At 42.9% G+C, this 144179-nt stretch overlaps 2 protein-coding genes across 10 annotated transcripts in view; both read right to left on the bottom strand.

Annotated features, from left to right (window-relative positions):
* Positions 1–12235, bottom strand: part of FZD6 (frizzled class receptor 6) — a 26450-nt gene extending 14215 nt beyond the window's left edge. The window contains exons 1-2 of one of the 3 annotated variants that reach the window (XM_023648799.2): positions 11998–12235; positions 10746–11052 (exon numbers count right to left, since the gene is read on the bottom strand). In XM_023648799.2, the coding sequence (XP_023504567.2) occupies positions 10746–10922 (177 nt within the window). In that variant the 5' untranslated portion in view covers positions 10923–11052; positions 11998–12235. Of the gene's footprint in view, positions 1–10745; positions 11348–11997 lie in introns of all 3 variants that reach the window. The other 2 variants (XM_070222468.1, XM_023648800.2) reach the window with 2 other exon arrangements.
* Positions 12236–57153: 44918 nt separating this feature from the next.
* Positions 57154–138712, bottom strand: BAALC (BAALC binder of MAP3K1 and KLF4). Of its 7 annotated transcripts, none has more exons than XR_011421671.1 (4): positions 138369–138698; positions 73576–73702; positions 71175–71341; positions 57154–59567 (listed from the first exon to the last, which is right to left on the bottom strand). XR_011421671.1 is itself a non-coding variant. In XM_070222464.1 (4 exons), the coding sequence occupies exons 2-4, from the start codon at positions 83783–83785 to the stop codon at positions 59457–59459; spliced, it is 399 nt and encodes a 132-aa protein (XP_070078565.1). In that variant the 5' UTR covers positions 83786–83804; positions 86715–86937; the 3' UTR covers positions 57154–59456. The 7 variants fall into 7 exon arrangements, 4 of the variants coding, with proteins under 4 accessions (XP_070078565.1, XP_023504565.1, XP_070078567.1 ...); XR_011421673.1 differs by lacking the exon at positions 73576–73702 and adding an exon at positions 83665–83804 and having other exon boundaries at positions 138369–138673; XR_011421672.1 differs by lacking the exon at positions 73576–73702 and adding an exon at positions 83674–83804 and having other exon boundaries at positions 138369–138662.
* Between the last annotated feature and the right edge of the window lie 5467 nt (positions 138713–144179).

The raw sequence follows: 144179 nt of genomic DNA, 5'->3' as shown, positions 1-144179 counted from the left end.
AATAACTTAAATTCTGAAGGAATATTGCTTTCAACCTAGAATTCTATACCCAATCAAACCTTTTTGGCCCTATAAGGAGACAAAAATTTTAACTTTCAAATATTTCTTTTTAGGAAACAACTAGAAGATGCAGTATTCTTGAAACAAATTGAAGGAATATATGAATAAAGCAGGAAGGCAAACTATATGGGACTCAGGAATTAGTTGATCTAACACTAGAGAATGGCAAAAGGAGGCCTCAGTGTGACGGCTACATATCTAGTCCAGAAGGCAATCACAATATATCAATAGGAGGACAGACAGTGAAGCAGGAAGGTCTCCAAGGAGATAGGAGTGGGGGATTCGAACTGACAGATTATATGATATTTTGAGCATCTTGGAAAATTGCTGCTAGGTGTCTGACAAGTCTGTTGGGACAGCTGAAAAAAAATCAGCCATAGGTACATAGAAAATAAAGCAAATGGGGGAAAATTCAATTATTGTATTAACTATAGAGGGTAAGATGTTAAAGATATTAATGCAATCAAAGTATACTACTTGACTCAGCAGTATACAATATTTAATACTCTTAGTAATCCTAGCACTGACTATTGATTTAAACAAAACTGTATTAAGAGATTGGGAACAGAAATGGTGGAATAAGAAAAATAAATTATCAACTACCATAATAGGAAAGAAAAACAGATACTACCTAAAGTTCTAAATTGATGAATCAATAAAGAACAGACTAAGAATATTAGTTAGAGTATGCCCTATGTATCAGGAGAATATCCAAAGGAGTTTTAAAGTGGTTTCCTTTGGGGAGGAGGACTGTGGTGGGTGTAGAGAAGGGTAAGCAGGGACTGTGGATTTTCTGTTAAAAGCCTTTAATATTGAGGGGTTTTTTTCAGGTATAACTGATATATGATAAATTGAACATGTACACTTTGATGGGTTTTGGAACCATTACTACAACCAAGGTAATAAATATATCCATCACCACCAAAACTTTCCTCTCGCCCCTTTGTAATTCCTCCCTCCTATCTCCCCTCTCACCACCATCCCCTCAATAACCTCCTACCTCTGGCAACCACTGATCTGCTTTCTGTCACTACAGAGTGGTATTTTCTGGAATTTTACTTCAGTAGAATCATACAGTATATACTCTTTTTTGTCTGGCTTCTTTCACTTGGCATCATTATTTTGAGACTCATCCATGTTGTTCTGTGTATCAATAGTTCCTTCTTTTTAATTGCTGAGTAGTACTCCATTGCATGGCTATACTATAGTTTGTTTATCCATTCACCTGTTGATGGACAGTGTGAAGTGCCCATGGAACATGTGAGTGTGGATATCTACTAGTAGGCAGTTAAATAAACAAAGTAATGCAGGTGAAAGACTTTATGGTAAGGATATAGATTTGGAAGTCATCATTATAAAAATGGTATTTGAAATAACTGAATGAATTTACCTAAAGAGAACATGTACAGTAAGAGAAGATGGAAATTCTGATTCAAGGGGAATGCGCTGAACTTACACATTAACATCTCCTTCCTCTCTGAGTGCCATTAAAATGAAAGGTTTAAAAGTAAAAAATAAAATCTATAACTACACAAAAAAACAGAGAAAGGCCTCATCAGTGAACTATAAACTTTGAGAAATTTCTGAAAGATAAAAAGGAGGACTTCTACTTTTAGCAGTATGACCAACTAAATATCTTCTGCCACAAAACATTCAGATTGTGGATAAATTACAACACATATACTTTAAAATGCATTGTTGAACACTGTAGAACATAAAATAGCCCAAAATATATACAGTAAAAAGCAACAAAACTACAAGGAAAAACGGACAATTCCATGATCAAAATGAGAAATTTCAACGCATATTTCTTACTAAATGAAAGGTCAAGCAGACAAAAAAATTAATAAGTAAATATGAGATGTGATCACAACACTACAATTAACAAGTCTGATTTAAAGGGCACATACAGAACCCACATCCAACAATTAGAAGACAATAGCTTTGGAGGATGTTGGACCAGTGGAGAGTTCCCCCTGTCCTGATGGGGCAAAGTGACTGAGCAAAGGGCCACCAGAGTTGGTGTACTGTATCTCCCTTAATAGAATGATGCTGAGATCTGACCCTTCGCCATCTAACAGGAGCTCACTGGCAAGCAAACATCAGAGTAGTGCCCTCAAATTTCTCTATCCCGAGGAAGAGAATGTGTGCATGAGTATCCTCCTCTGGGACTGAGGTGGAAGAAGGGGAGGAGGCGTAGGCAACTGGTGCCATTTACTTCTTTGTTTACTGTCCCAAATAAGCCTAGCTCCTAAAATTTCTGGGTTTCTAGTAATCAGATCCGATGACCGGAAGAATTAAAACACACAGTGTTTAATTCTTCTAACTCAGATGACATTCTGCAATAGCTATGATAAATTGATGGTCAGTACTGAAGAACTATTATAATCCAGGAAAAATGAAAGTAACACATGAACTTTTACTATATTAAAACAATTTTCTTACACAGCAAACATGGCAAGTTACATCCTTTGTTTAATTCTTCAAGAGTACCCACGTTGGTTAACCCAATAATGTTGCTATTCATGCAATCTGCAGACAATAAATCAGATGCTGAAAATTCAAATACCTTCAGAGTCTAGGTAAGTAAATTCAAAGGGGTATAAAGACTACATAGGTAATAGTTGGGTAGCAGCTGCTAATCAACTCCAGCAGACTGTTATTTGGGCATCTGGGCACAAAACAGTCAGATATATCAATTTTTCACAAGAAAATAGAATCTGGATTTTTATGTGAAATCTCCCAAATTTTAACTTTTGGCACTTTAATTTAAACATTTAAAATACCATGCAGGACAAACAAAACATGTCTTCAGGTCATCTAGTATGGGCCAGCAACTTTCAAGTCTGTCGCAGACTAACAGACTTAAAGAACTTTAGACTTGGAAGGGACCTGAGAGGACTTTTAAGTCTCTTATTTTCAGTGTGTGTGTGTGTGTGTGTGTATGTATTTTGCCAGGGAACATTTTCTTTAAATAAGAGGTTACAAAGAAGCCTGATATATTAAATACATAAAAGCATAGCTGCTCTGGCTGAAAAGGAAGCCCTCCTTCTGAGATCTCTCTTGCTGCTCCCTGTCTCTACCAGTGACCTCAAAGAACCTCCAGAGATCATAGTTTGAAAACCACTGGTCTAATGCAAACCCTTAGATGACAAGTAAGAAAACAGAATCTAATTTCTTACTGAAATTATTATTGAAATCACCTAATCTAGTCTGAATGAGAATTTAAATGCCTTTATTCCGGATCTAGTGCTACTTTTACCAACCCTATAGCTACTGATAATAAATCAGAGCTTTGACTTATATCTGTGAGAGAGGTATTCTTATTTCCACCTTGCAGACGAGGCAACTGAGGCTCTAAGAGCAACTTTTACAGTCACATAAGTAGTAAGTAGCAATCAGGATATGAACCTGGGTCCATACGACTCCAGAGTATGTTCTCTTTAACCCTGACACTATGCTGCCATCCAACTCTCCCTGAAAATCATCATTCCCAAAACATAAGACAGGCAAGATACCAACAAAGATAAAGGGGGAAAAAGATATCAAAAGAGGATTGGGAATCCTCTTCATGAAACAAAACTCCTCAGTTTGAAAAAGTAAATGTTCACAGGACTCATAAAGACTATAAAACCTCAAACTATGTTTATCACATTCCAGATGATGCATGTATCTCCCGAAGCTGGTAATTTTGGAATAAATAATTTTAGAACAAATAACAGCACTTCAAATAATGGGTAGTCAGCTTGTTACTGAACTCATCTCAATTGGTGGAAAACATAAACAGAATATTTCCCTAATCTTTTGAAGTAAAAACCCTGATAGGAAACTTTTATGTTCTCCCACAAAATGTCCTGGGTATCACTCTCAGAAACCAAACCTTGAGATGGAAAGTTTACTATTGACTCTTGTGACATTTCTCATGTCCTTAATCTCATACTTGGAATTCTATTATATTATTAAACTAGTATTTAGCACAGCAAGTGCTATGTAAACCCAGGAACTGAACAGATTTCAAATTTCTTAGTCTCTACAGTCTGTTTCCTCTCTTCCCTCTAAGTGACACCTTCAACTCCCTCAGTATCCTATGCCTTCATGGTCTTGCTCATGAATTTCATTCTCAAAGAAGGCTCATTAACTCATCTAAAACTAACCACAACATAAAATGCTTTTGAGATTCTACATCAAACAATAACTAAAATAGTTGATTTTAGTTGATTATATGTTGATTATAGTTTTAATGCTCAGAGAAATAACAGGTAGGCTCCTTAAGTCCCTGGCAGAAATCCTGTGGCAGTTAGTATTAGCAGGGATGAGGAAGAAGAGAGCAATTAAGAAGGCAACTCATATCTCCATTATGAAAAATAGCCAGAGCCAAACTATGATAAATGGACAATGAGAACAAAAATTTGGGGAGTATTTTATATAATCCTTTGCTGGAAGTAATGTCAGCATTGTAATTCTGCTTTTAGCGCTGCCATAAACTACTGGTGCCACCTTTGGCAGGTAATTTTCCATCTTTGAGTCTCAGAGCATTAATCAGTAAAATGAGAGCAATGAACTCCTGGATGGTCTCTAAGGACACTTTATGGCTCAAAAAGTTTAAGAAGGGGCTGGCCCGGTGGCACAGCAGTTAAGTTCACACGTTCCGCTTCTCGGAGGCCCAGGGTTCGCCGGTCCGGATCCCAGGTGCAGACATAGCACCGCCTGGCAAAAGCCATGCTGTGGTAGGCGTCCCACATATAAAGTAGAGGAAGATGGGCGTGGATGTTAGCTCAGGGCCAGTCTTCCTCAGCAAAAAGAGGAGGATTGGCAGTAGTTAGCTCAGGGGTAATCTTCCTCAAAAAAAAGTTTATGAAGAGGGTGACAAAGACTTGAGTAGCAGAGCTGAACACAAATTTCAAAACAACTATAGGGTACAATGAGATTTCCCCTTGGTGAGTAACTCTGTCTTACACTGAGCTCTGGAGAGAACATTTATCATTTCCGCCTGCCTAGCAGTCTTATTTTTGGGAATCCCAAAGTAGGTGGGATGCTATAGAAGCTTAAGGAGGGATGCAGGGATGCAACATAACAACAAAAACATAGGCACAAAATCTAAGCTTGGCCGTATGGAAGCTCCACCTACTGTAACTCTTGGGGGGAGGGTTGTGCAAAAGAACAGATAAAGTCAGATTATTTGAGGCAACTGTAGTGAGATCAACATTGCACACGGGGCCAAAATAAGTGTCCAGGGACAAGGGTTCAAGAAGAGTCCAATGCCACTGGCATCAGTGCCAGACTGATCCTGTGGCATGATCTTAGCTGTGTCCTGGTTCCCTCTGTTCCTCCCTATATCTTGAACCTGGTTCCCTAGTCTACCCATTAATTCAATAAGCTATTGAATATCCATCCATTTTCTGCCTAAGTTAGTCAAAGTTGGTTTCTATTGTTTGCAACCAAGAAGACCAACTGCTACGCCAATTATATAAAGAATGGTTTGTAAGTGACTTCAGTGAAATGAGAGGAATTGTAGAACTGGTTTTCTGGCCTAACTGGGGCCAAAAGTGTGAACATTCTGTCAGGAGAGAAGGATATCTAGCAGTGCCATGACATATAATAGAAAAACTGCTAATTGTATTATCCTTAAAATCACTTAGATTCCAAGGATGTCTTAGAAGGATGTGTCCAGTGAAGGCAAGGCTGAGTGGCTGCTGCCAGAGAAGCAGGAAACAGTACGAAGAGCATGAGGTATTCAAGGATCACAGGCTGAGAATGCTTCTAGTGGCACTGCCTGGCTTAGGAAGAGAGTGACAAACTGGCATCCCTGAATTCTTGGGTCAACGTGTGGAGTGAAACACAAAGAGTCCACTAGGCTCTTCTAAAAGCAGAAAAATGAAATGTTTAAAAACCACTGCCCAATAGAAATAGATTTTTTTCTTAAAAGTTTGTTTATACAGTTTTTCTCTATCCCTTTATTTTTAACTGAATAGACATTTTAGTAGTACATATTAACAGGTGAAAGGAAAGGGTTTTCTTTGGCTCACTTCCCTTTAGACTGTTCAAAAGTGGAATGAACACATGCTGTTCCAAACACAATACCTGACTTCGCTTTTGTCTAGACCTCAATGAAGGGAATTCAAAAAGAAAAATACAATATTCCTGTTTCCATTTTCCCTAGATCAGTTTCAGCTCTTTCTGGATGAAATCAGTCTCTCAAGGGACATCAATCTCACAATTTGAGAAACAATGCTCAAGATATGAAACAAAAAGGAACACAATGGAAAACCAGCAGCCATTTGTTTTTCCACTTGGGAGAGTTAGACTGTACGACATCCTTTTCATTACAAAGCCAAGTTACTATTCAGAATTGTAAATTAACTCTTTGTAATACAAATGACTTCAGCTTCAGACAAAAAAACTGAAATCCCTTATGTCAAGCAATCTCTGAAACAAAACTAAAGAACCAGGATATCCCAGTCAATCCTTTTGGTTTGATAAATTTCACTTAAAAAAAATTTGTGTGGAAAGTAAGTAACATATAACTCAGGTAACACATTAATAAGAATGAACTAATACGATATTATACGCCAACTACACTTCAATAAAAAAATAAAAATAAGAAAGCACAATAATGTTTATTCATTACATGATGTAAGTGTGTAATCCTTAAGAACACTCTCAGGTACTTTACACCAGGGTTCAGCAAACTACAGCCTGTGGACCAAAAAAGGCCCACTGCCTGTTTTTGTAAATAAAGTTTTATTGAAAAACATCCACGCTGCTTTTTTGCTACTATTGCAGAGTTGAATGGCTATCGCAGGGACTATATGGTTTACAAAGCCCAAAATATTTATTTGGCCCTTTATAGAAAAAGTTTGCATTCCCCACTCCAAACTAGTGGGTCTCAAACTCTAACCTTCATAAGAAAAACCTGGAAAGCTTGTTAAAACACACCGTCCTGGGCTCTATCTTCACAGATCGTGATTCAGTAGGTTGGGATGGGGTCCATGAACTTGTATTTCTAAAAGCTCACAAGCTGCTGGTCTATGAACTAAACTTTGAGAACTACTGCTCTAAACCATCTCATATAATCAAAGATCAGCAACAGCCACGGATGCTATACATTCTATAAAACAGGACAGCCACCACACAAAATGAAAACTAAGGCACAAAAAGAGAAGTGAGATAGAGTTAGACTTATATGGAATTAGTGGTAGCTAAGAAAGCACAATTGGTTGCCATAATCATCAGATAATTCTTCAGCCTCTCATCCTAACGTTAATTCACAGAGAACCTGGAAATTCAACAGAGACCAGCAGGAACCAAAGGCGGGGGGTTGGAGGTATAAAACCCAATCTATTCTTTAGAGAAGCTATAAAACACTTTTTTTTAGAAAAAGCCAGGTATATGCAGTTATAATTTAGTACTTGACTCTAAACTTAAGGACTAAAGTACAATGTTTGAAAAAAATCTGACACATACAGTTTATAATACAATGGTCCAATCAAAAGATAAATCCTTTCACTTCATATAAATAATACAAATGGTTAAAAATAAAATTCTTTAAATAAATTCTAACAAACGTGTTAGGCTAATATGGGAAAGAATACAGAGGATATCAACTGATATATTTTATTAGAACTAGGCTCAGGAAGAACAAAATGATATGTAATAAACTACCTAAAAATATTAGAATGTCTTTCACTTAAACACTGCAGAAGATAGAAGTGGAAGGTAAAGATTTAGATGGAAAATTCTCTGCTGATTTATTAGATCAGGAAAGTTTTTATTCATTCAGCCTTCTAGTGAGCATCTATCATGCTCAGAGGCACTGTACCAGGCATTAGGGATAGAAGTGAAAAAATACCATCCCTACTCAACAAGCTTGCGATCTAGTGAGAGAGCCACGCAAATAATTGCAACACAGCATGATCAGTGTAAGAACAGTCATATATATTAGGTACTATCAGAGTGTGGAGAGAGAGCTGATTAAATATACTTAGGAGAAAGGTGAAAGAAGGCTTCACAAAGCACAGAGTTACCGCTTTCACTGGGACCTGAAGAAACAGAGCAGGTGAAGAAGGGTAGGTAGAGAGCTCCAGGGGCAGTGGATAGAACATGTGCAAAGGTACAGAGGTGAGAGAAAGTAATACGGATTTGAGTTCTACAGACAGGTCAGTTTGGCTGAAACAGAGTGTGCAATGTGGGAAGGGATGAAATGGGAATTTGGACAGGAAGGCAGGGTCTCACGTGAAGAACCTTGGGTGCCACACTTTATTTTTCCAGCTTTAGGGAAATGGTGAAGAATTTTAACCTCAAAGTGGACTGAGTGGATTTGCATTTTAATAAAATTACCAGAGGGGAGGTACTGTAGTCTAAAGATTTTACTTTTGATCTAAAACTTCTGATGAGAATTTGCATTCAAGGCACACATGCGAAAGAGAAAGAGAGGTAGAGCTGAATATAGGTAAAAAAATAATCTCCCAGTTTAATTTACATCGAAATGAAGTTTGCAAAGCAGCAGCGAAGACTGAAATTAACACACCTCATTCTGAATCTTAGAACGTATTTTCTTTTTTATCCAATAAGGCCAAGGGTTAAAAAAAAGCAGCTAAAGATGACTTTATGGTCCGTGTTGACAGAGAAGACCGTGTCTGATTGCAGTGCTCAGACTTTGGACAAATCCTAACTTCTCTGGGCTCTAGTTTCTTCACGTGTATAACGAAGGGTTTGGGGTTTCTTAACCTGGGCTATAAACAGAAGTATATTTCAATATAATTGGTTTCCTTTGTAATCTTACTCATTTTATTTATTTAAATTTTAAAACATTCTCACATTCTAAGAAGCGGTCAATAGTATAAAAGAGGTTGAGAAGCTCTGCATGATATTTAGGGTCACCTACGACTCTCAAATTATAGGGTTTTGGACATTCAATATAGGAACTAAAACAGAAAGCCGCTGGCTAAGGAAAATAAGCATGGGGCAACAGGAAAAGCATAATACCATGGACCAAAAAAATCATATACAGGGATTTAAAGTCTGACTCAGGCTGACATTATTTTGCCTCTCCATTTCCCTTTCTTCTTTTGTAGACTTAGGTTAATGCTGGTATTAAATGGCTGCTTGATGGCTTTCTTCTTTTATATCCTTAAACCTACTGCAGTATGATTTACAGAATAAAATTTAATAGTAAAGGATATGAGAAAATTTAGTGTATGAGGAAGATTATATACTGAAAAGACTGGTAATGTTACAATCAAATAAAATAAAGGCGGTAAGAACAAAAATGCCTTCTTGATAATGTCCAGACACAAAACTACCTGGGAAAAAAGCCAGGTAAATAAAAAACATCTTTTTTTTTTAGTCAGAAACAATTGGTTTTAAAAAGACATGTGTGGAACAAAAACTGGTTCCCATCATCTTACAATTATAGGACTGAACAGCAGGGAGGCATCTAGGCCCTATCTTTATAATGGTGCTCTGTGACGAGGGACTCCAAATGATCTGAATTTGTAAGGTCAATTTCAGCACTCCAACCTAAAATGTATGTAGCTACTATACAGAAAGGAAATCAGGTTTAAGATTTTTAAGAACGCTGTAAGACATGAGTTATAAAACATATTATCAGAGAAAATGTGAATGAAAAATTATTCCTTGAAGGTATTCCCACTATATACTTTATCTAAATCAGATTAAACCATCAAAATGGTTCTGATTAATCAATGAAAGTCCTACTGTGTCACCTGTTCAGTGTTCAAAATGACATCTTGCACTGGTTTGAAAAACCCACTGAAATATCGCAATATTGAAATATTATAATAATACTATTTGTAATATCCTTTTAAAGTACATCTACTTAGTATTTAAAACCCCTCCTATTTTAGACATGAGTCTACAATGAGGTAGTTGGATAACTATTTAACTAAACAACAATGGAAGACTTTCAGAGTTACGAAAGCAAATCGAGTCAGTTTTTAAAGTAGCGTCCGTATTAAAATGGTAGGGCTTTCATCTCATAGCAACAATCTGAGGGAAAAATGCCTTTACCATTCTCAGACAGCTTTTCTAGAGAAAAACTACAAAAACATTTGTCTTCTTTCCTACCTGAGACTTATCAACCTAACAAATCTGTATGGGAGGGCAGGTTCCTGTCTCTACAGGTAACTCTCTCATCCCACACCTCCCTAGCAATCTGCCTATCTCTAAACCAGAGGCAGGTAACTCAGGCACCCAAGGCAATCTTTAGTGTTCCGACGCTTCTCCCCTGACATGTGGTTTCTTTTAACAAGCATCTTATAAAGAATACTTAAGTTCTGGGCTTAAAAAAGATCACCTTTTAGCAAAACACTATCTACAGCCCCAAAATCTTCCAATACTTGATTTGCTTCAGAAAACTGTGCCGCGTGAACATTACAACTACTTATGAAAATGTATGTAGTCCAGGCACTTTTAGTCCAAGCAATATAGATTAACTATACTTCATATAAAACAAACCCTATTTTAAGCAAACCCACTAAACAGGGCCAGAAATGTACATAAAACAAAAGTTGGTAGGGGGATTTAATTTTCAAAAGGATTTATCCAAAATATGGCTGTACACAACTCAAACAACCACTCGTGTTTTTTAAAAAAAGTCACATTTACACGTTATTCCAGAACAGAACATAAATTATTTTTCTATAAGGGTATGAGGAACAACTCACCTCCATTTCCACAGCAGCAGTACTCTGGTCATAATGACCCATGAGATTAGGAAAAAATGTCATGTTGTAGGCCATTTTCATACATCTGGGAACAGTAATTGGTTCGCAGGTGAAAAGACTGTGTCCTCTTATGAGGGGTAGGAAAATGCATGTCAACAAAAATGGAAACATTTCCATTTTCTTCAAATTCCTGATTTTACCACATGGCTTGGAGTGATCGCACTTTTCATCCTCAGATTTCCATCCAACGACAAAATGTTCAAATTCCTCATTTCATCATTTTACCATTTTGAAGGAAGTTCTTTTCCTGAAAACGAGTTCTGGGTCAATTACTGTAAAAACAACCAAGAGCATGTATCGGCAACATGTGTCATAAACTCAAGTGCGGGCGTCAAAGTGCAGAGTTAAGATTTCCACCCTAGGTAACACTGGAAAAACGACGGAAAATTCCGTCCTTTCGAGATACTCTTCCACCTGCCCTGGCACAGAACATATCATTTGCCGAGAAGTCTCATCTCTAAGGAACCGACGATAGAAGGTCTGTGGCGTATGGAACACAGGGCGAAAAGGGGGCAGTGGTGAGCGAAGCGAAGAAAGTAATGCTGGGGGTGGGGAATAAGTAAAAAAGAATTAAGAGACTCACAAAATCTAAAGGGCCCCTGTTGGATATCCTATTACGCACAACAAAACTGAGTCCCAGGGAAATTCCTTAAGACCTAATGAGTTCTTCGATCCTTTAAAGACTGCAAAGAGCCAGTTTTTGTGGCAGTCTTCTGGGGATATACTTTTCTGTTTTTCAAAAGGCCAACTAGAAGGAAACTTCTAGGATTCCTCCTGCGGAGGAGCGAGACCAGTTTTCATGGGCTGGGGGGAGTAGTGATCTCACCCAAAGGGAAAATGAACAAATATGTCGCGGGAGGACGCCGGAGTCCCCGTGGGAGGGAGGCTGTGGGCCCTGAGTCACCAATAACCGCAGCCCCCGCCCCTCCACGCCCGGTGCCCAGCTTTCCAGCGCCCCACAGCCGGCACCTGCCCCAGGCCTAGAGTGGCGTCCCCGCCCGCTCGGCGCCGCGGGGCCCAGGCCTCGCCTTCCCGGGGCTGGCCCCCACTCGCGCGGACGCTCCGGCGGCAGCAGCCTGGCCCGCCGCCTCGCCGCACCTGCGGCCCCGAGCGCGCGCCCCCGGCCCGCCCCACCTTCCGAGGGCCCCGCCGGCCGCGGCCGAACGCCCAGGCCGGGTCCGAGGAGCCTCACCTCGGGCGGCTGTCGAAGTCCGCTCTCCCTCGCCGTCCCCGTGCAGCCCACCGCCCCCAGCGACCTGAGACGGCTCCGGGGAGCGTCCGCGACTCCAGCCGCCTCGGGAGCCGCACGGGGAGCGAGAGCTGAGCGATCCCGCGAGACTGCGCCGCCAGGTCGGGCGGGCAGGTCCGGGCTCGAGGCGGCGGCGGGGGCCTGGCCCTGCGCCCGAGCCCCGCCCGCGCTGCGCCGGCCCGACCTGGCCCGGGGCTGGCCCGGGGCGGGGGCGGGAGAACGGGGCGCGTACCGGGGTCCGCTGTGGGGCCGGGAAGGCCTCTCCACCTTGCCGTCTGTTACGGTACCTGAAGCACAGGCCTGTGCCCTATCTCGCTGGCCCGTCAGGGGTTCAGCCTAGACGGATATTTTTGAAGCTCTTGGTAATCCCCCCAATGACCCTTCCTTTAAAAGAACCCACTTCATTTCGGATTTCAGGAGCCAAGAATTCTTAAACGGGGCCAATTTGCTCTGTAAAGTCAATTGCCCAAGTGACCTTAGTTGGAAAGTGGGTAACTTCTGGATAAACGTCCTAACAAAAACCCTTTTGTTAATTCGGGGAGTCTGGTCACCAACTTGAGGCACAGGTGGCCATGGGATTCCAGCCCTGGCAGATTCTACAGTTTTGTTGATGCAAAACCGTAGTAGAAAGTTGAACTGCTTTAAAAGTCAACCTAAACTTTAGTACCCACTCTGCCGCACATCATTTCATGCGCTCTGCCTGTTCATCCCTCCTTCCCTCCTAAAGCCTGACGACCACGAATCTTTACTGTCTCCATAGACTTGCCTTTTCCAGAATGTCATGTACCTGAAGTTACGTTATGTAGCCTTTTCAGATTGGCCTCTTCCACTTAGTAATAGTCCTCCACATCTTCTCATGGCTTGATAGCTCGTTTTCTTTAGTGCTGAATAATATTCCATTGTGTGAATGTACCACAGTTTATTTATCCACTCATCTGTTGAAGGACATCGTGGTTGATTCCAAGTTTTGGCAATTGTGAATCAAACTGCTGTAAACATTTGTGTAGGTTTTTGGGTGGACCTAAGTTTTCAACTCTTGGGTAAATACTAAAGAGCGTGATTGCTGGATCATACAGTACGAGTATGTTCAGTTTTGTGAGAAACTGCCAAACTGTCTTCCAAAGTGGCTATACCATTTTGCATCCCACCAGCATATTTGAGAGTTCCTGTTGCTCCACATCCTCACCAGCATTTGGTGGTGTCAGTGTTCCTGATTTTGGCCATTCTAATAGGTATGTAGCGGTATCTCATTGTTTTAATTTGCATTTCCCTGATGACATATTATGTGAGCATCTTTTCATGTGTTTATTTGCCATTTGTATGTCTTCTTTGATGAGGTGTCTGTTAAGGTCTTTGGCCTATTTTTTAATTGAGTTATTTGTTTTCTTAATGGCTGAATTTTAGGAATTCCTTTGTATATTTTGGGTAACAGTCCTTTATCAGATATATCTTTTGTAAATATTTTCTCCCAATCTGTGGCTTGTCCTCCAATTCTCTTGACATTGTCTTTTGCAAAGCAGAAATTTTTAATTTTAATCAAGTCTAGCTTATCAATTATATTTCTCATGGATTGTGCCTTTGCTGTTGTATCTAAAAAGTCATTGCCAACTTCAAGGACTTCTAGATTTTTTCCTATCTTCTGGGAGTTTTATAGTTTAGTGTTTTACCTTTAGGTCTATGATCCATTTTGAGTTCATTTTTATGAAGCTTGTAAAATCTGTGTCTAGATCATTTTTTTGCCTGTGGATGTCCAGCTATTCCAGCACTGTTTGTTGAAGAGACTATGTTTGCTCCATTGTATTGCCTTTGCTCCTTTGTCAAAGATGAGTTGCCTATATTTATATGGGTCTATTTCTGGGCTCTCTATTCTGTTCCATTGATCTATTTGTCTGTTCTTTTGCCTGTACCGCACTGTCTTGATTACTGTAGCTTTATAGTGAATCTTTAAGTTGTATTGTGTCAATGTCCAGCTTAGTTCTTCTTCTGTATTGTATTGGCTATTCTGGGTCTTTTTCTTCTCCATATAAACCGTGGAATCATTTTTGTCAATATCTACAAAATAACTTGCTGTGGTTTTGATTGGGATTGCTCTGAGTCAAGTTTGGAAGCACTGACATGTCAAGAATATTGAGTCTTCCTATCCATGAGCATTGAATATCTCTCCATTGATTTAGTTATTCTTTGATTTCTTTCATCAGAATGTTGTGGTTTTCCTCATATACATCTTTTATATATTTCGTTAGATTTATACCTAAGTATTTCATTTGGGGGTGCTAAGGAAAATGGTATTGTGTTTTTTCTTTCAACTTCCACTTGTTCCTTGCTGGTATATAGGAAAGCAATTGACTTTTTAAGTTAACCTTGTAACCTGCAACCTTGCTTTAATTAATTAGTTCCAGGAGTTTTTTAAAGTTGATTCTTTAAGATTTTCTGCATAGACAATCATGTCATCTGTGAACAAAAACAATTTTATTTTGTCCTTCCCAATCTGTATACCTTTTATTTCCTTTTCTTCTTTTATTAGCTAGGACTCCCAGTATGATGTTGAAAAGGAATGATAAGAAGGGACGTCCTTGCCTTGTTCCTGATCTTAGCAGGAGAGAGTTTAGTTTCTTACCATTGAGTATGATGTTAACTGTAGGTTTTTTGTAGATGTTCTTTGGCAAGTTGAGGCACTTTCCCTCTATTCCTACTTTGCTGAAGGTTTTTATTATGAATGGTTGTTGGATTTCATCAAATGCTTTTTCTGCTCTGATAAAGCTCTAATAAGTCAGGCTCTGGTAAAACCATTTCTCCAGAGGGCAGGCCTTGTTAAGAAGAACACAATGCTCTGGCGTATTTCAAAATGCTTCTTTTTCCCCCTCTCCCTGCCGGAAACATTTTTCTCTGATATTCACTATAAGAACCAGGTAAAGCTTCAAGAGATAAAACTCACAAAAGTGTAGGGGTCCCCCCTGGGAGACTGGGTCTTCGTGGAGTTTTTAACTTTCAGACTTGTCCACACTGAGCCTTCAGCAATTCCTCAGTTACAGTTCAGTTTTTCCTACCCTCTACTGGGTCCACCAGAGGTTTCTGCTCTGGTAAATTGTGATTCTCTGTGTCTGCCTGTCTCTTTCTCCAATTTTGGGGACAGAGGTTTGCCCTGTGACCTCAACTCTTTGATGGATCTAAGAAGAGTTGTTGATTTTCAGTTTGTACACTTTTTATTTGTTAGGACAGAGTGACAATTTCCAAGCTCTTTACATGCCACACCAGAAACTTGATTCCTCACTTTTAAAAATAAGTATTGCTTTAAGAATGTTTTTTGACAATTCCAGTTGCTGCTGCCTTATCAGAGCAAAGTTTCTCCAAGTTAAAATGAAGTTTAAAAATTCCAAGAGCCACAATAATGCAGGAATGTTATGTAACTTGGCATTATTGTTATTGTTAACAGAACACTGATTATATGAAAATCTTGATAATGAAAACATAATTAAGTGATTTTGCCAAAACGAAGAGAAGAAACTAAATTTTATGGAGTAAATATACAATTTATAGGTTGTGTAAATTTTTATTTTATTACTTATCCAAACCTCTCCAGCCATCACCAGACTGTGCAGACGCACACAATAATAAAGTTATTCATCTTTGATAGCTTGCCCATGCTCATTAAAATATAGCTTTACACATTTCTTTTAAAAAATGTTATCTTAGGATAAAGGTAGGAGGAGAGAACATAGTTTATTAAACAGTTTGTTAGCTTGATTTATGACTTTTAACTATGTAGACGTATCGTATGGTGTCCTTTGTACTCTTGCCTGGGTCCTGCACACGTAATGTGGGTGGACCTGCTTGTGACCGCTGACCTGATGCCAACACGTTAGGGGTTTGGGGAGCAAACAGTGGTAAGGAGACCTCAGCTGGACGAGGCTGGGCTGAATAGAGATAGAGAAGAGAATGGAAGGAAAGAGAGGAACTGGGGCTGCGTGGCTCCTTCCTTCCTGAAGTTCGCTCCCAGACTCTTTGCCTAGACCTTGAAAGCTCTACCCATGGCTCCAGTCCCTTCAAGTGACATGTGTGAATTTGATAGCTTATTGATGAATTTAGGGGGTCTATGAGCACAACATAGAGGACGGCCTTTATTTAAAAACAAACTTTCCCTTGAAGTACATTACCTGTCTCTCCCTGCTCTAAAAACTAACTGCTGTGGTGTTTGCAGCAAGGCAATTAGCCTTTTGCTGTGGTTGTACCCATTATGGTTGGCCAGAAATAATAACGTCTTCTAATTACTACCTCCAGCATTACTGGAAAATAAAAATTTCAGTGCAGTAGTAACATGACACTGCAGGAAAGAGTTACATATTTTAGCGACAGTTTGATGTATAAGATTGCCTCCTTGGAGCTCTGGTATTGTCATTTGCAAATAAAGAGAGTCATAATATTAAAGAAAAACAGCTTCGGCTCTATTAATGCTCTGAGTTACATTTTGTGTCTGTGAGTTGACCCTACTTGGTTTTGTTTTTAGTAGCTTCAATACTTACTATCTGGTCATCTTTAATATTTAATATTTTATCCTTTTTTCTAGCAAAGCAGCATTAAGTCAAATATTAGAAGTAGTATTTTCCCTGAAGCTTTTTAGTATCTAGCAAAGGGCTTCTTGCCTCAAATTTAATGACTTAGATAACAACTAAATTAATTTCCTTTGAAATGTAAAACCAACTTTATACTTAATTGTGCATCATGGGCTGCTAATGACTATACGTGATTTTAAAAATTGCCTTAAAAACAAATGGGATAAGTATGTGTTATAGGTTGGTAAGTGAAGGAAAATATGAAATTAAAGTTTTAGAGAAAGTGGATTAAAGAAATATTACTATTTTTGCACTTCAATAGAAAAGATTTTATAGAGGAGGTGGGCTTTGGGGAGCAACTTGAATGTAAAATAATTGAGAGATTTGGTGTACCAGACATGGTGTGTGGGTTGGGAGACAGTTTAGAGGTGGCAATGGTATAGTTTAATGCAATAAATCTTGTGTGTTTTCACCTGAAGGCAGAGGCAAATTTGCCATGAAGCTAATGAAGCTTAAGCTTCAGGGACCTTTCCACGGCTCTAATTTTATATTTGAAATCTGATTTTTTTTTTTCTTAAAAAGAGTCCCTCAAATTGTGTAAGGTTGAAAAACCTCACAATCAGAATTCACTCCTCTTGAAAGGAGGAAGACAGCATGGTGAAGACCAGGGAAATGGAGTAACAGGTGAATTTTAGGCAGGTAATAACAAAAGAGTTGAATTGATTTCCTCTAGGAAAGGGGGAATGGTGGAAGGGGAGGTTGCTATGTTCTCATTAATAATAAAGTTTGTAGAACAAGTTAACTTTTGTTTGCATAAATTTGATAAAACTTAAAACTTTATTTATTTACTTATTAGAGGAGAAATGGAGTGCTAGGCAGTACATGTACACGCAAGTTGTTTATTGCAGAGGTCTTCAAACCAGGCGGAGCCCTGCCAATCTTTGTCTCTCCACCCCTTCCTCCAATCTAGAGGCCCTTGCTGCCAAAGAGACAGTCCATGGGAAGAGGAAATTATTCTCCCACATTGCTTGGCCTGGCCCTTCACCTTTTCTATCAATGATGAGGAATTTCTTTCTCTCAGGGAGTTTTCTTCCTTATCTTCTCCCATGGGCTGGATTTTTTTTCCCCACACTGCCATATCTGAAAGTAGAATCCACACTCAAGGTGGATTCAACCTCCAAATAAATCTACTAATGAACAGCTAAGACCACAATAAAAACTTAGGTCAATTTCAGTCTCCTTTTAAATATAATTTTGGATGATCACTTTCTTTCTTTTTGAGGAAGATTAGCCCTGAGCTAACATCTGTCGCCAATCCTCCTTTTTGCTGAGGAAGACTGGCCCTGAGCTAACATCCGTGCCCATCTTCCTTTACTTTATATGTGGGACACCTGCCACAGCATGGCTTGCCAAGGGTGCCGTGTCCGCACCTGGGATCCAAACCGGCAAACCCCAGGCCGCTGAAGCGGAACGTGCACGCTTAACCACTGTGCCACCAGGCCGGCCCCTCATTTTTTAATTTTGAGACGTGTCTTTTACTTAAATGACTATACTTTTTTTTAACTTTTTATTAAGATTATGATAGTTTACAACCTTGTGAAATTTCAGTTGTGCATTATTGTTAGTCATGTTGTAGGTGCACCACTTCACCCTTTGTGCCCTCCCCCCACCTCCCATTTCCCCTGGTAACGACCAATCAGTTCTCTTTGTCTCTATGTTTAACTTCCATCTATGAGTGGAGTCATACAGAGTTCGTCTTTCTCTATCTGGCTTATTTCACTTAACATAATACCCTCATGGTCTATCCATGTTGTTGTGAATGGGACTATTTTATCCTTTTTTATGGCTGAGTAGTATTCCATTGTGTGTATATATATATATATATATACACCATATCTTCTTTATCCAATCATCGGTTGATGGGCACTTAGGTTGCTTCCACGTCTTGGCTATTGTAAATAATGCTGCAATGAACATAGGGGTGCATGGGACTTGTGGAATTGCTGATTTCAAGTTCTTTGGATAGATACCCAGTAGTGAGATGGCTGGGTCATAATGTATTTCTATTTTTTATTTTTTGAGAAATCTCCATACTGTTTTCCATAGTGGCTGCACCAGTTTGCATTCCCACCAACAGTGTATGAGGGTTCCTTTTTCTCCATAACCTCTCCAACATTTGTCACTTTTTGTTTTGGTTATTTTTGCCAATCTAACAGGTGTAGGTGATATCTTAGTGTAGTTTTGATTTGCATTTCCCTGATGTTTAGTGATGAGGAGCATCTTTTCATATGTCTATTGGCCATCTGTATATCTTCTTTGGAGAAATGTCTGTTCATGTCCCCTGCCCATTTTTTGATTGGGTTGTTTGATTTTTTGTTGTTGACTTGTGTGAGTTCTTTATATATTATGGAGATTAACCCTTTGTTGGATAAATAACTTGTAAATATTTTTTCCCAACTAGTGGGTTGTTTTTTTGTTTCAATCATGTCTTCCCTTGCCTTGAAGAAGCTCTTTAGTCTGATGAAGTCCCAGTTGTTTATTCTTTCTATTGTTACCCTCATCTGAGGAGTTATGGTGTCCGAAAAGATCCTTTTGATACTGATGTCAAAGAGTGTACTGCCTATATTCTCTTCTAGAAGACTTATTGTTTCAGGTCTAATCTTTAGGTCTTTGATCCATTTTGAGTTTATTTTTGTGAATGGTGAAAAAGAACGGTCAATTTTCGTTCTTTTACATGTGGCTTTCCAGTTTTCCCAGTACCATTTGTTGAAGAGACTTTCTTTTCTCCATTGTATGCCCTCAGCTCCTTTGTTGAAGATTAGTTGTCCATGGAGACTATACTTTTGCTCAAATTGAATGGATTATAGTCTTAAGGATACTATTTTATTTAAAAAAGAGAAATGATTTAAACAAGGGTTTTATGAATAAAATATTTCCATTTTGGTAAAAGCTCTGAATAAAATAAATATTGTATTTTAATTTGATGAACAAATTCATTATAGCAAAAATGTCAATAAGAGAATTATGTGGACAGTTCAACAAGTTCAAAAAAAAAAAAAAAGGAAAAGAAAACACCTGAGATTATAAAGCAATTCTCTGGGTTTACTACAGTTATAAGACAAATATGAAAGTTACAGAATGTTTTCCTAAGTAAATTTTAATTGGTTAAAAGCAAAAACACAACTGGCAGGTCTAGGCTTGAGTTGAGTGAGACCAGAATATGGTGGGAGGGACAGAGATGGAGAGATAAAAAGATATATTTTGAGGAGGTATAAGAAACTGTTGGAGTTAGCTCCTCTGTGACTGGTTGGATTAAGTGGAGTCTAAGGCAGAGGCTGATATGCAAAGGGGACTCTTACTTATCAAGCATGTATGACTTTTATGAAAACATTTTTAAGGAAAATCTCACGATGTAGTGTATATACAACAAAAAAGGACAAAAATGAAATAAAAACACAATGCCAAAAACAACAATGAGATAGCACCATACACCTGTGGGAGACACCAAAATCCAGAACACTGACAACACCAAATGCTGACGAGGATGTAGAGTAACAGGAACTCTCATGCAGTGCTGGTGGGGATGCAAAATGGTACAACCACTTTGGAAGACTGGGTGGCATGTCTTACAAAACTAAACATACTCTTACCATACTACCATGCAATCTAGCAATCACACTCCTTGGTATTTACCCAAATAAGTTGAAAATGTATATCCAAGCAAAAACCTGCATGTTGATGTTTATAGCAAATTTATCCTTAATTGCTCAAACTTGGAAGTGACCAAGATGTCTGTCCTTCCTTTGCGTCCCCTCCAAATTAATATGTTGAGGCCCTAACCACCCATGTGATGGTATTAGGAGGTGGGGTCTTTAGGGGGCAATCAGGTTTAGGTGAGGTCATGAGGGTGGAGCCCCCATTATCGGAAAAGTGTCCCTATAAGAAGAAGAAGAGACACCAGAGCTTTCTTTTTCCACCATGTGAGGACCAGCCAAAAGGTGGCCATCTGCAAGTCAGGAAGAGGGCCCTCACAAACAAGCAAATCTGCTGGCACCTTGATTTAAGACTTCCCAGCCTCCAGAACAGTGAGAAATAAATGTGTGTTGTTTCAGCCATCCAGTCTATGGTCTTTGGTTATAGCAGCCAAAGGTGACTGATGCAGTAAGTGAATGGCTAAATAAACTGTGGTACATTCATACAATGGAATATTATTCCGTACTAAAAAGAAATGAACTATCAAGCTGTGAGAAGACATGGAGGAAACTTAAATGCATATTACTAAGTGTAAGAAGCCAATCTGAAAAGGCTACATACTATAATATGATTCCAACTGTATGAACTTGGGGAAAGGCAAAACTATGGAGACAGTAAAAAAGATCAGTGGTTCCCAGGGGTCGAGGGGAGAGATGAATAGCTGGAGCACAGAGGATTTTTAGGGCAGTGAAACTATTCTGTATGACACTATAATGGTGGATACATGTCTTTATACATCTGTCAAAACCCATAGACTTTACAACACCAAGAGTGAACACTAATGTAAAGTAGGAGCTCTGGGTGACAATGATGTGTCAATGTAGATTCATCAGTTGTAGGAAATGTACCGCTCTGATGGGGGCTGTTGGTAGTGGGGAAGGCTGTGTATCTGTCAGGGCAGGGGGTATATGGGAACTCTCTGTACTTCCCACTCAATCTCGCTATGAACCTAAAACTGCTGTGAAATATCAAGTCCATTGGAAAGAAAAAGAAAGAAAGAAAAAGAAAGTTTTCCATGAAAACTTCCCGGAACAAGACTGGCATCTTGCTTTTGAGAGCCTGATGGTTAATTTAAAGAGCTTGGAGAAGTTAGGGGTCCCTACCAGGGCCTTAAAAAGCTATAGGCAAGAAGGAGTTGAGATTATAGGAATGCTCTAAAATAATTAGACAAATGGGTGAAATAAAAGGAAAGTCTGTAAGCAGGTACACAGGTATTTACACTACTCTACCTAGAAGCAGTGGTCAAATCCCTAGCAGTGGGATGGGGGTGGGGGTAATAGGGGATTCCCACTGTCCCACATTAAGTCAGAAATTACCAAGTCCTACAGTGTGTTTTAGCAGAGGGGAAGTGTGGGAGTGCTGCATCAAGGCCCCTAGAGGTGTCAGAAAAAACCACACACAATGGTAGAGAAATGAGTGATACTGCCTGCTCTGATGGAGAAATTAGACAAAGCAGAGGAAATTTCTAGAAAAGTGTATATGTCTTGGTCATGCTTCATCCAGTTTGGCAATTGGAGTCCCCACTTAAGAGATTTTACAGAGAGAGCTATATGCTACCAGACTGCAGAAAATGTTGGAATGGATACGTTCTTTGGCTTTTTTCCTGTTGGACTGGTTTAACTATGGTTGAAGTGTTGGCAGTCCATTGTATTCAACAAGAAAAACAGTGATTTGAGACATTTTATAACTATCGTGAGCTGCAAGAGGGAAAAACCTGGCACATCTTGGAATTAGGTGTGATTGTTAGATCTGCTTTGATCATTTTATTTAGCGTACAATTCTCTGCTTAAGCCTTTTGCGTAAACTCATCTCATATATTTTTCTGGACCTAATTTATGTACATTACTATTTCTGGGTAGGATGGAAACTCTCATATTGGAAAATTGATTCTCTTTTGGAAAAAGAGTATTTTTTTATTTGCTCCCATGCTTTTGGTAATAACTCCTTTTAAACATTTCTCCTGATCATGGTTCTAAGCGTCAAGTATAATAAGTGAAATTCCTTGGGAACAAAAAGTAAGAAAACGACTTTGAGGTGGGTGAAGGCTGGAAAATGAATGAGGTATTTGGTAATGTCCCAGGTTCTGCAAAGAGAGCCTAGTGAAGGGCATTGGGAGAATACTTACAACTACCAGGTTTTGTGAAGATAAGTATAGTCCCTGAAGACAATCTTCCCTTTCACATCGGATAGCAGGAGGCAGTGTAGTGTGGCTAACAGCAAGGGCTATAGGTTTGGGCTTCCTGGGTTCGAAACCTGGCCTGGACATTTACTGACTCTGTACCTTAGATAAGTTCCTTCCGTTCTCTGCCATGGTTTCTATATCTGTTAAATCAGTTCAATAATAATAATGTATTTCTCACTGGGGCTTAAGAATTAATTTCCATAAAGTATTAAAACTATTACCTGGCATTTTTTAAGATGCTCAATTAATGTTGGCTACTAAGTCCATGGGAGAAAGTCCCTGGGGGCCTTTTGAATACAGGCAGATGATAGTGGCATGACCTATTCTGATTGGGACATCAGGCATTCCGTATCTCTTCTCTTCATCTCAGGAGGTGCTTTTGAGAATCACACAGCAAACTATTTACTATTGCCCATGAATTTACAAGTTAACTGGGTGGTTCTTCGGGTCTCAGTTAAGCTCTCTTATGGTAGGCTAGAAAAAGAGCCATTTCTAGAGTTTGGTTGGCTAATGGCTATGGCACTTCTCCATATAGTCTGGCTTCCTCCAGCAGGGTAGTCTAGCTAGGGGTTTGTTCACATAGATCTCAGGGTTTCTAGAAGGAGACTGAAACTATGTAAAGCTTTTTGAGGCCTAGACTCAGAACTGGCATAATATTGCTTGTGTTACATTCTCTTGGGTAAGGCCAGTCACTAGGCTAGCCCAGATTCAAGGATGGGGAAAAGCTATTTCTCAGTGGGAGGAGCTTCAAAGTCATCTTGCAAAGGAGAATGGATAAAGGGAAGGGAAGAACTGCAGCCATTTTGCCAACAATCTTCTACACCGCTCGATTTAATAATTTCTTCTAGAGCATTTCCGCCAGGTGCTCATGTAGCTGGCATACCTTCAAAGATGGGGGGGGGGGGGGCGTCACTGTTTTACAAGGCAGCTCTCCTTGTTGAAATGTTCTTCATTATTATGCCTCTATAGAGACACTGAATCCCTTAGAATCTTTGAATCATAGAACTGAAGGTCATCCAGGCAATGAACTTTTTGCAGCCAGATTCCTGTACAGGAAGCCACAGGAAGTCTGCAATTTCCACTCATTTGTCCCAGTTTTACCTTTTGGAGGAAAAGAAAACATTATGTATTTATTACTTATTTGTTTTTAAGAGCTTCTTATCAAGGCCTACTTGAACATTACATAACAGATACATACTCCATTCCAGTTCCCATTCATTCATGTTTTTCATTCATTTATTCACGCATTCAGTATCTGTTAAGCAGATTCCATGGGCCAGGCACTCATCTAAAATGAGTGAGAGCATAGTGTTTCAAGTCACTTAGATTTGACTCTAAGTCTCATTCTACCACTTGCCAACTGTGAGACTTGGGAAAGTTATTTAATTTCTCTAATTCTCAGTTTGCTCATGTGAAAAGTGGGTATGGCTATCCCTACCTCACAGGGTGGTTGTGATAATTAAATGAAATAAATATATAGTGCCTGGCTTTTAGTAGGCATTCAGTTAATTCTAACTATAACTATTATTATTAATATTATGAAGAGATGATTCCTTCCCTAGATATGTTTCCTTGGATTTCACTGTCCCCTGGGATCTCAAATTACTCTCATGTCTTGACAATGCTTCCTTCTTTAGAACGAGTAATATTCTACATAGACAATATAGTGTAGTGTAGTGGCTTGAATACATGGCCTTTGCAGTCAGAAATATCTGAGTTTGAATCCTGGCTCAGCCATTTACTAACTCTGTGATTTAAACTCTCAAAGCCTCAGTTTATAAATCTGTAAAATGAGATTAATAATAATTCATAGTTTGGGTATGAGGATTAGATGAGAAAATACACATAAAACCCTTAGGATGGTGCCTGACACTTAGTCCTTCTGCTACCCATTCTCTACCAGATGGAAATCATGAATTTCTTCCAGTACGTTTTTGTCATGTGTAGCGTGGTGTCATGGAAAGAGTCAGAGGGAAGCTTGGGTCAAGTCACTCCATTTCTTGTAATCTTCCCCTCAATGTGTAAGGAAGGGGCTGGATTCTGTGTCCCCAGGACAGCTTACAGCTCCAATAGCCCATGATTCACTTCCTCCAGTTTCTCTTACTCCTTTTATTAGAAATAGAATTATGTAGGAGTGTTGGGGTGACTGTAGAGAGTGCAAGGAAATGGAAATTCAAAGCCCTTCAAGATTAAATAATCACATTGTGAGAGTCTCTGCTCTCCAAGAATGTGCCAGGCTACCCTCTTGCTGATCATCAAGTATCATGGTCTGGAAAGCCAAAGTTAGACAGAAATTGCTGTCTTTTGTCCAGGCATCATGCCAGGAGTTTCCTATGGTGCTAAATAGAATACAGGGTGTCATAGCAGCTGCAACTGAGGGGATGGACAATGTGATAGAGTCTGTTTGGAAAGCAAGAATGGCACTGTCAAATGTTAACAGGCAAATGCTTAATAAGCTTTACTGCTTTTCTTACATTTCCCTTTCTGTGTCCTCTAAAGTGTAAGAAAACAGCCGTTTGTCTCTTGATCTGCATCTTCTCCTATGCTTTCTTGTGATTTTCTTCAAGTGACAGTCTCGTATGCATAGCCACTGTGGAAATAACTTAAAATTGAAAGGTAGCACTGATGAGCAGGGGCTAATTTCCTGTCACTGGCTTAAATGTGGTTCAGAATTAGAAAGGAAGATTGTAGCAAATTATTTCCTTCCACATTCTAGCACGTTAGAATGCTTTAAAAAAATTTATCCAAGTCTTGGCAAATGATGTCTTTAAGGTTAACTCTCCCAGACTTGAGGACTAGATCTAATGTGAGAGGAAGTGGATGGCAGAACAAATGTGCGCCTTGTGATTTTTTTTTTTTTTACTTAATCTAAAGAGCTCCCACTGGTGTTAATGGCATATCTGCAGGAAAAATTCAGAAAAATACATGACTTTGTCTGGCTTAAGTAAAAGGTCTGATGTGCCTATGGGTATGTCATCACATAATACTAATAGCAGCCCACTGTAGCTGCATGGTGGCTAATCTTGTTATTGTTGGGTCGAGTTCCATTTAAGGCTCAACTTTCCTTTTATGTCTACCCTTTCCTCAAAAGGCTTCTTTGTAAGTTATCTGAGAAATGTACTATATTTAACAATGTAGTTGAGCAATGAAAAAAATATATATTTTTTACCTTCATGATAGAATCATTAATACTGTTTCTGACTTGAACCAAGATAAGATGCTCCTTCAACTCGGTTGCAAGGATGAGGTTATATCTTGTGAAATTCCTGTCATTTTCAATTGGAATATTGATCTCTGAGCAACCGACAATATATAGACCATATCAGTGTTATCTGTGTGAAAAATAAGTATCAGATGCTAGTCTGTTCTCCTAAACCACCAAAAGAGCAGAAGAGATTGTGGGAGAGATATTTGGCACAAAGTAATATATTTTGTAATACATTAAGCCCCACAGTGTGTTAGAACTATTATAAAACACTTACAAATCTTATCTTTGAGAATGTGATAAGGAAAAGTTAGACAGAAACATAACAGTGCAACGTATTATGGTTAAAACCTCCTAGCATGTCATAGTGGTGTGAGAAAAATCACCCCTGGGGACAAAACAGTAAATACCAAGAAAACTGATATCACTGTGCCAGGTCCTACAAACAGTTTCTTGACATAATTGTGAACTTCTATAGTATATGAAAATTAAGTCAGTTTTCCATAATAGTATGGCTTTAATAGTATGATAATTGTCAGCCAAGTAAAAAAAAAATCTAGTCCCTACTATAAGAAGAATAGAAGGACTGAAATCACTTGCTAGACAAAGAGACAAAGAATAACATAGAAAAGAAAGAAAATGTTCAGCAAATATATTCACAGAATTATAGCTAAAAGAAGCATTGGAGGCAAATTAGACTGCCATCACTCCATAGACTTCCTGCATCTTACCCCGCCCCCCATGAAAAAAGTTTTGGAAATATTCATTTTGGATGATAATTATAATGAACATCTATTGGGTACTTACCATGAGTCAGGCATTTGCTGAATGGTTGCATCATCTTGTTTGGTTTTGCCAATAATTCTATAACCCTAGGAGGTAAACATTATTATCATTGTCATTTTTACAGACGGCTTCAAGAGACTGAATAACTTGCCCAGGGTTATACAACTAGTAAGTGAGAGAGCCAGGATGGGAACCCAAGTCTCCCTGACCTTTGACCCTCTACCAGTCATTTGCTTGTTTGCTCTCAGCTCCAATCTAGCCCTTCCATGATCTGCTCTGTCTCGCAGGGTGTCAAATCTGTGCTATCCAATACGGAAACCACTAGCCACACGTGGCTCTTCAAATTACGTTAATTTAAAATGAAATAAAATTTAAAATTCAGTTCCTTAGTCGTAAAAGCCACATTTCAAGCACTCAGTAGTTCCCATGTGGCTAGTGGCTATGATATCAGACAGCACAGATTATAGAATATTTTCATCACTACAGAAAGTCCTACTGGACAGTGCTGAATTCTAGGTCCTGAAAACTACATTTCTTTTCAATAAACTCCCAGTGCCAATGGGAGGTGCTGTTGGGAGGTAGGAGAATGGGAGAAGCCCCTGATGGCCACAGACTCCAGTGTCCTTTGGCAATTTTAGCAGCGGTGGCAGTGGGCCACAGCTGCTGCTGGACAGTGGGTGGCAGCTGTGGCAGCAGTGGGCCCCAGTGGTGTCAGTGGCTCTGGCAATAGTAAGCCCCAGCACTAACAGTGATGGATGCCTGATGGGGCTGGTAACACCACTTTCTTCTCTTCTTTTTCTCCTTTTTCTCTCTGGCCTCCCCGTGGTAGGTTCCTGTAGTTACTAATCTCTGTTATTTCACCCTGCCCTTTTGCTCCTTCAGCCCGTCCAACACTTTGTAACTATTTCTTCTATTAAATCCTCTATTTGAAATACCTAGGGTGTTTCTGACTAGACCTCCAATTCTGAGTCTAAGTTCTTAACTAGTAAGCTATGGTGGAAAGGAAATGGAAAGAGTTCGAATTTAACCAAAAGTAGAGTGATTATTATCTAGACCAAAACTAGAGTGATTATTAACCACAGTGAGTGCCTAACTAATCACAATAATTTGGGAAGGAAAGATACAGTTCTTTTTTCTATGATAAGCATCATTACTTACATAGTTAAAAAACATTTTTAAAAATTCTGAAGTTGCAGATCTGCCCTTGAACTTTACTCTCACCCTAAATTTTTATCCACCAACCTGAAACCAGATTTCTTAGGAATGCTAAAGCAATTAATTAGGCCAATTCTGTGATTAATAAGTTGATCTTAGCCCCAACAAAATGATAACTTACACCTACTGTATTTAACTTATTCAAAGTTAATACTATTTACTAATGGTTAAAGGCACTGGGGATATAGAGGATGGGAATATCCTAGAATGTGAACTCTCCTATTATTTGCTCAAGTGAATGTTTCCACAAAAGGAAGACATTTGGTCATTGACCGAATGCTTACTCATGCTCCTCCTACCAACTGTTGATCAGTAATTAAAAAAGTAAAGAAGGATGAGGCAGGACTTCCAAAATGATGGAGTAAGGAGCTCAGTGGACCCTTTCTCCAGCAAAACAGCAATATAACTGGTGGTTTTGATACCTAGTTGCTCACGGCAATAACCTGATTACTAACGAGCCCTGTATAAGCTATTTTTTTCCTTTGAGTTCACAATAGTTTATAACATTGTGAGATTTCAATTTTACATTATTACTTGTCCGTCACCATGTAAGTACTCCCCCTCACCCCCTGTACCTACCTCCAACCCCCTTCCCCTGGTAACCACTGAACTGTTCTCTTTATCTATGTGTTTGTTTATCTTCCACATATAATTGAAATAATCTGGTGTTTGTCTTTCTCTGTCTGGTTTATTTCACTTAACATAATACCCTCCAGGTCCATCCATAATGTTGTGAGTGGGATGATTTTGTCTTTTTATGGCCAAATAGTATTCTATTGTATATATATATACTGTATCTTTATCCAATCATCAGTTGATGGGCACTTGGGTTGCTTCCACGTCTTTGCTATTGTGAATAATGCTGCAGTGAACATAGGGGTGCTTAAGTCACTTTGGATTTGATGATTTCAAGTTCTTGGATAGATACCCAGTAGTGGGATAGCTGGGTTATAGGGTATTTCTACTTTTAGTTTTTGAGGCCTCTCCATGCGCTTTTCCATAGTGGATGCACCAGTTTGCATTCCCATCAGTAGTGTAAGAGGGTTCCCTTTTCTCCACATTCTCTCAACATTTGTTGTTTTTTGTCTTAGTGATTATAGCCATTTTAACAGGTGCAAGGTGATATCTTAGTGTAGTTTTGATCTGCATTTCCCTGATGATTAGTGATGTTGAACATCTTTTCATGGCCTATTGGCCATCTGTATATGTTCTTTGGAGAAATGTCTGTTCATACCCTCTGCCCAGTTTTTGATCAGGTTGTTTGTTCTTTTGTTGTTCAGTTGTGTGAGTTCTTTATACATATATAAGCTAATTTTTAAATAATATGGAAAATGGTAAAAATAGAATACCAAAAGAAAAAAAATCAGATACAAAATTGTATATACAGAATGATTTCAATTACATGCACAGGTGTGCACATACACACACATATCCAAAGAAATATGGAAAGAAAAATCTCAAACATTTACAGTGGTTATTTCTGGGTTTGAGATTTTAAGTGATTTAAATTTTCTTCTTTATAATTATCTCTATTTTTCAATTCTTTCAATGTGTCCTGTACTGTTTTTTAAATTAGAACAAATCATTATGTCATTTTAAAATGCTTATAAAACTGATGAATACTTTGCCTTTATTTCTTTTAAGTTTATGTTATCATAGTCTTAAGCAGTGGTTCTCAAAGAGTGGTCCCCAGACCAGCAGATCAGCATCATCCAGGAACTTGTTAGAAATGCAAATTACCAGACCCTGCCGAGGACCTCCTGAGTATTAAATGTTGGGGTGGGGCCCAGCAATCTGTGTTTTAAGGGGCCCTCTGTGTGATTTTGATGCACACTAAAGTTTGAGAACCGCTAGTCTAAAGACAGCTTTCATTACCCATACCTGTAAATCCCTCTAAAGTTCCATAAGTGGAGCCCCATGTGGAGTCATGTGAAATGCAGGGTTGCGTTATTATGGGATTAATGAGTCTGCTGAGGAGAACGAGAGTTCATACAATTGTGCTATGTCTGAATTCATTGCAGGGCAAATTATGCTGGGGCTTTATGATAAATATATTGGTCTGCAGAGTATATACACTCTACATTGAAACCCATGGGGCATTTAATAGACAAAAGGCTAGATTAATTTAAGTCAAACTCAGTGTTCACGGACACCACTTGACACTTGTGATGTTTCACAGGATTGGAGAAAGCTTGGTTTTTTAAATTCCTTCCTCTACCTGCCTGATGGCTTCACTTTCTCAAGTTTGATTTTTCTTCTGTAATTCTTCCTTCTCTTCTCCACCCCTGCAACAATGGCAGAAAGACCACCACTTCCTGCAGTGGGGAGGTCCCCCTCTCAGTTCCACCCATGGAGTCTTTGCTTAGCCCAGTGTCACGTGTAGTTGTGGATCTGTTGTCTCCCCCACTAAACGGAGGACACGACTCCTTGTGAGCAGAGACAGTTACTTACACCTCCTTGCATTCCTAGTTCTTATCACAGGGCCTGGCAGACAGAAGAGCACAACATGTATTGGTAGAATGAATGAAGGAATGAATGAATGTTACAGTTTATGAAACATATTCATTTATTCAGCATCAAAATGATTTACATAGTGAATTTTAATACAAGAAATGCATACCAGGAACTTTACCTACATTAATTTTAATATGTGAGCAATACATGTACTTAAAACACAATACATCTGGTTAATCTTAATCTCATCAATTTTTCAGGAATTTCCGGCAGATGGCACCAATAAATACTATCATGGGACTGAACTGCAAATTGGTTGATATTTTTCAACAAGAACTTTAAAAAAAAGCCGAAAGAGTAAAACTTCCTTGGTTCAATTTATAATAATAACTGGCATTTATTTGGCATTTTCCACTTAACAAAGTGCTTTCATATCCTTGTCTCAATTCTCAGTTCTGTCTCGAATTCTGTCAATGTAGTGAGAAAATTTTATTATGAGCTTTAGATTTTTGTTGACATGTCATTTAGTCACAGTTGCAGGACAATTTATACCAGTTAATGACTATATTATCAGTTTATATTTATAACACACCAATCTTTCAAAGACCAAAATTTTCTATGGAAAATTCTCTACGCGTGAGAACTGAACAGTAATTCAGACGGCTAATAATTTAGCGAACTGTTTCCCCGGCTCATTAAACAGTAATGATTCCTTTCATTTATATGGTGTACGGTGGATACAAAGCACTTGCACAGACATAGCATCCTTTGATCCTTGCAATAGCCCTATGATATGGGCCAAACAAGTCTTATTTTGTGGGTGAAGAAACAGTAATTCTTCTGCTCTCATTCTTTCCCATTCCTCATGCTTCCTCCTGGGCCCCATTGCTGCCTTTCCCAGCTTGATTGGCTCAGACTCAACATGTCATAAATCTTAACAAAACTCCAGTGATGCATGAATAGCAGTTAATATTAGTTTCACTTAGAAAATTACAAGGAAATACTTAGAAAGTTTAAAACTCATTTCTAAGAGCATAGAGTTATCTGATAATAGGATCCCAGACAGGAATGTCTACCTTTCCTCTCCCCTCCCAGCTAAAAAGTCATGAGCCAGGAAAAGATGGCGTCTCATTCTTCGCCCATTCTCTAGTCTGACAGTTCATTCACAGGAGGTGTTAGAGACTTCATGTGGCAACTACCCTTGAAGCAACTGATATATGTTTGTTTGTTTTTTCTTTGGAGGAAGATTAGCCCTGAGCTAACATCTGCTGCCAATCCTCCTCCTTTTGCTGAGGAAGAGTGGCCCTGAGCTAACATCTGTGCCCATCTTCCTCTACTTTATATCTGGGACGCCTGCCACAGCATGGCTTGGTAAGTCAGGTGTAGTTCTGCACCCAGGATCTGAACTGGCGAACCCTAGGCCACCAAAGTGGAACGTGCGAACTTAACCACTATGCCACTCGGCCGGTCCCACAATTGAGATATGTTTTAAAAGAGGACCCAGGGACATGGTAATATTTAATATAAAGAAATGAATTGGTAATTGCACGACTTCAGGCATCTTGGAGGATCTGTGGTACATTTCTAGAAAATCTTCAAGTGAAAATAGCTGAAGGAAGATTAGGGCACAAAATTATTAACTCTCAACCCAATATAATTTTTATTAATTGAGATTTAAATCACATACCATAATTTGCCTGTTCAAATTATCCAGTTCTGTCAGTTTTAGTATATCCAGAATGTTGTGCAAACATCGTGAACATTTCCATCATTCTAAAAAGAAACTCTGTACCCATAAGCAGTCACTCCCCACCCGCCTCTCCCTACAGATCCTAGAAACCACTAATATACTTTCTATCTCTATGGATTAGCCTATTCTGAACTATTTCTATAAATGGAATCATTCAGTATGTGTTCTGTTTTTTTGAAAAGATTTTATTTTTCCCTTTTTCTCCCCAAAGCCCCCCCAGTACATAGTTGTATATTCTTCATTGTGGGTCCTTCTAGTTGTGGCATGTGGGACGCTGCCTCGGCGTGGTTTGATGAGCAGTGCCATGTCCGTGCCCAGGATTCGAACCAACCACACACTGGGCCGCCTGCAGCGGAGCATACGAACTTAACCACTCGGCCCCAGGGCCAGCCCCCAGTATGTGTTCTTTTGTGTCCAACATTCACTTAGCGTAGTATTTTGAAGACTCATCCATGTCTGTTACGTCTGGTTGGTTTCTAGAAGCTTTCCCAAGGAGGAACCATTAGACCTAACGGATGAGAGGGAACCACCTATAAGAAAGGGAGGGGACAGATTGGGGGAAGGTTCTGAAATGGGAAAAAGCCTGATGTGCTCAAGTACCTGAAAGATGACGAATCTGGATGTAATATACTGGAAGAGGGAAGAGTGAGGCAAGGGACAGATCACGGTCATCTAAGAGTGAGGAGGAGGAAGAGTGTGAGAAGGGAAGGATAGTTAAGATTTACTAATCACTTGCTATGTGCCAGCACAGCATACATTTATTTATTTAAAGATTGGCACCTGAGCTAACTGTTGCCAATCTTTGTTTTTTTTTTCCTGCTTTTTCTCCCCAAATCTCCCCCAGTACATAGTTGTATATTTTAGTTGTGGGTCCTTCCAGTTGTGGCATGTGGGACTCCACCTCCACATGGCCTAATGAGCAGTGTCATGTCCGTGCCTGGGATCTGGACTGGCAAAACCCTGGGCCACCGAAGCGGAGGGCATGATTTACCACTCGGCCACCAGGCAAGGCCCAACAGCATACAATTATTAACTTACAAAAAACTGTAGATGAGAGGCCCGTTATTGTAGTCCATGTAAAGGGGTTTGTTTTTATTCTGAGTACAAGGGGAAATCATTGAGAGATTTTAGGCAGAAAAGACATGATTGGGTTTAAATTTTGCAAAGGCCCTGCTGCTGCGTTGAGGAAGGATTAGAGCTATGCAAGAGTAGAAACAAATCGTTCCATGTTCAGTAACCCTTCTGTTCTTACCCTATAACCTGAAGAGTTGTTGTATATGAAGTGCTTTTCAATAAATGGCTGGAATTATTGTAGTAAGTTCATTGCAAGTGCAGGAGGAGAGAAAAGCAGAAGTGAAAATGTAAACACTGCTACATATGACGGTTTTATACCCTGTATATAGTCCTATGGCGGGAAAGGTTCTATTGGGATAAGAAGTCAAGTTTTGAGAGGGTTAGAAAAAGGATTATGCTGATTCTTTGGTCTTATGAGAATGGGACCTTACTGGATAGTAATCAAGTTTACACAAAGAGGGTCAGTTGCAATTATTTTTCAGGTGAGAAAAGGATTTTTTAAAATGAGTCAAAGATGGCAATGTAAGGTGCCTACAATGGTGTACAAGAATTAGGCCATTGCAATGTGCAGTATCTTCCGGGATCTAATGGACAGCATGGTGCCTATAGTTACCAATATTACATTATATACTTGAAAGTTGCTAAGAGAGTAGATCTTAAATGTTCTCACCACACACACACAAAAGGTAACTATGTGAGGTGATGGATGTGTTCACTAACCTTATTGTGGTAATCATCTTACAATATATATATTTATCAAATCATCGTGTTGTACATCTTAAACTTATACAATGTTATGTCAATTATATCTCTATAAAGTTGGAAAATAAAATTTAGAAATAAAATAAAAAGGAAAATAAATAAGCGAAATAATAAAATGGAGAAAAATGTGTGGTACTTTCCTGAATGTGTCAATGCCTCTGCTGATGGCGGGGGCTATCACTGTGTGCTGACCAACTCGCCGAGTCCTAGCAGAAGCTGCTTTATCAGGAGAAATATTAACTATAATATCTAACACTGGGTGCTTATACATACATAATCCAATTTCAAGAATTTAATTGGCATATTTGAGTTAATATCAAGGACTATCTACATTGAGATTTCATGGTTTATTTTTCCCTCTCCATGCTTGATTTAGCAAATTAGTGACCTTGTAGTTGAGAGTATATCTACCATCTCTTTTTCCTTTCTACCTGGTATGATGAATTAATTTTTTAAGGCTTAAATAAAAATTCAAAAGGCATGGCTTTGAAGTTGGTTTCTTTGGAGATGTGTGAGAACTTGAGGACTCCTTTCTTCTGGATTGTGCTTCAACTTTTTAGTATGGCAGGACCTGGGTGTTTGGTTCTAGCAAACTTTCCTGGGCTCAGCTGATATGTCTGTGTCTAGTGTTTAGATCTGTAATCTTCAGGGGTAAGATATTATACCAGGGGAGGCCAGTTAAACCACAGAATGATGACCATGAGCTTCAAGGCTGTTTATTTCCATCTGTTAGAGAAACAGATTTTTCTTTTGTGGTATACAGAGTTAGAGCAAGTCTTATTGTTCTGATTGAGAGGAGGATGATGTCATTTCTCTGCTGACTCTAGTAATTGTTCAAGAATGCACTATTGATATGGTTTTCTATAGCTGGGTTTATAAGTGTTTTGCTCATAAATGGTGGGGGTGTGCAGGGGCCTCTTTGCCTAGACAGGCTTTTGCACTTACAGGAAATCTCTACTTTTCCTTCTGCCCTGGACCCTGAAATGTGCACAAACTCCTTTTCCCTTTACTTTACCATTTCTCAAGCCCTGTGTTCCGGGGTCCTGTAATTTCTCTCTCAGGATTCAGTTACAGATAACAGAATGCTCTTTCACTGGTTTTAGCAAAAAAACATTTAATATAAAAAATTAGGTGCTGATAATACTTCTGGGAGGTCTGGAAGGGTAGGTTCTAGGGGAAACCCCCGAGGAATGAGCTCTACTTCAGCCCCACAGAGCTGACATGGTCAGGGAATTGCTGTAAAAGAAAAGAAAGACTCAAGATGTTGGTCAAAGCTTTTGCCATGAATTTGTCATTGATTAAATACATGAATCAACATAATTGCTTTATTATGTTAGTGTTGGGAAAAAACTGTGACCTCTTAGGCCAGTGCAATGATGTCCATAGACCTATAGCATCAACCCCCTGAAAGCTTGTTACAAATGCAAAATCTTCAGCTTGCACTCCCACCCCTGCTGGATTAGCAGCTTTTGGGGGAAGCCCAGGAATCTGTGCTTAACCAGCCCTCCAGGTGATTCCGACACAGCAAGGGTGACCAACCATCCTGGTTTGCCTGGTACTATTGAAAGGATTCCTGGGACCCAGGACTTTCATTGGTAAAACTTGAAAAGCCCTGGGCAAGCCAGGACAAATTGGTCACCTTAGATGCAGCTTAAGTCTGGGAAATACATCTTAGGCCATCTGTGCAGCTGCTTGTTGGTGGAGAATGGGGAGGATGTTTCTGAGTCATCGATATGAGGTTCAATATTATTGAAGTGATGTGATAGCAAAATTCTACTCCCTCAAAATAACTTGAGTTGAAACAGCAAAATGCTCATGTGTCACTACTTTTCATACACCATTGAAGAACGAAAGTGCCAACATTCCGAGTTGAACAACTTTTGAGAGTGAGATATGACAAACAGAAAGCACGCATTACAGATGAAGTTTCACAAGTCATACACTCAGTTGTACAAAAATTTTTTCTATAAATGAACTTAATTTTAATCTCAAGCACCCATTCTGCCTGCTAGCAGAATGTAATCCTAGCCATTTTAGAGAAAACTCAGTCAAATCAGGATTTTTTTTTTCCAGTCAATTCAGGATGTTCACTATCGCCTCCCATTCCCTGGATTGTGTCTAAATTCAGGGGAGTTTTCACAGAACCACAGTATCGGAGGAGGGGGAGGCATCTGTTCCTGGCAGTGTCTATAGAGATGTACATCATCCCCGCAGGAAACTTCTAGGACATCTGGGTTCTCCATCTGGTCTCTAATAGTGGATCCAAGAAGGTCACCTTGCATTCCTCTCATCTCAGTCTCAAAGCATCTTCAGGGCTTCTGGCCTCTCTCAGCTACTTTTGAACGCCTTATAATGGAGTGAGAAGGGCTTGGGGACACCCATTTGAATGCTCTTCCCTGCTACTCTAAGGTTATGGGCAATGTCATATAGTCGTCTCAGGCTCTGCCTGCCTAGATGTGTCAGGCTGCCATTTCTAGCATGGATACCTCACCACACAGGTCTGGAGGAATCCCATGAGGCTTCTCATCTATTGGGTCTTCACCAAGGAGCAAGGCACAGAACCCCTACTTTTGGAACCCTCCATCTACCTAAGTTTCCTCTGGAGGATCTGGTGGTGATGCTTAGGGCACAGGAACCTGCTCGGGGACTCACAACATCTATTGGCTCCTCTTTTCCTTTTGGTTCCTCCCCTCATCACCCAGCCTAAAGGATGTTTATCTCATTTAGGGTGAGAAAACTTGCTCTTACATAATCAAGGCCTATTTTCTATTTCTATTTGTGGTTTCAACTTTACACCTTGAGTTCTCTAGGAAGGTGGCAGAGACTATTCTTTCTCCCTTTCTGCTTCAGTAAGAGTGCTGATCATATTTAGGTCATCTGTGTGCTCTACAAAAGACTATATTTTCCAAGCTCCCTTGCAGCTAGGCATGGCCGTGTGACTAAATTCTGGCAAATGAAATATAAGCATAAGTGTTGTGTGGGACTTGTGAGATGGCAGTGTAAGTGAGCTGACAGCGGGAAGGAATGTTCTTTGCCTTTCCGAGTTCCTGTTGCTTCAGATGTGGATGTAGCAGTTGGTGCTCTAGCAAACATCTTTTACCAGGAGGTAATCTTGCAGCTGTAAGCCAGTATCAGGAAGGAACTGAAATACAGATGGAGTCTGAGTATCTGGTGACAGTGCCAGCTCTACACTAGCAGACTTCTTTTATAAGAAAGAGAAATAAACTCCTATATTTAAGCCTTTTCATTTTCTGTTTTATGCAGCTTAACTAACTGTAAAAAGGGATTTGGCTTTTGTTCTTGAAAATCCTTTTCTCTCAAACACTTTTCTCTGTCACGCATTTTAAAGGTCTACATTGAAACTCAAAAGCTAAAATCAGACTCCTTTTCTTTCTTTGCATTTATATTGTAACAGCCCTTTTCTGAGAGCCATAAGGAGGACATCTTCTTGCTTCCTGAAAGAGCAGAGAGAAGGAAGCCAATGTTAATACTTCAAAATGTTATTATCTTCAGGCATGGAATTTGTCCAAGCAGTCACCATGCCTTGGATTAAAACCTAGAATTTAGAGTGTTAAAGGTCTAAGAAGAAGCCATACAGAGAAATGAAGTTTATCAATACATTTGATAATGTCTGAAAGAGGCTCTACAGCAGTTTGTTTGAAAACATGGCTACAAATAACGTATTCTGAACTGCCACTCCCTGCTGCCACTCAACACCTGAGCGCTCTCCCCACAACAGTTGAGGGGTCAATATCTCTATCATATTTCTTTGTATCTCCTACTGAATTTCACAGTCTGGCCTTAGTTAACATTTCCTTCTTGATCTGGGGCTTGTCGGATTGCCCCTTCAATAAATGGCATAAGTTACCAACTTCATGAAAAATTTACTGCTCTTTGTGTTGACAATTGTAGCAAATTCTATTCCTTCTTAAGGAAGTAATGGTTATCCAACCATGGTTAACTAAATTAGGTTTCCTGTTATAGATGTATATCACAGGGCATGTCTGTCTTTCTTAATTTTATTTTTCTGCAAGGTTGTTATTAATTTGGTTACCTAATTTGGTGGAATTGACATTGATTTAGCTTGGCAATCTAGAGAAGTGGAATTAATTCCAATAAAAGTTCAATTTATATTAGAATGTATTCAAATAAAAGTAAAGGCATTTATGTTTCGTCTATAATATATCCCCCTTTGAAGATTTACTCCCCTCCTTTTATTAGATATTTTAAAGACATAACTTTAAGTTTTATAGTATCGATTTAAATAAATTAGCTTGATTCTTTGATCAGGCACCACAGGCATGACCGTGTTGACAAGGAGCCCAGGTGACTTGTATTTTTTCAGGACAGTCTTGATTTTTGTTTAATTAATTTGTTTATACTCCACCCCATTCCACAAAGAATATAACATCACTCACAAGAACATATACAATAACACCAATAAAATTCAAATACAGAATCAGGACCGAGGAAAATCAAGATCAGATAAAAGAAAACACAACTACGTAAAACCCAGGAACCTGAGCCAACAATTGTTGTTTCCCATTTGTCTCTGAGCTTCTGGAAAGCCAAAGTGAAAGAGAAGGCACAGTAAGTCACATAATTCTCATTATCAGAAAAAAGGAAGCAGACAACTTCCTTAGAAGGCACTTATTTTGCCCTGGCACCAAATTCTCAAAGAAATTTATCATTTGGGATTTTATAGGGGTGAGTTGCATAGTGGACAAAATCCTCAACAATATTCACAAAGTAGCAAATTGTTTGTGACTCACTTTTTTTTTTTTTTTTTTGCTTTAAACCAAAGCAGAGGAAATAATTAAAATTCAGTGAATGACCTCTCAAATTGGTGTTCTAGGCAACAATGTTCTGAAGGATATTAATAGGAATATCACTCAAAAAAAAAATGTGTTCCAAGGTCAAATATGTTTGGGAACCACTGAGTTAATCAAAGTCAAGCAGGTTTCTTTGTTGCACTGTGCTTCTCCAAAAATAAAGGGACTACATGACGCAGTGTTTCTTATTTTACCACTGAAGCTTTTCTTCTGAGCTTCACATATGAATAATCCCCAAGTTCTGTGACACATAGTTTGGAAAAGATGAGCATGGTAAATTGATGGAAATACAACGATGAGAGGGAAGGGCAGCTGCTTTTGTGGTTATGAGCATGTGTGTTGGTGTTGGGCAGATCTGGATACAAATCCTGTCTCTGACCTCTGTGGTTACATGACTTTGAAAAAGTTACCCAAACTCACTGAGTTTTATTTTCCTCATTCATAAAATGAAGAGCATTAATTAGAAATGTGTTTGGCTCAAGGAACAAAAAAATCTGTCAGAGTTATTTAGGGGTTTATTTTTCCAATATAATAACAAGTCCAGTGTTGGGCCATCCATGAAACAATGCAGCTGATCATGAGTGTTATCTGGGTCCAGACTCTCTCTTTCTGCTTTGACATCCTTAGCATAGAAGCCTCTCTCTTCATGCTTGTTACCTCATAGTTGCAAAATGGCTGCTGCACCCTCATCCTCACACCAACATTTCAGTCATGCAGAAGGAGGAAAGTGATGTAAATTACTTTTGGGTAGGCAGTCCACAGTGTCAGTCATAAGGGGATAATAAGAGACTCTCCTTCAAAGAAGTATTTTGAGAATTAAGTGAGATAATGAATGTGGAGTGCTTATGTAGTACCTAGCACTAGTTAGTGCTCAATAAACATCAGTTATTAATACTCATATATAGCCTTGGATTCAGTGTGATACAACTCTAGCATTTAGAGTACCTAGAAATTGAAGAACAGATTCTTCAGCCAATGACTAGCAACACAGGGGCTTTATTGGAAGCAAAAGATCAGACTGATGCTATCTGCTTTCACAAGGCTCTGGAATATTGGCAGGTAGTGATGCTGTTTGAGAGCAGATAGTCTAGGAAGCAGACAAGTAGGAGGAAGGCTGGCATCCTGTTGCACCAACGAGGACCCTACCAGGATTCTCCCTCTTAGAAGACCCATCTCATCTTTAAGTAGATGCATTCTCTGGGGTTCCTAGGGCTGAATTTGATTAGGAAGCAATTTTGATGACAAAGCTTGGTCAAGTCCAATAAATTTCTATATCACAGTATATAGTCACAATGATTTTGGGAAGTCTCAAGTCTAAGTGTTCTATCCCATTGTCAGACCATGAGACCATGATGTATCCTGACTTTTGGGTCACAGAATACAGTAACCTGTATATAGAGATAACATTTTGAAATATTAATTAACAAATATACATTAAGTATTTACCATGAATCCAGTATTGTCTCATGATCATGTGGAGCTGATTAACATTTTTTTGAGTCATTTTGGGAAATACTGGGATAAATAGCATACATTTTGGGAGGAATTCAGTGGCAATTAGAGGGAAAAGGAAGAAAAGTATCACAAGAATAGCTTAATTTGGGACTAAACATTATCATAAGTAATGAAATCCAGGCTAGTATGGTGGTGACAGGGAGGAGGGCGATGACACTGATGATAATAGCTGAGGTTTAATTAGCACCTACATGCGCCAGACACTGTTCTAAGTGCTTTGTGGACTTATATCATCAATTTTAAATATGTAATTTTTCTCTACATTTTCAACATCAATAGGTCACTTGGAGTGACTGCTTTGTGTCCAGCACCAGCACTGCATCCTCACATCAAATCTATGATGTAGATTTGCACTATTGTTATTCTCATTCCATAGAAGAGGAAACTGAGGCTTAGCATGATAGCAACCTAGCTAGTTACTGAGGAGCTGGGATTTGAATGGACATCTGACTTCCTCCTGGGTCCAAGCTCTTAGACCACACTCTGTAACATAAAATATGTATTTATGTGTACATAGCTTTTATAAAAAACCCTTTTTGGGGCTGGCCCCGTGGCCAAGTGGTTAAGTTCATGTGCTCCGCTGCCGCGGCCCAGGGTTTCGCTGGTTCAGATCCTGGGCACGAACATAGTGCCACTCGTCAGGCCAGGTTGAGGCGGCATCCCACATGCCACAACTAGAAGGACCAGCATCTAAGATATACAACTATGTACCAGGGGGGATTTGGGGGAGAAAAAGCAGGAAAAAAAAAAAAAAGATTGGCAACAGTTGTTAGCTCAGGTACCAATCTTTAACAAAAATACAAAACAAAACGCTTTGTTTTGAGAAAGAGGTTTTAACCTCTTTTCTTTTAAAAAAAATATGAATTGGGGATTTATTTCCTAAGAGTTGGGCATTGCTCTGCTGAGAGACAAAGTCTGGACTAAATGACCCAGGTTCTCTTCTAGCTACGTGATTTTTTTCCCCTTCTGGTATCTAATGTCTATGTCCTCTAACCAGGGGAAGGGAAAGCAACGCAACACGGAGTCATTCCCTGTGCCAGACTAGCTCCTCGTTATCTGGTGCTAAGAGGAAACAGATCTGACCCAGAATCACCAACTTGTTTACTCTAGACTCAACTGATTTCTAACAAACTTTCTACAAGATTATTAAAAAACCATTGGCTGGGCCATGTTCCACTCTACCAGATTTATCTTAAGCATCGGATTATTCTTTTTCCACTTCTCTCCCCAAACCAGCTCTTCCTCACTCCTCTGCCCTTTGAATTCCTTGTTCCTACTGCCCACGGTCCAGGGATTTTTCTGGCATCTCGTGTTCACTGACAGAGAAGGTCACATGGAGCCCTCAAAGACTGAAAAAACTAAAGTTATCTTATTCTACTGGGCATTTTCAAACGTTGCTTTGTCTTTAAAGTTGTGAACTTCCTACTGATAGCCACCATTGGAGAACAAGCAGATGAAAAGCACACGGAGCAGAAAATCCAAGTAATTTATGATATCTAAAAACACCTCAGAAGAAGGTTGTTAAATATTTAACATATCGATTCTACAGTGTGGTGCCACAAGATTTAATTTTAAAAAAACCCTCAGAATGTTTTGAGGGCTGTGATTCTGGAGCTGGCATCTGCAGCCCTTCTATGATGTCCATCACAGAGCAGACTGAGATTTGACCTCACCCTCCCTCACTGTCCACCCTGATCAGCATCAAACCTGCCTTCACGCCCCTTCTAAACAGAAGGTCTTCGGCATTTGCCTCTCTTTCTCTGAAGCATTATCACTGGAATCTGTTAAAAACTATCAACTGTAAAAGGGAGGAAGAGCACAAACATTTATAACATACTTGTTCTGTGCCAGGCAATTTCATCTTTTACATATGTTGATACCTCACTTAATCTTTAATACAAGCCCTTAAACTCTACCTCATCTTCCTTTTGACAGAGGAGGAAATTTAGGCTTAAAATCATTGAGTAATTCACTCCAAGTCACACAACCAGTAAATGGTAGAGCCAGGATTTGAACCTTGCAGTCTGTCTAACACCAAAGCCTGTGTTCTTTCTCCTCCATCAGTGGTTTTCAACCCCAGCTTCAGACCATAGTGACCCAGGGAGCTATTAAAAAAGTACTGACACCTTAGCCCCACTCCAACCCAGTTAAGTCAGAATCTCTGAGATTGGGCCTGGTTTAAGTAGTTTCTAAAGCTCCTCGGATTATTCTAATGTTTAGCAAAATTTGAAAATCTTTGCTCTACACTAAACGTAACATTAAATGTCAAGGTTGGAGATTGAACAAATTGTTACAGATCTCAAACTATGAATGCTTAATGTGTGAAAGCCCATTAATTATGATAAAAAAATTATTTTGACACATACCAAAACAGCTTTACTTCCAATTTTATTTGCAGCTGCTGGAAATGTAATCGGCATTGTTTTCTCCAACTTGAATCCAGAGTAGGAAACTGAGCACAAAGAGTCCAACTATTTTCCCCAGGTTGCCTCGGCGGTAAATGGAGAACTTGGCAGCAGAATAAGAGAATTTTCAGCCTTTTGTGTAATTCCCAGAGCCCCACTGCTTCTGCTGACCATCGCCATGTGTGGTCTAGAGGTTCAATTCCGAAGCGTCTTGGGCAAATGCATCTTATACCTGGAGCAAGTCAGAAATTGCTTCCCAAAGAAAAGTAGAAAAGATCAACACCCATGTTTCTGAAAAACTTAATAAAAGCTAAGGAAATTATGCTCCCGCTTGTTGCTAAAATTTGCCAAGAAGGAAGAAAAAGCTAACCAGTTCTACCATCCTTGAATGCAGTTCTCCCATCTTTGAATGCATGGAGCTGGAAGCTGGTTGCAAAAAAATCTATTGTGCTGTGCACGAATCCTCAAGAGGCGGGAAGGAAGGCAGGAAGTTTCTCACATGTCATATTTCTTCCTCAGGATCTTCCAGAGGTGTCAGGATATAGAAGACAAAGATCCTTGTGGTGAGACAGCTCTGCAGCATGGAGACATCAAGCAATGAGGGCTTAGAGGAGGAATTATTATGGGGAAATGGAAGAGGGACGAGAAGACTCTTTCTGAAGGAAGAGAAAACACTCGGCAAGAATCCCGATTCCTTTGATTGCACTTCAGTCTGCAGGTGCCAAGAAGAGACAAAAAGTGTTTGTAAGGGCTTTCTCTCCACGTGAAGTAAAGGCAGCTTCCTTCAACCTATGCCTTGTAAACCAAAGAAGTAACTGATGAAAGAAAGCTTCCCCAAAGGAAGGGAAGAGCCAGACAACAGCAAGCTGATGAGGAAGATGTCTGAGGCAGACAGGGCCTCCAAATTGCTCTCGACTCACGTAAATGGAATCACTTGCTTTGATTACTTGGCCAGCTAGGTCTGTTATCAGATTAAGGTCGTGGGGTTGCTGCCTTCCCCTCTCTCTCGAGGCATCATGCCAGAGCCCGGGGCAAGAAAGGACTGAGATCCAGGTGTGCTGGCCAAATTCTAGCCATTCACCCTGTCTCACAGTGCAAGAAAATGTGCCTCCCCTACCTGGGTTTGTGTTCCCACATGATAAGTTGCCCCCCACCAATATCTCAACATAGACATCCCAATGACTCGAAGCAGCTTGATTTCCTGGAGAGAAAATTAGTATTTGTAACTGTCAGAAATATGATAAATCCTGAAAGTTAAATAAATTGGGCTATAAACATTTTGAGATATGTCTCTGTAATTGAATAAAAACCCCACTGTTTTTGGTTTGTTTGTTTTTAGAAGGAGGATCATTTAGACTCAACAACAAAACAGAAAACTGCTAGTCCATTTTGGGATAGGACCTGCCTCATCTTTTCCCTCAGTATTTTCTGATACCCTGCGACCTCCCCACTCCTTCAGTCACAAAGTATCTTCCTGGTGTTGGAGTTTCAAAGTCCTGAGAGAGAGGGAGGTCAAGAGAACTCCAAGATAGATTTGTAGGATTAGAGTAAGAGGGCAAGGGGACTAAAGACTCTTTCCCAGGTGAGTCGCCAGAAGGGAGGGAAGACAGTGATAGAGAAGGGGCAGCATGGTCTGTCTGGGCTGCAGGGCCTGAATCACCCCACTGAGGCTACCAAGCCCAGCATAGCACAGAGCAATGAATCACATCTTATGCTCCCAAACTGCACAGGATCTCAGGAGCACAGTTGCTTTCCCGGGCCCAGCACGGCTTAGAAGCCACAAAATGTTTCCTGTGCCCTCAAGAGAATGTAAGAAAACCACTGGGTAAGAAAGGACCTTGCAGACTGGAATGAGGGATCTTGCAGCAAAGTCCAGACGAAGCACTGAACACCTCAGCAGATGTCAACGAGCATAGCTAATGGCAAATGTCCACGCACTGTCTCACGTCCGCCTCCACCCCAGCGTTTTGGCTTCCTAGTATGCAGCTGTAGCTCTTAGAAAGGCAAGAACCCCAAATAGACTAAGATTGCATTTCTTTCACCTGGAAGAAAGAAGATTATAGTAGAAAATAGAACTAAAAAAAATGTTATTTCTTCAACACCTAAGTTTGTGGAGTGATGTTCGTACCAGCTGCCATAATAGGCACCGTCCTTACCACGTTCCACGTGACCTCAGACTGAGCCCGTCCAGCCACTGCTCTGCCCCTCCCTGCGACGGAATGCATACCTTTAGTGGAATTTGGAGGTTTTTGGGTAAAGAGACAAAAATACAAAGTCTGCTCTTTACCTCCTCACTTTTTTGTACACAAATGTGAAAACGTTTTCACATCGTATAATTTATTTCTATTTTATGGTAAAAACATCTGTTTTAGGAATTATTACATTTTATTTCCAGAAGTCTAAGTCTTGAGAATGTTTAGCTTCTTTTTCCCTTTCGAAATTCTTTAAAATCAGAGCATGGTGTTCCTGTCAGCGGGGCTCCAAACCACATCATCCTGTGCTTACGATTTCCCTGCGTTCCCCTGTTCTAATAGCTGGGTGGAAGCTGAGGTTGGTGGATCAAAACTTGGACCAGGAACAGGCCTTGACTCCTTCCCGAGAGCCTCGGGTGGCGCTCCCGAAGAGGTGGAGTTTTCAAAGGCAGGACTCCAGGGAGGGCACTTCTGTGTTCAGGCTTCAAAATGGCCATTCTTTCCTGAGCTGTCACCTGGAACATCTTACCTCTCCTGGCTGAATGATTCCTCTCGGTCTGATGTCTCCAGGCCAAATTTCCCTGGTTCCTTTGATGTCCAAGTCTTCTGGCTGAGAGGCAAATCCCCACAGCTCCATATCAGTGTGCAAGGTCCTAGAACAGACACGTGCACAAAGTGCAGACTCTCCACAGGCCCTCAGGGAGCTGTCTGATTCTTGCCTGGGATGTTGATATCAGAGTCCAGTTGATATCAGAGTCCTGGGTTTAAGAACTGGCTGAGGACTTCTACTTGCATGACCTTATCCAAGTTATGCAGCAACTCTTAATCTAGGTTCCTCAGCTATAAAATGGGGATAATTATAATATCCCACAATATCTCTGACAATGAGATAACCTATAGACATTGCCTGGCACTTAGTAGGCATTCAACAGTAATACTCCCTTGCTCCCTTTTCTAAGCTGATTGGCCAGGTTTATGTATCTAAATGTTGGGATTTTACAAAGACTAACATAAACTATATGGGAGTTTCATTATAGTTGGTAATAATAAAGTATTTACACTTTATTTATCTTCTGATTTCCTGTTAGATTTATCATATTATATTTTAACTGTCTGATTATGCCATCAGATCATTCAGAGTTGGAACTCTGTCTAAAGTTCTCGCTATATCCCTAGGACTTAAAAAGCACCAGTAAATGCTTAATGAACAAATGAAGTGCTGGATTCCTAAGTGAGCATTTAGGGCTTAGACCTTGCTAATACCTTATGTCCTACGAATGCTTTCAACCTAGTAAACATTTGCTGAGCATATAGAATGCGCAACATACTATGTTCTGTGGAGCTAAAGCCCTTACAATAAAGAGAAGTATTCTAACCGCTTTATAGACAAGCACAGGAACATCAGTAACATGGATAGACTGGTACCAGAAGCTATAGAGAGAGTGCTGGGCACTCAGGGGAGGGAGAGATTACATTTGGTTAAGAGCAGTGAGAAGTTTTCACTGAGGATGAGGTACCACTGGAACTGAACCTCAGATTCTAACAGCAGTGGAGAGAGGATGCTCCGGTGGAGATCTGTGCCAAAGGCAGAAAGTGTGATGGGCATTCAGAGGGCTGCAAGTAGCCTGGTTTGAAGCACAAAATCTGTGCAAGTTGGTTAGAGCTGCAAAGACAGGGAGGGCTTTGAAAACTAGCCAGACTGAGAAATTGGTCCTCAAGTCAGGCAAGGAGAGCTACTGAAAATTTAGAGCAGGGAAGATTCGGAATTAATTAACATTGATTGAGTGCCCTCATTTTACAGATTAGGCAAATGAGGCTCAGATAGATTTAATGACTTGCCCGGCTTGAAAGTGGCAGAGAGGGAATTCCACCGAGGTCCCTTGATCCTCCCACCACACCACAGCCAGTCCTTTGGATTCACTGTGCAGCAAGGTCGGCTGGACTGGAGGGAGAGAGGCTGAAGCCTGGGATGCCAGCTGAGAGAAAATGAGGGATGTTTCCTTTACATTCCTCCACTGAACCTCTGCCACAAATAATGCAGTCTCAAACATAAGATGATCTCCCATTTTCCCAATGAGATGATGCAAAAGGATTTTCTCCCCTCTGCCACAAATAATGCAATCTCAAACATAAGATGATCTCCCATTTTCCCAATGAGAAGATGCAAAAGGATTTTCTGATCTGAATATAGAAACGGACTAAAGATGATGGAAGGAGCTAGATTTTGAAGCAAATATTTAGTAAGCCAGTCCTGTTGTTTTTCCATGCCATCAAGTTGACTCTGACTCCTAGCAACCCTATAAATGAGTGATGCTCCTCCCAATGTCCTGTCCTCAACAGCCCTACTCAGCTTCTGCAGACTCATGCCTATGGCTTCCTTTATGGAGTCAATCCATCTCAAACCAGTCTTATTGGAGTCTAAATCTTGAGGGAGCAAGTTCTATGATCAGATTTGCATTTTAGAAAGGTAATTTTGTCAGCAGTGTAGAATTTGGATTAGAGACAAATTGGGAGGCAGGGGGTAAGGAGACTTCTGTAGAAATCCAGGAGGTGTGGTGGCCTCGGCGAAGGTGGTGGTTCTGAGACATGAGCGGAAAAGACAGATGTGAGAGACATTTGGGAAGGGTATGAGACAGGTTTCAGTAACAGAGGGAGAGGGAACAGTCAAAGGTGACTTCAGAGTTTCTGTGATGAGCAGTTTGGTGGAGAGTGGACCATTGACTATGAGATGCAAGGCACATTGATGAGGACAAATTTATAGAGCTAGAAAGTAGTATTAGGAAGGGAGAGCTCAAGGCAAAAGATGGGAGAGAAAGGAGGTGACTGCAATATAAGCAGCAGAGTCAGGAGGAACAGCTGGTCAGGAGACCTACCTGATCAGGAGGAGTAAAGAGTTGGGCGAGAGGCTGAGCTCTGTTTGGGGAACTTTCTTCTCTCCTGCCCCTCTCCCAGCAGCTTAGGTTTCAACATCGGCTTGAGGTTAATCATGTGGTACCATCAGAAAGATTCTCTTTCCTGCTCCTGTTATTCCCGGAGGAGCAGAAAAACATGGTAATTACCGCTCTGCAATTTCCTCTCAGGAAAAGCTAAATCTCCTTCAAATGAACATAGTATTTCATTGACATAGAAAAAAAATTGAACAGAATGCAAACAATCTTCCTTTGAAGACAAGAATAAACAAAGTCACTGACTATAATCACTTCCTTCTCAGCTGCCGTCACCAAAGGAGAAAATGGCTAGATGATCATTGGTCCAGGAAGAGGGGATCAGCTTGTCCTGGGTTGCCTGAGACTTTCATGGTTTTAGCACTGAAAGCCCCACATCCCAGAATCTTTCAGAGGTCACCCCATCCAGGAGTTAGACTTGGATTCCAATCCTTTCTATAACTGATTGGCTATGAAAATTTGGGACACAGCTTTCCTGAGCATAGTTTTCTTATCTGATGAATAAATGACAAGCAATAGGATATACTGGAGTATATGAGTAAGCCATTTGGTTTAAAACAAATTTGATCTGACCTTATCTTTCCAAAAAGGCCTGAGGTGGCCTGTTGAACATGCATTATACGTCTGCTTCAAACATTTACAATGTCCCAAAGACAAGAATGATGCCCTTAAAGAGAGTGATGTGGCTTCCGCCTACATTGGCATTTCCTTAAAGATAAGCATCTCTTCCTAGAGACTAAGGATTAATTACTGACCTACTGTGCTCACCTTGTGACCACTGACCTGCTGACCACCAACCTGCTAAGTTCCTATCATATGTGATGTATGCCCCTTGTTCCAAGATGGTATTTAACCACTCTGTTTATTTGGAGTGCTTCCTTCCTTTGTGAAGGTACTCTCCTTAGGGTTGGCTCATAATAAACTCACCCCAGTTTTGATTTATAGCTTGATTATGGATTATTTGCATCAACACATCCATAAAATGAGGTGAAGAGCTACTCTGAACATTCTCTCCTGAGGTGAGCTCCTGCAGTCCCATGAATTTAAATATCATGTATTGCCAATGTGATATTGATTTATAATAAGAAATATATATTTGGTCTTTGTCTGTTTCTGGCATAGATCTCCTAAAACCCTTGGAATTTCCTAAGTGATGAGAGCCAGAAAGGTACCTTTTGTTATGTTAATGAGGTGACTTTTGGAAAGCCCCTGGGCAACCTTAGGATGGGAGCTGGTTGCCAGGGGAACCAACCTTGTTATTAGAGGGGCGGAACTTTCAGTGCTACACCTCGACCTCTTGGGAGTGGGGAGGAGCTGGAGATTGTGTTCAATCATCGATAGCCAATGATTCAATCAATCTGCCTGTGTAATGAAGCCTCCACAAAAACCCAGAAGGATGGGGTTTGGAGTGATTCCAGGTTGGTGTGTGTGGGCAGAGTGGTGTGCTCTGAGAAGGCAAGGAAGCTCTGCACCTTTCCCACATATCTTGCCCTATGTCTCTCTTCCATCTGGCTGTTCCTGAGTTATATCCTTTCATAATAAACCAGTAATCCAGTAAGTAAAAATGTTTCTCTGAGATCTGTGAGCTACTGTAGCAAATAAATCGAACCCAAGGAAGGGGTGCTGGGAATCTCTGATCTATGGCCAGTCTGTCAAGCTCAGGTGACAACCTAGACTTTCGATTGGCCTCTGAAATGGTGGTGGTGGTCTGGGGGAGCAGTCTTGTGGGACTGAACCCTTAACCTGTGGGACCTGATGCTATCTCCAAGTAGATAGTGTCAGAACTGAGTTGAATTATACCTACTTGGTGTCATTGAAGGACACTCAGCTGGTGTTGAAGAATTGCTTGGTGGTGTGAAAAAAAACCCCACATATTGGAGCCAATGACTCTAAAATTTGTATCTCCAGGCCTGACTATCCTCCCTCACCCCAAGCTACAGACTTGAAAATCCAACTGCCTACTCAACATCTCCATTCGAATGTCTAATAAGCACTGAACACCTAAAGGCCCAAACAGAACTCCTGATTTCCTCTCCCAAATTTGTTCTTCCCCTATCATCTCTTTCTCAGTAAATGACACCATCAACTAGCTAGTTGCTCAAACCAAAAATCTAGGAATCGTTTTGATTTCCTCACTTGTTCTCTATCCCAATTCTGGGCCTCCAAAAGACAAGTTCTGTGGGCTCAACCTCTAAAACGTATCCAAATCCAACTATTTCTCCAAACAGTAACCAAAGGGTCCTTTTAAAAATAAAACCCCCAACTCCTTGCCCATGAGGCCCTCCTGATCTGGCCTCTGCCTTGCTCTCCCTTCTCAGCTCCCACCCCTGGCCGCTCTCTCCCTTTGATCGAGCCACACTGGACTTTCTTGATCCTCAGCTGCATTCAGAGCCTTTGCACTTGTCCCTCACTTGCTTGTACTCCTCTGTGCCCAGTTTTTCATGCATCTGGCTCCTTCTGGTCACTCAGGTCTGGGCTCAAATGTCCCCTCTGCACAGAGGCTCCCCTCGAACCCCCTCGGTGAGCGAGAGGTGGCCTGGAGCAGTTGGACTCCTGCCCAGGAGGACAGCACGGGAGGGTGATGGGCTTCAACAGAGAGTCTACAGGGTGGACCCCTGGAACCAGGGCAGAGCGGGGAACAGCGGCCACATGGCCCCCAGCACAGGAGTTGCTCTTGGACAAGCCCAGCAACAGAGTTTATGAGGACACAGAAAAATGCCCAGGCAAAAAGCAAGACCAAACCAAACCACCAAAGAAAGAAATAAATAATAACTTTAAGTATCAGAAATCCCTGAGAACTGGAAGTAAGCTTCCAACTGTCGAGTAAGAACTCCTGATTCCCTTTCCCCTCATCCTTTGGCAAACTCCAGTGAAACTAGCAAAGAGTTAGCCATTGATAATTAAGTAGCTAGGAACTAAAGGTTTTTTTCCTTTTTGCAATTACTGATTATAGCTTTTAACTGTTTAACCCACTCATTGTTAACTGTGATGTTTAGGCAATATGCTATCTGACTCCCACTAGGTTCCTATAGATAGCATCTCCCTGGAGCCTGGGTCACCACGGTAATGGTGTTCGAGCTGTGTTTCAGGAATCAGAACCCCTCTGTCCACTCCAGGCCAGTAGGGACCACCAACTCATCAACTAGGTCCACTCAGATGTCTGATAAGCAACCTTTTGACGTCAAGAGATTAAAGACTCCACCCTCAGATCATGCTAACACAGCCATTTTGTGAACATGGGTCCTTATGAAAAGGCGTGAAGTCTGACTATGCTTGCGCAGATCACCAATTACCTCACCTCTCCTCACCTCCCATCGCCTATCTCCATATTTCAGACCACCTTGTCCCCTATCCCACAAATATCCCTGAGTCCCTATTTTCCAGGAAGCAGATTTGAGACTCATGCTCTTGCTTCCTTGCATGGCTGCCTTGTGATTAAACCCTCTGCTGCAATCTTGGCGTCTTGGTGTTTGGCTTTCTGGATGGCGGGCACAACGGAACTTGTTCGGTAACACTAGAATGGAGGAGAGAGGAGGTGAGCTGATCACAGCCCTGTCTCTACGGGAGGTTGGCTGCTTCCTACAGGCCTAGCAAGCAGAAAGTGGGAGAGAAATCGTACCTTTGAGTGAAGATTGATGTGTTGATACATTCCTAGGACTCTCCTTCTAATTTCTGAATTGAGACCATGGTTGCGACTTTCAGTGACTATAGGGCTTTCTGTTATATGTGAATGCCCAGAAAAGCCTTAGGGCTGCTGGAGATGGCAGAGGAAAGCCCACTTTTTGGAACACATTTTAAAGGCACTGTTAGAGACAAAAATAAAGCCATTTTGCAATCATGACCCACGAGCTGTGCCATCCACTGAGCTGCTCACACTCTCAGCAGCCCAGCCTGGAGCTCAGCCCAGTGTGTCCACCTCCAGGCCCCTGGCCTGAGGCTGTAAATGTCATGGAGGTTTCAATAGCAAGTGTAGGGTTACCAGAGTCTCATCCACTCGGGTGTTCTTTGTGCGGGGGCAAAAACTAGCCTTGATTTTGCTCAAGAATCAGTGGGTGAATTGTCCCTATTCTTCCTCTCCCCAGGATCTCAAACAAAACTGTTTTAGAAGGAGCTCCTTTTAAAGGATTTAATTTTCTGTGCCCACTTAAGTGATGTATTTGAATATGTATTTACTTGGGTCTTTTCTGATTGTGACAGCCAGGGAGAAAACTGGGATATCTTCAACAGCCGAGGAGAACCAAATGGGCCTGCAGTGGGTCTGCAGTGGGTGCAGCTTAGTCAAACACGCTGGAACTGGGTTCTTCCTTCTTCGAGAACAGCACTGCAGAGTTGACGGCAGGTTCTGGGCAATATTGGCGCAAAAGAAAAATGCAGAAACTCCAGTCCATTGCCATACAACTCCTCCAGTGGGATTCCTTTACATCGAAAATTGTCTTGCTTGCTAGTTACCAATTTGGGGAAAACTGCCCTCCAGAGAGCTTGCAAATGAAAGCTCAGAGAAGTTTAAAGGAACAATGTAAAGCTTCGATAGCCCAAAACCAACTAAGCAAGTTTTCTTCCTCCGTGTTATCCTGAGTCGGTGCTTCTGCACAGGGCCGAGCACATACTCCTTAGGAAGATTCTTGAAGATAGTTGCGCTCCTCAACCCAGGCTGTCCAAGGTGCGTTTTATATTGGATAAGAAATGCTTATCTTGAAAATGTACACTTGTGGTGCGTGAGAAGAAACAAAGTACTCAAATGAGGAGCCAGCTCTCTAGCACATTTATCCTTGAGAGCTGAACTTTCTATGCCAGGCCCTGCCCATGTCCTGCAAATTTCATGGCTGGGTCACAGTTGGACAATAATAAGCAACCTTTCGTTTATCTTCATGTGCTGGGCACTGTGCTAAGTGCTTTATATATATATATATATATATATATATATATATATATATGTCTTTACAAAATCCTCCTGCTACCATGAGATACGATTTGTCCCATTTTATAAATGGCCAAACAGGAGCACGAAGAGGTTAAATGACTTTCCCAAGGTCACAAAACTCGTAAGTGGTGAAACTGGGATTCAAACCCAGGGAGTGTGATTTAAGACCCCCTCATATAGTTCTGGAGACACTAATCCCGTGATCTGCTGAGGCAGTGGTTGTCAACCCTGGCTGCGCATTAGAACCCTCTGGGGAGTTTTAAAACATCTTAAAGTCCAGGTTGTATCCTAGACCAATTAAACCAGAATCCCACAGGGTGAGACCGAGCATGAATAGTTTGTAAAGCTCCCCGTGTGATTCCCATGTGCAGCTGTACTGCCAGCCATTGTGTTAAGCAATTATAATTCTTTCTACCTGCTAATTTTTTTAAACTGGAAAACAATTCTATTCCATGTTGTTCTTTTCCACAGCAGTGGTTGAGAGGCCGCTGTGTACAAGGCACAGTGCTGCCCTTTGAGCTGGCATGTGCTTTCTCCTTGGGACCCTGCTAGCTCAGGCCTTCAGTTTCCTATTCTGGAACAAAGAGGAAGGAGTGATTACTATGGTAGATCTATAATACTTAGGTTTTCCATACGTTTTAGAAAGACCCCAAAATTTATTAGCATTACCTTCAAAGGACTTTTAATATTGTGGCACAACTCAAAAGAGAGCTACTGCTTTTGTTGCTGTGAAGAAAAAAATTTAAAAGAAACAAAGGTAAAATTTCGCAGATTTGTATCTGGGGTGCTATCATTGATCCTGGCATTAGCACAGACAACTTTGAAGTGCGGAGACACTGATGATATAAAAAGGGCTGTGAAGTCACTTGCCATCTATCATGACAGGAAGAAATTAACATTTGTTGAGCACTTACTCACGGTGCAATGGACAGAGCATGGGTTTTTATAGACGGGTAGACATGGGTTCGGATCCCAGCTATGCTGTTTAGTAGTTTTGTGGCTTTGGGTGTTTAAGTCTCTGTTTCCTTATCTGTAAAGTGGGGCTAACGAGGCCCACCTGGCAGGACTGCTTTATTGATTACAAGTAGCGTGTGTCAAGCACCTAGTACCGTTCCTGGCACAGGGCTGTAATTATTATTATGTGGTGGATACTGTTATCTACATTTGTTATCTCACTTAATCTTCACAACACACCCTCAGAAAGATGCTATTATTTCCCCTGACAGGAAGTGAGCCTCTGAGAGGCTCCTGGACTTGCTATAAGGTGCCAGCTGAGCCTTTGTCCTGTGCCCCGGAAGCCTGTGTTCTCTGTTTTTCCTGGCTGTCTGGCTGCCACCTCCTGTTTCATAGGCCATCCCGTGGCTGATGTAGCTATTAGAACAGAAGGGGATATTCTCTGGATAATGAAATAAAATTCAAAAGGCAAACAAACATTTTCAACTCTCTCTCTGGCACATGGCAATGTTATGAAAAGGGCCGTGCGGGTCAGAAAGGGCAATGTTATTCAGCCCTTTTCCTTTCAAAGCAGAGTTCTACCTGGAGAATGCCTAGCTAAGAAACTAAAACTGCGGAGCTCACTCTAGAGTAAGTGCCCAGACTTGGCTCTCTGCTGGGTCAAAAAGATCGGGTGATCTACTCTCTGATCATGTCAGAATCTTCTAATACTTCCAAATTCCCAAGAGAATTAAGTATACAGTCCTTCTGATGCTGGTTTTTCTGTTTTTTATGGGGGATAGTTTGTGGGAATGATTTGAAGTAATTGAAGGAGAATTAACTATTGCTGAAATAGTTGAGGAGCTAACTGTAAGGGAGATGGAGAAATATGGCTCAGCTGGGTGAACACCCTCCAAGCTCCCGCGCCGCAAAACTTCTCTCACCCTGTCTATCTTACCGGGAACCCTGTTGATTGTCAAAATTGACTTTGGTGGAGCCATTTTAAATGGAGTCAGAGCTGCCTTTCCAGAGAAACTGCCTTGCTGTCTTGAACCTTGGACTGGGCCAAACCTTTGGACTAGGACAAAATGGCAATTGTTTCACAAGCAATTGTTTGAGAAGTCAGCAGGAGAACAGACATCCTGACTGCAAAGACTGTGGATTGTGGACTTTCTGAGGACAGAATCAATAGCCAATCAATGTTTAGCCAAGACTAGCTCTCTGCCTCCAACTCCAATTAAAATTCTTTGTAATACAACCTCCCTTCTTTTCCTTTAAAAGCCCCTGACTCTTACTCCCTAGCAGGACATTATTTGGGTTTCTACCTGAATCTGTGCTCCCAAAATTCCAATTCTTTGATTCCAAAATAAATGCCTCTCTGCCTCTCATTTTGGCTCTTTATTTTTAGGTTAACATGATCAAACCAAAAACTTAGGAATCACACTGATTTCTCCCTTTACTTCCTAAACCCAATTTATCAGCAAATATTAAGGTTTCCATTTCCAAAACATACTCAGCATCCACCCACTTCCATCCATCTTTACCACCATTACCCTATTCCTTGCCGCTAACATCTCCCCACAGCTGCTGCAACAGCCTCCTAAATGGGTCCCTGCCCCATTCCTGCCTCCCTCCCGTCCATTCTCCTGTGAATGTTCTTTTCAGCACCCATCACCATCTTAAATTATTGTGGTAATTTATTTTTTATGTTGTCATTATCTGTTTCCTCCACTAGAATACCAGCTCCCTGAGGGCAGGGACCAGGTCTGTTTTATTCCTGACCATCTCCCAACTTCTGACACATTGAAGCTTCTTGATAAATACATACAGAGTAAATAAAAGGGGGAGTGAATACATAATTTTAAATATTAAGTCATATCTGTAATTTTCCAACTCAGAAAATCCTCCTGAGATTGACTTGTCATATTGGTGGGATGTGGTAAAAGGACCTTCTATATTTCAAAGACTCGTGAAAAGAACATGAAAACAATATATCGGGAACAGAATTTGGAGCAGGGGTTGCAAACACAACTGTCTCAGGGTTCCAGCAGGTAACACAAATGGGAGGCTGCCACGTGTAAGCCACAATGTGTGGTGGGGGCCTCACAATCTGGAGACCTCCAGCCTCAGCTAACACAGCCTTATCAGCTCCAGCTGACTGTGTCTGAGTGGCAAGAATGGCCCAGGGGTGGAAGATCTTCCACATCTTCAGAAGATGGAAAGTTTATATATCAATTAGAATTAGGTTTGGCTGTGAGTAATGACCTGAAACAGCAGCTTAAATGACGTACAAGTATATTTCTCTCCCACAAAAAGAGGTCTGGGGTGTGAAGTCTAAGGCTCATGTAGGCTCAGTGGAATCAGGGACCCAGGTTTCTTCTAACTTGTTGCTCAGCATGGCATGTCTTCCATTCCCAGGATCAGCTCCTGACCCAGTGGACCACTGTGGCTCCAACCATTACCTCCTTATTTCAGGAAGCAGGAAGGTAAAAGGGCTTGATCATTCTTTTATAAGGAGGCATCCTGGAAGCTTCCAAGCCTTACTCATTTTAGTTCATTGGACAGAACTTAATCATGTGGCTACTCCTTGCTGCAAAGGAACCTAGAAACTGTAATCTCTATTTTAAGTGGGCTTGGGCCGAGCCAAGGAAGAAGGGGAAAATGGATAATGGAGTTCTAAACTAGGAGTCTCTGCTAGAGCTTGCTTTTTCTGTGACATTCTCCAGTTTTACAACCATGACAGCCAAACAAAGCATGTCTGCCATCTGGTTCAGCAGAGTGACAGTTTGAGAATCCTGCATAGAGGAGCAAATTTGGATGGGATACATTTGTGTGGCCTGTGGGGCAGCCAGTGAGGGGCATAAACAGGTGAAGGTTAGCAGAGCTTAGACTGCAAACCAGAGTGTGTGTTCAGGTAGCCTGGGGGCTGGGGCTGGGGGTGGGAGCACTGTGCAGGTGAGCAGCAGGGGGGCAGTGAGGAGGATTAGTCCCTCGCCTGCAGATCCAAGGAGTTCTTGGGGCATTTGCAGAACAGGTGGTCCCTGGCTGCTATGACTTCACTCACCTTTGGGTCTTAGCAGCTCTTCTGAGGGTACAATTCCAAACTCCTCTGAATTGTGAAGTTTCTCCTCTTTCTGACTTTCACTGGAGGTGTCCTCTCACACCAGGTCAAGGTCATCCTCTCTGGAGGGATAAGGGAGCCTAGCCAGACCCACTCCCCAAGAGCTCACCATCCCTTTCTAGTCACTGCCGGTCACTCTTAGACTTGGGCTCAGCCTAGTCTCAGGCTGTCACAATTCCCCTCCAAATGGCCGAGTCTCCTAGCCATGCTAGACCTTCTTGCCAGGAAAGGCACCATGATATACGGTGGAAAAAGCACTGGATGTGCAGGTAAACTTCTCTCACTTGAATCCCTCCTCCATCACTTAGTGGTTGAGTGGACTATAAATACTTTTATAACTGTAAGTTGGAGCTAATAGCATTCTCCTTACTTACTGTACAAGGCTTTTTGAAACATTCACAGGGATCAATTATGTAAAAACCCTTCATTTAAAAGAAAAAAAAAAATCTAAGCAGCTCTACATACAAATTGCAGGTTCCAGGAAAGAGTCTCTGTAACTGTCCATATGTTTGAAATTGATGACTTTATTGACACAAACTTGCAATAGAAAGTGTTATGCCGATAGGAGAGTAAGACTCAGTTCCCGTATCATACGCGCATGAAAAAATTGCCAGACGAATTTCCAGTAACATGTTTTAACTTCTGGTCACTGTCTTGGTGAAATCCAGGTTGTTCTGCAGAAAGATCATATATGTCCTCGTCCCCTTCTCCCTCAGAAGTGAGAAATTGTTTCTATATAAAACAGAGGCACCCTCTCAAGTTGATAAATTCCAAACAACATGTAGCACTTAAGTGATGCAAAAACAAGGTTGTAAAGAGAAACTAGGCTTAGCCCGTGGCTGACAGACAGCACAGGGACTGGAGAAGGAATACCCTACATAAAACACAAAGCACATGCCCTGGGAGAGCGAGCCCTTGTACTGGCAGGATCAATGCCAAGCTTTGGCAGCTGGGGGCTCCTGCTGAGTAATGCCACTGGGGACACAGGAGTCACAGGTTTTGCTTTTATTATTTAAAAAAATTTTTTAAGAATGTTAAGTTCCTGAAAAGCCCTTTTTCAAAGAATCAGAAAATAATAGAGGATTGGGAAAACCATAGTTTTGTGTCTCATAAAGTCTCATACAGTGATTAAGAAAACACCCAGATCTGAAATTTGAGACAGAAACCTATCCTGAATATAAAAGTGAGATTACACTGCAGCGCAATCTACAACACACACTATACCTTAGCATCTAAGTTGGTCTCCTAGTTATTAAGACCACTGTGGGATTCAGGATATAAAATTTTGATTGGCCAGATTCCAAATCTCTCAGCATCTGCATGGTTCCTGACACATGGCATTTAATGTTATGGAAGAAATATACAATCTACCAAAGGAAGGAAGGAAGAAGAGAAGAAGGAAGGAAGAAAGAAAAGACACTGCCCACTTGCGTTTGGGGAATAAGAGTTGGCAGGTGAGGAGGCCGAGTATCTGAGTTCTACCCTGCTCATGTCAATTCTCTGGACTCTGTGATATAAACACACACCATCAGGCTGCCTCTATCTGCTAACATGGAGTTTATTGGTATCGTTTGGTACAATTTCAGTCCTACCTTTCCCAACCCCAGGCATGTTAACAGTCCTTTAAAAATCATGCTACATTACTGTGGAGGAAAATAATTCCACCTTAACATGCTTAAAAAAATGCTAGAAAATTTTATTCCTATCAAAACACTTTTTTTTTCTTTTTTACTGCATCAGCTACCTCATCTCTAACACAGTACATGCCAGTCCAATGTCAGTGTGAATGTGCATCAACCAGGTACTACTGACTTTCTAAAGTGATTCCTCTGCAGGTACCAAAAGGACATCGTCCTGGGTCTGTGTACAGAGAGGCCGAAGGGAAGCCCTGTGCTGTGCAAAGGGAAGCTGCCAACATATTCTGGATTATCTCCCTCCTGTGAGCAGTGTCCAGTCTTTAACAATTGCAAATGACCCAACTAGAGAGAGAAAACACTGAAGAATACAAGCAAAGGAAGCTGGAAAGCTACGAAAAATGCATCCTAGGCATCCTAGGTTGGATGCATCAACCACAACAACTGTGATATTGTGGTTCAGAGGCTGACATAGACATCAGCATGGGGGCCATTGAAGACAGAGAAGTGGGTGTGACTGCATCATAGAGACCTCCCAAAGACACGCCGCTGTGGGGGTTGGCGGGGTTAGTTTGTGTGAAATTGCATCTGCCTCTGTCTCATACTGAGCTAAGGAAACAAGAATAACACGGAGGTTTGCTGTTTCTTGCTTTAGAAACAGGGGTTTAGAGTTGGGTGAAAGCAACCTTTTAAGTGAACATGGTAAGCTCTGTGATGGTGATACTCAAAAAGAAAGAACACAAGAAAAAGCTTGCCTGAAGCAGTGCACATTACCGTGGCCAGGAGCGCTTAGAACCGACGTGTGAATCTATCACACATGGAATCAATCCGCCCCTTCTACCTCTCTGTGCTTCATAAATGGGTCTGTGGCTTTAGCTCACCACTTTTACACCAGACTGTACTGCAGGAGCTGCAAGGAGGCAAGCAGAACTGCACATTTGCAGTCGATTACCATACGTGAGTGCCGTGCCAATACATTGACATGATAAATAGGAGGCTGAGAGTGTCCCGACAGCTCAGACGGCCACTGGCTGCCAGGTGAGACAGTCTCTCAAGACACTCAGCAACGTTCACGTTCAGCAAGGGGCATCCACTTCCTCAGGCTTCCTTGATGGCATCCAGTATGTGAAGGGCACCAAAGAAGACCATCTGTTCTTCTAGTTGAACACTCTGCTAGTTGACGCAGTTCTTCGTGATTCTTTGACTTCTGTCCACCTGTCGGATGCTGTCTGGAACGTTAATGGTGACTTCTTTTGCAGACATTCGTTTAGCATCTCTTTTAGTCTGTTAAAAAGTTTAACACAGTGAATTGAGTTACTGGGAAATATCCAAAGGTCTTCATATTTGCATTAATCTCTTGAGGTTATTACACACGCATACACAGAGAGAGAGGGGCAGGAAAAATGACCCACAAGAACACAGGCACATACACTCCTTTTCGTATCTTTCTCTGTTGACTCTCTAATTCCAACCTAGAGCAGAGCTTGGCATAAGGAATGCTCAGTAAAATGTTGTCGAATGAATGAGTGAATTAGTTGAGGTCCATCAAAGGGTAATGTGAAGGCTTCGCTGGTTTTAGTAGAGTGGTTAATGGTTTGAGCTTTCCAGTCTGATAGACTTTGGTTTAAATACTGACTATATAATTTCACTATGGGCAAGTTTTTTCTAACCTCTCTAACTCTTAGTTTCCTCATCTGTAAATTGGGGAATGATAATAGTAGCTACCTCATAAGGTTATTGTAAGGATTAGATTAAGGTAATGCATGTAAGGTACTTAGCACAATGCCTGTTACTAAATCAAAATGAAAAAAAAAAAAGAGTAAGTACAATGAGTAAAAAGTAGGATAGATTATCCTCTTCTAAGTGAAGATACAACAATGACAAAAGTCCAGAATTCACACTAGTACTAAAGCATTGACTAAACTGTAGGTTCTTGAACCATATGTGCCCAATCCCCCCAACCCCCTTCAAGGGAAGCCACTTCGGCTAGTGAGCAGCGTCCAGTCTTTAACAATTGCAAGCGAGAGGTAATTTTGCACCCATCCCACTCAACGATCACATGCTTAGAATAGCATGAGATGGGCCTTGAGTCATCTCTATCTTGGACAAAGACATGTGCCACCCAATCCTCATTCCGGGAAGGCCCTGCTGTCCAGCTGCAGGGAGTGCAGTCAGCAAATAGCCACCAGTTGTCCCCTCAGGGTGGCCTCAGAGAGCCACTTCACCCAGGACCTTGCCCTTCCTGAGGTGGCCCAATGAGGGGGTAAATGCAGGGGTATCAAGGCCTGGCCATTTGGCCCAAAGCAGGCCAGCTCAGACAAGCCACTTAGCTTCAGAGCTCCCCAGTGGATGGCATCAGCTGAGGCTATTGTCAGGCCTGCATTGTGACTCGACTTCTCCCTCTGCTCATTCCTGCTTCCAGCCCTCCTTCCCACAGGTGTTGACAGGGCACTTCCCAGTGAACATCCTATATAATGACATCTCAGAGTGTGCTACCTGGAAAGCAGAATCAGTCTGAGATCTGTGGGAGAATCTCCCACAGCGTGAGCATCTCCCCATGCTGCGTGTGAGTCTAGTGATGGTAGAGGCATATTTTTCATACAACATGGTCCCTGAACACAAGCCAACTACTTCATCTGTAGTGCATCTGAAGAAATGGTGAAATATTGTACCACTGGAGAAAAATTAATTTTTCACTGTATTTATTAACAAATGATATGTAGGTTTCTAACATGTCACATAAATCCTGTGTAGTAGCTGCTGGCAATGCCCCCCTCAGATTCCCTTTACTTGGCCGGTACATCCATTCCCCAGCTGTTGTGAGTTCTGGCTGCTAACTGCTCACAGCAGCACCCTGTTCTTGAGAATTGCCCTCATCTGACTGGAGCCACCTCCCTGAGAAACGCCAGAGGTTACGCCCTAATTCCTGGAGACAGCCCAAAGCCAATGCCTGATTGTTGGGGATACAAAAGGCTGGCCCTTTTGCCTCAAGGGGGTATGAATCTATGATGCCATTCATGCTCCGGAGCTCCCTGTAGGATCAGGCTGAGGCAACACTACCGCTGTTCAGTTGAGCTCACGTGTTTGGGGAACTTGGTCCTGCCCCACCCTGCTTCCCCCACTACCTTACGGGTTTCACCGGAGACTACTCTTTCCATCACTTCCTTGTACAAGGATCCTCATCCCAGGCTCTGCTTCTAGGGAACCTGACCTAAAGTAATATTTCATGGGTGATTTGAGGGATGTTTAAAGATAATTGTGACCATACACAATTTTAGCCTTATCCATTGATTTCATGACATAGGATTTCACTGTTTTCCTCTTCGTGTTCCCAGTGCCTAGCATAGTCTGAGATGTAGTAGGTTCTCAATTTAACTCTGGATGAGTAAATGGATGAAGGAACGGATGAGCACACCTCATCTGTCGGTGTACCCGTGCTTTAACAATCAGCAGTCAGTGCTGTCGAAGGATTCAGTCTGACACTCACCTCTTCCAAGCCTGAACTGGCACCAGGGCAGGCAGTGACTTTCATGGGTTTATTTTTCCCTAAAAGCAGAGAATTCATAAAGTCCCACAACCAATTTTGTTTCCTAAAGAAAAGTGTGGCAACTATGAGGCTAGTTCCATCAGATTTCCATTTCAGGCGTTATTGCATAAAAGCTTTGAGGACTGGGGCACGGCATAGAGACACACAGGAGCCTTATTTGAAATGAGCCAAGTTGACAGCAGCATTCCCCTCAAGCTGATGGGCAGTAAGGGAGCTTTCCAGAATGGAAACGTAAACTTTCCGAACTGCATAACTGCTTTTCTTTAGAGTTATTGGCAAGATTTCACAAAAGGTTATTAAAGATCATACAAAGAAATGCTCTGCTTTTCTAAGCTTAAAAACCTAAGCAAGTATTCAGCAATTGGATGATTCTTACTGTCCTAGCCCAAAGAGTCAAAGGCTACAAAATAGGCATTCCCAGGACAGCCACAGAATATGCATGGTTGAATCACAAGTACAATGGGGCAGTTTCTGAAATCTGTATATCAAAGCCTGCACCGTGGAGATGTGCAGAGGACAAGCTTTGGGGCCAAGCAGACCTGGGTTTAGTGCAAAGCTTTGCCACCAGTTAGCTGTGACAACACATGTTGCTTTAACCTCTGAATCTCAGTTCCTTTACCTGAAAGTGGGGAAATAATGCCTGCTTCTTAGGTTTGTTGAGATAATTAACTTAGCATTAATAGAGTGTCACTTAGCATTAATAGGGTAACCGACTTCTTCCAGTCTGCCCAAGACTGACCTATTTTAAAACTGAAAGTTTCACATTCAGGGAACCTCCTCAGGCCCCTGCAAACCAGGACAGTTAGGTGCCCCAATTATAGCCATTCACATTAATTCTATTTGCAAAACGATGTCAGTCAAACATACCAAATTTAAATCGAAACCTTCTTCTACTGAAACTCCGACTATTGCTACTACTACTTCTAAATAACAACAATAATAATAACTCTACAAGATATGCATGTGGATAAAGGACAAACTGGAGTTCTGTATTCCAATGATGGGCACAGAAGGGTCCAAGCCATAAACAAGTCGCTTCTCAAATAATTACACTGTATTAAATTTAGAATATTAAACAATTAGAACAACAATACGTTTTCTTGGAAGTGTTTTATAAAAGAGAAACTTTCAAGTCTGAGACATCAGCGGAAGGGTGCCCACCCCTTTTATAGGAGCAGGATACTCAGGAGGTCAGTTTTTGCGGCAATCTAGTTACAACGTGGAAACCTCAGATTTCAAGCCCAAATGAGAGGCAGAAAGAAGATGGGGAAGAGAACTACAATGCCAGATATTCTCTCGAGAAGTTCCAAGAAATAAGTTGCTTTGCCCTCCTATGAGAAGAGAGCTATATAGATACAGAGAACAATTGTACCATTTTGTTCCTCGAGGCCTATGGCATTTTGCATAACATAGATATTTTCCACTCTGATGTGGTTTGCAGTCAGCCAAACCTTTTTATTTAACATTCCACCCTCTTTAATTAATGACAGGAAAAGAAAACATGTCCCTATTGCAATTACTGGCTTAAAAAAAAAAAAACCCTTGCAGTTCCCAACTCAATGATGAGAGAAGCCTGTTTGGCACCTTTTGCTTGTAAGGCTGCCTGGTAATTCAGTCCTTCCTTCATTTCTAAAATTCTTCTTCTGTGAGTTTTATCACCAGTGACTCTTGCTAATGGGCCACCTCTTGTTTCTCACCCAGTTTTACAGCTTTTCTATTCTTCCCTTGCCTCATTTTAATTTCTGTAGGTTTAGTACTCTGTGAATTATAGATTTTAGTCCTCTTGATACTGCCTCTTTAATTAAAAGTAATTTATTGGCTGCCATTTCTCAAGGGTGACCAGATTGACTGTGATAACTTCCTGGCAGCCTCCAACCCAGATGGACTCGTTTCTCTTGGGGTTTAGAAGTCAACGATCCAGCTCATTCCTTGTGGAAGTAGGGGCAGCCTGGCTGCTCCATGGAAGCCTGGACTCAAAAGTGTAGCTAAATCTGCTCAGCCTTTTCTCACTTTCCCCCCAAATGGAAATACAGTCATTCAACACTGCATAATGATATTTCCGTCAACAACAGACCACATATACGATGGTGGTCCCATAAAATTAGTACCATATAGCCTAGATGAGTAGTAGGCTACACAATCTAGGTTAGCGTAAGTACTCTGTGATGTTCGCATGTCAACGAAATCACCTAGCGACGCATTTCTCAGAACACATCCCTGTCATTAAGCAACGCGTGGCTGTGGAGATGTTCTCAGCCTTACGTTGACTCTGCAAATACATCTACACCTAACAAGGGATTGTACAAACCTTTTCACAGTTTCTTATGGACAACAAAGAAAAGCAAAGCTTACTGAGATGATGATTTATCAGAACAAATTTTTCTGTATAACTAGAATCTTTTAATTATAAAAACAATAGATAATTATGGTAAAAGAAATCCAGAGAGTCAAGAAGGGCATAGTGAACAGTAACCCTTGTTCCCACACTCCGACCATGCTTATTCTTGCCCCAGAGGTGATCATGGCTGATGATTTCTTACCGAATGTTCCAGGGATTTTCTACACATATACAAGCATACAGCCCCATCTTATTCTCTCTCCTGAAACTCTTTACTTCCTTCCTGGCCTTTAAACGTGGTTTGGATAATATATTTATTTGTTTTCTTCCTTGCTTATTTTCTATATCCTCATTGGATTATAAACTTCAAGAAGGTAGGGACCCAGTCTGTTGTGTTCACCACAGCACCCCCAGAATCTTAGTGCCTATCACATAATAGACACCCAATGAATAATTTGACAAAGAACACATACATGAAGATAAACCTTCAGAAAGAGAGAAAAAAATCCCTAAGAACAGAACCTGTGTACACCGCCCTGCCTAAATGTCACAGAACTTTCCTACAGGATTTCAATCATGCTTATAATTGATTGTTCTTGCACCATCCCCGAGAGACAACTGGGAACGTTACTGTGTTCACTTTCCCTATGAGGCAGCTGAAGTCACTCAGGCTAGCGCAATTTGCCCAAGGCCAATGTCAGTCTAGGTGGTGAGTAGAACTAAAGATGGTGGCCCCAGGTCCCACAGCCAGCCTCCCACAACTCTGCCAGAGCTCACTCTAAATTCTCATCATTTTGCTTCAGCCAATGGGAAGGAAGAACATGGGGTCTAGAGGAGACAGACCTGGGTTTGAATTCCAACACAGCCAAATCACTACTCTGCATGCCACACTGGCCAAATATCTAACCTTTCTGAGCCTGTTTTCCCAGGTGGGGAATGATGCTGCTCACCACTTAGAGTTATGAAAGTTACAGACGATGCCATATAAAGTGTGTCTGGATCACAGTAGACACTACGAAAACATTAGTTCCTTCCTCTCCTCCTTCCCAAAAGATTAAGCCTTGTCAGCTGCAACTCAAGACATTTTTCTTCTTTCCAGTCAAGTCCCGTTAAAGGGAGACAGACAGTAACAAATGTCTAGCTGTTCTCAAACTTCATGAATTTATCTGCTGCTGCTTCATGAATTTTATGGCATTAATGCGAGGTCAGTTAGGAAACATTTGATTCCAGCAACTCCACCAAAGGCCAGGATGATACCCTCCATAGGCAGGAGTGAGACCACGCCTCAGGCAAAACTCACAAGAACTCCCCAAGCCTGGAGCAAATCCTGTACAGACCACAGCCCCATGCTCGGTACTCACTTGACTACGTATCAGGGGTATCTATCGTATCAGGTATCAAGTGCCAAAGGAGTTGCTACTTTTCAACTTGAACCTCAGATAAATCAAACACTAGGAACGCAGTAGAACCTGCTTTAGAAAAGCAACTGGGCTCCCACAGAACAGTCATCAATCACATGATGGTGGTGCTGCAGGGTGGCGGGTGGGAGTGGAGCCATGGGAAACCTTTCTAATCTCAATGAAGTACTAGGCTGGTCTCACTCACTCAACATGTGGTTAGAGAGTACATATCATGTGCATAACCCTGAAGTAGGCTCAGCGGGCAAGGGAAGACTACAAAGAAGAATGAGGAGGTTTCTGCCCTGTGTGGCTTCTAATTGAACTGGTTTTTCTGCAGACCCTTAGATGAATAGTGAGTCTCGCAATTCTTCACCTAAATAAGGTAGCAGCCAATATATAGATGCATTTTGGAATCACTACATACACACACACACATACACATACACGTACACTGCCCGCCCATCCCCTACTGTGACATCCACATACTGCCAGGCTTGAACTAGTGAGTGCATCCAAGTGCCTTCTAAGAGGTCTCCTTCTCTTTGGTTTTCCCCAAGGATTTCTTTCATTCTCTCCCTCCTTTTAATATCATGTTCTTGTTTTTCTAGGAGAAACTCATATTTACTTTCCAAACTCTTCTCATATATCTCATCTTACTGCCATCCAGGAGGAATTCTGGGCTGGTCCTATCCTCCTTTCTGGATCAGGCCTCCTTCTCTGGCTACAGTCATTTCTGTGAGGCTTCACTCATCTTTCCTGGACTGGACCAAGCCTTGCCAGCAATCGGACACTGGAAGAACAGGGAAGGGAGAGCAGAAGGAAGAAGCACCTTAGCTGAGAATCAGTCCAAGCATTGGCTACTTCCTTTAGCCTTGTCTGGTCACTTTGCCGAGAATAAATAAAGCAACCTGAAAAGATGCAGCTCCTGAAGAGATGAAGGCTCTTTGGGAGAGAGACCAGCCACATACTGCTCAGAGCTATAGTCACAAAGACATTTCCACCTTAGCTAAATACTTGAGGTGGTAGTTCTAGGGGAGAAAAACAAGAGTCCTACACCAGGGGAAACAATCAGGTTGGAGAGTAAGTGTTTGGAGGCAGCCCAGAGTTCCTGAACAATTAATTAGGAGGAGAGAACAAGCGACTACAGATCCTCCTCTTGTGTTATTTGTTGAGCTCGGAGAAGAAGCTGGGGAAGCAGATGGAGTCAATGATTTATCAGATGCTGCGGAGTCAAAAAGGTCCCAAGTGACTAGAGGAAATCAAGGTGCAATAGAGAAAGAACTCTCTACTGAGGGAGTCAGTTCCAATTTGTGAAAGATCATTTTTGTCACATTCTCTTTGCCAGTTAGCACCCATTAACACAAGGGATAAGACAGGGGCCAGGAGGAAGTGAAAGAAGGAAAATAGGTTTGTTTGACGGGACATGAAGCAGAGAAGGGCTCAGAATATGAGATGCTGCTGTTCACCATCACAGCAACATTAGTTGCCTCTCACCACCTTCAAAAAGTGATTTGACCTGTGCGGAGGCATCTGTGTTACATAGAGTAGTTTCTATCTCCAACCAGTGGCCTTTTAGTTCCTCCACAGCTCCATGCAGAGTCTGTAAATGCTATGTTCATTTATTCCATAGTATCGGACTCTCCACCCTCACCGCCATTGAAAGTGGCAGCTGCTTCAGAGCAAAGGGCATGTGTGCCTTTTCCACTCCTGGATCTTTGGCATTAGAACAGTGCCTGACACCTAGGTGGTGCTGAGTGAATGAACATTAAATGAATGAATCCGAAGAGTGCTTATAGGCACTTGTGAGGAAATTTTCCAGGCCCAGCAGGATTGCCTTTAACACACAAACTTGTTTTGTAAATCTAAATGGAAATACTGCAGTAGGCATGCGCGTGAGGATACACGCTTCATGAATGGGTTCTGCTGGAGAAGGAAAGCTTTAAAAAAGAGTCAAAGAACCATCAGCCAGATGGAACGCTGTGAAATGCTGTAAGGTCGTCTCGAGGAAGCAAAGGAGGACTGGGAGAGGCAGGTGGATACTGGCTGAGCCACACTGAAAATGCAGGAAGCTTTAGCCCAGAGTATGAGAGACAAGCTAGGAAGGGACAGTATGTCAAGGTCCTGGAGGGAATAGGAAGAAAGCTATTTTCATTAGGCAGATTCCAGGCAGCTGAGAACTGTGCTGCTGACAGAAGCTTGAATCAGACGTAAACTTCGCTTGTAAACTGACACCTTAGATAGAAAACCTTTGCTAAGGCCTTTGAGGGATTCAAGGGATCCCTGACATCTGTTGGCTGGTGAGGTCTCAGGATGCAAAGACCACTGATGCACTTCAGCAATTGTCTGAACACTTAAAGCAGAAGTTATCTGCTCCCTGATCTTATTTTGGAAATAGTTACAAAGCAGCCATTGTTCATTGAATTGTGCAAACAAAAGCTGCAGTGGCCGGCTTATCGCTATGCCCATCTGCCCCGTGGGGCTGCGTTGGTCAGGTGCATTGTGTGTGGTCCTCACTCTCCTGTGACAATTTCCACTGCAGCTGGAGCCCCGGGGGCTGGCTCTACCTGCTCCCATTTTAACTTCCACACAGGATCTGGCATGTGTGCGTCCAGGGGGAGTGCTTTTCTTAGCACTGAGTCTCCATTCTCATCTCTAAACTGGAGACAACAATATCAACATTTTAGAGGAGTTGTGAGGATTAAGCGAGACAATATAATGAAGTGGTTAGCATGCTATGCTCTGCCTAGAAGGTTGCCATCACAGACCTAAGAAAGAAGGGCTAAGTACAATTTACTGTCTTTAAATTCTCATGTTTCATAACTGGAACTCATCTGTTGCTGGTTAGCTGGTAAAGTGACATAAGCACTTTTGAAAACTGTTTGTCAGTATCTATTAAAGGTGAATATATCCCTATCCTGTGAGCCAGCAATTTTACTCCTGGGTATATACCCAAAAGAAGTGAATGTCCACCAAGGGGCATGCACGAGAATGTTAACAGCTATATTGTTCACGATAGCCCCAAACTGGAAATAACCCAAATGTCCTTTAAGTAGAATGGTTAAATTACAGTGTATTCAAATAATGGAATATACATAACAAAATAAATGAGGAAATTTTTGCAATTCACAACAACATGGATGATTTTCACTAGCATAACATTAAACAAAAGAAGCCAGACACAAAAGAGCATGTACTGTATGATTCCATTTATAAAAGTCTCAAAAATAAAAACTGGTCTATAATGCTAGAAGAGTATCAGAATGAGTGACTATACTGTCAGAAGAGTGGTTATGTTGTGGGGTCGGATGGTGACTGGCACATCCCAGTTGCCTTGGTGAGGGGCACAAGGGGGATTTGTGGAGTAGTGACAATGTTCTATGTCTTCATATGGAAGATAGTTCATGGGTGTGCCACCTTATAAAAATTCTTTGAATGTATGACTGACTTGTACATTTTCTGTATGTATGTTATATGTGGTAGATTGCATTATTGTCCCTAATCCTTTGCTCTCTCTCCCCTGGGCACAGAGTCTACTTCCCTCCCCTATTCATGTAGGGCTTGTTCAACTTGCTTCAGCCAATGGGAGGTTGGTCGGTATGACATGAACAGAGACATGAAATGTGTTTAAGTAGTTTGGTTTTGCACTCTTGGGTTTCTGCCATAGTCATGAGAAGAATATACCTCATAAATGTTGAAGAATATACCTCAGAAATACATGCTGCTCTTTTGGCTTGATTCCCAAATAATAAACATGGAACACACTGATTGTAAGGGGGGGAAAATGATTGTCATCTGAAGCCACTGAATGTTGACGTGCTTTGTTATGCAGCAATATTGTGGCAATAGCTGACTAATACATTATTCTTCAATAAAAAAGTACTTTAAGATCTGTATGCTCCACCTTTCTAATCATCACCTGAAGCAAATTGAAGTTACTGACACCCATCTGCAGCACTTACACAGCCTATTCATGTCATACAACCATATGAACCTTAGTTTCCTTGTCTATACAATGGGGATGATGCTCACTTCACAATGCTCTTGGGAGGACTTAATGAACCCGGAGACCTAAAAGAACTCTGTAAATTGCAGGACGCAATTTTAAAGTGATGGATGATGGGGGCAGGAAGTGAGGACGGAAAGAAAGTATGTGGATCATGCCACACACCAGGCAATGCTGCTTCCTCCCTACCATGGTGTATCAGGCTCAAAAGGTGACGGCACAAGTGTGGGGAGGAGGCTAGGAGACAAATGGCAGGGCCTGCACTAGTGCAGTCACTAGGCTTCTGAGCAGTTCTGTGGGGCCCAGACTGTCTTGGAAGATGGCAATGATGAGACCTCTAGAAGGCCAGCTATGCACAGGAAAAGTAAGGAATACAGGATCCTAGGAAGGCCCCTACTACCCTCAAATCTACCCTCCACCCATTACCTTCTATGGTGCTGAAGGGCCACCATCAGTGTTTCATTTAATTGGGTTATGGTGCTGTATGCCTAACCAACCCCTGTTAATCCTTACTGTCTTTCTTACAGCACTTCTCAGTTTACAAAGAACAGGCCCACCTGTTCTCTCATTTTGGTATTATTTCTCTTGTGTGGATAAGGAACCTGAGACTCTGAGAGATTCAGTGACTCCTGAAAAGCCATTTAGTTAGTGACCGTTAGAGCTGAATTTGCAACAGGTTTTCCAACCAAAGCTTAGAGAAGTAACTCACTGAAGTGAGCAAGAATTCCATCATTAGATAACGAGGTGTACCCTTAGAAAGCAGGTAGCATTGGCCTGAGGAGACAGGACCAGTAACTTTTGACAGGGTAGAGGGGGAAATATGGGTCTGGAGCTTTGGGTAAATAGTGGACTTTGAAGGGGTATGAGGCATGGGAAAGATGAGGAAGTGGGAGGGAGGAAGAGACTGCAGACCCCTGAGCTGGCCCACTAAGGGCATTCGTTCCCATGGGAAGAGCCAGAGGCAGCAAGAGGAGCACTCCCAATAACAGCTCTGGGAGAAAGAAAAGGATGGGAAAAGATGCCAGCTACGTCCAGCAATGCCATAGCCCTGCCTCCTCTCCAAGAGCAACAGTCTGGGGGTGATGCTGCCACCACATTCTGCAAGCAGAGCACCTCTTGGGGACCCTCCTACTGCCTGTCTGGTTGGAAGGTCTGAGGTAAAATGCCAGGCTTGTCTCCCACCCCAGTGGTTTTCTCTCTCCTTCCCTGCCCACTCCCCATCCTGCCAACCCTGGAGACTGGCCAACTGCCTGGCCTAAGACTGGTTCCTATAACCAGCAGAGTCCTATCAAGATGGTGAGAGCTGTGACAGAAGAGGAGACCCTTGAACAAAGCTGTATTTAAGCAAGAGTGCAAATATCAAGAACCCATTTTCACTGATTCAACAAAAAATACAGTAACCTTCAAGATAGGGGTTGGGGTAGCGGTGGGGTCTCGCCATTTTTGTTTGCAACAATTTTTACATGAGTAGGGAGGAGAATTTCCATTGGCAAGGCAAGCCGTCACTGCTCCTTCCCTGGGTACAGGCTCAGCTTGGCCCTGCCCTGAAGCAAGCTTCTCCCCCTTTCTCCAGTCCCAGGTCAGTTCTGTGGCTGCCACTTACTTCTGTGGTCCGAAGGCCATTCTGTTTCTGGGTCAGAGGGCCTGAGCTGAGGCTCTGGGGATTCGGGCACTGGGTCCCACAGCTCATCTTCTTCTCTGGGTTGGGTGCTCCACCTGGGGCTGTAGATCGGGGCACACCATTGGAGGACAGTCCATCTTCCAGCACACCTAGGGGAGGGAAGCAGAGGATGGCACTAGAGTCTTGCACATGGCAGTTGCTGCAAACAATCCCTAAGTGTGTGGAAAAAAAGATAGCCAAAAAGAAGAAATAAGATTCACCAGAAGTCCCACCATGCAGAGGTTTTCTATAAGAACATGTGTTTTTGTTTTTTTTTTACCAAAATGAGACTTTAAAATAATTTTGTTACCTGAAATTTTTACTTAATGATACACCAATGATATTTCTCCATGCCATTACACATTCTGCCATATTATTTCTTACACATAGTCTGCCGTTGTTTGGATGTGTCACCATTTATTTAACTAATCCCCTCTAATTGGATATTTGCCTTCACTGTTTCATAATAAATGTTACAGTGATGAAACTCCTTATGGGTAAAGCTTTATTCTTAATTACTTTCTTAGGATAAATTCCTACAAGTGGGATTACTGGTTTGAAGGTTATACAGAGTTTTTTGCATAATTCCGTCTCAAGGTATTAGAGTGAGCATGTATGCCTCCCATAACAAATGCTAAGAAATGATAGAATGAAGTTTAAATAAATAGCCTCACTGAAAAGCAAGAGGGGGGCTGCAGCGAAGAAATCATGGATGAAGAGTATCTGACTGGAAAGAGAAGAGGCAGCCCAGGAAGCACGAGGAGGAGATCCAGGTGGAGTACAAGACGTGGGCAGAAGCTCTGTGATAGCCACAGGGAGGCCAAGAGCAGCCAGGCAGGGTGGCCATTCTCCACCAGCTGAGGCCAGTGAGCAGTGATGGTGGGAGCAGTCTGTGGGGGTGGGACACTAGGATATAACAAGAAATACATGTTTGGTCTTCATCTCTAGCTCCTGGCACAGGGCTCCTAAAACCCTTGTAATTTCTTGAGTGATTGGGGTGATAAGAGCATCTTTTGTATAATATTTGGTCTTGGCTCTCAGTTCATAACACAGAGTTCCTAAATCCTTTGGAATTTTGTGAGTGATAGGAGAGACAGGAGCACCATTTGTTCTATGAGGCAACTCTTGGCGGGCCCCTAGGTAGCTTCAGGATGGGAGCCGGTCGCGAAAAAGACCTAACTTTGATTAGAAGCTTGGAACTTTCATCCTCACCTTCCAACCTCTGGGGAGGAAGGGGGGCTGGAGGTTGAGTTTGTAACTAATTATGCCTACATGATGAAAACTCCATAAAAACCCCTAAATGACATGTTTAGGGAGCTTCCAGGTTGGTGAAAGCATCCGTGTGCTGGCAGTTCTGTCCCTAGCTTCATGAGGACAGAAGCTCCTGCACTTGGGGCTCTTCTGGACCTCGCCCGACGTACCTCTTCATCTGGCTGTTCATTTGTATCTTTTTATAATATCTTTTACAATAAACTGGTAAATTTAAGTAAAGTGTTCCTGAGTTCTGTGAGTCAGATAGCAAATTACCGAACCTGAGGAGGGGACAAAGGAACTGTGACTTATAGCCAGTTGGTCAGAAGTACAAGTGGCAACCTGGGCCCTACAACTGGCATCTGAAGTGGGAGGCAGTCTTGTGGAACTGAGCCCTTAAACTGTGGGGTCTGTGCTAACTAAACGTAGTTAGTGCCAGAATTGAATTGAATGGCAGTACGCACAGTTGGTCTCTGGAGAGTTGAATAATTGGTTGATTTAGGGAGAAAAAACCCCATATATTTGGTATCAGAAGTGTTTTGAGTAGAAATAGCACAGGGAAGGACTTGACTCAGAGAGAAGGGCAATGCTCTCAGAGGCTGGTGACACCTGAGAGAAAATGAAAATTCCTACCAAGAAAGCAGGGATGGCCACCACCTTGTCCCATTCTGAGACACTTCAAGAAGTATACCTGACCCCAATCCTCCCCATGCCCATGGCCTGTCCCCTGTCAGGGTTAGCGGACATGGAATACAGCTCCCTCCCCGCCCCTCACTCCCCTGCAACCCAGTTGCTGACCCAGGAGGAGGGTGGCAAGGCAGGAAGGAGAGGCTGGGGGCAGCAGAAGCCAAGAGCAAGCAGCGGAGAACACATCCCAGGGGGGGTAGATAGGTAACAGGAAATGGAACCAAGCATGAGTCCGAGCTCCAAGCCCTGGCACATGCTCCATCGTCCCATAGGATTTCACTTACAAAACACAAATTCAAAGATAAAATTATCAAGAATTTCAAGATGGCACCTGCAGAGTATTAAATCCTAAGCACAGGGCCCCTTCTGAGCCCAGCAGGCTCTGAGTGGCTGCACTGTCACATACCCATGAAGCTGGTCCTGCCAACACTTAGAGATCAGGCAGAGCTGCTGTGGCCGAGGTACAAATGTCTAGTCCTTCCCTCTCAGCAGCCCCTCCGTTCCCTGGGCATCTCTGTTAAACCTCAGGACTCCTAGAAACACAGTTTCAAAAGTCACTCATTTGGTCTAGTGTTTTCAGTTTTCATTTGTGGCTAAACAAAAGTTAGAACTCTGGTTTCTTAATCCCCAATCCAGGGATGTCACCATCTGGTAAATGGGAATAACAATTCCTTCTTCATGGGGCTGTTATAAAGATTAAACAAGACAATATATATAAAGGTTCACAGTGTTTGGCACATACCTTGTACTTATCATTATTTGTGGCCCAACACCAGCTGCCTTGTTTCCTTGTGCTGCCCCTCTCCATTAGCCACTTTAGTTACATTCTTGGTTTACTAGTCACACAAACAGCACCTGTTAACTGCTAAATGACTGGCCCACCAAGCCTGACAAACAAGCAGAGAAGCTCTGATGACAAGCAGAGAAACAGGGCTGGGCCTGGGGACTCACACTGCCAAACAGTGAGCAGGGGTCATCTGCCCAGGGTGGCTGAGGTCACTGCAGAGGGTCAGGAATATGGGGTCATTTACTGTTACTTCTGCCTGTAATAAACCAGGTGATTTCGTTGCATGGATTTAATTTGACTTGTATCTTCTAGTTCCTAAAATCATAGACTCAATGTTAGAAAACTTGTAAACTACAAAAAAGCACAAAAGAAAAATAATTTTTACCTCATCACCCAGAGATGTCCCCTGTTAACAAGGAGATGCATAACCTTCCAGCAGATGCTATTGGTGCCTGCACAGGTCCACTGACCTGACCCCTGCACCTGTCCCCCAGCTGCTGTGGATGTTGCTAGCTAATGGCTCACACCTGCCCCCTTTCCTAAGGCTTGCCCTTGGCTAAAGGAAGCCCTCTCACCAGGATAGCCTGGCCAGTTATACAGGGGCAGCCCATGGCCAATGACTGACTAAAAGTCTATGTGTGTGTGTGTGTGTGTGTGTGCCTGTATGGGGTGTATGTAGAAGGGACCCCTTGCCTTTGAATGGGACAATTTCTGTCCTTTTGCTCCAAAGCAAACCATGGCATCAGGCTGAGGCTAGACTAATTCAGAAACCACATCTTTGCCCAGCTCCCTCCCCTGGCCCATCCTGCTTTCCTCGCTCCCTCCCTCGCACAGTTCTCCTCCCAGGAGTGTCTCCAAGAGTCACTTGCATAAAATCACCATGTCAGGTTCTGCATCTAGAGAACAGAATCTAAGACAGCAGATGCACCTTGCATCCTGGATATATTCCTTCTGGCCCTCCACACGCACTCTCCCCTCCTCTCCACTCAGCTCTGTGTCCCAGGACACTGGCCTGAATGCACCATGTCAACAGGCTCCCTGGCCCACTGGCTTCTAGCTGAGTTTGTCAATGGGTGTCACTAGCTATTGAGAGGAGGGGTCTGCAGTAGCAGACTGAGGTCGAGTCTTTATTCCCCGGGCTCCCGCCATGCAGTGTTGCCATGGGTGCACTGTGTCCTCTATACACTCCCCCACCAGAAGAGGGTACAGAACCAAGAAAAGCCCAAGAGGCTGTGCAATCAGGAGGTTCCTGACAGCTTCAGGGGGAGCTTGGAGGAGCGGTGGGAACAGAGGACAGATGGTAAGTTGTTGAGGAGGGAGTTACAGATGCTGTATCAGTCAGGGTTCTTAGCTGCAAGCAGCAGAAATGGACTCCGGTGAATTAAAGTAGAAAAGTGATTCATTTAAATGATCTGGGAAGCTCACAGACTTTCTGGGAGGGCTAGAAGTGATCTTTCAAGGAACAATGTCCCAATCCTTCCACAGAGCTTGTCCCACTATTGCCTGGACCCTGGAAACCGGCCTCAGCAGCACTGCCACACTTATATTACAAGATTATTGTTGTTTTCCTGAAACCCAAGTTGAATTGGGTATCCTGAACTTTATCTGGCAACCCTACTGGGCATCAGGTCCCCAGACTGGAGGACATGGTTGTGAAAGCTGCATAGTACTAAACCCTGAGCTCCATCTGCAGGTCCACTCCAAGCCACCCCTCTCGAGCCTGGGAGATGAGAGTTACCCTTATTTTACAGGAGAAGAAACAAGTTTAACCCAGGTGCTGTATGTTTTTAAAGCTTGTGGTCTTAGTATTTACATTTCCTTCAAGAAAAAACTCCCAAGTAAGCAGTTATCAAATTTTTGTGAGCATGAGACCCACCTGAGGTGTCAGTTAAAATGCATATCCTTATATCCAACCCCCGGAACTTCTGAGTCAGTAGGGGCCTAGGAATATGCATCTAACAAGTTCCCTCACCACCACTCCACCCTCAGTGATTTTGAGGCAGGGAATTCTAAAGACTGCACTTCAGAGCTGCTGGCATAAAGATGGACACTCATGCTAGTTTTGAGGGTTGTATGCAAAATGCCCATCTAGATTTCTTTCCAGAGTGAATTCTGTAGTAGCAAACTGAGAGACATCTGTGCGCCCCTAGGGTATGTCTTTTTTTGACATTCATCACAAAATTTTCATTCTATCCAGAAGACAAGCCAAATCACTGACTTTGCCAAAAGATGAAAAACAGCTGTGTTCAAACCTTGCTGATAAATTGCAACCGATGACTTCTTGCCAAAGTTTCTTGCTATTTTAGAAATGGAACTGGGAGGGGGTAAGAGTATGGAAATGAAAAATGATAACTGGAAGCCATGTGGAGAGCAGGCCAAAGGGCACTTCCTCCTTAACCTAAGCACCTAGCTTTCCTTGGTGAAGGCGATCTTAGAGTCTGTCCAAAGTCACTGAAACTCCCTGCAAGTCATTTCCCTCAATGACAGAAAATCAAAGTATGACATTAGCAGTCTATTTGAGAAGAATCCCCTAACGTCACATCAGATGAATCTCTGGCTCCTCAAACACTGCCTGGGCTCAGGCCCTGAACACAACAGCTGACCATAACTTTGTCTGGCCTGAGGTATAAATTAAATAAACTGCAACTACCCACCCACTTACCAAGAATTTGTCTTCTCATTTCTCATTTTACAAAATGAACCAGAATGGGAAGATGTCTGTCATTTCTTCAATCTAATGAGTAATTTTTGAGCACACAATATGTGTAAGAAGCTGACATGTGGGGCCGGCCCGGTGGTGCAGCAAAGTTCACAAGTTCCACTTCAGCGGCCCGGGGTTCACCGGTTCAGATCCTGGGTGCGGACACGGCACCACTTGGCATGCCATGCTGTGGTAGGCGTCCCACATATAAAGTAGAGGAAGATGGGCATGGATGTGAGCTCAGGGCCAGTCTTCCTCAGCAAAAAGAGGAGGATTGTCAGCAGATGTTAACTTAGGACTGATCTTCCTCAAAAAAAAAAAGAAGCTGATATGTGACTTTTTGTATGGCTAATATAAGAAAATTCTTTAAAAATGGTGAGCAACTCTTACATATACGGTCAATTGATTTTGGGCAAGGGTGCCAAGACAATTCAATGAGGAAAGAATAGGTTTTTCAACAAGCATGCTGGGACAGCCAGCTATCTACATGCAAAAGAATGAAACTGGATCCCTACCTCACACTGTATACAAAAATTAATTCAAAATAGATCAAAGATCTAAACATAAGAGCTGAAACTATAAAGCATTTAAAAGAAAACATCTGCGTAAATCTTCACGACCTTGGATTAGGCAATGGTTTCTTAAAAATGACCCCAAAAGCACAAGCAACAATAATAAAAAATAGATAAATTGGACATCATCAAAATTTAAAACTTTTGTGCTTCAAAGGACACCATGAAGAAAGTGAAAGGACAATTCACAGAATGGGAGAAAAGTTTTGCACATTATATAGCTGATAAGGGACTCTTACTCTCAAACAACTCTGACAACTCAATAATAAAAAGACAACCCAGTTAAAACACGGGCAAAGGATAGGAATAGACATTTCTCAAAAAAATATATGCAAATGGCCAATAAACACTTGAAAAGATGTTCAAGGGAAATAAAAATCAAAACCACAATGAGATACTGCTTCAAGCCCACTGGGATGGCTGTAACAAAAAAGACCGATAATAACACGTGTTGTCAAAGATGTGGAGAATTTGGGACCCTCATACACTGCTGGTAGGAGTGTAAAATGGTGCAGCCACTTTGGAAATCAGTCTGGCAGTTCCTTCAAAGGTTGGACACAGAGTTACCATATGACCCAGCAATTCCACTCCTAGTTAGATACCCAAGAGAAATGAAAACCTATGTCTACACAAAGACTTGTACATGAATGTTCATAACAGAATTATTTATAATAGCCAAAAAGTAGAAGCACCCCAAATCTGCATCAACTGATGGATGGATAAATAAAATATGGTTTATATATACAATGGAATATTATTTGGCAATAAACAAAATGAAGTACTGATACATGCTACAACATTGATAAACCTTGAAAACTTGCTAAGTGCAAGAAGCCAGTTACAGAAGGTCACATATTGTATGATTCCATTTATGTGAAATGTCCACAAATAGGCAAATCTATAGACAGAAAAGTAGATTAGTGGTTGCCTGGAGTTGGGGTTGTTGAGGGGAGATGAGGAATGACTGTTAATAGATATGGGATTTCTTTTTAAGGTGATGGAAATGTTCTAAAATTGTGGGGATGGTTGCACAACTAACAAAACCATTTAGTTCTACCCTTTAAATAGGTCAATTGTACGGTATGTGAATTATAGTTCAATAAAGCTATAATTTAAAAAATGGTGAGCAACACATTTTGGAAGGTTATACTGACTAAAGGAAATGAAACACATTCAGACTTGAACAGCAACGGTCGGGGCAGGAGATTCACTAATGAGCAGTCTAGAAGGACAGAGCAGTACTAGCTAACAGTCCTCAAAGGCCACGAGGAGGGCATTGGAAGGCTACTGTTCCCTGAGTGAATAGCCAGCCTGTCACATCTGCCCTTGGCCATCAGGGTTGCTGGTGGAAACAGGTTCCCCATCGTACCCAGCAGCGTGCAAGAAAGATGCCTGCTGAGAGCAACAGCTGGAACTGAAAGGACCGCAAGAGGAAGCATGGAGAGTACTGTCTGTCCTTGGTGCAATCAGGCCTGAATTCTCCTCTCCCCAAAGAGACACCCAGGAGACAACAAACAAGCTAACAAACTGGCAGGCAGCCAAAAGAAAAAAATCAAAATCTCACTTTTTTTCTCCCTACTGATACCCTTAGAATCTGTTCGTGTTCTCTGAGGACTCACTGACGCTTCCCTCTCTCCCTCTGATCCCCTCGGGGGCACCTCCCTTTCTTGAAGCTTCCACCTCTGCTCCAAGATCACCACAGAGCATTCTCCAGGGTGGGTACCCGCCATATCTCTTTGTTAATTACTGTGGGGCTGTCCCAACCGTGTAATAAAAATTCAGCTCTCTCTTTCATCAAACGTACTTCCTATCTTCCTGTTTCAAAGGGATGCAATATTGCTATGACCATAACAACACCTTGTACTTTTCCAGAGCCCGCCTCCCAAACTGCTCAAAACAGTTCTCGTGCTCTTCCCTTTCCTCTTTGTCTCTCCTTGAACAACTCTTATAAACTTTTAAAATGTCTCCCTGCGTATTAGTTTGCTAGAGATGCCACACAAAGTACACAGACTGGGTGGTTTAAACAAGAGAAATTTATTTTTTCATATTCTGGAGGTTAGAAGTCTGAGATTAATGTGTCAATAAAGTTGATTTTTCCTCAAACTTCTTTCAATGCATAGACACAGAAACATAGATTTTCAAGAAATGAGATCATACCATACTACTATTCCATTTTCCCCCTTATCTATCAACATTTCTACACAGCTTCATTCTTCCTTCATCTGCTTCTTCCTCATCGTTCTTTTATCATTTGTCTTTCAATTAGCCAATCATTTGAAAAATATTTATTCAGTACCTACTATGTGCCAGGCAATAGGGTTACATCTGAGGCTTATGGTCCAGTAGAGTCGCAGGCTCTCAGCTAAATCCCCCCTCTACCCTCCTTCTTTTTCTTCCTGCTCCTCCCAGTCTCTACCTGGTCCCCCAGTTCCACACCAGAGAGGAAACTGGGAGATGGAAGGCAAAGATTGAATTCTCATTGGAGGAGGAAGATAAGAATTTGAACTGCCATTGACACAATTCTCTGTGAGAGATGGAGGGTGAGGCAAGGCAGAGAATATTAAGAAGACAATCTTATCCATCCATGTATCTAACTCCCTCTTCCTCTTCCGTGTGACCCAGTCTGGATCCCACCTTCTTACTCAGGCTAAAGCAGCCTCTCCAAGGAATTCTTTGCCTGAGCAGTCCCAGGCACCCTGACAAGCAGTGCTCTTATCATCAACATCCTACCAGGGTAACAAATCGATGCCTGTGAAGAGACTCCCCAGAGTTGGCTGGGAGGAGGAGGCCCCTCCAGCGGCTAGTGCAATCCTGCCCATCATAGCCCCATTTCTGCTCAGATGGGGAGGCTTACCTTGATCTTTTATTTTTATCCCACCTCTTTACGTGTCGAGACAAGGTATCCTGCTTGTGGCCTGGCTTCTTTCCACAAAGTCAGCAGATCTAATCCGCCAGGGATTTAAAAACACCCTGGGGGTGACACCCTTACACTGCTCCGAAGGTGCCTGGCCCCACGCTAGGCTCACACCTGCCCTTTAGACTCTTCTGCTTGGTCAGTGAAAGTTTCCCTTAGGGACAGAGTCTTCCAATGCAGTTTTCCTCCTTGTTTTCTTTTATTCCTTGGTTCAATCACTTTTGGGGTGGTTAGCCTTTTAAGGAAGTGGCAGCTGCTTTCCTGGTTGTTTTTTCACTCGTTGACATTTTCTGAGCTTAGTACAACCAGCCTCTTCAGCAGGCTCTTTCCATGCCGGCTGTAGCTGGCACTAGATTGTTCTCTTAGGTGGACATTAGAAATTAGGTGATACATCTTTATCACATATAACGAGTATATTTGGGTCAATCAGAATTAGGAGAATTAGGTCAATGGAATTGTTTTAATTCTTGAAATTTAAAAATCATCCAAAGCAATCAGCCAATCCTCTAGTATCTATGAGTGCCTACCCTGTGCCTAGCACTGGGCTGCTATTAGGGGGTATCAAACACTTACTTCCCTGAATCCTTTATGCCTCTGTAATTTAACTGGGAACTTAGCTTATTTAAGAATTACTGAAAAAATAGAGCCATGAAAAATTTAAATAACAAGATATCGTTTCTTACCCACCAAAATGGCAAACGTTAGGAAGTAAGATGATATTAAATGTTGAAAGGGAGTGGGTTAATGGGTTCTCTCATATATTGCTGGTGGGAGTCCAAAGAGAACTATTTTGGAGGACAATTGGCAGAATCTATTCAAGTTTAAAATGTGAGCAGCATGATGACTCAGCAATGCCAGCCCTCAGCATCTACTGCAGAAATCCTCTCACCTTTGCACAAAGAGGCCTGTTGAGGACGTTCTTTCCACCACTGTGATAGTGAGAATGCATCAACATTGCCATTCATCTTTTGGGTAACGACTAAATAAACTGTATTTTACCTATACTATGGAATTCTATACAACAATTTAAAGGTATAAAGATTTTTATAGATAGAAGTCCAATATATAATGATGAGTGGAGCAAGTGGAGAATAAATATGTACAAATGACAGCTTTTATATGGGAAAAAAACTACACTACATACTATGTTATTATTGTATTTTTTTGCATAGGAATACATACACACGTATGTATGTAATATATATCTTTATGTATGTATATGTGTGTGTGTGTATATATACATGTGCATGTGTGTTGTGTTTGTACACACAACAAACTGATAACAATGTCTCTGGGGAAAAGGCAGGGGACCAAGATGAGAGGGTGGTTAACGGGGCCTTATCTGTAACATTTCCACTTTTTAATACATTATTTGTGAAATAAAAATGATTTTTTAAAAATAGAGCTATGTCATATTTTGCCTCTTCTCATTAGTAACGGCTTTGGACCCACACGGTATTTTGCTGTGTATTTTTTAGTCATTTGATTACATTTAATCATCAAATATGCTATCAAAAATAGTGACCAAACATAATGACACACAAGAACAAGAACAAGAATGACACACAAAAATACATTGCTATTAGCCTATTCCACAAAGAAAGTTCAACATTTTAAAATGAAGAGATGGGATGTCTGGCTCTCTGTAGCACAGTCAGCAATGTTCACTGAGGCACCCTGACATTAAAAGTGGATGGAACAAATTATAGTTGTTTGTAAGAACCTGGGGGTAACCTATGTGACTGAAATCAGGCATGGGTAGTCCTCAGAGAGGAGGATTCTTGAGCAGTGTTTAAAAGGAAAGACTGGGTGTTGTTAGCATGAAGGTTAACAGAAGAAATGAAATGAAACTCACATTTGTGGGGCTCCTGCTGAGTGCCAACCTCTAGCTCAGAGCTAGGACACAAAGATTGAAAGACTCCTGAAATGACTGGTAGTTAAGAGCACGGGGTTGGAATTTGATCCCCAACTCTACTTCTTTGTCCCACCAACCATGAAAGTAGGTGTTATGAGCCTCCTTTTTCCCTTCCAGAAGAGGAAACTGAGGTTCAAGTAGGTTAAGCAATCTCCCTGAGGTCCCACAGCTGGTGCCAGAGCCAGGCTTCCACCCACGTCTGCCAGACTCTAAAACCTTTGCTTTCACAGGCATTTGTGTTTACTCACATCATTAAAAAAAAAAAATCTACAATGAATCACGTTCTCCCTTTTCAGGGCTAGATAATAAGGAGATGTAAGGAGTCATCAAGTAAATGAAAAACTTTTCGTTTGTTGTTTTAAAGATAATCCTCCAGGGTAGAGCAGATCTTCAGAATACTTTAGAATCCAAGTAACTTGCCAGCAGAATCAAGTAGGTCAGACTGAAGTACAGACAGTGAGAAGCTGAGGGTATTTAATTAAACTACCTTGGTGCGTTTTCTACTCCTCAGATCTCTGAAATGGTCTTCCTGCCAGGTGCTCAGCCCTCTGGGTCACCCATTCATCATCCATCCTCTAATACTTGCAAGCCACAGCCAGGCTCATTTTCTGTATTCAACAGCTCCCGTTTCAGGAGGGCAGCCAGTTGGTCTTGAGCAATCTCTACTCCAGGCAGGATCATGGCTACTTGCTCTGGGGTAGAAGATAATTCCAGAGAAGCTCTCAAAACCAGGGTGTTACAGACACTTGGTGATCCAGTCAAGGGGACAGAGAGAGGCTGCCAAACTAAGAAGAGAAGGGATTGCAGCCTGTGGATTCCATTCTCCACTGGGCAGCCAGAACAATCATTTAGAACTATGAATCTGATCTTGGCTCACCCCTTCATCAACTTCTCAATGTCTTTAGGATAAATTCCCCAATCCCTACATGCCCTGCAATGTTCTTTGTGAGCTCTCCTGCCTCTTCTGGCTTCACGGGTTCACACTCTCCCCACTGTTCTCTATGGTCCAGCCTTCCTGGATATTCAAGGCATCTCACTGCCTTTTACAACGCTGTCCCTTCTACTCAGAATGCTGTCCCCCTGGCCTGGCTAATTCTCTGACTCACCTTAAACATGACTTCCTCAGGGGGACCTACCCAGAGTCCTCCCTCACACTAGGTTGTGTTCCCCATTCCCTTCCCACGACACCTTGTGCTTCCTCTTTGGAGCATTCATTGCTGTTGGAACTTTTTGTTCCACGCACACCTGCCGCCCCACCAGCCTAGTTGCTCCATGAAGACAAAGACCATGTCCATCTCGCTCATTACCATGGCTGGCATATATTAGGCATTCAAGAAATGTTTGTTGAAAGAGTCTTGAACAATCAAGCAGGTTGCCAGAGCTAATGTCATTACTGCAAGAAGAAGCTGCCATGTAGACCTCTATGTGGTAAGTGTTTTCTCACTTGATGTACCAAATGGCTAAAATTCCAAAGGAAGTAAGTGCAAACATGAAGCACGCTTGCCCTTCCCATTACTGTGGAGTATCAGGGAGTGAAGGAGGAGCTCACATAGACAGTAAAATCGCCCTGATAGAGACCTAAGCCTCTCGGCCTCCAGCCACTCACCCCACACACCTCTCCAGGTTGCTGTGGCTCCCAGGGGCTCCCAATCAAGGCTGGTGTCCATCCAGGATTCAGGGCTGAGTGCAAACGCGAAGACAGTACTGTTGGTCTTCCCACATTTCATTTGCCCTTTGGGGTTCGTGCTACAGGAAGGAGGGACAGCTTCTTATCATGAACGTCCCAGCAAAACATCTGGCAAAAGCAGCTCTCCAGCAACCTCAGCTCAGGAAGGTGACTCTGAACCCAGCTCTAGGAAGGGCTGGCGACAGGGCTGGGCAATGCTGCCTGGGGGCTGTTGATGGTACCAGGGAGAGGCAGCCACACTGGGCTTTCCTTTCCTCTCTCTACAGATGGCTGCATTGCCACGGGCAAGCGGAGCTTTGATGATGGGGCTCTGGAAAGGCGCTGAGGGGCCTGACCCCGGGGCCTTCGATTCCAGGATGGAAGGTCTACGAGGCCAACTTTGTACAGAAGAGGAAGAGTCCCCAGCCTCTAAAATGCTCCCTCCTTTCCACTGATGCTTGAAATTCCTTACCGAGGGATAACATCTTTTACACTATGATTAGCACTAAGGTCTAAAATTTGGTCAGTTCCAGGAGAGAGAACATGATAACTTAAATTCACCTCTCTCCACTTCTCCCCATCTTTTAAAGGCTGAGAGAATTCTTGTGTGCGAGAATGACCTCACAGCTTGCCCCTGGGTTGAAGAATCCAAGTAATTAACCAGTGGGCAGGAAGTCAAAGAAAAGAGAGACATTAAGTTGATTTATTTAATAGGATTTACGTGGAGAAGAGACAGGAAGCACAAGAGTGGTGTCGGGGGATAAAGAGGAAGGAAAGAGATTTAGGGGAGAGAGGAGCCACTGCCCAGCTTGTGAGGAAGTCTGGGAGTCAGAGAATTTCAAAGGTTTTGTTGTGCATCAAAAGGAAACTCCTTCCCAAACCTGGCTATTTGGAACAACACAGATGAACCTGGAGGGCATTGTGCTGAGTCAAATAAGCCAAACAGAGAACGACAAATACTGCACGGTATCACTTATATGTGGAATCTAAAAAAGTCAAACTCATAGAAATAGAGAGGAGAACAGTGGTTGCCAGGGCCTGGGGGTGGAGGAAACAGGGAGAGGCTGGTAAAACGGTACAAACTGTCAATTAGAAGAGGAATAAGGTCTGAGGATCTAATGTAAAACACAGTGACTAGAGTTGATAACACTGTACTTGAATTGAACACTGTACTTGTATAATTGTATAATTGAAACTTGCTAAGAGAGTAGAACTTAAGTGTTCTCACATTCACACAAAAAAGGAAGGTAAATACGTGAGGTGATGAATGTGTTAATTTGATGGGGCGGGGAGGAATCCTTTCCCGATGCATATATATATCAAATCCCACTGTACACTTTAAATATCTCACAATTTTGTCAATCATACCTCAATAAAGCTGAGAAAAAAGTAAACTCTTTCCTTTGTGATATTTTTCTTGTGAGACAGAGCAAGATTTGAATTTCTCTTTTTCCTTCATTCCGAATCTCTGAATCTGACTCCATTTTGAGACTGAACCTCTTGGGGCCCTCAGTGTCCGTGAGCTGAATGACTTAAATTCATGCTCATTCAACAAGCATTACTGGTGGCCACCTCATGAGTGCCCTGGAGGGGTATGCTACGGTGGGGTGGGCACTGCCTTTGGAGCCAGGCAGGCCTGGGTTCAAATCCCAGCTCTGCCCCTTGCAAGACGTGTGACCTTTCAGAAGTGACTAAATAACAACATTTGCCATTTCTTTCTTTTTGCCTATCAAATGTCAAATTCTCTGCTATGACCACTCCCATTTTCAGACTAGAACACAGTGCCTCAGAGAGGCCAAATAACTTGCTCAAAGACAAACAACCAGCCAGTGGTAGAGCTGGGACTCAAAACCCAGATCTGTGCAACTCCAAAGACATCTTATTCCCATCCACCGTCTTTGTCATTGCCCTACTTCTTAGCATCACTAAGCCTCAATTTCCTTAATAAAATGAGAATTATGGGGGCTGGCCCGGTGGTGCAGTGGTTAAGTGCGCACGTTCCACTTCGGCGGCCCAAGGTTCACAGGTTTGGATCCCGGGTGCAGACATAGCACTGCTTGGCAAGCCATGCTGTGGCAGGCGTCCACATATAAAATAAAGGAAGATGGGCACGGATGTTAGCTCAGGGCCAGTCTTCCTCAGCAAAAAGAGGATTGGTGGCAGCAGTTAGCTCAGGGCTAATCTTCCTCAAAAAAAAAAAAAAAAGAGAATTATGATGTCTACATCAAAGATTGGTGATCAAAGGAATATAGAGTAGGTGAGCCTGGCTCTGAGCCTGGCACAAAGTCAGGGCTAATTTCACAACTTCCCTCCCCCAGGTACGAGGTGCAAATAGCTGATTTCAGATCTTTTCTTGAGAGCAAGGTGAGGGTGCTGGGTGAGTGAAAGAAAATGCAGAAGAGACACGGGGACAAGAAAGTATCTTCAAAGATCAACTTTGCCAAGTCCACAACTTGGACCTAGATCTAGTCAGGGCATAGCAACCCCCAAAGGGTCTAAGACCCGGAGACCAAGGGCCCCAGGAGGCCAATCAAGAGGTCAGAAGGTTGAACTGAAGTGGGAGCCCCAGATTTACGGAGCAGATTGCTGTTACATCAGGGGCTGTAAACTGCATGTTATCAGAGGGCAGATATGTGACACATGAGACAGAGATAAAAGATACACAGAGTATTCAAAAGCCCTCTCTGTGCTTCACCTTCTTTAGAAGGACAGATAATCTGGGGCTTGGCCAGCTACTGGGCCTTTGTTGTGGACAGAGCCAGAGAAAAACAGACCATGCGGGAGCAGTTCATGCAGTCATGAATATCTGTTGCATCTCTCCAATGGGTCAGGCTCTGATCTAGGGCTGGGGATGCAGCAGTGAAGAAGAGAAACTCAGTTTGTGATATCTGAGTTGTGGGGAAGGGAGATGTCTAAAAGGTATTGCTGGTGGCAAAGCACAAAACAGGCCAAAGAGAGGCAGAGACCAAATCATGAGTGACCATAGGTACCTTGTTAAGAAGTCTGGGTGGTGTCCTGTGGCCAATGGCAGCCTTGGAACAGTGTGGAGGATCCATTTGAAGGGCTCAAGCCCGGTGGCAGGGAGTCCAATGAGGAGAGCCTGGCCTTTGGGGCTCTGCCTCCTTCTAGAGTTTCCCTTAGCCACCTGAATGCATTTTTGAGATGGTTATCTTCACAGCCGGACTCACCAAATTGGAAACCACTCTCAGAAGGCTGCAATTGGAAATTACACCACTTCAGAAAGATGGCTTTTGCCAAAATACACACCTGACAAGTGTAGATGAGTATTTAGAAAGCAAAGGGAAAATAGGAAAAACAATAGTAAATTAATTAGGATAATCATCCATAACCACAATCTAGATGAAAAGGTTTTCAGTGAGAATTTCAAAAAATACACAGCCAGACTGAACAGGATTAAGCTTGACAACCTACTCACCATGTAGCTCACTGTTAATGTTTAAGTAGTTGGTGATATCCAAAATCTCTGCTGTAGCAGCTACATAAGGTAGAAGTGCTGTGGGTTTTCTATCAGAAGCAGGAATAAAATCTCCACTTGGGCTGATTTGATTTTGTATTTCTGTAATGCAGTAATTGGCTCTTAAATCCCCAGTTCCTGTCTTTGCAGCTTTCCCTGGATAGCTTTAAAAGCAGGTTTAAGCTTACTTTTTTCTTCTGAGAAGCCAAGTTCAAGTTCCCCCCTTTCAACAAGTTCCTGCAAGGTTCTGGGAGTAGGTGCAGTTGGCTTTGCTTTATATCATATTACCGTTCCTGATATTTACAGAAGGAGGTGGCTTTTCCAATGGAGGGATTTGGACAACATCATCCATAAAGTCAATAACCTGCTGGTGTGTCCTGATTCCACCCCAAATGCACAGATTCCATCTTGAAACAGGGTTTGGCATGATAGAACCAGGGGATGTGAAGCCTGAGAAAAATCAAAATCCTTTCTAGGGATTTTCCTCTTGGGCAGTTTTTCTTCAGTGTAAAACAATAGCAAAACTGATTTTTCTTCCAGTTTCCCATTCTAAATATCTGGATCAGTCCTCAGGGATATATAAGAAGGTAGGTAGCCCTGCAGAAAACTTCATGAACCCACAGTCAAGCAGGGACTTAGACAGATGCAGTACTGGAACTGGCTTACTCAGTCCCAACACTACCGACACATGGCTTTGTAGTTTCTATCCAGAAAAATCAGCACATGCTGACTCATACATCACTGAGGAGAAGATGGCCACTCTAAAAATCTTGTTCTCCATTCTCTGTTCTAGCATATTCCTCTCTCAGAGACCACATCCATCTCCACTAATTTAGCTCACATCTGATACCCAACTCTCTGCTCCTATCAGTTCATCTCAAGCAGTATTTGCTGAAAGCAACACATGCCAGACATTTCACCAGACTCTGATGACTCACAGAGGTATAAGTTACAGTCCTCATCCTGCACGTACTCACATCTAGTGAGAGTCAGAAATAGAAATCAATGCAGTCCTTACAAAGCAAGTCATCCTGTGGTTCAGTCTCAGAATAACATTAGGTTGAAAGAAACAATGTTCAACACTCATAAGTTATTAGAAAGTAATCTAAATCCTTTACTTGCTTTTCTTAGAAAAAAACAAAGGGAGTTCCATTCATAATCCACTGCAATACTTTATACCATCCTTAGATAAATACTGAATTAGTAATCTGGAAAACAAGATTATGGGCATAATGAAAGTATAAGGAAAAGTTCAAAGACATGGAGGTGGATGGATTAAAAAGGATGAGACTGGAGGAAGGAAAATTGGTTAGGACTATTACACTATCTGGATGCAAGAGGTGATGAGGACCTTAACTCAAACAATCGGATGGGGGTGGGTCAAACAGGATGGATCAAGAGACAGTTAGGGGAGAAGAGAGGGAGAGATTCAGGAGTGATGTCGACAGTTCTCAGAACCAGCTGCAGTCTAACCTTCCCACATGGAGGTCTCTCAAGATACTTTGGACTCAATATGTCTAAATGGAACTTATCATGTTACTTTCAATCCATTTCCCCTTTCTGACTCTCCCATTTATGTCAGTCATGTCACCAATTTTCTAGCCTCTGGCCTTAAAAACTTGTGAGTTATCATTTCCCTTCCCTTCTCCTTCTTTCCCTGTAATCAAGTCTGACACTAAGCCCTGTCATGTGAGGACATCTTCCCAAATATCTCTTTGCTCTCCACTTACGCTCCCATTGGAGAGGTCCAGTTCACCTCACCTCGAGGTTATTGTAATAGCCTACAGCTGGCCTCCTTGATTCCAGTCTCATCCATATCATGACAGGAAGATGAATCTTCCCAAAGCATGGCTTTCTTCCTCACACCATATTGCCCCATTGCATCAGATCCAAATGCCTGTGCCCAGCTCTCCAGTGCTCCATCATATGCACTCAGTGCAATTATCTCGGCTTGGTTCTAATTACCTACCTTACCCTCCAGGCAGGCTGGCATCCTTATGTTCCCCATAAGTGCCAGGCTCATGCCCACCTCAGTGATACTGCTCAAGATGATCTCCTATGTGCAATGCTCTTCCTCCCTCCTTCACCTTTCCAACCTGGTGAGGGGCGACACTGATCAGTCCTTGCTCAACAGGTCTGCATTGTAGTCAACATCACACAGTTTAGCACTCAATGAGTTCTTGCTTATTCCAAGTGCCCAGTCTTCTCTCCCCAGCTAGGATGTTCACTCCCTTGGGAACAAAGTCTCTCCCTTTGCCTGGCTACCTCTGCTAACCTGGGATCTCAAGGAAGATTTGGCATTTCAGTTTTTGCTCTCATTTACACTATGTTTTTCTCAAATAGAGCACGGGAAATACAACAACAATTTTTAAACAAATTTTCACACAATTTGTTCTCTAATTCATTTTTAATTATTAAATTATATATTTTAAGGTGAAACTATAACTTAGGTTTGTCTTTTAGCCTCTTGACAAATATAAACATCACTACAAACTATAGTGGATATATTCCTATTTTTTTCTTCATCAGAGTTTTTAATGGTCCTAAAAATAAGCAGAAGGGAATTTCTACTTCTAGAGAGCCCCCACATGTTGGGCACCGAACTAGCTGCTTTATTTTATTTAAGCCTCACAACTGTACTGAGACACGTACAAAGGCATTTTTCCCCTTAAAAATTGATTTTTATTTAAAAGTTATGCTTAAAAATAGTACTTGAATATGAAGTTGAATACACTTTAAAGTCTAATGGAAATTAAAAGTACTTCAATTGCTGCATTTTGACTGTTCAAGGAAAATAATGAAACGTTTTAGAAAGTTGCCTACAAAAATAAAGATGTGAGATTTCACAAGCAATTTTAGGAAAAATCTAAAACATGAATAAATTAAGATATAGAAAAATATAAGTACTCATCACAGTTGAATATATCTTGGCATATTATCAAGCAAAAATCAGAGAAAGTGTTTATGAATTTCAGGTATTGAAAGGCCAAGGAAGAGGAGGGTGTACCTGATCACGGGGCTATAAACGGTATAACTGGAGGAACTCACAGGCAATGTTTTCTATCAGAGGTTCCTTTAGAACTCCCTACGTTTCCCAGGCCCTCTCCTCCCCACAGCGTGTATTTCCCACTTGCTTAAACACAAAATTATCAATCCTTTCTCTTATTTGAAAGGATATATTCTTCTTTAGAGATTCCCTTCCTGACCTACCTAATACTCTCACAGCCCATTCTACAGAATTGAAGATTTTTAAATCAGTGCAGTGGTCTTGTCCCCCCCCATTGGAATATCTCTCTCCCAGTAACCCCATCCTCCCACATTCAGACCCTGTGGTCTAGGTTGGCGCACTTGACCAAGGACAAAGCCAGTCACCACTCTGCATTCTCAGGGACCATGTGATTGGCTCAGGGGTATCACATGACATGAGTCAGCAAATCTCAGGACCTCTGTAGGAGCTCCTGGAAAAAAGGCTCTCTCTTTCCCATTAGACTTGAGTCTGGGAGCTTTGAGGTGGGCCTGTGGCAGTGGTCTGGCCATTGTGAGGGGAGAGCCTCTCTGAGAGTGGAGCCCACACAGAAAAGGGGGCTTGAGAGATGGGGATGGAGCAGGGGGTCCCTGACATTGTATGAGCCTTGAACCTAGCCTCACCCCAAGTCAGCCCTACACTTGCCCTCTCTGTTACCTGAGCCAATACAGTCCCTTTTTTGGCTTATAGTTTTGTTTTGGTGGATTTTGACTTATTTGTTTATTACTCATCACCAAAGAGTCCTAACTGATACACAGTGTAAACCCCAAGCTTTGCCCTTCCATAGCACTCCTCCAAGTTCTGTAGTACCTGGACATCAAGTCAGAAAAGACTGTCTCTGTTTGAGCTTAAGCTGGGATCTGCACTGGAGTTCAGTCATGACAAGACAAACCAGTGGGTGCTAGCAGCATATCTGCATTAGGGACTGAGGAACCTGTGGAAAATAACTTGTCCTAAGAGAAGAGGAGCCAGGCCCAGCAGCCCTCACCCCATAACTGAGAAAAGCCAAGCCTCAAGGTCAGAGGGGAGGAGTAACTTTAAAGAGAATCAGCATTTGTCCCCCAGATCTGTCTTCTGTCCACAACCTGACCCCATAGAGAGGAGGGGCCACAAGCAAAAACTCAGAAAGCTGAGAAAAAATTACCCAAGACATGGGTTACAAACAACGCTACTTGGGGCCCCTCTAAAATCACAGCATGACAGAGAAAGGGGAGGTCTTCTCTCCTGCTTTATAGCATGACCCTGCTATTTTGGATATCCTGGCTCTAGAGCAGGGCTTCTCAAGCTCAGCATTACGGATATTTGAGGATAGAAGATTCTTTGTTGTGGGGGGCTGTCCTGAGCATTGCAGGATGTTTGGCAGCACCCCTGGCTTCTACCCACTAGATGCCAGTAACACTTGCCTCCCAGTTGTGACAACCCAAAATGTCTCCAGACCTTATCAAATGTCCCCTAGGGGACAAAATCTCCGGTTTGAGAATCACTGCTCTAGAGTATTAGTGGCTGTGGCAATAACTAAGAGGGGACTTCAGTGCCCACTGCAAGTGGACAAAATAAATTCTGCAGCAATAAAGGTGCCTGGACGATATGCCAACGCCCAGGATATGTGTGCTGGGGAGGAAGGAGGGACGGCAAGGGAGGGGGCAGTTTCTTAAACAGAAAGTCACAAAACAAAAAGCAAAAACATACCCCATGGTAGCAGAAGAGCGGCTGGCCCATCTTATTTGTGAGCCACACCCTGAGGATCCCCTGAAATACTTTAGGAGACTGCAAAGGGCTCGGGTCCTGAGAGAATGAGTGTGGCAAGAAACAGTGAAATATGCTCTTCACTTTTGATGTGAGCCCATTTGTACCCAGAGGCCAGGGAGACCTGAGGACATTTGGATTAAATGTGGAAAATCCCACAATGAACCATATCAAATGGTTTGATTCAAAATTACTCACCACCATTCTCTCAGTCACAAGTAAATTTACCCACAGCCTCAGTGTAATAAACTCCAGACTCTATTTGTGGGGCTTGGACATTCCAGTATGTGTACTGGGGACAGAGAAAGCAGGACAGTGTTTCCTGGGCAAATTTAATCAAGAGTTTCCAGGGCGACAGGAGGATTAGCTTGGGTGAAGAGGAGGCTTTGAGACCAACAGTAAACAATCCTCGTGAGCAACAGAAGTGGAGCTTGGTGACAAGAAGCAAGGCCTTTTGGGAATTTTCAAAAGGAACCAAATTCATTTATTCCCCACATTTTTCTTGGCCTCTACATCTGCCACTGAGGTGGTAGTGTAATGAGAATTGGCTTTGCCATCAGAGAGAGCTGGGTCCAATCCCTTCACTATCACCTACTTGTTATATGACCTTGGGCAAGTTACTTCTCTAAGTTTCAGCTTCCTCATCTAATAAAGCGCCTAAAGCAGGCCTGACACTTAGTAGGTGCCTTCCTGCATGCGAGCTGACCTTCCATAAAGGGAAGCAGGAGGTGATTCCTGGACATTCGCTCAGTGGACAGTGATCACTGGGTGCTGTCACTTGATGGGCCCTGTGGAGGAATCACAGATGAATGAGGCTTGGTCCTTGCCCTGAAGCAGCTTGACATCTCCTTCTTGAACCCCATTCAACAAACATTTAAATTGCGTGCAAGTATAGAACTGGACACACGGGCTACTGTGAGCACTAACACAATTCCCTGGTAATAAGCAGAGAAGAGAAAAGAGTCTCATACAAAAAGAAATGGAAGCAGGCCCCACTCTCTAGGCAGGTACTAAGTGGCTAGGGGACCAAGTTGTGAACCCTAGGACCCACAGGTGTCCACTCCCACAGTGCATTGTAGCTCAAGTTCAAAGCCCTATACATACTTGTGACTATTTTATTAATGATTTGGTTAATGTTTGTCTCCAGTGTTAGAGGACAAGCCCCATGAGGGCAGGGACTGTCTGACTTGCTCTCCACTATACTATTAGCACTGGAACTTACAAGAAATCAGAAATAGTGCATATGTGAACTCCAAACAGCACATTCTTGTTTCCGAAATTAGAGTATATTTTTAAATGGATATGCATATTTAATCTGCTCATGTTTTCCTTCCTAAAAGCTGTTATTAAAATGATCCCACAATCTGCAGAGTTCTTAGAATCAAAGAAACGTGTTTTCTAGGTAACTGAACAGTACAGGCAGGGAGTAATAAAGTGCCCCAGTCTTCTCTCCTCTCTTTAGAGATGAGGGATGGGTTTCCATTCCAGTTCAAGTGCACAACAAAATTCAAGAATTGAGATGCCCCATCATTCAACAATTTCTGAGAAAGACACTGTTTGTCACAGGTGTATTTGGGAAGGTGAAAGAAACAAACACAAATTTAAGGTAGGTGTACATAATAAAACAGACCTCTAGGTAAGCACAGATGGTACCTATGGAATTGCAACGCCAAGCTATTCCCTGGAGGTAAGACATCTTCCATGGAAATGCAGCTGGCCTTCAAGAACAGAGCAAGGAAAGGGTGCACACCTGGCTCTTGATGGAGGGCACAGTGGTCTCTGTTCTCCCAAACCACCTGTGAGGCAGTAATGCAGCCTAGCTGGGTAGGGAGGCCTTGGCATAAAGTATAATGCTTTTAGGGGAAAAGAAAGCCTCTTCAATAAATGGTGTTGGGAAAACTGGATATCCACAAGCAAAAGAATGAAACTGGACCCCTGTCTTACACCACTCACAAAACTTAACTCAAAATGGATTAAAGATTTCAACATAACACCTGAAACCGTAAAACTCCTAGAAGAAAATAGGGAAAAAGCTCCTGCACATTGGTCTTGGTAATGACTTTTTGGATTTAACACTCAAAGCACAAGCAACAAAAGCAAACAAACAAGTGGGACTACATCAAACTACAAAGCTTCTGCACAGCAAAGGAAACCAACAAGAAAATAAAAAGGCAACCTATGGAATGGGAGAAAATATTTGCAATTCATATATCTGATAAGGGGATAATATCCAAAATATACAAAGAACTCATGCAACTCAATAGCAAACAAACAAACTGATTAAAAAATGAGCAAAGGACCTAAACAGACATTTTTCCAAAGAAGACATACAGATGGCAACAGGTACACGAAAATGTGCTCAACATCACTATCATCAGGGAAATGCAAATCAAAACCACAATGAGATATCACCTCACACCTGTTGACTATCACTGAGATAACTGCTGGCAAGGCTGTGGAGAAAAGGGAACTGTTGTGCACTGTTGGTGGGAATCTAAACTGGTACAGCCACTATGAAAACAGTATGAAAGTTCCATAAAAAATTAAAAATAGAACTACCATATGATCCAGCAATCCTACTTCTGGGTATATATCTGAAGGACATGAAATCACTATCTCAAAGAGATATCTGCTCCGCCATTTCATTGCAGCATTATTTACAATAGTCAAGGCATGGAAACAACCTAAGTGTCCATCAATGGAGGAATGGATAAAGAAAATGTAGTCTATATATTTTTTTATATACACACACAGTAGAATATTACTCAGCCATAAAAAGAAAAGATCCTACCATTTGTGATAACATGGATGAATCTTGAGGGCATTACGCCAAGTGAAATAAGTCAGACTAGAGAAAGACAAATATTGTATGATTTTACCTATATATGGAATCTAAAAAAAACTGAACTCATAAAAACAGAGTAGAATGGTGGTTGCCGTAGCTGGGGGGTGGGGCTGAAGGTAACCAAACTTCCAGTTATAAGATGACCAAGTACTGGAAATCTAATGTACAGCTTGGTGACTATATTTAACAATACTATATTGTACACTTGAAAGTTGCTAAGAGAGATCTTAAAAAGTTCTCACCAGACACAAAAAAGGTAACTATATGAGGTAAGGCGATGGATGTGTTAACTAACCTTATTGTAGTAATCATTTTGCAATATATATGTATACCAAATCATCAGGTTGTACACCTTAAACTTACACAATGTTATATGTAAATTATAGCTCAATAAAACTGGAAAAAAATTAAGAACACTGCTTTATTAATGCTGTTGGGGTTAAACCCTTAGGTTCAAAAGTATCCTTTAGATACACTGTGATTTTTTTTTCACAAATGCATCAGAAAGTATTATGTAGTATGATGGGTTGAATTGTGTTCCCCTCAAATTCAAATGTTGAAGTCCTAATCCCCAGGACCTCAGAATGTGCCCTTATTTGGAGATAGGGTCATTGCAGACGTAATTTAAGTTGAGGTCATTAGAGTGGGCCATAATCCTAAAAGACTGGTGTCCTTATCAAAATGGGAAATTTGGGGGTCGGTCCCATGGCTGAGCAATTAAGTTGGCACGCTTGGCTTAGGTGGCCTGGGGTTTCGCCAGTTCAGATCCTGGGTGTGAACATGGCACTGCTCATCAAGCTATGCTGAGGCAGCATCCCACATAGCACAACCGAGGCACTCACAACTAGAACATACAACTGGACGGCTGTGGGGAGATGAAGAAGAAAAAAAAAACAAGATTGGCAACAGATGTTAGCTCAGGTGCCAATCTTTAAAAAAAACGGGAAGGGAAATTTGGACACAGATGCACGCACATAGGGAGAAACCACACAAAGGCAGAGATCGAAGTGATGCTTCTACAAGCCAAAGAACCCCAAGGAATGCCAGCAAACCAACCAGACCTAGGAGAGAGAGTGAAACAGATTCTCCTTCACAGTCCCCAGAAGGAAACAACCCTGCCAACACCAAGATCTTGGACTTCTAGCCTCCAGAACTGGGAGAGAGTAAATTGCCGTTGTTTTACCCACCCGGTTTGTGCTACTTTTATTACAGCAGCCCTGAGAAACGAATATATTTAGTAATCAAAGGGAAAGGACCAGCAGAAAACAGAGGTGGTGGCAGGTGGCTGAATCCTTTCTCAAATGAAAATGGCCCTGTTTGGGAGAGGGAAGAAGTATGATATCCTACAGACTCCAGTTTATAATCCCAGTCTCTCCAATCTCCCCAGATCATCCACTGAAGTGTCTGTGATCACAGGTTCTTGGGAATCACTGAACTTTGAGGCCTAGGGCACAGCCTCATGTGTCACTCCCAAGTGCCAGTGTCTTTTTTATAGAAGTAAGCTAACATAGGAACAAGGAAAGGTATTAATAAACTTTAGATTTTGATAAATTATGTATGTTAACGCTTTAGGATAACCATTAAAATAGAAACAGAATGAAAAAATATCAAACTAGGATAGGGGAAAACATCATAAATGAGTAAAAAACACACAAGAAGACGAAAACAGAGAAAGAAAATAGAAAGGAGGAGAAAATTCAAACAATTTCCTATGTCAGTTTCTCAGCAGAAATAGGAAGTTCGGTACTCCCCTGAGACAATGGGTCAGTGACAGGAGTGGGGACCTGCAGGGTGATGAAGGTTTGGAATGATTAAACAAAGGAGATGAGAGAAGAGGCCAGTCTAGATTGCCAAATGATCACCTCACAGCAATCAGGGCCTGGCCAAGGTTTATAATCATGGTTTTGCAGGAGAGCCAATCAGCTGCAAAAGACCAAATCAGGCAGAAAGTTGCTTGGTGAGTACAGAATTAGAAGGTTTTGAGGCTCTTCCACCCCGTTTTGGAGTGGTGACGCTGGGACAGGAAGATTGCTCTACTATCCATCATTACACTGTGTCCTCCCTTTACAGAAAGTTGGATGAAAAAATGGTTCTTATTACTCAGCACCCGCTTTGACCAGACTCCAAAGGTACCCCACGTCAGGCAAGTTATAAATTGATTGATTAAATGACAGCTCTCTGTGCTTTACTCCAGATGGGTCTCCTGAGCCTGCACCCTGAGGGCCTTCTGTTGCCAGCAGCCGACAGCCACCAATTCTCCCTGGATGAGTCACCGCTTCTGCTTGCTGCTCTCATCTATTTTAAGTCAGTTCTCCTTAGCTTCAAGTTCAGAAGGTCACTTCTTACTATGTTTTTGTCCCTCACTCCCACATACACCTGCATGTGCTCGTATACATTTTGAAGCCCCGGGCCTATTTGGGAGGGAGCGAAGCATAACAGAAGGAGGACTTAGGGACAGAATTACAGTCACCAGCTATTTTGGGTAAGTCATTAAACCTCTGTGAGCCAGAATTTTCTCACTTGTAAATTAGGGATTGAATGTTGGAGCTAAATGAGATCATCTATCAAGCACCTAGTCTACTTTCTGACACACAGTAGGTGTTCTATAAATGGCAGATCTCTTCCTCTGCAGCTCTCTACATTTTGACCACAACTCTGACTGGTGACATGGTGTGGTAGGTAGAATAATGGCCCCCCCAGATAAAGTCCACCCAATCCCAAGAACCTGTTACAATATATTAGGTTACAAGGCAAAGGGGAATTAGGATTGTGGATGGAATTAAGGTTGGTAATTCCAATTAAGGTTGCTATTTTAAGATGACTTTAAAGTAGAGTATCCTGGATTATCCAGGTGGGTCCAATGTAATCACAAGAGTCCTTAAAAGTGGAAGAGGAAGACAGGTGAGGGAGAATCAAAGGGCAATGTGACTAGTAAAGAAAGGCACAGAGAGATGCAGTGTTGCTGGCTCTGAGAACGGAGGAAGGGGCCATAAACCAAGAAATGTGGGCAGCCTCTAGAAGCTGGACAGGGCAAGGAAGTGAATTCTCCCCTAGGGCCTCCAGAAAGGAGCACAGCCCTGCTGAGACCTGAGCCCAGCGAGACCAAGTCAGGCTTCTAACCTAGAGAACTGGAAGATGATAAATTCGTGTTGTTTAAACCACTAAATTTGTGGTAATTTGTTACAGTAGCAACAGGCAACTAATATACCTGGCATCACAGGAATTTTCCCATCCTGCTTTCAGGGACCACGCGTGGGAATTCAGTGAGTATTTAACAGTGCTCTGCAAATTTAGGTATTCCAATACACAAACAGGACTTCTATCCCTGGGACCAATGTGGTGGTGGTGGAGCTGGACTGTTATTCATCCCAGCCTCTGTGTTGGAAAAGAACTGAGCACTGCTAGTAATTCTGTGGCCCCTGTACTGAAGCCTCAACGTCCACCTGCTGCAGAGAAACATGCCTCGTGACACCCGGGCCAGAGGCTCTCCAAGGTATGAATCACCTGGTCCTTGTGTCGCTGTCTGGTGCTCCCTGCCCAGATCCAGTCCTCCCATCTTCTTCTCTCCCACCTACACAAGGTGTGTGACCATGCCACCTACACAGCACTTCTCGAACCAGCAGAGCCCTTAGACTGTTGTCTCCCTGTTCAAGTATGAAGGCAAGAGGGCAAAGGGTGGATGGCCAAAACCAGAGGAATGAGGACAGGGGATTTGGTGATGGAAGTGGTTTGGGTCTGAAAGAGAAATAAGACATCCCCTGTTATCTCCATTTCCCACCATCTTTGGCATTCTCCCAAAGGACTCTTGGCCATACTGCTGGTTGCTCACCCAACAGCCATTCTCTTCCATCTTGGCAGACCCCATCTCCTGTGATAGCAGCTGAAATGCCAACCTTGGCTCTCCCAGCTCCCCAGCAGCCCTTCCCCCAGCCCGAGGGAATGAAACATGACTGGTTGGAGATAGTCATGGTAATATCTTCTCCTTTTCCAGTGATTTGTTCCACGTGAACATGTGATTTAGTTCTGTCCCATGAGATGTAAAGGTCATCTTCTAAGGGGCTTCTGGGAAAGAGACAAAGGAGGAAACTGCCTGTTCTGCCCCCAAGGGGTGTGGAAGGAGAATGAGTGAAGACCCATCATCACGGGGAAGAAGACCCGGAAGCCTGCCCTCGCTGAGCTGTGGAGCTAACTAACCCTGGAGGGACTCTGCCTCCGAGCTGTTTGCTACGGGAGAGGACAAATTCCTTACAGTCTAGCAGCCTTTGGTAGGACCTTCTGTTACCTGCAGCTACAAGCTCTCTTACTGGTAAGGATTTGGGAATTAATGTAGACCTCAGGAAATCCTGGTCAGTTAGCTACCTCCGGATGAAGACACATGAACTAAGTGGACAGCACAATGAATGAGACAGCGTCCCTACCTCAGGACCTCAGTCTAATGCTGTGAGGGCGGAGGTCACTTCCTACCTGCTCTCACCCCTGGATTCCAGAAGTTGTGAAAATACCGCGTGAGTCCTGCCACTTAATTTTTAACGCAATTTAAGCCTCAACTAGAGAGCATTGATTTTCAAATGGCAAACTTGCTATCTTGCAAGCCCAGGTGGCCCATACATAATCACCTGCTTAGCCTCTCTTTCCCTCTTCTCCACACTGTAAAGTGAGGAAGAGAGCAAGAAAAGCTATGGGCACCACAGCTGAAGCAGGCACTTTGCAGGGTTCACCTCAAAGGGCGAGCAAATGCTCAAAACATCTAGAATTGTATGAATCTAAACAATAGCAAACTGGCAAGGGAGCTGGCTGGAGCCTCACGAAATAGCCTCAGAAGATGTAGTTAGAGTGTGGATGTTGCTCAATTGCGGATGAAGAAATGGGGAATTCTTGGATTAACTCGATGGCAAACCATGGTGTGACATGAGACAGCAAAGGATGCAGAATAGGGAGGATGAAAGGAGAAAAGGCTCTGGATGAAGCAGAAAGGAAATTTCATGTTTCATGACCAGCTAAGCACTTCATTTAAAATGAAGGAGGGGTGATGGGGAGTGGGTCCCAGGACACTGCAAAATCCACCAGTATATAAAGAGGGTTATATGCACGAACTTCTGGTGAACAGCATGAGGCTTATTCTGTAAGGCAGGTTTGGAGGCTCCCCACTTCACTTTATTGCAAAGACCCAGGTTAAAGAGTAGCAACTTTTAACCTGATACCAAAGCAGGTCCCGCCGCCAGTGGGCAGCAGCGCAAAGCCATGTCTGAACAAGGGTCATCCTGGGCCGGGTGGGCCAAGTCAGTCAGGAAAGGCACAAAGCAAAGGTTGACTGGAGCCTCTTCCAGCAACAGAGAAATCACCAGTCCTAAAGGGTCTGAATTTCGGCTCCTCCAGTTACTCTGTGGGACCTTTGGGTAAGGTGCTTACTCTCACTAATCCTTCGTTTTCTGTCTATAAAATGAGTATATTATAGCACCTACTTCATAGGATTGCTGTGAGAATCAAACGGAATAATCCACGCAGCCTGCTTGGCCCATAGAAAGTGCTAAGAAATGTTAGTTTTTATATGAGCTCCTATTAACCAAGTTCTCATTTATTCTGTAATGGCTATCAAGCCCAAATCCCCTGTAGCTTGGCCCCTAGGCCCTGGGGAAGTCAGTTTACACTAAGACGCCATTTAGCTACAGCACATGGGGAATTTTATTAGTTAGTGGCATGGAGTTGCCTCAAACCACTTGTGCGACTCCCTAGTCACAGCCTGACCCTCCCAGGGAACTTATGCAAAGATTAATGCTCCCAAATTACAACCTCCCACCAACCAATTCCCTTCCCTCCACCCCCACAGCATAACCACCTACCTCCATATGACAAAGGGGAGTGGCAGGGAGGGACCCTTATGGAAGAGCCAGTGGCTACTGCACCTTCACCCTTTGTCCTAAGAATTATGTCTCTTCCTTTTAAATATTCCAGTAAGGCCTTAGAACCCCAGGGCCAAACCTAAACTCTACACTTACTTCCCAGGGAGGGGAAAACCGGCCTCTTCTCCTTTCCCTATCAAGCTTTGTTTCAGGGATGCTGTTACTGAGCTTTGCTAGTTTTCTAATCTAACTATCCAGAAAGGAAAGGAGAGCGGAAAAGCCACTACATAGATGTTTGATCATCCAGAGTCAATTGCCTTAAAGAAGTTGGGCTGATAAAATCTGGGGATCTGAAAACCGTCATCTCGGTTCATTTTCAGTGCTATCTTTATCTTCATATAATCATTACAAATACACCTCAGCATATTTTTCTCCTTTCTGGAAAGGGTTTCCCTAAGAAAGCTTGCTGAACTCCAAAGAACTTCTGGGCAGCACCGCAGCCCGCACCTTGCTCTCTTCCTTATTTGTCTGACACTCGCCTGAAACCCCACTGGTCCCTATTTTCCAGTTTACCTGTCCTTGGACCCTGCAGTGAATGACGAGGAGGGAGGCAGGGGCTTGAAGGCTGCTGAAGGTGGAGGCCCCCTTCCTTTAACTGCTACAGTGTGTGAGGTCGGTGCTCTGCATGTAAAACATCTTGGAAGCAGCTCCTGAGCCAACCAGGCCTGGACTGACGCTCTGCCAAGTTTTCGTTTGGAGATTAGCATCCAAGTCCCAGTTCCAGAAGCTGTTTCCTCACTGAGGCCAAGCACATGAGCCCTGGGGCAGACAGCCTGGAAGTCTCAGGCTCAGATTCCTGTGCGCAGCTCGTGCAGTCAGCTCCCAGAGAACCCAGAATGACTAGTAACAACGAGCCACTGGCACCACCGTGCTCTAAACACTGCGGCGGTTTAAGCCCCTTGCTCTCGTCTTCCTCGGGCTCCCGCTGTCTTCCGTTCTCCATCTTGGAACTACAGTCGTCTCACTAGCCCACCCTGTCCTCTTTGGCCTTATCTCTTGGCTATAAATCTGCTCCCTTGTTCTTCACAGCTCCCCATTTCTGCAGTCCTCTCTTAGCATTCTCTTCTGGGCCTGCCCTGTGGGCAGGTTGGTTGTCAGGCCTCACATTCCCTCTGGGCCAGGAGCAACAACCTGGGGCTCCTGCAGTGAATATAGCAACCTCTCTTTAATCCTGGAACTAGGAGTTCTAGTCCTCGTTAGACTCCCCTAAGCCCTGAGACCCTAAGGCCATCACGACCCTCTCTTGCCCCTATTCACCTCCATACCATTTCCACTCACTGATGAATATTCGTCTCCAGTTATTTGCCCACAGCCTCATCTCCCCAGTAATACTATCAGTTCCCTGAGGATAGGAACCCAGTGTTAGTCATCTTCCGAGCCTGGAGCCTAGTACAGTGCCTGGCACACAACTGGCACTCACAAACTTTTAATGACTCCATAATGACTGCCGCAAATTCATTTTGGAATAAGACAGGGTTAGCTGAACACACTCTGCCATGAACTAGCTGTTTGCCTTTGGGGAAACCATCTCCACCCACATTCCTCAGCTGTAAAATGAGGAGGTTGGACCAGGACTAGTGTAACTCTAAGGTTCCTGTTCTGCTAAAATTCTCCAACCCCCGATAGAGGGCATTGTGCTTCTGTCCAGCACAGTGATCCTGAAATTGGTAGTTTTATTTGTGAAGAACAATTATCTAAAACTTCGGAATAATGCCAAAGATGATTAATGCCATGCTAGGAGCACTTCCTAACTTCACCTAAAGGTCTTGTGGCTCTTTGGGCCCAAGAGTCTAGAATAGTGGTTCTCAACCAGGAAGACTTCACCCCCAGCAAACATCTGAACCAGCAAACCCTGGGCCACCGAAGCAGAGCAAGCGAACCTAACCATTATGCCACCAGGCCAGCCCCCACTGGAGACTATATTAATGAAAATCATCACTCTATGTGCCAGGAACACAGAGTGACCTTGAGAAAGTTACTTGTCTTCTCCGTGATTCAGTTCCTTCTTCTGTAAAATGCAAACAATAATAGCTCCTATCTCAAGGAGTTTATGGAAAATTCAACTAGTTAATACACACAAAGCACTTAGAATAGTGTGTGGTACAGAATAAAGTCTCAATAAATTTTAGTTATGGTATGTTCTCTCATTTAGTACCCACAACAACCCTACGAGGGAAGTACTCTTATTATCCCAGTACAACAGATAAGAAAACCGGGTTCAGAAAGGTCAAGTGACTTTCCCAAAGTCTCAGTTTAGTGAGAGGCGGAGTCAGGATTAGAGTTCTGGACTCTGATTCTAAGTATTACCTTTGCTCTGCTCACTTCGTGAGAATATTGGGCAGCCGTACGCAGAGTAAAAGCCAGAAACTCAGGTTCCAGAGGTATGCAGGCTGCTGAGAAGATGGGGAATTTTGCACGGGATAGGTGGCTGTCAAGAGAAACTAAAATTCTGAGATCCAAATACTCCCACCATCTTATTTCTAGAATTTGAGAAATATCCTTCTCAACCACAAAAATCCAGAGAAAACCTTTGTAAAATGAATGAAAGGATATTTTGTCTAAATTTCCTTCCCACACGAAGCTGGAAACACATGGGGGAAAGAAAGCAGCACTCACCGCTCAAACTCATCTGGCGAGTCTAGCAAAGGGAAGGTGGCACGGTAGCAAGGCAGGACAAGGCACCAGAGCCTCTGCTCTCCAAAAGCAAAAGTTTTTGATTCACAGTTCTTCCTTTGAAATACTGATTGACACTGAGGCATAATGAAAGACTTCCTGGATCATGTCTTAGGGAAGATAAAACCTCAGCCAACCAATAGCCTAGGAATTGAAAGCCCACGGTTAGAAAAGGCTGGGAGGAAATGAACCGAAAGCAGAGCCTGAACCATCCTCACCTGTCCCTCCCCTCTCAACTTCCATGGAGCTGGGATAGCACAGGGCAGAGGTTTGCAACATCAGGTCACAGGGGCGAGTTCCCCAGTGCTGGTAACCATGAGAAAAGTGAGTTCATACAGTGAGCATGTGTGGGCGCTACGACTGTCCACATCCTTCCTTAGCAAGATTGGTGTGCTTCCTCGCCTTCTTCAGCAAGGGCTTCCTCTCCCACATGACTGTATCCCCCTTCCCTGCCTTATTTTTTCCCTGTAGCACTCATTTCTAACATACTATGTACTTTCCTTCTTTTTCTTTTTAATCTATCACACCTTCCTTAGAATTTAAGCATGAGGGCAGGGATTTTTATTTATTTTGTCACCACAGTCATGCATCACTTAACAATGGGGACATGTTCTGAGAAATGTGTCATTAGGTGATTCATCATTGTGTGAACATTCTAGAGTGTACTTACACAAACCTGGATGGTATAGCCTACTACATACCTAGGCCATATGGTACTAATCTTATCGGACTCCCATTGCATATGCACTCTGTTATTGACTGAAACGTCATTATGTAGTGCATGACTGTACAAGAAAGTAATATTACTGTTATAAGAAAGAAATATGAGGGCCAGCTCTGTGGTGTAGTGGTTAAGTCTAGCATGCTCTGCTTCAGCGGCCTGGGTTTGCAGGTTTGGATCCTGGGCACAGACCTACACCACTTGTCAAGCCAGGTTGTGGCGGTGACCCACATATAAAATAGAGGAAGATATTAGCTCAGGGCTAATCTCCTCAAGCAAAAAAAATAGAGGAAGATTGGCAACAAATGTTAGCTCACAGCGAATCTTCCTCACCAAAAAAAGGTAATATCAGAATAAGAAACTGTCTTTTAAACTGAATACATTTTTCTCATTTACTCAATAACCACTGAGCAGAACATACAAAGAAGACATGGCCCCTACCCTTGTAGGACTAACACTGAGGTGACACTATGAAAAGCTCGTTACACTGGCTCTGTATCTTGTTTTGCTGCAAGTCAGTGGTAACTTGGTCAGACCTGATACTGGTCAACATGCCATGTTTGGGAACCACTGCCCAGGTGGGACTATGGCAAGATCTGCAAACTCAAATACATATTAAGCATTGCCTGTACATTGACTAAACGCTATATGTTACACGTTAACTACTGCTTTCCACGTGTCGGGGGTGGGGGAGGAAATTCATTTAAAACCATTACTGAATTCATAATAGATTTTTGACAATTTTTCTCAGTTATTGAATACTGAAAGTTTGGGACATTATACTGAACACTGAATTTTTTTGACATTATAAAACAATCCTGTACTCAAAATGGTGCTAGAACAAACACCGTTTGTTAATAAAAGTGACCTAATACTTTTCCAAATAGAAGCATCTACATTTCTCTGGTGGGTCATGACTCAAAACCTCTGCTCTCATAGCCCACAGAATGGTTTTAAAAGAGACAAGTTGCTGAGCAGGTGACCCAGAAGTCCTCTGGACAGGCCCACCTGTGGGCGTAGATCCCCTCTGAGACAGCAGCACCACCTCAGAGCTTGGGACCACACAGTCCCTTGAAGTGGTCGCCTCCAGGCAGAGTTGAAAGCAGTGCAGGTAATACCTAAGGACAGTCTGAGCACTGAATTCAATAGGGAATAAAAGACCGTGTGAAACCCTCTGACCAGTTTCTGTCCCTAGGCACCCTGACATTCTCTGTGCAGTCCATCATTAGAAAGAGGATTCCCCCTACGAAACCACCTTGGGTGATCGCAAAAACACTTGAAGAGTGTGAGAACATTTGTGACCTGTGTGATAGCAGGAAATGTCAGCAAGCTCTGACTACGACATCTCATTGATACAAAACAGTACAAATTGATAAGATGGGTAAGAGGCAGCGAGAAATACCAGGATGCCCTTTCTGATACGGGCACCAAAGGAAGGCATGTGGCATGGCCTGGAGTCATGGCCATTCTGTGGACTCCAGTAGCCTAGGGTTGGACCCAGACTGTGGATTGGTCATGCACAAAGTCATCTCAAGTGTCGTTGCCCAGAGTGGATTCCTCAGAACCTTAAGTATATAGAATGCTAACTGGTGTTCTACAACAAAAGTTATGACAAATTTATAAGTTTGGACAACTCTGCCTTAAACAAAGGTGTGTTCGTTTTCTGAGGCTGCTGTAACAAATTACTACAATCTTGGCGGCTTAAAATAACAGAACTTTATTCTCTCACAGTTCTAGAGGCCAGAACTATGAATTCAAGGTGTCAGCAGGGCAAGGCCACCTCTCTCGGGTGCTCCTTGCCTCGTCCAGCTTCTGGTGGCTGCCAGCATTCCTTGGCATTCCTTGGCTTGCGGCCTCAGACTCCAGTCTCCGCCTCTGTCTCCCCATGGCCTTCTTCCTCTGTGTGCGGTGTGGGTTGAAACTCCCTCTGTCTCTCTCTTTTGATGATACATGTGCCTGCATTTAGAGATCCTGATAATCCAGGATAAACTACTACTCTCAAAACCTTTAATCACGTCTTTTGCCATATGAGATAATATTCACTCTTTTGTCATATAAAGTAAAATTCACAGGTTCTGGGGATTGAGACTGTTGACCTAGCCTTGGGGACACTATTCAGGTTAACAGGTTTATTTACAGTAGGGCCTTGCATAGCCTTTAACGTGCTAATGTACATTGTGACTCTCTAAGAGGAGTTCACAGTGTGGAACATTTCCCAAGCACATCTAACCACAGGGCACGGTCCAGGTGCCTTCCTGGAGCGAGCCGAAAGAAATGTTTTTCTGTATCCTCAGGTCTCTTCCAGGTCCAAACATCTGAGTCATCCTTTGCATATTACACATTTCCAAACACATTCATCCAGGGTTTCCTCTGGCTCTCTTCCGCATCTTTGCAGTTCATGAAGTGAGCCCTGAAAATTTGCTAGTTGGCATCCCTCTAGCAGAGGCTCAAGCTCTTGGAAGAGCAGCAGCTGTGCCATGAGTGCTGTGGAGGAAGCCTTTGCCAGGTCTAGGCATGAAGCGTGCTTTGCTGTCAGGCCCCTGGCTGTGCCTGACATGAGAAGCTGCGGCCTTGTCTCAGTTTGCTCTCACCAAACACACAAATGACTTTCTCCTTTATTTCCAGAACACACTGGCACTTTGTTTTTTGGTGATAGGTCAAAGGAGTTTCCCTGACAACCAAATTGGAATTTGTGTATTTGTCCTTTCCTGCAAGAAGTCCATCTTGATGGAGGAGGCTGGAGGTGTAGATTCAGGATCCGGACCCCTTTCAGAGGCTAAGGAACATCAGCTTCTGGGGTGTGAATCCTCTGAAGGCTGTGCTGTGTTCTGGCTGTGCAATTTTCATTCTCTGGATTGTTTATAGATCAGGGCCACCAGTGTTCTCCACAAGGACAACTCTCAGCCATTGTGAGAATGGTATCCTTTTTATAGCTTCTTCCTTCTTTATGTGATAGATTTTTTAAAGTAATTTCACAAGGGCCTTCTGGTTCCTATGTAAATTGCAGGACTGTGGGGGCAAGGCCATAACTAATTTTGCATTCTACAGATGACTTGACTCACTTCTGCCACCTCTGTTACTAGTTACTTAGACTGAAATTCAAGTTTGTCAAGGTTTAGGTTGAGTAATATTTTTCCTCATCCCTTTTAAATTTTTTGAAACATGGGATCATTGAAATCCAATTGATTTAACTTTAAATATACAGGTTGGAAGTCTCTGGCATTGGTAGATGGTTTTGGCGTAAATTTCATAAAGGCTTTCCTTTACCAAGTGCCCACTACATGCTGGATGCTTTCCCACATTCAGGTCAATGTGCTTAATGCAAGGGTCAGCAAACTCCTGGGGGAACTGAAGACATATTCTTCTGCTTCCATTTGGATGATAATTGTGGGGGAAAAAAAGTATTATACACATATTTATGATCATCCAGATGATTTCAACTTAGTAGACTTCCATTATTTGGTGCCCACATTTGTACTGTTTTTAAGGCTGTGATGGCACCAACTCCTCTAATAGCCTTAAAGTATAAAGAAAGGAATATATAAAAGAGACTTCTGCACTACGTACATGAAGGGGAAATGGAATCATAGATGAAGACCTCTGAGTCATTTAAACAGAGAAAAGGTGAGAGACTTGAATTATCACCCAACGCAAGGAAATATGGAGGTGCTTAGCTGGAAACAATGGCATGCCCATTGTCAGCAGATGTGACGCACAGACCTCATCCTTAAAGGGACCAAATTGCAGTAAGTGTAGTGGATGGTGAAAGCTGGCATCACTGTTAAAATGAAAAGTAACTGCAATAATGGTGGTGACTCAGTGATGGTCCACCATGCTCCCAAATCAAAAGCATCAAGTGGATAAAAGTGAAATAGAAAATAAGCAAATATATCTTTCTATCGGTGAAACCAACAGTTGTAATTCAGTTTCTACAAAATAAATTATCTGTTAAATTAATGCTATTATTCAGAATGTTACTGTTTTCTCTTTTATGGGTCTCTCCTTTGTATACTGTTTTTGTTTTATGACTGTTTATGAGCTGTAAGCAGTAGCTTTATCTAATTTAAAGTGTACATTTTTAAGTAAATTATATATATATTTTAAAAGCTGTTCAAGTTATCTCTGGGGTCAACTAATCTTCACACCTTGGAAGGTGGCATTATTAGCCCCAATTTATAGGAAAATTGGAGCTTAAGAGATGTAGAAATTTGCCTCAGCAAGTAAGAAGCAGGGCAGAATAGAAGTCAGTCTACGTAATCCTCACAGCCATCTACTGACTTCCCAAAGCAAAAGATGCTTCCTCGGATACAATGTCTGGCCTCTGAGTCATTTTGTCAAAAAATAATTCGCCCAAAACCAATTCACTGAAAGATCAATTTGCCAAAAGCTAATTAGACAAATACTCCTCTCCCTGCAAAAAAAGAAGCCAATGAATAATCCCCCAAGCACTGTCAAACAACTATTTTAAATGCAGTCTAGACAAGCGTGCTGGAACCATACACTGTCCCTTGCAGGAGCAGAAGCAGACAAGGGCAGGGGCACGGGTTGGAGAGGGAACAGGAGCTGAGCAGAAGTCCAAAGAGTGAGGCAGGACAGCAAAAATGATTTAAAGGAAAGCCCAGTCATTCATACTTAAAAGATTCCTGGACTAACACTTCCAAGATAAAGCAGCTGCAGCGAAGTTGAGAGAGAACCAAAAGCGGAGGAAAGCCCCTCGGTGTTCAGTGAGTTCACTGAATGGGGAAATTTATGTGCAAAGAATTAGTCTTCGGACTCCAGAGAGCCAGCTCTTCTCTCGAGTGAAATCTGGATTTTGGGTGGGAAGCCCATCTTGCCTGGGTTTCCTGAGTTCAGCCAAGTCCTCACTCTGACCTGAGAGGTAAACAGAGGTGGGGGAGAGAGAGAGTCTGCTAGCGGGATCTCTCCTTGAGGCTTTTGTCTCTTCGTTGCTGCTCTCTGCTCTCCATAGGTACCTGTGATCACCCAGCATTTATTAATGTGTCGTTTAAAATTAGTGTTCCCAGGACAACTGAGAGAGCCTAGCGATGGCCACCAGCCCAGGTGAGGGATTTAGTTATGGTGGGAGGATTAACTGATACAAGTAACAGGAGGTCCTTAGAAGAATCCATGTGGAGGGACTAGAGTCTGGACTGCATGGAAGAATTTGGGGGACCCAAATTGGATTCTGAAGGGTCCCAGTAACCTCAGGAGGAAGAGGCAACAGGAGAGAGGGGAGGAAATCCTACTGGGTTCATTCTTGCTGGAAGATTTTCCTGTGTTTGTGTCAAAATGAACAGAGATAAATTTGAACTATTTTTCTTTCTTTCTTTTCTTTTTTTTCTTTCCTGATTGGCTTTCCTAAACTTCAGTTGGCTCTGTTTGGCTTGACGGTTTTCCAAAGAAATCAGAGAGACATTTTTAAAGTTAGCCAGAAAAATAAGACACATACAGATGTGTGCTACACAATGACAATTTTATAACGTTCAAGAAAAATTAAGACATGTAGTCAATGAAACTGCCAGATAACAAATGATATAGAGAACAAATTCCTGTTTCAGGGAAAATCATCTTCCGTTTCTCAAAGCACATTTAACTTCTAAGAAAAGTTTCTCAAAGCACCTTCCATTTCTAAGAACACTAAGTCATGTAAGTTAATATCTATTGGTATTAGTTTCCTGGGGCTGCTGTAATAAAGCACCACAAACTGGATTGCTTAAAACAACAGAAATGTATTCTCTCACAGTTCTAGAGGCTGGAAGGCTGAAGTCAGGATTTTGGCAGAGTTGGTTCCTTCTGGAGGCCCTGAGAGAGAATCTGTGCCATGCCTCTCTCTGACCTTCTGGTGGTTGCTGGCAATCCTTGTTGTTCCTTGGCTTGTAGACATGTCACTCCAATCTCTGCCTCTGTCTTCACATGGTATTCTCCTTTTTGTGTCTCTGTCCAAACTTCCTTCTTATAAGGACATCAGTCATTGGATTAGGGCTCACCTTACTCCACTATAACATCATCTTGACTTGATTACACCTGCAAAGATCCTATTTCCACATAAGGTCACATTCACAGGTACTGGAGGTTAGAACTTAACATATCTCTCTGGGAGACACAATTCTACCCACTACTTCATCCAATACAAAACCACCAGGAGCCATCAACTCCATCTTCTATACTATGACCAAGGTTTTTTTTTTAACACTCTCATTGAATTCCAATTTTTACATGAAAAATTTTACAATTGCAATTAGCTCTGTTCTACTCCCAAGTCCCACTAAAACAAATGTAAGGGATCTTATGAAAGTATAAACCCATAAAGACAAAGAGAAGGGAAGAGAAGACATACTACAAATTTTGGAAGCTAGAAAGAAGATGAGCAAGTGGTTACTGGGTTAGCCATCCAAGAAAGATGAATCCTAAGCAGAAGAGGGGAAAGTTGAGAAGCAACATGGTTTATATCCCTATATCTCCAAACAACTCAGGAGTGGAGACACTGGATACTTTTGGAAGGGGAAGATCTGCTTAAGAAGCAGTTAGAGCCCCAGATTCTCTCCCCAATGAAGCGGATCTGACTGACTGTCCTTCCTCTACCCTGAAAGAGGCTGCAGTTTTATTTTCTGGTAATAATTTCTAAACTGAGGATCACTTTCAACAATTGAAGTCAGGGCTATTGTACTGAAAATAGGGCACACTGAGACACCAGACATCAGACAGGCAGATACCGTTCATGCAGGAAATTGGAAGAATCTGCTCAGTTGAATCAGCTCACTCCCTCCTCACAAAAGGGCTAAAAATACAAACCTCAAGAGCTCCTCAAAGGAATGACGCAGCCAGATATTCTACAGTGAAGACGAGAGACGTCAAGCTCCAACCTCAGGCACAGAGCTTCCAACCAACATCTTAGGGCCCTCTCCTTAAATACAAGCAGACGGCCAAGGACCACCAGACATTTGAGGAAAGCCTCCAAATGAGAGACAGGCAGCAAAACAAACAGAGGAAAATAAATCTGAAGAAACAAAGACTCTACAGGGGAAACAATCTAACTAAAAATCATCATTAGAGAACTACTGCATCTAGAATAAATGAGAACGGAGTGCTATAAAAACGAACATTCAGGGGCCAGCCCCACGGCCGAGTGGTTAAGTTCACGCACTCCGCTTCGGTGGCCCAGGGTTTCGCCGGTTCGGATCCCGGGCGCAGACATGGCATTGCTCATTGGGCCATGCTGAGGTGGCATCCCACATGCCACAACTAGAAGGACCCACAACTAAAATATACAACTATGTACTGGGGGGATTTGGGGAGAAAGCAAAAAAAAGAGAAAAGAAGATTGGCAACAGTTGTTAGCTCAGGTGCCAATCTTTAAAAAAAAAAAAAATTCAGCGAACCAAAAGAAAGTTCTTGGAAATTAAAAATAAGGTAGGAGAATGAAAAATTCAATAGAAACTTTGGAAGATAATGTTGAGGAAACCTTCTAAAAAGTAGAGCAAAAAACCAGAGATGGAAAATAGGAGAGAAAAGATAAGAAAATTAGAGGATCAGGTTAGGAGAAAAAAATAACTTGAGAAAATGGTTCCACAATTGAAGGCTCTTAGGTTCCAGATAAAAAAACGTCTCACAGAAGGAAGGGAGGAAGGTGCGGGAGGAGGGGAGGGAAGAACAAATTTCATACAAAGGATCATGAATCAGAACGACATCAGATTTCTCAACAGCAATAGTGGAATCTAGAAGACTGGAGTAATTCCTTCAAAACTCTAAGGAAACATGATTTCTATCCTGGACTTTTACATCCAACCAAACTATCAATTAAATAGAGAAGGCATAAAAAATTTTTTGAAATGCAAAGTCTAAAAAAAAGTTACTTCCCACACAGGAAGCTGCTTGAACATGTTCTTGGCCAAATAAAAGAAGCAACCAAGAAAGGAGATGACACAGGATCCAGGAAATACGAGACCAATTCAACACAAGAGAGAGGTCAAGGGGATCCTAAGGTTAATGGTGAAGACAGAATCCAAGCCGAGAGCTGGGCGCTAGCCTGGAGAGCAACCAGCCGGAGTGGAGCAGGTCAGAAAGCTCTAAGGGCAATTTCTCCAAAAAGAAGAAAATTGATAGAATTCCTAATGGGCTTAAACATGTGGAAAGGAGATTTATACAACAAGAAGAGAGTTTAATGTCAATTAGTGATGAGTTAAAAAATATATATATATTGTATGAAAGGAAAAGGAATGGCAGTGTATCATATAGTTCAGCTGTGAATAGTGTTTACAAAGTCAAAACAATACAATGAACATTGATTGAACCAAATTATGGGAGTGGTATAGGTGGGGGTAAAAGAGCGAAATCCTTGCCTTCCATGTGGGTAATCAATAGATCAGGCCTTAAACTGAAACACCAAGAAAAAGTAAGATTTGCATATTATGTAGGGACGTGGAAGTAAATACCAAGAGAATCAGCTTAAAAAGTTGAAAGTAATTACCTTTAGGGAACTGAAAAATGGGAGGCACAGCAGGACACTGTTGATTTTCATAACAAGTCCTGTAGAAACTATTTGATTGTAAAGTCCATGCACATATAACTGAAAAATAATTTAAAATTTTAAAAATGTAATTGGATCAAGTTAGGTTCCTGCTCAAAACTCTTCCAAGGCTTCTCACTGGTGTTGGGATAACATCCAAGATCCTTAACACGGCCTACAGAACCTACGTGGTGATCCAGCCCAGCCCACTCCCCAGTCCTGCCTCCCCTCACTCACGATGCGCAAGTCACATTGGCTAGAGAGTACCAAGCTCTTCCTGCCTGCAAGGCCTTTGTGCATACTGTTCCTTTTGCTAAAATTGTTCCCCACACCAAACCCAACCTTGTGAATCTCAAGCATTCTTCAGTTTTTAACAAAATGTCAATAACATAGAGAAGTATTAGCTGACACTTAGATTAGGTTACATTTGCCAGTTTTATTTTCCCATAGTACCTGGCTTCTCTTTTGTAGCACTTATAACAATTGTAATTAATTAATTGCGTGAAACAGGTTGTCATCTGTCTCTCCTACCTGCGCTGTCCAATATGGTAGCCACTAGCTACACTGAGCTGTATAAATTTAATTTAACATTAAGGAATATGAAAAATTCAGTTCCTCACCTGCACTAGCCCCATTTCAAGTGATCCATGGCTGCAGCTATGTATTGGACAGTGCAGATATAGAACATTCCATCACCACAGGAAATTCTATTGGACAGCGCTGCTCTAGACTGTAAACTCCACAAGGCCTCTTCATGGATCTATCCTGAGTGCCTTGGACTATGTCTAGCACTTTGTAAGTTCTCCCTAAATCACTGTTGAATAAATAAATTCATTCATTCATTTAGGGTAAAAAGTAAGGTCACTTTCCTGACTGGGAGAATATCAGTATTTGGTCTATCCCAGTCTCGAACCCCTCAATAAAATCTATTTCTGTATCATCTCAATAGCAAAATCTGCATCCAAGAAAATTAAAACTTAGGTAACAAAATAAATAAATACTCATGGCACCATCTGGGGCATAACAGTGGAGTTAAATGACTCAGGAAGACAAAAGGGTTACATTTCACCCCAGTTATCACTCTTAGAATTAGATTCTGGATTTGACTTACGAACCAATCATTAAAATTAACCTGTAAGACTTGTATTTTCAGAGTTCATTTAGATTTAAAGCATCCTGATGTGTCCTGTGACTGTGGCAAGCTACGTCACTTTGGGCATCGAGGAGTATAAATCCAGTTTAGATGCTGTATTTAGCATTACACATAAGGAAAGAGATTAAATAGGTATGATTTTCTTTTAAGAGGATTGTTACCAGGCTTTCAAAGAGGCACAAGCACCTCATTAGTGGTTAATGCATTCATTGGGTTTGAACAAATTCAACAACCCAGAGACACATTCAAATATATTTATTTAAGCACTCTAGAGACTTTTTAAAAAATAAAATCAGGTCTTTCAGGATAACAGTAAAATCGCTATCTCCCTCTCCCCAACATGCTGGCTATGGGAGAATCTCCTTACCTGTGTCCTTGACCATTCTAAAAAATGGTATCTGCCCTCAGGCCCTCCCTCTTGCCACCCACACATCTTCTCCATTTCAAGCCCTGATTCAAGGAGGTCCCTGGCGACAAAGAAAGTATTCCTGAGGCCTGAAAAAGCAGGCTAGGGAAGCAGGGCCTTCTCCTGCTCTCTTTTTCAATGATGAATATTTTGCTTCTGCCTCCTTTTTTATCTGCCTCCCTTCTCTTTTGTTCTCCCACTGTCTGGAACAAAAACAACCACAGGGTAGCCCCACAGCCTTACAGCAGCACAGACTGGCAGAAACAAGTGTTTCTGTGCTTACAGAAGCAAGTGGATTCTAAGAATCCAGCACCAGATGGAGCGGCGGCAGTTCAAACTCTGGGTCCTTAAATGACCTTGTGCAAAGATGACCTCCTCTCCCCAAGACAGATCTGTGTCCTGTACACACAATGTGTGGTCATTTCAGGGAAAAGCAAACAATGGAGGCCCTACAGGATGCCAGTTGGGGGGCACATCTGAAATGAATTGAGCTGGTACAACCTAGATGAGGGAAGTACATTGGGAGGAGAACAGGGGACATGTCACAGCCATAATAATAAATGGCTAGCATTTATTGAGCATTTCCTGAGAGCTGAGTCCTCGACATACATTATACCATTCAATTTACTCCACGATGTTCTAGGGGTGCATTTTATTAGAAGAAAACTGTGGCGTAAAGAGATTGAGTGCTGTGTGACCTCATCTGTAAAGTGGGGTTATCTGACCTCACAGGGTTGCTACAAGTATTCAATGAGTTTTGCTATATGGTTAGAATAATGTCTGGCCCAATGTAAGTAAAATATTCAAGTATTTGTTATATAAAAACAATCCTCATTTTACAGATCACAGATAAGAAAATACATTCTAGTTTGGGCTCTGCTGCTGACAAGCTGTGGGACTTCAGGCAAGGCCCTTAGCTCTCAGGTCCTGATTACCTCATATAAATGTCAGGGTTTGTATTTGACAACTGTTTGGATCCCTTTCAGCTATAAGCTTTTTCTGATGAGCACAATTTTTTTTGTAATTTTTCCTTCACTGTAACCCCTTGTGCTCATGATCTAGAGGTCTCAGGTGGGAAGGGGAGGAGTATGGAAAGATACAGGGGAATTTTTGGTTGTCTTGATGACAAGGGAGCCATACTGCCCTTTGGTGGCAAGGGATACTTAACGTTTATCAATGCATGCAGCAGCCCTACCCAAAATGCAATGGCTCCCTCATGGAAAACACAACCAACCTCAGAATGTTGGTGGAAATCATGCTGTAACTCACAGAAAAGCCAAGGTCAGCTTTTCTGTCAAAGCAATGGAGCCACATGGTCATGCAGCCACACAGCCACATGGTAAAGCGGCAAGCAAGCCATGCAAACTATGGCCAGACAGCCATGCTTCCATATACTCATGCAGCTAAACAGCCGCACAACTATGCAGCCATGCAGTTATGCAGCTGTGCGACCACACAGCTAAATGTCCATGGAGCCAGGCCCCAAATCCCACAGTTTTATAACCAATCAACAGCTCATCATCTTCGTCAAATACAAGATGGAATAGCAAAGTAGGTGTGTGCCTATCTTGTCAATCCCAGAAAACATTAATGGAACTCCTATTTCATGCAAGACTTCATAGGAGACAGAGTGAGCCAGACACAATTTCCGCCCCCAAGAATCCCTCATTCTTGTGGAAGGGAGGACCTGTGCACATGTACCCAAAGCTGACGAGAGAGCAGTGGAAATGATTAGAAGAAGAAGAAAAAAGAATAGCGATGTGGGTAAACAGAGATTAGCCTCACTTGAGGGGAGCGCAGGGAGGTTTTGCAGAGGGGCTAGCTTCGGGGTTAGACTTATACAATGAGCAGGTGTGAACATAAAATGTTCCAGCAAAGGAAATCGCAAGACCTAAAGACATAGAGAAGAAAAGAAATGTCAGGCTTAGAAAACAGTGAGGACTCTAGAGTGTGGAACTGCTCGCAGAAGGCTCAGGCCAGATGGCCAAGGGCCTGGAATGCCATGCTGAAAATTTCATCATTTGTCAGAAGGAAACAGGGGTCATGGAATGTTTTTAGTCTCAAGAGTGACAGGATCATATCCATGCTCCAGAAAGGCTCTCTGGCAAGAGTGTGAAGAATGAAGGAAAGGTCAGAAGCAAACAAGAGGCTTAGAGGTTCCAGAGGCGCACCTAATTCTAGCCCTGCTTCCCACTGCACTGGAATGAAGCCCAAAGTCCTGTCCACCACCCACAAGGCCCTACAGGGTCCATCTCCCTACACACATCCTCTCCTACCACACGCCCCTCTCTCAGTTCCCTCCAGTCACCTTGGCCTCATTCTGTGCCTCAATCACATCAAGCCCACTCCAGCCTCAGGACCTTTGAACTTGCTGGTGGCTCTTCCAGAAGCGCTCTGGCCCCTAATGTTTTCAAGGCCACCCTTGGCTTTTCACTCACAGTTTAGCTCAAATATCACTTCCTCAAAGAGGCCTTCCCTGACCACTCAATCTGCCAGCCCTCAGTTACTCCCTACTTCTTTACATTGTTTTGTTCATGGTATTTACAAATTCTGAAATTACCTTGGATATTTATTTCTCTGCCCATCACATTACCCCCAAGCTAAATGTAAGCTCCAAGAGAAGAGTCTTGTCCATCTTGTTCACTGCTATGACCTTGAAAACAGTGCCTACTCCACAGTGGGTGCTGAAGAATATTTGTGGGAAGGAAGGAACGGAGGAAGAAAAGAAGGGAATTCTCTGAGAAACACAAAAAATTCAACTGAGCTTGTGGTCTGGGGGGAGACAAGCATGGAGCAGTGAGAGAGGAAGGGCATGCCTGCTTAGCCCTCAAGGTGCCCCATGTGCAGAAAGGTCAACGGGAGGCGACTGGAAGGTGAGTACTAAGAAGGGCCTGAGCTGGGGCAGTAGTCCTGGGACTGGAAAGAAGGAAACTATTCATCACAAGAAACATTTCACAAGATGGTCTGTGGGATTTGGTTCCACATTAGATGTGCAGAGAGAAAGATGGGAGGAAAAAAACATAACTCCAAACTCTTGCACCTGGACAACCAGAGGATGACTGTGGTAAATTGAGAGGAACACACACTAGGAGGGGCAGATGTGTGGAAGAAGAGGTTCATTTGGTTTGGGGCAAGTTGAATTTGAGGCACCTGGCTGGCAGCAGTCAGATGGCTCGCGAGCAGTTGGAAATGTGGATCTGGAATAAGGAGGGAGAATCATGGAGCTATCGCAAGAAGATAACTGAAGCCAGCAGAGAGGATGAGGTCACCCAGAGAGAGCATGCTGAATGAGGACGGAGCTGGCAAAAGGACGCAAAGAGTTACACATCTGCAAGTGGTAGGTAAAGGGGACCCGGAAGGAGGAGAAAAAAAGGAGGAGGAGGCAGAGAAGACGTCATCAGAGGAAGAAGAGAATCTCACCAGTGGAGGGGGGTGGGGGCTGGGTGAAACTGAGGGAGAAGGTTGATTTCCAAAGTGCGGAGAAGAGTGTGGGCAGAAGAGATTAGCCAGATCACGGTGCTAAAAGCTGCAGAGAGGTCAACGGCAAGAAGCACTGACTGCGCACTGACAAGATCACTTTGTGAGGAGAGTTTCAGTAGATGAGTAGGCACAGAAATCTCCTATAACACAATCTCCTACATATGCAGGAATCCATCTGGACCCATCTGGGTCGCCTTTATGAGACTTGGGGAAAAGGAGACCTGATGCAAATATGCTAATGCTCACGAGGCTTGCTGTGCCATAGCAATCAAGTCCTTTGTTTCTGACCCAGGAGTCTCATGTTTTACCAGCTTCCAGGACTGTCACAGGCTAACTAGTTGGGTAAAATCTCACACCCTTTGCAGTTCTCAAAACTGCTATGCTCTTTTAGAACCTTGCCATTCCTGGATCAAGAGGTGGGGTCTAATTCCCTCCCTTTGAATCTGGGCAGGCTTGTGACTCACTTGTAACCAAGAGAATGCAGGAGAAGTGACACTGCATGACTTCCAAGGCTAGGTCATGAGAGGCGATATACAGTTTCTGCCTTTTTAGCTGGCACATGTGCTGCAGCTCAGAGCAGTTATATAAAGAGTGTGACTGCCCTGAGGCCACCAGGCTGTGAGGAAGCCCAAACTAGCCCATGCAGAAAGACCACATGGAGAAGCCCTGGGACTGGACTAAGAAAGAAAGATGCCCAGCCAGCCTCTAGTTGCTCCCTCTGAGAGCAAAAACCCAATTGTATTCACCAAATAGCTTTAGGGACTTTTTGCTCTTCAAAATATCTCAGTCATCGTCAAAGGATGAAGATTTCCAACTATTGAATATGATCAAAAGAACAGGCCCAGAGATGTGAACAGATTGTATACAGAAGGAAAAAGGCAATTTGTTCATAATCATGTGAAAAGACAACAACCTCACTCACAGAGATGCACATTAAAACTAAGCTACAATTTTCTTACCTATTAAAGTGACAAAAACCCCTAAGTCTGACAATATACTCTGTTGGCAAGGCTATGGGACAACAGACACTCTCAAACACTGCAGGTGGGAATGCAAAATGGTACGAGTCCTGTGGAGGGGAATTTGACAATGTTGAGCAAAATCACATCTGCATTCAGCCTGTGACCTACCCATGCCATTGTTAAGAATCTACCTGAAGATGCACTGGCAAAAATGAAAAAACACATGGACAAGACTATTTGTATAGCGGAAGTCTAGAAACAACCCCAGTGGCCATCAGTAGAAGACTGGTTTAATAAACAATTTCATATCCACACAATTCAGCACTGTGGAGCTATAAAAAAGAATGAGGAATTCATCTGAATTCTGAATGAAGTGATTTCTGGAACATACTGTTAAGTGAAAAGCCCAAGGTACAGAACAGAGGGTACAGTATGCTACCTTTTATCTTTAAAAGGGCGAGTACATGAATATATATATATCTCTCTACATATATATATATACACACACACACATACATATGTAGATGTGTGTATATATATTTTTTAATGAAAAGATAAACCTAAAACTAATAAGATGGTTATTTATAGGAAGACAAAGGAAACAGAGTAGAGGGGGCAGAGATGAAAGTTTGACTCCTAAAATGTAGCCTGTTTTATAAATTTGTCATTGGAACCATGTAAATTTTTTACCTAAATATAAAACAAAATGAAACTGAAATGAAAGAAACAATTTTGCCACAAAATGAAACAAATGAACCTACCTATACAGCAAGTTGATGTCTTAACCACACAGCAAGAAATTATTTCAAATGACTTTAAAACAGCAATCTAGGACCCGGCCCCATGGCCGAGTGATTAACTTCACATGCTCCGCTTGGGCTGCCCAGGCTTTTGCTGGTTTAGATCCTGGGCGCCGACATGGCACCGGTCATCAAGCCATGCTGAGGCGGTGTCCCACATAGCACAGCCAGAAGGACCTACAACTAGAATATCACAACTATGTACTGGGGGGCTTTGGGGAGAAGAAGGAGAAAAAAAAATTGGCAATAGATGTTAGCTCAAGGCCAATTTTAAAAACAAAAACATAGCAATCTAATTATACATCCCTATTGGAATATAAGGACAAAAACACACACAAAAATCTTAAAATATTTTCAGTAATCGTATTGCTAGGTAAATAAGACAAAGTAAATAAGTATTTATAATGTTGTTAGAAACCAAGATTTTCAGTATCTAAAAAAGAGAACAGGAGGGCAAAAAGAGCAAAAGGGGTGATGAGGCTCACATGTGAGGGGATAGACTATAACTAGTTTTTGGGTGGTAAACATGATGTAATCTACACAGAGTTTGAAATACATTATGATATACATCTGAAAGCTATATAATGTTATAATCCAATGTTACTGCAATTAAAAAAATAAAACATTTTAAAGAAGAGAATACAAAATCAAAAAATTAAGGAAAAGCCCTACAAATGAAAATTTTGAATTGATAATATCAATACAAATATATTGTGTCTTTAAAAAAGAAAATAACTCCTAGCTCTGTCCACTAAAAAGGTCTATAAAGAACCAATCCCATAGCAATGAGCATCCCAGGTGCCCAGGCTGTAGTCTTTAAATATCATATTTCAATTAAAGGAACCAGGACTCCTTAAAGAAATGAGTAATTCCAAGTCTAGCATGGGAAAAACACAAGACGAGCCTAGAAAGACCTATCATACAGAAAGCAAGGACTATCAAAGACCACTGGAGCTGTGTAGAAAGGAGTCAGGAACCAAACTGAGGGGCTCCCACTAGTCAAAGACGGGACAATTTGAGCACACACACTCACAAAATAATAAGTGCAATGAATTAAAACTTATCAAATATGGTAAAATCCATGACTTCATATGACAGTTTGAAAAATACTCATTGTTCACCTTTGGAGGAAACTAGGGAACAAACTGATAATTAAGGGGAAGAAGTAGGCATTTACTCTGCCTTTTCAGGGAAACCAGTTGAGCAATAAAAGTTATTCTTTATAAAAGAATTCCAGCTAATAAATGTTGAAGAAATGTTAGAATATCCCCATTTTGTAATTCCTAATGAAATATTTAATGTAGGCAATGATTATCAATGACTGAAAGCTGATGAGGAACTTTATAATGGGTGGATTGGGTTGTCTCAGACGATCTCAAAATTACGAAAATGAGAGAACCAGATAGTGTGTGGTTCCTGACGTGCTGCCATGGAAAGAGTTCATCACCACCTCTGAAGTATTCTTGCCAAAAAAACTGAACCTGAACCCCATCAAGCCTGTAGTTCTAATTACTAGTTTACAGGGAATATAGGAACATTTTAAACAACACCATAGGGATGCAACCAGCAAATTCCAAAAAATGGGAAACTCTACAGGACAAAAAATACCCAGTTTCTTCAACAAATAAATTGAAAGGAGGAGGGAGGAAATGGGAAACCAATATATTAAAAGTAAAGAAAAATATCAACCAAACACACAGTGTGAACATTGTGTGTATCCCAATTCAAACAAACTAATTGTAGAAAAAACATTGATGAGACCATTGGTGAAACTGGGACAAAGACTGAATTTTGGTTATATTAGAGAATAAAAGAATTTTCATTAATTTTTAGGTAGGATAACAGTATTGTGTTTATATGTTAGGTTGAAACATATAGAATTGCTGATATTTCATCATTTCAACATACAAAAATGACAATTTCATATGATTCAATCTTCTATCCTTTTTAAGGGAGTCCTTACCTTTTAGAGATCCACACCAAAGTATTTATGGATGAAGTTACACAACTTCCGGAATTTGCTTCAAAATAACCCAATTGGTGAAGGGGAATGGAGGTGGAGATGAAACAGATTTTCCACATGTTGATAACAGTTGAAGTTGAATGATAGGTATGTGGGGTTTCATTATGCTATTCTCCCAATTTACATATACGTTTGAAATATGTGTGTCTGTGTAGTTTTAAAGTTTTAAACTTCTATATATGTTTGAAATGTTATGTTAAAAATGCCTGAGGCTACAATTAAGGGGTTCCAGAATTGTTTTAAGCAATTACAACCAGTTGCTGTCTGCTGGGAAGAGACAACGCTCACTTGAAGATACAATGTCTAGGGGGTGTGTGTGCGCCTGCACATGTGTTTAAATCACCTTCTCATAAAAGTTGTTATTACATTTCCCACTGAGTTTTTGCTTATGACTATGGGATTTTGGGATTCTAAGAACAGTCAGTGTTTGAATTTTGAATTCATGTACAAAAGAAAAAAAAATAAGGCTAACGGGCATGGGCACACTCTCCCTGGGTCCCTTTGTTAACATTTTTGGCAGCTTCTATTTAAATGATGCCTTTTCTCTAAGTTCACTGGGTGTTTTCTGAAGCCTTACGTAACGGCTAGAAGCTCGGTCTCTACAGAGGAACACCTGATTCAGAAAAGTAAACACCATAACAGCAACCCATTCATCAGCTGCCCAGACCCACAACCAACCAGACGTGCGGCGACTTTTTAAACACTCGCAGCCCAGCCTTACAGCCTGTGGCGGTAACTGAGAGTTGGAGAAAGGTGAGCGAAACTCAGAGAGACACAAGGGAGATGCTTATTCCTCACACCTCCTAGCAGCAGCTCCACACTCTTAGAAGAAGCGAGGAGGGCCAGCTGGGAAAAGCAACCCCAGCCATGGCAGCTGCCCTCGCAGCTCTGAATCAATAGTGACCTCTGATGAAGGGACAGAGGGATCCCAACGTCCCGGGAGGCCAAGGCAGAGAGCTCCTGAGAGAACTAGAAACCCCCTGCCTTACTCTGGGTGGTGCCATGATACTGTTTTCTTCCCAGATCCCACTCAACTCAAGAGCATGATTTGCATAATAAAATATCTAATACCTTAATGACTTAATGTTCTCAGAGATACTTTAATAATCTTTAAAAATTGCCTTCAAGGTGAAAAACACTCAATCCCATTTATTTGTTCATTCTACAGACGTTGTTTGAGGGCATGGTATGTGTGAAGCTATTTAAAGGTGTGTCTGAGGGTTGGCACTAGCAACTGCAAATCCTGTTCTTTCTCTCTTCCACACTGCCTGCAGAGGTAAAGAGAGTGGCTCTTAAACCTGGCTGGGCCTCAGAACCACCTAGGACAGAAGAAGGCAGTGGCATACAGCCACGCTCATTCGCTTATGCGTCTTCTATGGCTCCTTTGACGCTTAAAAACACCTGAGTAATTGCAAGAGATCATGTGGCCCGCAAAGCCTAAAATGTTTACCATCTGGCCCTTTACAGAAAAGGCTTGCCAACCTGTGATCTAGAACCTCCCTTCCCTATGAGGGGTCCATGGCCCAGCAGCATTAGCATCGCTTGGGAGCTTGTTAGAAATGCAGACTCTCAGACCCCCACCCAGACCTCTGGAATCCCACTCTGCACTGACCTAGAGAACCTGTTAAGCATGCAGGTTTTCTGTCCCACCCCACTTATCAGAAGTCCCAGGGGTGCGGCCTTTATCTGAGGTCCGCAGCCCCTAGGGAAGCTGACCGATGGATAAGGTGTGTGGTCTCTGCCTGTAGAGGTCGCTGTGGTGCCCCGCAGGATCTCCCGCAGGCCCGACAGCCGATTCCCAGCGGGGGAGGGGTGACGGCTGAAGGCTCACAGCTGAGGGCCTCTCTAGGAAGCGCCAACCATGGGAAGAAGTGGCCCCACCCAGGTCACTTCCCTTTGCTGGGGGCAGCCTGCATCTGATACCTGGTTGATATAGGGTGAAACCGCCCCTTACTAGAATATGTGAAGGGCCATTCCGGCTCCAGAGCTCCCCAGGGGATGAGCTGAGGCCCCCATCGCAACCGCGATTCAACTTCTCCCTCTGCCCAGTCCCGCCTCCCTCAGCCCTCGCAGGTGTTGTTCCCTAAAGCTCAGAGTCTATTTCCTGACAGTCTTTAAGAGTATACAGTGTGATAGTTGAAATAAGTCATGGCCATAAATCAGAAAATTCAAACAGACCAAGTGTCCCAGAAGGTGTGCTAGAAGAGAACACGTGACTGAGGCGGAAGCGAGGAGCCTAGGAGCCGTAGGGCTTTAGGAGGAGGTGGGGGCGGGGGCATAAGGTGCTTCGGGTAAGGGGAGACCCCTGAGCCAGGCGAGTGGAGGGGACTTGCGGACAGCTAGTGGAAGATGAGACTGGAGAGAAGCTTTAAATGCCAGGGCAAGACATTTGCATTCAGTAGGCAAAGCAAAATCGTGAAAGGCTCTGCGCAGGAGAATAAGCCGGGGGCTAATGATCCCAGCTGTGCTTCAGGAATATTAACCTGGCAACGGCGTGAAAGGGATTGGAGTGGCAGTGGCTTGGAGGTCTGGGACCAGTCAGAAAGCTGTTGCAAATTTCTAGGGGAAAGGCAGTGAGGACCTGAGCTGGCGATCAGTTAGGGGCTGGCATGGGAAAGGCCTCAGGGCTCAGAATGAGACAGACCTGGCTTCCAGAGCCCACTCAGCCACGAGCCTACAACCTGCATGCACTTGAGCCAGTCACCTCACCTCTCTGACTTCCCCCACCTGTAAAATGGGGATAATAGAATTAGGTACTAAATATGCAATGCCTGCCACATGCTGGGCACGCAATTAATGGAAGCCAAGCTCAGGAGGCAGCGGCCTGTTCATTTGTGTTTGCACACACATCACTTATCACCCCAGTGAGCAATTCTGAGCCTGGCTGCTCTGAAGACTGTCCTTGAAAGTGATTCTTGGATGTAATAATTTAATGAGGCCTCAGTTTGAAACACGCCTGCTGTTTATTGAGGTGTTTAAACCTGAATTGTCCTTCTTAGGAAGGGTGTGCAGGAGATGGCCACTTCCATCGTAACTGCTGCTGTGCTCTGTTGTTATGACAACCAGTTTCCCAAACAGCCCTGCCATTTTCTACAAATCCTTTTGGTTTCCTCATGCCCTAAAGACCACAAGCCCTAAAGACAATAGCAGGGTGATTTTTTTGAACTTCCACAGGAAATACTGTCAACTCTTTAAATTAGCTGTCTATTAGGCTGTCTGCTGCGTTTCCAACAGAAGCACTGCCCCCACCAAGCGGCCTGAGCATCAGCGTGACCCGGCACAGCGAGCCTCCACAGACGTTCCCACTAATTAAAAATTGGCGCCACAGACTATCAGCTGGCACATCAGTTTCCGGCTGGCATTAACTTTGCAGGAAAATGAAACAGAAAACAAAGGAATGTTCACCACGCATCTCGTGTACACAGCACCGAGTCTGATGTCAAAAGACCATTCTAAAAGATGTAAGTTTAGGCTACTGTTGCATTATTTCTAAAATTGCTTAAATATTAGCACATGTAATTTTCTCAGTAAATATTCATTTACTTTTATGAACTCACTTGACACACATGAATGTTAAAAACACAATAATAATAATTATTATAGAAAAATCTTAATTATGTACCCATGATTTCTGGCAGGCCATCTCCCCCACCTCACCACCTACTTCCTTTCCTCCTTCCCCCTTGCTCCTGCTAATCTCTCCTCTCTGACATAGCCTTAGGATTAAAGGTGCCGTCACCCTGCTGACAGCCTACCCAATATCTGTTCTCCTCTTTTTTCCTTTGCCAAAAGGTCTCTGATACTTTAGGGTGGCACATGTCCAGCTAAGTCTTGATTTCCTAGCCTCTCTTGCAGCCAGGGATAGCCACGGAACACAGTTCTGCCCAATGAGACTCAAGCAAAGCTTACTGAGTTCTGGGAAAGCTGTTATTTTATAGATAAAAAGGAACAGACTCAGGTGGAATGCTCCTTTCTGCCTTTCCCCCTTCTTCCTATCTAAAATAAGAATGCTGATAAGTGAACTATGACAGATGGAGAAAGCTACATACTGTATGATATCACTCATAAGAGGAAGATAAAAACAACAACAATCATCAGACAAAAATACAGAGAATAGACTGGTGGTTACTAGAGGGGAGGCAGGGAGGTGGGAGGGTGAAAGGGGTAAAAGACACCGGTGTAGGGTGACGGATGGCAATTAGCCTTTGGGTGGTGAACACCATGTAGTCTTCACAGAAACTGAAATATAATGATGTACATCTGAAATTTATATAATGTTATAAACCAATGTTACCTCAAAAAAAGCTTTAAGAAAAAAAGGAAGGAAAAACAGATGATAAAGGAGAGAGAATTTATGGTAAACTACTGGATTGCTACCATTGAGCAAAAAAGAAATCTACCTATAGGAGGAAAACTTTGGAGACAGATAATGTTCCTTTTCTGTCGTCATTAGATTTGAATGCAAATGTGTTGTGTTTTCTGAACTGAATTCATGGTAACCTAAGATACACGATGGTAACGTGTGAGAGCGAGATGTGTGTTGTATTTTAAGAAAACATTTCCAGAGTCAGGAGAGAGGTCTGAACTAAAGATAAAAGTATACATCTTCCAATGTATGTTGACTTCATCATCAAAGAAATAAACATTAAATTACCGATTCTAAAAAAATAAAATAAGAATGCTGCAGCATCTTGCAACTATGAGGAGGAAATCCATACACCAAGGATGGCAAAGCAATAAACTCAAAGAGCCCAGGTCCTTGATAGCATTCTGGAGCCGCGCAGCTGCCTCCCTCCAGACTTTGTGTTAAGTGCAAAAAATAGACCCTCTTCTTGCTAAGCCACATTTGTCTGGTTTCTGTTCATGCCACTAAACACAATTCCCACCTGATACAAAAGTGAGGAGGGTATTCATTCAACAAATATTGATTGAGTGTCTACTCTGTGCCGGGCACCATGCTGAGTAAAGAAAAAATAAATGAACAACACAATGAGAGGCTGTGGTGTTAGGAGGCAAATAACCAGACAGTAACTGGGGAAGACCGTCTCCGATGAGGTGACATCTGAACTGAGAGCTGAGGATGAGGTGGAGTCAACCATGTAAAGAGTGAGAGGAGGGGGAGCACATTCTAGCAAGTGCAAAATCCTGGTGACAGGAAAGTGGTGGGGTGTTCAAAGAACAGAGGAAGCCAGGGAGGCTGGAACACTCTGAGAGAGAGACAGGAAAGAGGATCAACAAAGCTGGAGCAGCAGCAGAGATAGGGCCATGCAGGCCAAGGAAAGGGGTCAGGGTTTTATTATACATGTAATAGAATGGGAAGCTAACAGAAGGTATTAAAGAAGAGAGTGATAGGACCTGATGCAGGTTTTTAAAAGATTGTTCTCCCTATGACAGAATGAATGACTTGTCAAGGGCAGGAATGGAAGCAGGCTATCACAGAGGTCAGGTAAAAGATGACAGTGGCTTGGGCTCAGATAAGGCCTTTGGAGATGCAGCGCAGACTTTCACCCAAATGGAACAGCCTGTGATGTCCTCACACATGGTTACAAGGAACAACCTCATCAGTGCACTTAATCCAAAAGGCAGACTGGGGGAGAGGATGGCTAAAGATGTTTTTAAAAGGCTGAGGTGGCAAGAAAGATGTACAACAGGTGATTAGAGGGAGAGATGGGAGAATTCACAGCAAGTCTTTGATTTTTTAGTATTCAGAGGGAAAAAACAGGATTGTGTTGGGAGATATTATAAGAGGACTATCACAGCAGATTAATAAGGAATTAATAGAATTGTGGAGAGGTGGTAAGAACACTGAGGTTCTAAAGCATCAGTCGCTATTGGATGCAATCACCAGTTCACGACTTTCTCCGGCAACGGCTGGCAGCTCAGAAACAGAGATGTAAGGAGCAGAGGGGGAAGGTGACCCCAGTTTTGAAACTGGCATGCCGAGTGCAAGATTGAGGAGATGAGGGGATCCTGAGTGCTAGGATGGGCAGCAGTGAAACACTATTGCCTTCATATTTGTGAACACATTAATCCCGCAATGATTCTCATCCTACAGGGTGGAAACTGAAACCTAGAAAAGCTAAGAAACTTGCTCAAGATGACACAACTGGTAAATGTCTGTTGTGAAAGTGTAATTCCTTAACCACTGAACTATACTATTTCTAAGCAAACTAACAAGGAATGTGCTGCTGCTGATGATGAAGAGAGTCCAGAAAGGTCCAGGGACTGGAGGTCATGATGGGCGTGAGAAGCTGGCTCACTGTGGGGGAGGAAGTGTATGAAGTTGTAAACAAAGACCAGGTCTGGCCGTGTGGTCCAGTGGGTGTGGCTGTATCACAGCCTGGTGCAGCACTTGGAGGAGACGGTCATGAGGCTCTGGGCTGGACTTCCAGGCTGAAGGGCGTCTGGCTAGGAGCCGCCGACTCAGTCTTGCCCAGCTGCCCACTAAAATGCCTATAAAGACAGAAAAAGACCAAGACTCACAATATCATCCAAAATGAAGACTAATAGACAACCCAATACCAGAATCTGGGAGAAACTAGCACTATTCACAAAGCAGATGGAGCTAGATTAAGAAAAATCTAAAGCGAAGCTTCTGCCTTTACTTCATTACACAGAAGCCAAGTAACAAGACGTAGGCTGACACTCCATACCTATCGCATCTGACACAGAGACCCAGAGCTGGACGTGTATGGAGTTGTACTAACATCAACACTGGGCAGCCAACTTGCATGACTTCATGGGCATTGAGACTCAGACAGAGAGTGGTCCCTACACACCACAAACACACACACACACAGAGTTTCTAAATCCATCAAGCAACTGTAAATCCCAGAAAACAGCTGGGCAGAATACAAAACAGCATGCTCAGCCTGAGCCAATTGTGGAGGGTGGAGGGGAGGTAGGAGGGGGACGTGGGGGAATTATATACAGCAGAGTCACAATATGATTTGCCCTGTATGCAGTTTATGTGAATTCAACTACATTTGCTCAGTATTAAAAGAAAGAAAGGGAGAAAAATCCCTTCACTTCTCCACGGCCTTTTCCCTCTGCTCTTCCTCCATTCAAACGAGACTTTGGCTGCCTCTACCTCCAAATATTTTCCTAAACATAAAGAGAAATAAAACAAGTTGTTGGGGGTTTTTTTTGGCCTTTGAGCTTCCAAGAAATTTCAGGGATTTTCCCCATACCCCTCAAACTTTAAACATAATCTCCACAGAAGATGCAACGTGCACCCTATACACCTAGACCCCAGGGCTGACGGATGAAACCTGAAAGCCGACAGAGGCATTCTTTCTTTCTGTGAGCTTCTCTATACTTTCTAAATTTTCTATAAGGAACATGCATTGCATTTGAAACCAGAAAAAAATCTTCTTCTTCCCAAAGACTGCTCATCTTTAACAAGCTCGTCAGCTGATAGGATGCAGGTGATTTTCTGAGCACCCCTCGCAGTCCTGCAGGGGCACTCAGCACAGGGTGGGGGCGGCATCAAGGCCGCAGGGCTGCTGGTGTCTCCTCGAGGACTGTGTCCCTAGCCTTGTAAACGCTGGCGGGAGGCTTCCACCCCAGTGCTTCATATTTCCAAAAAAGCCAAAGGCAGATGGGGTGGAGGAGGGTACTAAATTCATGCTTAGCAGTTACAGTAAAAGGACACTGCCCTGGATTTAGAAACAAGACACCAGCTGAATTCCAATCCAGGCTCTTAGACTCCCCAACTGGGTGACCTCGCTCAGCCTCTTAATCTCACTGAACCTCAGTTTCCTCATCTCATAAAAGGTGATGACAACAGTTTATGAGGTTATTTTAGAGAGTTATGTAAACTAATGTCCAAAAGAAAAATTCTCACATTCAGAAGGTGCTCAATAAATACTATTTGAATTTAAATAAGGAAATAGACCAATCTCAGAAGGAAGTGTGAGGTAGGTAGTGACAATAGAAATCCTGTCTCGTTATTTCCAAATGCTCAGTGTTTGTGCACATAAACACATTTATATTCGTTTTCTAGGGCTGCTGTAACTAAGTACCACAAACTGGGTGGCTTAAACCACAGAAATTTAGTCTCACAGTCTGGTGGCTAGAAGTCCAAAATCAAGACGTCGACAGGGTTGGTTCCTTCTGAGGGCTGTAGGGGAGAATCTGTTCCATGCTCTCTCCTACATTCTGGTGGTTTGCTGGCGATCTTTAGTGTCCCTTGGCTTGTAGAAGCGTCACCCTGGTCTCTGCTTTCATCTTCACATAGCGTTCTTCCCATGTGTGTCCCCATGTGTCCAAATTTCTCTTTTTATAAGGACACCAGTTATATGGGATTAGGGCCCACCGTAATGACCTCATTTTAACTTGGTTACCTCTGTAAAGACCCTATCTCCAGATAAGGTCACATTCTGATGTACTGGGGGTTAGGACTTCAACACATAAATTTTGGGGACACAATTAGCCCACAACAACATTCTAAAAGAGCTTCATCTCCAGAGAGATGGAGGTGGTTGGGCGGGGGGACAGGGTGGGAGGAGAGCATGTGAGAAAGTAAATGCTGCTGGTAGCTAAGCTAGAAAGGGCTAGGTCACAATGTGGCTCCAGGTACACCCATGGTCTGCTCTACAGCTGGAAACAAAGTTGGCATTCAGACTGGCCAGAGAACCAAACCAAATGGTCTTCTGAGAGTGGCTGGAGGTCATGGGCCTGACATGGAAATGCTCCTGGGAGGAAAGCCCAGGCACCACTGGCCAGGAACAACAGTTCAGACACCCAACCTCACTAAAGGACAGAATGGCCTTCTCAGCAGGAATGTGCTGTGGGTCGTCGGTACACAGAGCCCAGGGTGAAGGCAGGACCTCCAGGGGTCCAAGCCTGAGAGATTGCTGAGTGCAGGACAACCCAGGAAAATACTCCTTGCCGACTGAGCGGGGACTATCTTCCTCCCACCGGGGCCCAAGCCTGGAACCTTAAATTCATCCCTGGTTAGAGTCGGAATAGCTTTACCTAGTGTCCAACAAAGACATAATTCAGTGGACTGATGTCTAAGGCAAAGTCATCTAAGATAAGACTCAGGAAAGAGAGTACAAGACAGACAGAAAAAACTTCATTTGCATAGCTGGATCATTCATCCATCTATTCATTTTTACAGTCATTCAACAAACGTGGCAGATGGCAAGTCTGCAAATGTCAATAACGTGGTCCCCAACCTGGCAGAACTCACAGACTAACTAGAGAGAGACAGAGGCATGAATGACCCCGAGAGCCTGTGGCAGTACATGATAACTCTGCCCAGAACACAACGGCCATGAGAACATGAGACTTCCTAAACCTTTATAAACTGCTTAGGTTTGTTACCCACTGTTTTTTTGTAGTTATTTTTGCAAAAAACCCCGTATAACAAAGAGGCTTGTGTTTGGCAAAAGAGGATATAGAGAGGTGGAAGTTTTCTTACTATACAACCAATCAGGTAGACAAGAATCCAAAAAGGATGAGCTGATGGAACAATTGAGGAAAGAAAACATCATCTCTGGGGACTAGAGGAAGAAAGAGATGGACACATAGAAGTTTTAGGGGATTTATCATTCAAGAGAGATCACCTGAGGTCCTACTATAGCCAGGACAGCTATAGTAGGAGTAGAAACAGGGATACAGTGGTGAACAGAAAGACCCCTTACCTAACTAGCAGAGCTTGACATCCTCAAAGGGGCAGACATTAGTCAATAATTATTTGAAAATATAACCACAGTATACTACAAAGCTATAGTAATCAAAACAACATGGCACAAAAACAGACACACAGGTCAATGCAACAGAATGAGAGCCCAGAAAGAAACCCATGCATGTGTGGAGAGCTAATTTTCAACAAAAGAGCCAAGAACATAGAATGGAGAAAGGAAAGTCTCTTAAATGAACAGTGTTGGGAAAGCTAGTCAGCCACATGCAAAAGAATGCAAGTAGACCATTATCTTACATCATACACAAAAATTAACTCAAAATGGATTAAAGACTTGAATATAAGACCTGAAACCATAAAACTCCTAGAAGAGGGGCTGGCCTGGTAGCATAAAGGTTAAGTTCACCGGCTTTGCTTTGGTGGCCTGGTGTTTGCAGGTTTAGATTCTGGGCACTGACCTACAGACCACTCATGGGACCATGCTATGGTGGTGTCCCACATACAAAATAGAGGAAGATTGGCACAGATGTTAGCTCAAGGCCAATCTTCCTCACCAAAACTCAAACAAACAAAAAACTCCTAAAGGAAAACATAGGCAGTATGTACTTTGACATTGGTCTTAGCAGGATCTTTTTGAGTACATCTCCTCAGGCAAGGGAAACAGAAAAAATAAACAAATGGGACTACATCAAACAAAAAAGCTTCTGCACAGCAAAGGAAACCATCAACAAAACAAAAAGACAACTTAAGAATTGGGAGAAGATATTTGCAAATCATATATCTTGTTAGGGTTGATCTCCAAAATATATAAAGAACTCATACAACTCAACAAAAACACAACTCAATTGAAAATGGGCAGAGGATCTGAACAGACATTTTTCCAAAGATGATATACAGATGGCCAACAGGCATGTGAAAAGATGTTAAACATCACTAATTATTAGAGAAATGCAAATCAAAACCACAATGAGATATCACTTCACGCCTGTCAGAATAGCTATTACTAAAAAGACAAGAAATAACAAGTGTTGGAGAGGATATGGAGAAAAGGGAACCCTCATACACTGCTGGTGGGAATGTAAATTGGTACAGCCACTATGGAAAACAGTATGGAGACTCCTCAAAAAATTAAAAATAGAACTACCATATGACCCAGCTATTCCACTTCTGGCTATTTATCCAAAGAACATAAAAACACTAACCCAAAAAGATATATGCACCCCATGTTCAGTGCAGCATTATTCACAATAGCCAAGACTTGGAAACAGCCTAAGCATCCATCATGGATGAATGGATAAAGTAGATATGGTATACACGTATATACAATGGAATACTACTCAGCCATAAAAAAGGTGAAATATTGCCATTTGCGACAACATGGATAGACCTTGAGGGCATTATACTAAACAAAATAAGTCAGAGAAAGCCAAATACAGTATGATCTCACTCATAAGTGGAAAATAAAACAACAACACATAGACACAGAGAGTAGATTGGTGGTTACTGGAGGGAAAGGGGGAGGGGGGCAAATGGGTTAAAGGGCACATGTATATGGTGACAGATGGCAATTAGACTTTGGGTGGTAAACATGATATAGTCTACACAGAAATCGAAATATAATGATGTACACTTGAAATTTATATAATGTTATAAACCAATGTTACCTCAAATAAAAAATTAATTAAATAAAAAAAAGAAAATATAACCACAAGTGTGGCAGGCATAGAAGGAGCTGGGGTGGCAGGAGGCTTATCCCTCAGGAAGCCCCAGGTGGGTGCTCCGCAGGTCCTGTTTCTCTGAGGGCAGGAATCAGGCTGAGCTTCCCTTACGTCTCCGGGCTGTGAGGGCCTGCGGCAACAGTCCTGCTTCCTCCGCTGGGCTCCTGCAGGTTTGTACACACACAGGCCCCTCCCTAGGCAGAACCAAGTGCTCAGTCTCCTGCATTCCACCAGGAACTCTCCCTCCTGCTGTTCCAGTACGGACCATGCTGCCCTGAAGTGTGTCCACCTTTCTGTCTGTCTCCCCTGTATGATTATTATCTTTGTGCCAAATGTATATTAAGTGAACAAAAGAGCAAATAAATGTCTTTTACCTTTAGCCTGTCAACATAGGGAAATAAAGATCTAGAATATTGTTTTCGTGGCACTATCAAAATGAATCAAGGTCAGCAAGTTTAAACATTAAACTGAAACCAACAGGATTACTTTTAACAAGAATAAATACAAAAACTCCAAATTTGGGTTACTAAAATCAATAGTACCAATGCAGGATTCACGGGGCAAAAATTCATTCAACAAATTTTTATTGAGTGCCACCTATATTCCAGTCATGTTCCAGGTGCTGGCTATATAGCAGTGAAAACAGAGACAACGTCCATGATGTCACAGAACTTAAATTTGACTAGAAAGAAAGATCTAAGGGTTTAACTAATCACAAGCTTCATGTGAGCCATCCAGGTAATATAGCAACAACAACAGCAGGAAAACAAACACATCCTAACCTGGTTTCACCTGCGCCAGGAGAGGGTCAGTGCCTACATCACAATGTGCCTCATGTCGCCCTACGCTGCTCGGCTGACATCAGTGATTTGGAGCTAATCATAGGTCCCTTGTATCAAGAGGGACTCTGACAAACCCAACAGTGTGTTTGGAGGAAGATGGTTAAGCCCACAGAGGTCTGAGAAATGACTGAAGGAATTGTATGTGTTTGGCCTGAAGGGCCAATGGTGAGAGCAGACGCAACAGCAGTCTTCAAATATTGAAAGAGCTGTCTGTGCAAGACTTGATTCTAAAGGCCCAGAGTTCACCAGGAAGAAATTACAAGGCAGCAGGAAGAGTTTCTCGCAAGGGGAACTGTTCTACAAAGGTATGGGGGGCCTCTTTCCCTAAGGAAGAGATATCCCATCCTCAGGGATGCTGAGGAAGAAAACTGTGCTGTCTGAGACCAGCCTTGAATATCAAGAGATGAGACTAGACTCTGAGTCTCATCAGCTGTAAAATCAAGAATTCTAGGGGCCAGCCCGGTGGCGCAGTGGTTAAGTTCACATGTTCCGCTTCGGGGGCCTGGGGTTCGCTGGTTTGGATCTCTGGTGTGGACATGGCACCACTTGACAAGCCATGCTGTGGCAGGCGTCCCACATATAAAGTAGAGGAAGATGGGCATGGATGTTAGCTCAGGGCCAGTCTTCCTCAGCAAAAAGAGAAAGATTGGCAGCAGATCTTAGCTCAGGGCTAATCTTCCTCAAAAGAAAAAAAAAAAGAATTCTATAGTTAATTCCCCATCAGTCAGGCAGGCAGCATTTTGGGCTTTGGATTCAGACAGAGCTGGATCTCAGTCCTAGAAGGGAAAATTCCTGCACCCTCTAAGCCTCATCCCACGTTTGGTAGAGGAGGATAGTAAAAGTTCCTACCTCATCCCAGCTGTGAGGATTCAACGAGATGGTTTACACAAAGGGCCGCCGAGGACAGCGCCTGGCCTGTGGTAAGCCAGCAATAAATGTTAGCTAACAGTAATGTTAAGTGCTCGTCATTTTATTTGACATATTTCAATTTACTTAGGTAAATCATTTTGCTGGGAGTCTCTAATTCTGCAATCTTCCATCTTGCATTCACTACAGCAATTATTACAGCGATTTAAAATGATAAAGTAGAAGCACTTCAGAGAAATTTGAAATGTTTTACTCTGTAGAGAAATTAGGAAAAAAACTAACAGTACAAAAGGACATATTTAAGGATGTAATTTAAAGGACTTGTGATTGAATGGAGGTGAAGCCAGGAAGTTGTTAATGATGGAATGGCTGAGCTAGGCTGGGGCACGGCAACCTCAGAGACCCTTTCTTCTTGGGAGACCCCCATCAGACCACAGAAGCAAAAATCAATCCAGCAAACTGATTTTACGAGGACAAAATCATGCCAAACCAATTTAATTTCCTCCTGTGACAGAGAGACAGGCTTCAGTGACACAGGGTAGCGATGGATATCAGATACTGTGGTTTCAGTTAAGTCTTTAATTCCAACCTACATAATAGCTGAATGTCAAAACTTAATTGAATTTGCTGGCTAGTGGAGATGATCTCCAAAAACAGGAACCAGAGGCTAAGGATCACTGAATAAGGAGGAGGCAAGAAACTCTTTCTTTTGTGGGACTGGTAGAAAAACATGCCCCCTTTCCTGCAGTAAAACACAAAATTCCTCCAACAAGTATTGATAGAACACCTGTCATGTGCTATGCCCTCAATCTGCATTGGACTAAGAGAAACGGAAGTGAGATTTACCAGCAGATATGCTTAAATGGGGCTTCTCAGTAGACATGGGTGTGGAGTTTGGGGAGGGTGTGTGCTACAGAAGAAATGGGATCCTTGAGCTGGGCCGGGTGTTTCCATGGATAGGGTAAAGTTGGAGGGACTTTTTAAAGAGAAGCTGTGGCATCCAAAAGGCACTTGGAGGAATCTTGGTTAAACTGACTTAAGTGGGAAAACTTCCATAGCAAGGGCTGCAAGGAAGAGAAAAGGAGGAGGGAATCTAGGAAGAGCTGATGGAATGAAGGGAAGGTTTAGACACAGCACCTATTCATTCAGAAAACCTTCATAAAATCCCGACCAGGGGTCACACACGCACTCTGCAGTGTGCCAGCACAGAAGACACGAAGATGAATTAGTCTACTGCCTGCCCTCGTAGCTCCTGAGGTTGGTTGACCAGAAGAACGGTGGCTTCAATTAGACATGAAGGAGAGTGACCAGGGGCCCAGAGAGAAAGGACTCTTGAGGACTGAGGGAACTGCAGGTAAGTAAGAGCTGTGACCTGGTCGAGAGAACATCCAGACCAGGGCAATTTAACTGAGTCCCATCTGCCTTGAATAGGTGACCTCCAGAGACCCTCTCCAGCTCCAGAATTCTAGTAATGAAGCCATTTTTGTGATTTTTTACAATCTGGACTCTCCTGAATCTAGCCTTTCCTTCTTCCTCCATCAGAAAAGCATTCATGGAAACAGGAAAAAGTGATATTCTGGCTTCCTATCACAACACAGTCACTGTGGACCATTAGGTGCCCCTAGAAGGCTGGGGTGGAATTCACGGGTGCAGCACTGGCAGGGGGTGGGTGAGGCCGGGGAGCAGGGAGGAAGAAAAGAAGAAAGAACCCTGGCCAATCTCCCAGGGTGGCTGAAACCCAGGAGATTTGTAGCTTCCTCCGATGACCCACTCTGACTAAAGACGTCCAGTTCCCAGTCTGAAACATCCATGGGAATCAAGCCACTTTTCTAAAGGCCCTAGGGAATGCCAATGCACTCCAAGAGCAGCCTTGATTCCATCTTCATCTTCAGAAATGTCCCTCTCCCCTGAGGCTGATGGAAATTTCTAGGGAATTGAAATGAACCTTCTCATCTAAGATTCTAGCCAATTTTAGGGCACTGTACTAGGATGGAGCTGAGCCTTTCCTGTGAAAGACGCAGGTCTTCAGGCCACCTTCATGGCAGGGCTGTCCCATGTTTGGCAGAGGACTATAAATAAGCATGCTTGTCCCAGGTCCCACCTGTTGCAGGAACCAGATCTCATGATGCATGATGGGATATGACTCTGGATGACAGAGTAATAAATGAATCAGCATTGTAAACGAATAACTTTGTACATATTTAGCCATCCCCTAATAACTCTAATACCCATACTTATGTGTGCGCGTGCACACACATACACACACACACCCCATATACTCCATCACCAAGGCAACCATTCCCTGGAGGTGTACTTTGTTCTTTTTCACACTAGGTCTCTTTAACCTTCTTTCCTTGGAGTGCCGCTCTGGCCTTTGACTCTCTGCTGAGAAGTACCACACTCCTTGGGAAATGCTGTTACGTCTAACATTTACCAGGTCCCTTTTGAAGGCTTATGTCTTATCCTCATTCTGACACTGAATTCAGCTAATACATCATTTGGAAACTTGCTGAAAGCATCAGCAACACAAAATAGCCATTACGACTGCTACTGTGAGTCAGAAAAATTAGAGACAAATATAGTGTTATGCCTTGTACAGCTTTCACTGACTGTTCTTGCTTTGCATAAAAGGGACTTGCAAATTTCCTGTGAAAAAGGAGCCGCTTTGGTCCTAAAAGATGGAGAAACCTATTCTCAAGATTAAAGAGACAGCTCTTATTTAGGAGGCATGGATTTAGGATTATTGATCTTTTAAGAGTAGTTCACATCTCTCTCCTCCTCCTTACAATATACATTATGCTTCAAATTAGCCTCATTCTTCATTTTAGATTTCATTATTCAAAAATGCCAACCACATAAAGGGTTCAGGAGATAGTTAAAACATTTTTATCCGAATATTGATCTGGCTTTTGACAACATCAATATAATAAGTAGTGAGGTTTTTTCCTTTTAACATCACCCACAGCTTTATGATTAAAGGTCAGTCTGTGGCAACAGTTAGTCTATTTTCATCTCTATCCTACAATTATTAGTGTCTGCTTAAGAAATAGAAATCCTGATTTGTAACTGGACCAGAAAGTTCTTTGCATATCCTTCTATCAGATTTCTGCTAGAGGGACAATGGTAGGAGTATTTAATTTACAGTCATAATCCACTATTCTGCCCTGCCTCATGTAAAGCATCGGGGCCCCAAGGGGTAGGGAGGGAAGTCCTTACGATGAAACAGCTCCTTGAAAAGTCAGCTTAAGTGCAGAGCTAGTGATAGGGCTAGCGGGCATTTATTTTGCCCTGAACCAGAATTCTGGTTTTGGAAGCCCGCGAGAGGACTCCTTCCCAGCAGGGAGACAAGGGGAAGCGACGAGGAAGACTCCACCCAGGCAATCTGGGTCAGGCGCCGTGTCTATAAGTCAAGGGAGAGAGGTGCCAGGTGGCCAGTGGGTGGAGAAGTGACCCAGGGTTCCAGAGAGAGAAATGGTCCAAAGCGCGGCGGAGGCGAACCCAGGGGACCCGGGGACGTGGGCAGGCTGAGGGACAGGTTTGCGTGCCGGATGGGCTGTCGTCCCACCCCATCCGTCCCCGGCCAATCAACCTGCACTGGCACAGGCAAAGGAGCGCTGGGTTTCCCTGAGCCTCAGATTAGCTCAGCCTTAGGGTCTCTAAGGGTCTCTCGTTGACCGGGCTCCCTGGGCCTGGGTCTGTCAGTCTGTCTGTCTGTCTATCTCTCTCCTTTCCCTGCCCCTCAATTCTCTGGGGGATGGGGCTGCCCCTGGCGCCCCCGATCCCTCCTGCTTCCCCCTCCTGTGACCCCGGCCTCCCAGCGCCTGGGGGGTCTGCGGGCCCCGGGCTCACTCACCCGCCTGCAGGCCGCCCGCCTCGGGGCCGCTGTCCGGGGCGGCGCTGCTGGGCGGCGCGTCCGAGTCGGTGTAGGTGAGCCAGGTGGACTCGGTCTCTCGGGTCCAGCTCTCGTAGTAGCGGGGCTCGATGGCATCGGCCCGGCTCCCGCCACAGCCCATCCTCCCGCGATGCGGGCGCGCCCCGCGGCCGCTCTGCTCACGGCTCAGGCGGCGGCTCAGCCCCGGCGGTGCAGCCCTGGCCGGCGAGGAGGCGGCGGCGGCGCCATCGCGTCCCCGCGCCCGCCCGCCCGCAACGAAGCGCCGAGCTCCCGCCGCGCCCTCTCCCCGCGCGCCCCTCCTCTCCGCCTCCAAGGCCCTCCCCTTCCCCACCGCTCCTTTCCCACCTCCCCTGGCCCTCGCCGCTCCCCCCACCCTGCCCCAAGTCCCCCAGCAACCCTGCACCCTCCCGCGGTGCACCCGAGCCCGCGTAGGGGCGCCGGAGCGGCAGCCTGGGACCCACAGTGGGGAGTCCCGCGAGGGGTTCGGCCCGGCCGGCCTGGGGTACCGCTCCTAGGCTCTTGCGCATCCCTCCGTCTATACCCCGCAACCCCTTTCATCCAATCATCCATCCAAGCTTCCTTCCATCCTTCCTTCCTTCCTCCTTTGTTGCATTCATCCATCCTGGGGAGAAGTGGAGCGCTTAGGAAGGGACCCCAAGCTTTTGGGCCACTTGTTTCAACAGCAGTGAAGCTGGAGACAACGCAGAAAACTGAGGAGAAAGTATTGCCTTTAAGAATTAAGGAGCAGTCAGAGCCCATGCCTATCTTAGCTGGTTTGGGGAGTAGGAAGTAGGGCCTATGATTTCTGAGAGAGTTGGGCTGACTCTTTGTCACTAACATCCTTTCTAATTCTGCAACTTCGAACTTTGTTCTCAAGAATGAAAAATAGGACCAGGAACCAAGGGACACCTGGGAGGCCACAGTCTCTGCGTGGGGCTGGAAGGCATGGCCGTCTGCCCTAAGCCCAGGGGTGGCCTTAACCTTCCCAGGGTCCACTGCCCAGCTGTCAGCTTTTCATTCCCTGGTGCACACAGCACCGTGTGCTCCATGTGAGCACACTCTAGTGTGCTCAGACTTAGGTGGGCCAAGGAATTTACCTGTCCCAGAAAAGCCAGAACGCCCTAAAAGAGGGAAACTGCCTTAAAGAGACAGCTAAGAAAGGAGAAGTGTGGGAAGAGTAAATCCTCAATGACCAGGCTCTGAGGTTGAATGTTGAATAAGTATTATTTTCATTCATTCAACATGTATTTACTAAGTACCTATTATGGCAAAATGCTGCTGGTAGATATAATATCCATCTAATATATTGTGTATATTACCCATTGTATATAGACTGTAGTGTGTACTGTTTAATATATCGTATACAGTCTTCAGAACATAGGTATTCATTACATCCTATATAATGTATAGAGTGTAGGCTATAGTCCATTGTCTATAACATTTACATTCCTGGCACACAGTAGGTCCACTGAATGAAAAATAATCTTTTTCTGGTAATTCAATTCACTTTAATTACTGCAATTTGGGCTACAGAAGATCCAGTTTAGGGCAGAGCTGTTAGGCATCCTTCTGGTGGCACTAATCAAATTCTGTAATGCAAAGTCAGTAAAGGCCCGCTAGCTAAGAAGGGGCTCCTCCCCCTCATGCTGAGCCCAGAGCTCCCTCCCACCCTAGGGTCCACGCTGGCCCTTCCCCTGCAGACTTTGCTTCTCTCTCTCTCTTTTTTTGGTGAGGAAGATTGTCCCTGAGCTATCATCTGTGCCAGTCTTCCTCTGCTTTGTATGTGGGATGCCACCATAGCATGGCTTGATGAGCAGTATGTAAGTCTGCGCCTGGGATCTAAACCAATGAACCCCAGGCTGCTGAAGTGGAGCACGGGAACTTAACCACTATGCCACCAGTCTGGCCCCTTTGCTTCTCCTTTTAAGGAGGCCCCAGCAGGTCTCTTTGCCCCCGTTTCAGCTGTGTGAGGTGGAGGTGGTGCAGTTATCCAGCATGTGGTAGTTTCCCCAGCCCATTGGAATTCAATTGTCCTGTGCCCTTTTGTACCCCCTGAATATTTTGGTTTAAGAAGAACTAGCTCTCTGGGAAGAGAATTCTCAGCATCTCTCGCGGAGCCTCTGCTTCCCTCAAGTCTAGGATGAAGGGCTCCTTTCATAACCAGCTACTTTGTAATGTCACCACCTGAAGAGCACTCCACGCAGAAAGAGTGCCTGAGTTGGGAAGGTGCTAGGGAGTTCTAGAAAATGAATGAAAACCCTGGGAGCTGGAGCACGGTGAGTGAAGGAAATGAGGTGAGGTGAGCACGAGAGGTGGTGGAGGAGCATGCTGGGCCAGTGCATGCATGGATAGGACCATAGAAAAGGATCTGGACTCCAGCCTAAAAGCAATGGGAAGTGCTGGAGGGCTCTAAGCCACACACTGCCAGCGTCAGATCTGCCTTAGCAAACCTTCACTCTGGAGGCAGGTGGAGAACGGGTGGGCACAGAGGCCAGGGTGGGTTCTGAGGGCATTAAGAGGCTCCTGGAGAGGGAGAGGCAATGATGGAGGATGCAAGGAGTTGGGTGGATAGGATTGCCAACACTGAGGAGAGGGATACTAGAGAACGTGGTAGGGCAGAAAGGTCTGGAAATGGCGGGCTGTTTGGGCTGAATTTGAGATGCCTGTGAGACTTGTGTTCACATATGTAAAGTATTTAGCTTAGTTGCCAGAAGGCAGCAAAAGTAGTTTTATAAATGCAAGTTTTCATTATCACACGGCTCCAAGTCTGGAACTCAAGAGAGACGTCTCAGCTAGAAAAATCAATTTCAGAGGCATCAGCATATGAAAGATATTTGAGGAAATGTCTCTTTTCCCAAATATCATGGCTTTTCCTGCTTTTGTTTTCTAGTGCTCAACCTTCCCAATTCCTGCCTCCTGGCTTCCAGCTCAGTCTCTCCTGTCCCCAGCCTGCTCCCTTTCTTATAAAAAGCAACTTTCCTCTGTCCCAGCATCTGACTCCAACTTTGACATTCCAACCACTGCTTAACTCTTTCCTCAAGTGTGTCAGACACTTGAAAGATGAAGATCCTGTCCACACTCACCTTTGAAAGATCCTCCATTACGAGGCAGTGGAGGATAATATATAACAATCATTTTTTCTTGTCACATATTCAAATTCAAAATAAGATATTTAATGTATGTACCAATTGGAATGGGATGAGTTGACATTTTGCCAGTTACAGGAGACAGGACTGGAAACCTATGTACGCCAGCACCACATTTCTGATTTCTTCCAGCGATGTTCCAGTGCCCCATGTAGACTGGCACCTCAGAAAGGTGCTCTTCCAGCCCAGCCTTCCTGAGGCTCTGGGAGGAGAGTGAAAATAAGACTGAGCTGGAGTGGTGAGTGTGAAAACAGGGAGTATCAGGAGAATGTGGGTTGTCACAGCCAGGATAGGGAGCGGGTGTGGTGAAATTTGATTATGTTGACTTTAAGCTGACCCGGTGATGTCTGAAAGAAGATGTCAAGTCAGCAGTTAGAGAAGTATAAAGTTGGAGCACAGAGGAGAGGTCCAGGCTGGGGCCACAGGAGTCAATGAGATCCTAGGGAGATAGCATGAGAAGAGAAGAAGGTTGGGAGTGAGCACAAAGGATCTTCAACATTCGGAGGGTGAGTAGAGGGAAAGAGCCAGAAAAGGAAATTGAGGTGAAACAATCTGCAGAGAGTGGCATGTCAAAGGCTCTGAGAGAGGAGACAGTTTCAACTGTGCATCCACACAACGCAGATTGCATAACACGGGACTGAGAAGTGGCCGTGGGATCTAGCATCAGGGAGGTCAACTTTTAGCGGAGTGTTGGGAGTGGAGGCCAAACTGAAGTGGGTTTAAGAGTGAAGGAGAGGCCAGGAATTAGACATCAGTGTAGCAGCTGGAGAGAAAGTCCAAGGAAGGAGTTTTTTTAAGTGAAGAAACTAGAACATGTTTAGGGCTAAGGGAGGGAGTGAGGATACTGAAGTGTGTGAGCAGAAGGGGGAAAGCTGCAGAAGTACAATGGGATTGGCCCCCAGGGGAAGGGGCCATCTCTACTTGCACTATCATAACAGGAACAGTGTGAGGCTGGGCTGGAAGAGTTTTCAGATGTAGAACTAGGACGTTGAGGGTTTTCCAGAGGGATGGGTTTATTCTTTCTGTGAAGTAAGAAGCAGAGTTGGCCCCTGAGAGTGAGGTGGAGGGGGTTTCAGAGACTGAGGAAAGTAGAGAAGAGTTCTATCATTATTGCAGAGACGGGGAGACCAAGCTGTAAGATTTGGGGGCGGTCTTCAGACCAGTTGAGGCAGGTGACTTTATTCTGCAGATTGTGGAGCTTCCTCAGCAGTGTTCGGCCACCTGGGTACAAGTTCCAGATGAGTGAGGGTTCAGCGAAGCCTAGGAGGAGGTAATGAGCAAGGACAGAGGGGCCAGAAAGTGATTGAAATGGTGGCACAGGAAACCCAGGCTGGATGGGAGGGAGCTGCTGGAGGAGGAGGATGCGGTGAGAGCCATGGTCCTGAGGCCACACGGAGGCCAAGGAGCTTTCACTGTGGGGCCCCTTAGGCAGCAGGCTGGGAGCAGAGGGGGTGATGACTAGAGTCAGCAGCAGCAGGCCTTTGAAGCCCCTTGTAGAAGGAGCGCTGATAAGTGCTGAGATCAGGCAACTGCTCATTCGATACCTGTGGGCAGGCCTGAGGGGCCTGGACAAGCATACAAGTGGAAACCCGTGTACCATATATCCACATTTTCAAAGTTTATAAACTAAGTTAACAAATTCAAGAAAGATATGTTCTACCCTCTTACCTTGACAAATTGTTTTCATAATGACCTGAAAGGCCAGGTTCTAATGTAGGCTCTCTGAGTCTTGGAGTTCTGCACTGAAGGTAGCAGAGCAGGCAGAGTTGACCCAATCTATGACTCCTCTTCCTGCCCCCACGTCTGTCCTGCTCTGCCAGGGTCCTTGTGGACACATGTCCTTGTGAGCCCACAAGTCCAAGCTCCATCTACACTCCCCTCCTATAAATAGCTACCCTTGGCCACTCCTCTGGCTGAGGAATCTGTGCCTGGGTGATGCGGTCTGCCCTCAAAAGGCTTGCTTCCCAATGCAAGCCCTGGAAGTAAGTCTGGGGCAGGGAATTGAAAGACCTCAGGTGCTTAGCAGGGAGATTAGAAGGGGCTGGGGATCAGAATCCAGGTGGGTGCCTCCTATGGCCCCTCGATTCCTTGCCGATAGGGAGGACCAAAGTGGGGCCTCTAGAGCAGGGGCCTGGAGCAGGGGTCCCTCTTGCCAGGCTCTGTCCACTGATTTGAATGGAAGTGTGAACACTTCCAGAATACAGGAGAAAGCTGTAAAGTTCTTGGGTTGAGTGTGGTCACTCATTCCACACACATTTCTGAACATCTGCCACATATATTTTAAGCTTCTCAAGGACAAGGACATTGTTTCATTCAGCTTGGAATCCTTAAAAAGGATTAATTCAATGCCTTCATATAGTTAGTGCTCATCAAAGATTTGCTTAATGAATGAATGACAAGAGACAATATGGGGAGGTGGTTAAAAGCATGGATTCTAGAGCCTGACTCTCTGAGTTTGGAGTTTGGCTCTGCCACTCACCAACAGGGTGACTTTGGGCAAGTTACTTAACCTCTGTGCCTCAGTTTCTTCATCTGCAAATGGGGATAGTTAATTGTGTGAGTATGTGTAAAGTGCTTGAAAGAGTGCCTGGCACATAGCCCTCAATCAATGTTGGCTATCACTGCA

Source organism: Equus caballus, chromosome 9 (assembly GCF_041296265.1).
Source record: "Equus caballus isolate H_3958 breed thoroughbred chromosome 9, TB-T2T, whole genome shotgun sequence".
NCBI lineage: Eukaryota > Metazoa > Chordata > Mammalia > Perissodactyla > Equidae > Equus > Equus caballus.
The sequence above is the reverse complement of the archived record's forward strand: the minus strand, read 5'-3'. Positions and strand labels throughout refer to the sequence as shown.

Coding starts and splice junctions, on each gene's coding strand:
- BAALC (XM_023648797.2), bottom strand. CDS start 138,528: ATGGGCTGTGGCGGGAGCCGGGCCGATGCCATCGAGCCCCGCTACTAC. Junction 71,342..138,368: donor GGCGGGCGGCCTGCAGGCGG/GTGAGTGAGCCC, acceptor TCCCTCCCCTAG/GTGTGCTGGAAGATGGACTG. Junction 59,568..71,174: donor ATGGCCTTCGGACCACAGAA/GTAAGTGGCAGC, acceptor ACTTTTTAACAG/ACTAAAAGAGATGCTAAACG.